Source organism: Vidua chalybeata, chromosome 12 (assembly GCF_026979565.1).
Source record: "Vidua chalybeata isolate OUT-0048 chromosome 12, bVidCha1 merged haplotype, whole genome shotgun sequence".
In the NCBI taxonomy this organism is placed as follows: Eukaryota; Metazoa; Chordata; class Aves; order Passeriformes; family Viduidae; genus Vidua; species Vidua chalybeata.
The window spans coordinates 1317433-1457756 of record NC_071541.1 but is presented as its reverse complement, the minus strand read 5'-3'; the positions used below and the strand labels follow the sequence as shown (position 1 = coordinate 1457756).

Sequence of the window (140324 nt, the reverse complement as noted above, 5' to 3'; positions counted from 1 at the left end):
CAAGAGAAACAGGATAGAATCAGAAGCTTCTGCCAGGGAATTTCCACCCCAAATCAGCAACCTTTGAGTAGTGGGAATAAGCCGCCAAAAGAGTTGATTTTTTTTTTTTTTGGTTGTTTTTTTAATTTCGTTTTTCGGGAAAGCTGGATGTGTGATGTGGTGGTGGGTGTGGTGACCCCAGCACGGCACAAAGCCTTGTTCATAAGGGTTGCTAAGTGATGCCTCAAACGACAGCCAGGGCTGGGGAGAGGCGACAGCCCGAGGGCAGGTCGGGCTCCCAAATTGTTTTATGGCTAAAGGAGGTTCCAGAGTTTTCTTTGCAAACATAAATAGAATTTATCTGTATTTTTAAATCCCATAAGAAAAATAAACCCCAAGATCTCCCACTAACTTTTTGAGGAAGTTACTTTCTGATGGAAATAGTTTGGTATCCAAAATCCACAAGGCTCGGCGGCTCGGGGGAGGTCATGGCAGGCAGCTGCGCTGGTCCTGTTACTCAGTGCTCTGGGAGGGGGTTGCTGGAAGTCTGGAGGAGGTTTCATGATGGAAGATTGGGCTAAATAAAGGTCTTCCACCTCCATAATTCCGGCAGCTGCATTTCAGCACAGGATCCAGTCACAGTGTGACACGGCGTCTCGGATGGAGGAGGGAGCCTCAAACCTCGCTGCGTCTGGGGGCAGCCAAAGTGATTAATGGAGCAGCCTCTGCTCAGGTGGGTTGTTCCTGCGGTCTCTGAAGCTTATCTGCAATGAGTCCTGCTCCTGGTGAGCTGGCAGTGATAACTCAGTTTTCATCCTGTCTGTCCCCAGGAAGTGCCTCTTGCTGCACGTTAGCACCGAGAGGGCTGGAGCCTGGCAAAGCCGCAGCACCCGGATGTCCAGCCCAGCCCCGTCATTTCCAGTGAAACTGGGGTTGTCAGGGGCATTCAGCCAGTCATGTCATGGTCTGGGCATCCTGACAGCTCCTGGCTGCTGGCTGGGAACAATACCACTGTTCCCAAGGGATGGCAAACCAAAATCAGGGTATTTTAGTATTTCCGATGAGTTTGTAAAGAGTAGCCAAAGTTGACGGGCTCCAGGCAGCTGTTTATAGAGTCATGGAATGGTTTGGGTTGGGAGGGACCTTAAGAACCATCCCATTCCACTCCCTGCCATGGGCAGGGACACCTTCCACTATCCCAGGTTGCTCCAAGCCCCATCCAAGCTGCCCTTGGACACTTCCAGGGATGGGGCAGCCACAGCTGCTCTGGGCACCCTGTGCCAGGGCCTCACCTCCCTCACAGGGAGGAATTTCTTCCTGATATCCAATCTGAACCTCTCCTCTTTTAACTTTAAAACCATCCCCCCTTGTGCTATTGCAGCAGGCACAGCTGAAAGGAGGATGTGGTGGGATGTTTCGTTTCCATGCCCTCATGCCTCCTGTAGTTATCCCTGGGGTCAGGAATCAGCCCCCACTGATCCCCTCAGCTCACCTGGGGCTCCCCTGTCCAGGCTGTGCAGCCAGAGCAGAGCAGGGGTTAATGAGGGACTTGGGCTGCTCTGGGAATGGGGCTGCTGTGCGTGGGGAAGAGGAAAGCCCATCTAGGGCGTAGGAGGGACTTGGAGGTTGTTATTCCCATCAGGAGAGGTCGGGAGAGAGGGACAGCAGGCCAGGTCCCACCTTCTGGCTCAGCCTCCACAGGGAGTTGCTTGTGAGGCCAACTTCCTCTGGGAGGAAGAGAAAAAGAGCCATGGAAGCTGTCCAAACCCTCTGCTGAGAAAGAGGGTGAGGCCAGACAGGGTTGGTTTGGGACTTTATTTGGGTGTGCTTGGAATTGCCTGTGCCAGGGAAGCACCGGGAGCCACAGGACGCAGATAACCTGTGGCTGCTGCAGGGTGAATCACCCTCCCACACCTGCACAGCGCACCTTGCTGGCTGCAGGGGCAGCAGCCGCCGCTAAACTGGGCTTTTTTGGGATGTAAATAGGAAATGAGCTCTGCAGCTGAGCCTCCGCAGGCGCCGGGGCGCAGAGAGCTCTGCCGGGAGGGAGGAGGCTCGGCCAGCACAGGCACTTCGTTAATAAGCAAATATATGTGGCTCCATAGGGTTTGAATAACTCCTGGAAGCAAGGCAGTTCTGAGAGTTGAGTCCTTTGCCTGCTCTAAATGACTGAAAAGAATTGGTTTTATTTCTCTTCCCGAGTCACAGGACCCACACGTTTCAGGTAACTCACCTGAGCCCGGCTGGCTCTTGAGCAGGGAGCCTGGATGTGTTGGCTGGCCCTGGGGCTGGACCCCACTGACTGTTTTTCCAGGTGTTTGCGTGCCTGCACACCTTGCTCTGGCTGGAAAAAAAGGCTTGGAAAACCTGAAACCTGCAGCCCGTGGCTGTGGGAAGGGGCCATGAGGAAAAGGGACTGCTGGGGACTCTGGCAGCTCCTGCCCACGCTGGGCAGGGACCGGGGGTGACACTGAGGGGCTCCAGGAGCTCTTGAGCCCAGCAGGGCCATGGCCTGTGGCCACTGTGGTGGCCAGGGGACCCTTTTCCATGACACTGTATCATAGGGGGTGATTCAGCAGCTTTCTAGAAACGCAAGGATCTAAAAGACGTAAAGAAGGAAGTTTTCCTTCTCTGTTTTCCTTCTCTGTTTTCCTTCTCTGTCTCTTTCTGCATTAAGAAATAAGGCAACTTGGGTTCTCCCTTCAGGGAACAGGGAAATTTGGCACCAGAAAGCCCCTCCATCCCTTCCCACATCTCTCTACCACGTCTCCGCTTCACTTCTCACTTGTTTTGACATCAAGTACTTTCCCCAAAAAATATTAGTCACAACTTTGGCTTCAAGCAGCCAACTCTTAACCTTCCTCAAAGTGGTTTGCAGGGGGTGACGTTGGTAATGTGTGATGGAGATGGGGACGGGTGGGCGGATTCAGTGTTTCTGGAAGGTTCTGCATCGAGGTTTGGGGGCCCTAAAGCTGCTGCCTGCTGCTCTAGGGGAATCCCAAAGGACCTGCCAGCAGATCCAAGGAGCTTTGGTGGGTCCTTGGAATAACACAAACTGTGAGGCTGGAAAACCAGGACATCTGGTGGGGGTGAGATTGTCAATGGAGGCTGAATGAGCAGAGTGATGAGTACGGTGCAAAGCTGACTAATCCGTGTTGAGGGGTGTCAAACTTGAACCAGCTGCCTAAAATCTGGGTTTGGAGCAGTAACAGCTCTGTTGAGCAGTTCAGCACCAACAGGAGGGAGAACCCCAAGTGGCATGTGGGATCCGGTATGGATTCCTGGGAATTCCTGGGAAGGAAGGAGTGAGGGACGCTTGGGTTGGGTGGAGCTGTGAAATCGTGTTCCAGCCCTGCAGCAGCTGCACATGAGGAGCCTGCAGTGGCTGTGGGATTCAGGGTGAACCCAGCCCTGCCTTCCCTGTGCTTCCTCAAGTAATTATCACACACCTTGCACCCTAATGAGAACCTGCTCCATTTTCTCATCCCTCTGCTCCGTGGCTCTTCCCTCATGGCTGCTCCTTCAGAGCTCTTTGAAAACCCCGTCTGCTAAAGGGCTTGGATTTTCTTTTTAAAAGGAGAAATCACTGGAAATTAGTAGTTTCTCTGTGCATTATTATGCTTATAATCCTCTAATTTGGTAATGGGGCTGTAATCACAGCCGTGCAGGGCGAGGAGCGGAGCCAGCCCGGAAAGGTGCCCTGGGGATTCCCAGGCACAGCAGGCACAGCATGCCTGGACAGAGCGTGATTCCACGGCAGGAAAGGCAGGGAGAGAGAGGATGGACCTCCCAGCACTCCCAGGGATGGAAAACCAGAGTCAGACACAGCTCAGGGGTGAGGAACCCTGAAACAAGAGATGTCAGCGTGGGCAGTGGCAGTCCCTGTGCCCAGAGCCTGTGTCCGTGAACAGAAACTGGGCTTGACAGCCCCATCCCTCCCCAAAAAGTCAAGTGAAAACAACAAAGTCAAGGGAAAACAACAAATGCTGTCAGGGATACTGACAAAACAACAAATTTGCCAGGGATACTTCCTGCTCAGGAACATTTTTCGAGGCAGGTGAGTTCCCAGGATGCAGGGGAAGGTGTGGGCTGTGAGTGAGGCCCTTTCAGCCCCGAATCACAACCTGCTGCTCCTGAGGCTGCTGCCCAGCCCATTCCCACTGCAGGATTTTCCCCCTTCCAACCCCGTAGTGAGGGAAATTGGTGCAAATATGCAGCTTGCTGGGGGTAACGTGTGGTGCTAAGCCACACCTGTATGAAAAACCGAGCAGGGACTTCCAGATTGTTAGACTGGAAAGGTGAGGGGAGCTAACTGGGATCTGCAGAGCCTGGCTGTCCAGGCAGGAAATCCACCTTGCTGGGGCTGGTGGCTGCTCAGGGAGCTGCTCATTCCCACATCCTGCATCCTGTGAAAGGTCTCCTGTTGTGCCACCCTTCCAGGCTGCGAGGTGCTGGCAACAGGGACCTTGCTCTCAGCAGGGCTAAACCCTGAGTACAGCCCTGTAAGCACTGAGCAAAGGAGACTGGAGCAGGTCTGGCTGATGGGTTATATTCCAAACAATGCTGAAACTCAGTCCCCGTGCAGGAGAGGTGGATGGGAGAGGTTCCCAGGGGCTGAAATCTCAGCCCTGATGGGCGAACTGGAATCAGGGAAGTCTTCACTCAGCACAGCTGGCTCAGAGATCCAGGGAAAACCCTGAGCCTTGAGAACCAAGGGACTAGAAATGCAGAGCAGGGATAAAATGATGAAAATGAGACAAAGTCACCACTTCCCAAAACCTTCACAGTGAAGGAAACACCTCCCACTGTCTGGAGGATCCATGGGAATATTACAATATTTGTTCCAAAAACATGACTGGGTGGATCCAGACTCACTGACGCAGACACAAGCAGCTAATTGAATTCATACGTAGGAACCCTGGACACCATCTGGCCTCAATAAAACGTGGGTCCGGAGCTGTTTCTTAGCAGATGGTTCTTCATTTTCATAATCTGAAATCAAAAGATCATTTTTCTATCTGGAGATCAAAGGCACCTAATGTCTCCTTGGTCAAGGGTTACAAAGCGAAACCCGTGTCCTTTGTTTTGGCATTTGGTGCGAGGCAGACAGGGGTTTTCCCCTGAAACCTCTGCTCAGGCTCCGGGCAACCACATCTGGGCAGCAGCTGCAGATGTTCACAGCTCTCCAGGGCTGGGCTTTATTTCCATGATAGGGACGTGCAGTTTATAAAATCAGAAGGGACAGCTGTAATAAGCTTGTGTGGCCATTTCTATTTCCTCAGACTATTGCAGTGTAGCCCATGTGAATATTTGGGGATGAAATGAATCCTTTTGCCTTAGAAGAAGAGCTCAGAGCCCACTCAGCCCTGCAGGCCTGTGTGTGAGGCCAGCACGATGGCCACTCTGATGTGGTGGTTGGGGTGTCCTGGAGCAGCTGGACTTGATGATCCTTGTGGGCCCTCCCAGCTCGGGATATCCTATGATTTTCTGGTGCCTGTGGGAGACACCCCTGCAGAGGAATGAGACCAGCCTGGAGAAAAGGAACCCAGGGGGGATCTTCTGGCTCTGCACAGCTCCCTGACAGGAGGGGACAGCCGGGAGGGCTCTGCTCCCAGGAAACAGGGACAGGAGGAGAGGGAACGGCCTCAATTCAGGAGGAATTTCTCCATGGAAAGTGTGGTCAGGCCTTGGCAGGGGCTGCCCAGAGAGGTCTGGAGTGCCCATCCCTGGAGGTGTCCAAGGAAGGGCTGGATGACAAGGTGGGGATGGGGCACAGCTTGGGCTCGGTGATCTCGGAGGCCTTTTCCAGCCTCGGTGGCTCTGGAATTCTGGGAGTCTGGGCTCCTCCTCGGCTGGTGCGGGTGGGCGAGCGCTCGCCTCCCCGGCGACGTCAGCGCCGCTCCGCCGGCAGCAGCGCAGGGGAGGAGAAGGGGGCGAGATGCGTTTCTGTGGAAAGTACTTCCACACCCACCCCAAAGCCTCCGGGGCAGACGTGATCTTTGCCACCTAAGAACGAGAGGTGTGTGGTTACTCGGAGCAGGTTGTAGCAAATTGAGTCCTGCTCGCTAAACCTCATTTTCCAGCGGGTACCTGTGGGCTCAGGGCCGTTCTCATCGGCCCAGGTGGAACCCAAAGGCCCCCCGGTCCTGCCAGCCCACTCTGTCCGAGCGCTCCCTGCATCTCAGTCACTGATGCACGAGGTGAATATTGGCGCCGGGATCAGCTCCCAGAGGAGCAGGAGCTCTTCCCTGCTGTGCCTGCTGCAGTATGGAAATGATCCTCCCGGCAGACAGCTGAGTCCCACCTCGGTTCCCATTCACCTGGAGATGAAAGTGCTCTGGCTGCCAGTGTAGGCGGGGCAAAACTATTTAAAAACCTCATTAGAGAAAGTATTCGGGGAAGACAGCAACACCCTCAGTTGTGGTTTGCTCCAGGACTTCTCAGCCAGATCCCTGCTGATACAGAGGGAAGGGCACTATGAGAGACATTCCTGTCAAATACTACTCCTCGTGGGGATGCCTTGGGTGTCCTTTGCCTTTCTCTCTGTCCTGGTGGGCTGTGTTTTACCTCAGCGTAAACATTCCCCTCCAGGTGGTGTTCTGGGGGCTGGAATCAGGGCTGTGTTTGGAATGGAGGGGTCCAGGAGTGATGTAGGAGGGCCCCAGCTCCATGCTGGAGGAACGCAGTCAGCAGAACTATGTGTGATTTTGATTAGGCAGAAGTCCACCATGAATATTTCCTATTCCATTTAATTCCTGTTTGTGCTTATTTCAGCTGAATTTGCAGCAGGAGTAATGCCCAAGCCACATCTGGCTCCTGATGCACATGGGATCAGACCGGGAGTTTGGGAGGAGGTGGAATCTGGATTCAGAGGTTTGGCTTCTTATTTAGAAAATGACGGGTTGCATTCTCCCACGGCTGCTCCAGACTGCCCCAGAGCTCTATGATATTCCTGGCCAAGGGTTTGTTCGGTCTGCCTGACGAGGAAACAATGTCATGTGTATGGCTTGTCTGGCCGCGTGCACCTGCGCTTCCCCTTCTGCCTTCATTTTCTTTGCATCCCATTTATTCCAAGGGGCCAAATATTCATTAAGTCCTGATGAGTTGGAGTGCCAGGAATCCCTTTTACCTCCCCCAGCACAGCCAGCCACCCACCTTAAGCAGCCCCATTTAATCCAGACAACTGCAGCCCTCAGCCAGCTGAGGGACATCCCGAGCCCTCCAAGCAGGTCCCATGGGATCACACAAAGACCAGACTGAGCTAAGGAAGGCCACGTGCAGCACACGGCCTTGCTCTCCCTTGGCTCCAGCCGCAGGAGCTGGTGGCATCTTGGCAAAGCCCATTGGGTTCCCGGTGTGTCCCTTCCCAGAATCGCGTGGAATCACAGAATCAGCAAGGTTGGAAGAGATCTTCAAGATCATCCAGTCCCACCATCACCCCTAAACCACATCCCCCATCCAGACAGCTCTTGAACACTTTCAGAGCTGGTGGCTCCACCACCTCGAGGCAGCACTGCAGCCCCCAGCTCCCCACACTGGCCTGCCACACTCTCACCTGTGCCCCATGCCCTGAGGAGCAGCCCCTGCTCACCCCTGTGCTGATGGCATTTGCGGCTTGAACCGACTCCCCCCGACCTGGCCCTTGGGTGCCTCACACCCCCATGGGCAGGGAGGTCACACAGACCTTGTCCCAGAGCCTTGAGCCAAGAGGTCAAGGTTTAACTCACTCACGTCCTCACATGAACTGCAGGAGGAACACACTCCCGGGCTGCTCTTCTGCCTGTCCCAGCTCTATTTTATTATTATTTTTAGGGGTGGGTGTGTAATTTTTTTGGACTCAATTAGCAAGTTGAGAATATTCTCTATGTTAATATTTGACTCAGACATGATGCAGTTCAGCCCCGTAGCTGTTGTTACCTGCATCCCCCGAAAGAACAACATCTCCCCAGACTGGGAGCCTCAGTGGTGTTGATTCCTGCCGGGGTACGTGGGTGCCAGTGGAAAATAAATAACGTGGTATTTTCCAAGTGGCAGATCTGAAGGCACCCTGCTTTCCTTGCTTTGCATACTCACAGAGCACCATCCTCTCTGCTTCCCAGATATGAAAGCCAAGGCAGAGGCATCTGATGGGGCTCCAGCGCTGACTCACTGTTTGATGTGAGGCAGGAGGAGGGATGTGATCAGATCCCCATTGTGCAGAGCATCCACCAGACAACGCCAGCAGCGGGAGGAGAAGCGATTCCTCATCCTCCCTGCCCCTCCAAAGCCTGCTGTCACCCCTCGCTGTCCCCTGCCCCACCTGCAGCAGCTGGGATGTCACCTCTGAAATGGCTCTCGGGTTGTGGACTCCCATCCCTGGCAGCATCCAAGGCCAGGTTGGATGGGAGCAGCCTGGTCTGGTGGGAGGTGTCCCTGCCCACGGCAGGGGTGGAACTGGATAACTTTAAGGTCCCTTCCGAGGCAGCCCGTTCCATGAGCCCCTGATTCCGTGATCAGGCCGTGTGCAGACAGAGCTGAGGCCTGTGCAGCCCCGGGGCGTGCCGGCTCTGCACGCCCGGGGTTCTTTCTCACGAGATGGTGCAAGAGCCGGGGGGGAACTGGTTAAACAGCGTGAGCTGCCGGGGCTTGGCAGGGCAGCATGTCACCGGGGAGCCGGCGTGTTTTATTAAACACGCTATCAAAGTGGGCTAAAGTCTCTTATTAATGTCCACAAATTTTGCCACTTCCAAATAGTTTCCACCTACATGTTCCTCCCACTGCTGCACTGGGTGCTGGCAAACATCTCTGCTCAAAGAGGGGAATGGCTTTCATTTGAATAGTCCTCGGGCGAGTTTCGCTGAGCGATGCCAGCGTCATTCCCGCAGCTCTCACGTGCCCGGCAGCGCTCCAGGGTCGTGCCGGAGGGAGGGCACGGAGACAACAGCTCTTGCTGTGTTTTCCCAGTGCTTTATCCAGGCAGAGCCCATGGCAGCCTAAACCAGTGCAATTAAGCAGCGATGGATGCACGTATTTGCAATATTAAATCTCAGCTTCTGACTCGTGACGGTCCCTGACGGTTCCACGGCAGTGAGCGCGGCCAGCTGTGCTATCGAGAGTCTCGCACAGCTGAAACCACCCGGCCTCACACCAAATCGGGCTTTTGCAACTCCCAGGAGGCTGAGGCAGAGCCCTGGTGGGTGTCAAAGTGCTCCTCACACCCTGCGCTGAGGTCACACAGTGTCCCTTGGGACCGGCCTTGGCGGAGGGGTGTGGGCTCTCCCGCGCCTGCCTTGGACACTGCGGGTGGGAAGGGAGACGCGCAGCTCTCCTGGGAGCTCCTGGCTGCCTACATCCCACACTGCCCGCGCTCTGCAGGACCACGGACCCCATGGGGATGGAGGCGCTGTCCCCCCGCCGGAGCCTCCCGTCCGTCCCGGAGGCGGGAGCGGCAGCAGCTGCGGAGCTGCCGGGCTCGGAGCGGAGCGGAGCCGTCACGTTTGCTGAGCACAGGAGAGAACCCCGCTCCCAGCTCTGTCAGAGACAGCCTGGCTCCCGCAGGAACTTTTCCCGGTGCGGAAAGCACGGGGTGTTCCTGCCGGCGGCTCGGGGCCGAGGATGCCGAGGCTGAGCGCATCCCGCCCGGCACCGCGTCCAGCCTCGGCGGGGCTGAGCTTTCACCTCCGGTGCCAGTAACCCGACCCGGGATTGCTGGAAATGGGAGAGAGGGAGAGTCAGCGATTTGATTACAGGCCACAGGCACATGCCTGGCCTTCATGGATATATTAAGTAAGAGACATTTTAAAACAAAACCACCCTCAGTAACCTTATCGTAAGCTCGAATCCACAACCCATCTGTTAACTCCCGGCGCTGCCCACATAGGCTTCCATCAGACAGCAGTGCCAGGGATTTTTGGAACGTTTTCCCCCAAATCCCTGCGGTCGGAAGGGGACAGGCCCGGGGAAGGGGCAGATCCTGAGTCTCGGATTCCCAGCCCACCCCCAAACCAGCCCCCAAAGTCTCACCTTCTCGTGCCTCTGTAAATAACTGCAAATCCCCTTGGACACGAGCTGTCGCGGTCCTGTGACTCCCAGCCCTGCTGGAGGAGCGCTCAGGAGAGCTGCTGCTCCACGGATGGCTTGAGAGAATTCAGCCTTTTAAAACATTCTGTTACTGCCTGAATCGTGGGGTGTAAAGGAGCCCTCCATGTAGAAATAATTCAGCAAACACAAGTGAGAAGGCGAATTGATGATTGCATCAGTCCTTGCTCATGAAAACTGATCCCCGGGAAAATGTAACTCAACTCTCGAGCAATCTCACTTGATGCCCAGGAATGCAATAACTTCATTTGGATCCTCCTTTTAGGGGGACTCCTAAATCCTTGGCAACGTCCCTTAAGGTCATGAGCAAATCCTGATATGGAGAATTGTTTGGCAAGCACGAGAACAGTAAAAGGGCTAAATAATTGGGGATTACCTCTGACCCTGATTTGTGGCTCACCACCCACTGCAGGAATGTACCGAATATCTGAAGGAGCATGCAGGAGTCAGACAATCCACGGGCATGAAGCCGTCCACGTACTCTTGGAGCCTGAACTTCAAATGCAGAGCAGGTTGGCCCCAAACCTCATTTTTCATTAGCAAAAGGCTGCAGCAAGCTCTAATTATTTCTGTTGCCTTGGACAAAGGGTCAGTGATGGGACAGATGAAAAATTGTGGGTTTTTTCACCCTTTGTTTGGAAAATAACAGCTTTGGTCTTGGGGGCACAGAGAGAGCGAACCGTCTGCCCCAGGGCTCGTTACTGAGGCTGGTTATGGTCCCCTGAGCTGCAGCAGGGGACAAACCATCACCCCCATGTCTCCTGATGGTTCTTGCCGAGTTTGTTCAGTGCCTGCAGGAACGAGCAGCTCTGCTGAGGGGGGTCACAGCTCGGAGCTGTGGTTCTGTGGTACTCTGAGCGCCGTGCTCAGTCCCAGCTCCTCTCCTCCACGGTGCGCCGGGGCTGTGGCACCACAGAGACCCTCAGGGTCCTGCCCATGGCAGGGGGTTGGATTGAGATGTCTTTAAGGTCCCTTCCAACCCAAACCATTCTGGGATTCCATGATCTTGGCCATAATCACCAGGTTTGCAGGCTCGGATGTCAATCACTGGGAGGACCATGTTGAGTGGGACAACCCAAACATCTGTTTTGTGGAAGCCCCATGTCACTGATCCAGTGCTGTGGTGTTCACACTGGAGGTGCTGCTGGGAGCTTGTAGAGGAGATTTTGGGGTTTTATAGACCTTACATTTATGGCTAGCATCTTTCTGAGGCTCTGACTTCCCTTGGGATTCTTCCTGGTAACAACAGACACCTTTGGATGGGGGTAAGCCTTAAGCAGCCTGTCTCCATCACCCATGTAAAACCTCTCTGTGCTCTCATGTAGCACCTCCTGCCCTCGGATTCCTCCCGGGGTGGAGCAGCCAGGACTCTGCAGGCAGTAGCAGCAGCTCAGTGCTGGAGCTCTGCTGTTCCCTTATCTCGGTAAATGCACCTTTTATCAGCTGAGCCTGCCTCTACTTGCTCAGCACTCAGCAGGGAAGTGACCACGGCCCTTCAGGAGAGCTCTGCCTTGGCAGGTACACACAAACCATTATCATCGCTCGGCGTTGTGCAACCGCTGGCGTCCACGGGCATGGGATGTCATGGAATGGTCTGGGCTGGGGGGGACCTTAAAGTTATCATCATTCCACCCCCTGCCATGCACGGGGACACCTTCCACTAGACCAGCTTGTTCCATGCAGCATTTCCAGGGATGGGGCTGGCACAGCTTCTCTGGGAACCTGTGCCAGCGCCTCCCCACCCTCACAGGGGAGAATTTCCTGATGCTGATCACAGAATCACAGAATGATTTGGGTTGGAAGGGACATTAAAGCCCACCTTGTTCCAACCCCCTGCCATGGGCAGGGATGGATACCTTCCACTGGAGCAAGTTGCTGCAAGCCCTGGATACCCCCAGGGATGAGGTCCTACCACCCCAAAACCTCCCTGCAGCACTGCCACTTCCCCAGAGCCACATTTCAGTGACTCTCACTTATTTTATTTCTTCCCCCACATTTCCAGACTTCCGTGGCTGCAGCTGTGTCCGTGTTGAGTGCCTGTGTGGATTTGGGGGTGATTTTTTTTTTTCTTTAATTGCTTTGTTTTTCTTTCTCCCCGATCTTGGGACACAACAGTGGTACTGCACGGTATGGCAGGGCATGGTATGGCACGGTATGGCACAGCACTGTATGGCACTGTGTGGCACTGTATGGCACGGTATAGCACAGCACTGTATGGCACTGTATGGCACTGTATGGCACTGTATGGCACTGTATGGTGCAGCACTGTATGGCACTGTATGGCACAGCACTGTATGGCACTGTATGGCACTGTATGGCATGGTATGGCACTGTATGGTGCAGCACTGTATGGCACTGTATGGCACAGCACTGCATGGCACTGTATGGCACTGTATGGCACTGTATGGCACTGCATGGCACAGCACTGCATGGCACTGTATGGCACTGTATGGCACTGTATGGCACTGCATGGCACAGCACTGCATGGCACTGTATGGCACTGTATGGCACAGCACTGTATGGCACTGTATGGCACTGCATGGCACGGTATAGCACAGCACTGTATGGCACTGTATGGCGTGGTATGGCACTGTATGGCACGGTATGGCAGAGCATGGCATGGTATGGCACTGTATGGTGTGGTATGGCACTGTATGGCACAGTAAGGCACAGCATGGCACGGTATGGCACGGTATGGTGCAGCACGGCATGGCACGGTATGGCACGGTAAGGCACAGCATGGCACGGTATGGTGCGGCACGGTATGGCGCAGCACGGTTCGGCACGGCACAGCAAGGCACGGCATGGCACTGTACGGCACGGCGGCACAGCAAGGCACTGTACGGCACGGCGGCACGGCACGGCACGGCCCCAAGCCGCCACCCCCGGCCCCGCCGCGCCGGGACACACGTGCGGGGGGGGGCCCGGAGCCCCGGCCCCGCCTCTCCCCGCGCCGCCGCCACGTGAGGCTCATGTGACGGCGGGGCGGGGGCGCCGGGGCCGCCAGACGTGCCGGCGGTCACAGGGCTCCGCACGTCGCTGCCGTCCACCCACTCGCCCGCATTTAACCCGGCCCGCGGCCGCCCGCCGCTCCTCAGCCCGCGCGGCGCGGGCGCGGCATGAGCAGCAGCGGCACCGGCAGCGCCCGCAGCCCCTGAGCGCCCCGCACCGCCCGCGCCCCCCGCCATGGAGCGCATCCCCAGCGCGCAGCCCCCGCCCGGCTGCCTGGGCAAGCTGCCCGCCCTGGAGAGCGGAGACCTGCCGGGGTAAGCGGGGCTCCGGGGGAGCTCGGGGGGCTCCGGGGTGAGCGGCCCCGCCGGCTCCGGGACGGGGCTAACGCGCTGCTCTCCTTTCGCCCGTGCAGGCTGGACTTCGCGCACATGTACCAGGTGTACAAGCCCCGGAGGGGCTTAAAGAGGAGCGAGGACAACAAGGTAAATGGGGGGCGACGGGGTACAGTGAGGAGAAACATAAGGAAAACTGGGGGTTAGCGGGGTAAATTGGGGGTTAACGGGGTGAATCGGCCGGTGCGCGCCCGTGACAGCGCTCCCGGGGCGGGGGCTCGGCCGCTCCCGGCGCACTCGGGACGGGAGGAGCGGCGGCAGCGGGGCCGGCCGGGCTGGGCTGTGCCGTCCCCCCGCTGACCCGCTGCCCCGGCCCCGCAGGAGACCTACAAGCTGCCGCACCGGCTGATCGAGAAGAAGAGGCGCGACAGGATCAACGAGTGCATCGCGCAGCTGAAGGACCTGCTGCCCGAGCACCTCAAGCTGACGGTAGGTGCGAGCGGAGGGACGGGGCAGCGGCTCCCCCGCGGCCGGCGCTCTGCTGCCGCTTCACCGCGGATTTGGGGTGGGTTTTTTTTTTTTTTTTTCCCGTTTTTTTTTTTTTTTTTTTTTTTTTTTTTTTCTCCGTGGTGCCGCACGCCCGGGCAGGCTGTAAGCGCGTCCCGAACTTCCCCGGGAGCTGCGGATCCCCGCGGGAGCTGCCCGCCGGACCGCCTCCCCACAGCGCTGCCGGGCGACAGCAGTCCCCGGCCGGGCTCCCCCGGTCACGGTGCCAGCAGGGGCAGCAGAACCGATAAATAAAACGCTTCTCCCCGGGCTATGCAGCTGGTCTGAAAGTACCCACAGGGTTCCGTGAGAGCCTTTCCCGTAGCCTGCTTTTTAACTTATTTCGTGGAATGCTGCCGGCGGTAGTCCTGCCTGCTCAGGGTCTCGCCGTGCCCGTCCTCCCGCGGCTCCCGGGAAGGCGCTGGCAGCTCCTGCCTGCGTGGCCGAGCCGGCGGCGGGTGCCAACCTGTGCCTGTGCTCCCAGACTCTAGGGCACCTGGAGAAGGCTGTGGTTCTGGAGCTCACCTTGAAGCACGTGAAGGCACTGACCAATCTTATCGAGCAGCAGCAGCAGAAGATCATCGCTTTGCAGAGCGGTTTGCAGGCGGGTGAGTGTTCAGCCGGCAGGGTGAGAGCCTGTGTGTGTGATGGACTTTCCCTGGGGAGCCCGTGAAATGCGGTTCTGACACCTTGTTACCGAGAAGGGAGGAGACAGGAATTCTGGCCTTTCCTGCTGTCATTTTCTCAGGCTTTGCTTATGAGCTTTCACAAAAAAAAGATGCATTGCTCAAGATGGTCAGTGCAGAGTGCCCTGGGAGTTGTTTGAAATTAAACTGGGTTTTAAATAGTTTTAATTACAGCCCAGGTTTGCTGTGAGGTTCTCTCCAAAGCCATTCGATTCTTCCCATTTGTGTTTGCGAGCTTTAGATAACGCAGTCTGGTTTATTTGGTTGTTTTTCTCTGGCAATAGATATAAATCTGCTTTCTATACACACCTTTTTAAGTTTCTGTATAACCGAGCTGGCCTGGGCTCTGCAGGCAGAGGGGACCCGGTGCTTCAGCTTATCAGCCTTAGATGCACTTCCTCCTGCTGTTTTCACATGTGGCTCTCACGTGAATCGGATACAGTAAACCCGAATTTCTGGGAGGCGCCGGCAGCCACAGGGAGTGCAGTGGAGCTGCCGGAGCAGCGGAGTCCCCTGGGGCTGGCGGAGCTGCTGGCAGGGCCGGGAGCTCCCTGCCCCGAGGTGCAGGGCGAGGTGCCCTGCCTTCCCCGGGGCTTTCCTGGAGAAGCCACAGCTTGGCTCACTCCCCTCCCCGCTCTCCGGTAGCTGTTGAAGGTGGATTTTGCAGTAAATAACAAAAAAGGGCAGGCAGCACTTTACATGAACTCATTATGTAAAAGTGGACAGGTGGATGTTCCAATGGAATTGTCCATTTCTGCAGGAATCTGGGGATTTCTGTTCATAGAGTCCAGCTTGGCCATCGCATTCCCCTCTGGCTGTGCTGTAACCCAAGTCCAACGTCGCCCCTGGTCCGCCTCAGAGCTGGAAATGGAACTATTTAGCATGTTGTTAATTTTTAATTTCTTTCTGTTAATGTTTCCTTAGGTGACCTGTCATCGAGAAACCTTGATTCCAGCCAGGAAATGTTTCGATCCGGTTTCCAGATGTGTGCCAAGGAAATGCTGCAATACCTGGCAAAGCACGAGAACGGCAAGGAGCTGAAGTCGTCGCAGCTGGTCAGCCACCTGCACCGGATGGCCAGCGAGGTGCTGCAGGGCGGGGCCGCCCGCAAGGCCGGGGACATCCCTCCCAAAATGGACTTGAAGGAGAAGCCGGCGCCCCTGGGCGAGGGCCACGGGAAGAACTGCGTGCCCGTGATCCAGCGGACATTCGCTCACTCCAGCGGGGAGCAGAGCGGCAGCGACACGGACACGGACAGCGGGTACGGGGGAGAGCTGGAGAAAAGCGACTCCAAACCGGAGCAGCCCTATTTCAAAAAGGATACCGACCTCAAGTACGCTGTCCAGGAGAGAATAAGCTCTATTAAGCAAGAGACTGAGGACCCGCCGGCCAAAAGGAGCAGGCTGGAGTCGCCGCAGGACGAGGGCCCTTTTGGCAGTGACATGATGGGCTCTCCCAGCAGCTTCCTGGGCCCCCACGCTCACCAGCCTCCCCTGTGCCTGCCTTTCTACCTGATCCCGCCGTCCGCCACCGCCTACCTGCCCATGCTGGAGAAGTGCTGGTACCCAGCCTCAGTTCCTGTGCTGTACCCCAGCCTGCCGGCCTCTGCCGCAGCACTGACGGGCTTCATGAACCCCGACAAAATCTCCCCCCCTCTGCTGATGCCCCAGAGACTCCCTTCTCCTGTACCGGCCCATTCCCCCATCGACTCCTCCGCTCTGCTTCAAGCTTTGAAGCAGATTCCTCCTTTGAACTTGGAAACCAAAGACTGAGCGCAGTGTGACTGGTTTTTCTCTTTTTTTTTCTTTTGTTTTTTTGGTTTTTTTTTTTTTTTTAGTTTGAGAGACTGTTTCACTTTTATATATTGGCTGGACTGAGGTGTGGGGATGAGGTTCACTGTGTGTAGGAAGCTAAACCCCTTTTTCTCTGACTTGTCAGGTAGCTTGGAGAAGGATGAAGGATGCGCCCAAGTTAGCGATTGACAACTACTTCCAAAAGATTAAAGAAGGGTTTTGTGCTTGGCCCCTTCCCTTCTTCCCTCTCCACATCTACAGAGTGGCAGTTGACTCGGTCAGCTGCGAATCTATTGCAAAGCTGTGAAGAAATATTCCATTGGGCAGACCTGGTTTGAGGGTCTGCGAATACAAAATACGTGAACATAAACCACGGTACTTCCCCGAGCGGCTCTGGAGGCAATGGCCCTGCTGGCTCATCTGAGCTGGACTGGTGCCCCAGTGACCCCGAGCGTGGGGGGGTGGTGGTGGCAATGCCACCGTGGGCACAGGAGGAGCAGGGCAGCGGTCACTTCAGGGGTAGCAATGTCACCAGGAGGAGCAGGGCAGTGGCCACTGTGAGGTGGTGGCAGTGGTGGCAATGCCACCGTGGGCACAGGAGGAGCAGGGCAGTGGTCACTGGTGGTGGTGGCAGTGGTGGCAATGCCACCGTGGGCACAGGAGGAGCAGGGCAGTGGTCACTGGTGGTGGTGGCAGTGGTGGCAATGCCACCGTGGGCACAGGAGGAGCAGGGCAGTGGTCACTGGTGGTGGTGGCAGTGGTGGCAATGCCACCGTGGGCACAGGAGGAGCAGGGCAGTGGTCACTGGTGGTGGTGGCAGTGGTGGCAATGCCACCGTGGGCACAGGAGGAGCAGGGCAGTGGTCACTGGTGGTGGTGGCAATGCCACTGTGGGCACAGGAGGAGCAGGGCAGTGGTCACTGGTGGTGGTGGCAATGCCACCATGGGCACAGGAGGAGCAGGGCAGTGGTCACTGGTGGTGGTGGCAATGCCACTGTGGGCACAGGAGGAGCAGGGCAGTGGTCACTGGTGGTGGTGGCAATGCCACCGTGGGCACAGGAGGAGCAGGGCAGCGGTCACTGCCTGGTCACACACAGGTCAGGCAGACCTAAGATGGGTTTCTCTCCACACCTTTGCTGATACATAGACTTTTTTTTTAAGAAATAAAAGGTAGCTGCTGCTTGGAGCTTTCCATGGCGTTCATCTAATAAATAAATTAACCTGCGCCCTTCCTGTAACTTGAGCTGCTACGTTGGGCCGGGTCGGGAGGAGCTGTCCCTGGGATCGCGGGTCGGGAGGAGCTGTCCCTGGGATCGCGGGTCGGGAGGAGCTGTCCCTGGGATCGCGGGTCGGGAGGAGCTGTCCCTGGGATGGCTTCGCTGGTGGCACCGGCTCCAGCCTCTCCCCGGCTGCCCTGGCCGCTCCCTGGGCAATCGCCGCGGCTTTCCCCGGCCGGGCGGGTCGGGCTCTGGCCGGAGGGAGCCGGCAGCGCCATCCCTGCTGAGCGTGCCCCTGTCAGTGCCTTTGGAGAATGACGAGGCTCAAAGGAGCCCGATCCCGGCAGGGTTTGAGCATCTGGATTCCTCCTGGCACACCTGGCTCACATCCCCGTGTTAAGGAGAGAGGGGTCGGGTGGTGACACTTGTCCTGTAAACTGCAAGGGGCTTTCTCCACAGAGGAACATCCTCTCCAGTTCAGCTTCTTTTTAATTAAAAACCCCCGAACGTCACTGCTAAAGGCAGTGCTCTTTGGTGGTTTTTTTCTTACTGGTTTTGAGAACTGGTGAGCAGAACCCCTGTCTGGATCCTCATGTCGCCCTCCCGTTGCACCAGCTGTTGAGATGCACTATGCTTGATTGCAGATTGTGTTCTAACGTTTATTTTGTTGTTGGTTTTTTGGGTTTTTTTTGGTATACAGTTGTTGCCTTTATTTGTAAAATCCTGTTATAAATATATATATATATTATATAAATATATTAAAAGTTAAAACGTTTCAGATGTCTATTATTTGTATAACTACTTGAGCATAAAGAAGTGAGAAATATGAATGTATTCTTGTTTCTGGGTTGTCTTTTTTTTTTTTTTTTTGAAGAGAAATATTCCGTTTTTCTCTCGGGAGAGGTACAGTGTTTATATTTTGGAGCTGCCTTCAAGGTGGGATATTGTACATATTTTTATCTTGAGTAAATGTTAAGTAGCTGTTTAAAAATGCTTAATAAAATAATTCTTTTCCTGTGGAAGATAAGGGTTTGCCTCCTGTGCTTTGAAATGTTTGGGCAGGGTCATTCCACATGGCCTGGTCCTGCAGGGGATGGCACGGGGGGAGCAGGATCTTGGGGTGCAGGAGGGATGAGGGATTTTGGGGTGCAGGGGGGAGCAGGGCTCTCCTTGCTCCCCCCACAGCTCCTCTGCCATCGCTGCCTGAAGGAGCTCAGGGTCCCATTACCCGTGTCACCAGGAATATTTATTTATTTTAACTCCCTTGGCACCCTCAGGGATTTTTTTTTCCTTCCAGACTCGAGGGAGGTGCCAGGAGAGCCTGGCTGGCTTTCCTGCTCTCTCCTGATGTCACGTTGTGCTCCCTGTGTCTGGCATTTGGCTCTGTGGGGAGGAGGCAGCCCCTCACCCCGGAGGATGTAGCATCTCCACAGGCTTTGCCCAGTTCCTGGAGGAAAATGGACTTGCTGCAAACTGGTTTTGCTTCAGCACCCTCAGCCTGTGTCTGAGCTGCCCGAGCACTGCCAGGGATGGTGCCCACCAGGCCCCTGGGGCTGAGGGGTGCGAGGGTCAGTCCTGCCTTTGCTGGAGTGATCCCTGCCACCCCCACGTGTCCCTGATTTGGGAATTCCAGCTGGCCCTGTGGGTGGTGGAGCAGCCTGCTGCCTCTGCTCCCAGTGCTGCAGAATGAGCCCGAGGGCAGGGTCCTCATCCCACCACGGGCTCCCTCCCAGCCTCTCCAGCAGCGATGCTGGTTTCTGCTCTCCAGATGAAAAGACGACGACCCCGAACCTTCCCCCAAAGGCAAAAGAGGGGTGAAGCAAAGGGATGGGTGGGAGGACTCAGTTTCCCAGTGGCGCTGCCTGTGTGTGGATGGGGCACGGGCAGTTCTGAGGGGGCATTTGGGATTTTCACTGTGCAGATGAATCACAAAACGTGGGGAGTGGTTTAAGTGTCCGACTGGGCCAGCACTGCTCAGTCCTGGGCTGAGCATCTCCAGGACCCCACATGGAGAGGCCGATGCTTCTGTTAGACTGTGGTTAGAACTAAAGAAACCTTAGCTTAAGTAATGCTAGGAAAAAAACGCTGCTAGGTTTAATGTGTTTGGGGCCTCCACACATCCCAGCGTTCATGTTATGTTTGCTTTAATTAGGGTTAAATATTGATCTTACTGAAGCTGACTGTGAAACCCCATTTGGGGACAGCATTTGGTGAGTGCAGAGATGTCTCCAGCCTCGGGACCCCCTGGATTTCTGGCTCCTTTCCATGGCTCTCATTCCCCTTTGGTCCTCATACTCTGACCCCCCCTTGTCCTGTGGTGGGACAACTTGCAGGTTTCCCAGATCCTCAGTCTCGGAGGAAAAAAAATTGCAAAAAAAGTGGAAGAGGGAACATTTACTCAGGAAGCAAAATATTATTACGGGCTGGGAATTTCCTCTGCCACCCTGGCTGGGTGCCAGCGGGACAGGTGAGTTCTGTGGGGCAGAGTAGGGCCGGGGCTGCACCTGTGGTGGCACCGGGTGGGGACCCCAGCAGCCCTGCCAGAGCTGCCTCCCCGAGCTCTCCATGCTGGCCCGGGAGGAGGAGGGGATGGATGGATGGATGGATGGATGGATGGATGGATGGATGGATGGATGGATGGATGGATGGATGGATGGATGGATGGGAGGGATGGAGGGGCGACCCCCGGCACGGCGCCAGCCCGGGACAGCCCGTGCCGCCCGCCCCGCCGGGGTGTGCTGAGTTCCCGGGCTTGTTTTCATGGTCTCACCCAGCTCTGACCTGCCTCAAATGTTGACACAATGTCACGTTTCCGACTGCAGTCTTTCATGTGCAGCCGGAGGCTAAATACGGCTGCTGGTTCCTGGAAAAAGACGTGCCTGGCACCCTTTCAGCAGAAACCCGATCCCCATGCAGGCTTGGCACAACAGCTGAATAACACAGCAATAACTCTTTCAGCAGCATTTCAACCCATAAATAGGGCTTCCCGAGCGACTCCTTGAAGTCAGACAAGGAGGATACAATGATTTGGGGCAAAAAATTAAAAATAAATGAAGTTAGTGTGCGTGAAGAGTGGGTGGGAGGGGGCAGCGGGGTCAGGCAGATCAAACGGTGTCGTGGAGGTGCCGAGTGAGGTTTGCTGAGTGGGAGCACAGGATTGCCTCAAAAGGAAAGAAATGCTCCTGAATTTTTTAATGTCTCGGTCCTGTTTCATACCAGCCCCGTGGAGGCATGGGGAGAGCCTTCCTGAGAGCCAGGGCCTTTCCTAACCCCGGTGAGGACACACAGACACATAATTTTAGCTTTTCACCACCTGTTTGGAAAGCTCCCGTAGCCGGGCGCTGTGGGACTGGATGGTTTTTACAGGCATGTACCCCGGGAGCTGCTTATTTGCATTATGCATGGACCAGGGCCTAAAATAATCTGCAGTGACGCACATTTTTTTGCTGTGATTTTCACCCCCCCCCCCCCTCCAAACCCCCCCCCCCTTTTCCAGGACTCCGTTTTTCTGAACGTGCCGTGACTTTTGAGGAGCACGCATGGTTACCCAGCCCCGGGGCTGAGCCGGGGCCCTGATTCAGCACGTCGGGCTGAGCCGGGGGGAGCTGCCCCGTCCCGGGTCCCCCGGCTGTGACACACGGAGGGAGAAGTGCCCTCGTGCTCCGCCTTGGCTTTCATCTGCAGAGCGTGTAGCTGCAAGTGCGGCGTGTTTACAAATGCAGGCATTGCAAGATCCCTTGAACTGTGTCCTAGTACAAAAGAGGCTTTGAAACGAGAAACACGTTGTCATGGCATGTTCCAGGCCAGCAGCACCAGACTGAACCAGATAATTGCTGTTTCTGCCTCAGCGTGGAAAAAGCAGCAGGTCTTGAGCAAGTCTTTTTTTTTTTTTTCCCCCTTAGACATTTCGTGTGATGCTCGGGATGGGAGGAGAGGGTTGGGAATGCCCGGGCAGCGGGGGCAGAGGCAGGATGAGCTCCCCAGGGCTGCAGGCAGAATGACTCTGCTGGGCTCAGCCCTTGTAACCGTAGCCCGCGGGGCTGGTGACACCGACCCTCGCTATGCGACACGGGGTGTCCGTGTTTTGTAACCCTGGCGTGCTGCCCGAGCCGGGAGATGTGGCTCTCGCTGCTCCCTCGTGTTCCAGAGCTTTCCCACTGCCCTTCTGCGGGCGGTTCACGGCACTTGAGAGCTCTGCCGGTGCCTCCCAGTGCCAGGGAGAGCTGCTAATTGCAGCGAACATTGCTGGCCCTGGGCAAGGCACCTCTGCCCTGGGAGCACTGGGCACGGCTCAGGGGTGCCCGTGCCCTGGTGCCCTCACTCCTGGGGTGTAAGAAATGGAGGGTAACATTTCTACCTGTTTTGGAATAATTTATTTCTTAGACATGTGTCTTTCTCCCAGGTGTGTTTCTGCCCCAGGCACATCATCCCGTGGAGGCAGTTATTGCCATCCCAGCCAGGGCCTTTGGAAATGGCCAAACAGGAAAGCTCTGCATGGGAAGGGTTTTTCACCACATGTGCCTAGTTAAAACTGCAAACGGAGCAGGCTGGGTAATACCACACAGCTGATGGAAACAGGAATGCCTGGAAATAAAAGGCAGCTCCCCCAGCTCTTCCTGTGCTTCTTGCTGTCCTTGGGCTGGTGGGAGCTGGCTAGGCTCTGTGCTGGGCTGGTTGCCCCTGGCACCCAACTCTTTGCACCCACACACAGAGGCAGGTCTGGCTGAGGCAGGTGGGTGTTTGCTGTGGGACGGACCCTCGGTCATCTCAGCCCTGCCCATGTCCGTGAGTGACCCTCTGACAGTGCTGATGAGAAAGGGCTGGCTTGATGTTACAGCCTTGAACTTGCCCCTGGTGCTCCCCTTTAGCTCCTCTCTGACCTCTGCTCTTTGTTTCAGTGCCCAGGATGGGCTCCCACGTTGTTGTTTTCTGCACACCAGCTCAGCCCAGGGATGATGGCCACGGTCTGTGGCTGCCAGAGCCGTCGCACCAGAGGAATAATTAGTTTCTCTCTGGAACACAGCTTTGTCCTCCCTTCAGCCCCTGGTGCTGCTGGAAGTACAGCAGCACTCCCTCCTCTGTGCAGCTCTCCTCTCGCCTCTGTGCCATGGCAGCGAGAGAAAAGGCCGAGGTCTATCCTGCTTTGAAAGAACTGATGAATATGCAAACTATCAGGGCTGAAATATTGCTTATCCGCGTCACGGGGTGTGCACGGAGCTCGTGCTTGTGCTGCTGCCTGAGGATGTGTGCACCACCAGAGTGCAGCTGAGCAGCTTAGGGAAGATTTAACTCTTATTTCTATTCTCGACACCGAATCATTAATAAGGTTATGGCCACGCTGGGGTCCTTTCCCAGTGCCCTCCTCCTGCTGTGGCGGGGCCTGGGGACCTGCTGGTGGGGATTGACTGCAGCTATTGATCGGGTAAAGCTCCAGCCCGAATGGAAGCAGTCACTGATGATTATCTCGTGGTATTAGTGCATGTGTTGTGAAATTGGTGTGATTTGAGATGAAATGTGACCTATGGGCATAGGCAACGTGTTCTAATGTATTCAGAAATGCCGGGGCTGACGAGCTATTGCTGCTGCTACCACACTGATTAAACCCCAGCTCGCTCTGCTCCCATTGAAATCAGTGGGAGGTCTGTCATTGCCTTCCGTGAGTGCTGGACTGGATCCAGACTGCACTTCATGGGATGCATTATTCCACAGGATTAGAGAGGCACAGGGAGTGGGATTCCTCTCTCTCACTGAGCTCTGTGCTTAGATGTTTGCCTTGGAGCTGGCTGGGACATGGAGCACCCGGCCTGGTTTTGGTGTCAGCCCAAGGAGGGGATGAGTGGTGTTTGCTCCGGCTCTGCCAGGGCTGGGGTGCTGCTCTGGGACACGTGGGGGGCTGGGCAGCCCCCTGCCATCCACAGCTCCTGGTGGCATGGGACACAGGAGGCAGGGTTCTCGTCAGCATTGCCTGTTTGACCCACCAGTGCTGGAGTCCTGGTTCAGGAATGAAAAGCCCCAGGGAGGTCCTGGCTCTGCCCTGCTGGTCAGGACGTGGCTGGGGAGGGGCTTTCTCAGGTTCTTCGTTTCAGACGAACGTTTGGCCTCAAAGAAGTGCCGGCGGCTCCGGGGCTGGATTCCCCCGCGGCATGGGAGGCTGCTCGGAGCTCCTCTCACCGCCAGGGCCCTGCCATCCCAGCCCCGCCACACCGGCCCCTGGCTGAGCCTTTGGGTGGAGGATGACTCAGGGCCCCGTGCAGGGAGGGGGTGGCGGTGACCCCCCCCAGGGCTGCTGGGGAACTGAAGCAATCTGTTTATCATGGAAAAACTGCTCTTTGCAGCAATTCAAATGGAAACTTCCCAGAATGAGTGTTGCAGAGCTTTCCCCTTGAATCACCGGGCCTCCCAAGGGCCGCTTTCGAAGACGATGCCCTCGGGAGAGCTGTCCCCGTCCTTGCCGTGCGTGGAGCTCCCTCCCGGCAGCACAGCCGCTCCCAATCCCTCCTCGGGCCCGTTCCCATGGGAGCAGTGCCATTCCCCAGGCGGGACAGGTACGGGAGCACCACACGCAGGTGTCCCAGGAGCTGCTGCTCAGCCGGGTGCTGGAAGGCTCTGCGGTGATGGCACCTCCCAGCCCGGGGTGGAGGCTCCCACCCGCGGCCATCTCGCCGGGCCATTTGCCTGTTTTCCCTTCCCTCTGGCTGCCCATCACCTTTTCCGTGGCTGAAATGAGTGTCCAAAGGCCACGGGGAATTCAGCCGCGGCCGGGAGCTCACGCAGCCGGGTGAATAAGGAAGGGAGTGAGTGAGCGAGTGACGCCTGACCCGCTCCGCTCCCGAGGCTGCCCTGCACGCCGTGCTGCCCGGCCGTGCCCAACGCGGTGCTGCGGGGGCACGGAGCCCGTGTGGTGCCCGTGGCACAGGCCCCGGCCCGGCACGGCTGCCCAGGGATGCTCCGGGCAGCGTGGCCACAGCTGTGTGTAAGCCCTGAGCTGGCAGCCGGGCAGATCCGGCCACCACAGCAGCGGGATGGGTGTGGCAAGGGGTGGCGGGCAAGGACGGCGGGTTAGGGCACCCTGGTGGTCCCACCGCCACCCGCGGAGCGAAGCTGCTGGGGATTTTTGTACATTTATTCCTGCCGGCCCCGCGGTGCTTGTCCCCATAGTAACAGAGCAGGCTGGCACTGCAGCGCTCAGTGACATCCCTGGTCCCCAGGGAGCAGCCGAGGACCTGCGTGATCCGTGTCCCCAACTCCTCGGCGGTGCCAGGAGCCCGGGGACGGCTTTCCTGCGCCTCAGAGCGTGTCGGGCTTTCACCGCGTCCCTGCAGCCCCGGGAAAGCAAAGAATTGTTGGCCGACAGGGCAGAAAGGACAGGTGCGGGGCTGGGCCAGGGGCTGGCAGGACCGTGCTGGGCTGAGGGCGGGTTTGGTGGCAGCTCTTTGTGCCCAGCGCCGGCAGCCGCGGCCGGGATGTGCCGCACGTGTGAGAAGCACGAGCCCGGCTGCTGCGGGAAGCTGAGGCAGGAACCGCAGAGGGGTTTTCCGGGCTCCAGCGAGCACCTGGGCACTTGAGGTCAGGAGGCATCTGCAGCACGAGCCTTTTGAACCCAGCAGTGAGGCAGAGGTGTTTTGAAGGAGACCGGCAAGGCACCGATCTCTGCTCAGATCCCGGAGCCGCTCGGAAGATGAGTCAAAGGATTCCTGAAACAATTAGAGCTGTGAGGTGCAGCAGCAACAGCACATCCACCGTCAGCAGCTCTGCCAGGCGCCCTCGGCCAGCTGTTCGTGCTTTCCCTTTAATAAGGCACATTAGGCAATTTCCCATTTAAAAATGTTTATGGGAATATATAAATATTCTCTTACACAGAACTTGCCTGGCCCTTTGTGCGCCGAGCGGCGGCGAGAGTGACTTGAATTGTTATAAATCTGTCGAGACAGCTTGAGATGGAGCCTTCAGCGCGGTGAGATGGATGTCTCAGAGCCCCCCTGGGGACTGAGTCCTCCAGGTGCCGGGATGGGACACCTCGCTCCGTGGGACAAAGTGCCCCACCGAGCAGGACAGGGCCACCACAGGCTGCGTCACGTCCCCTGGTGCCCAGCCACAGGCAGCGTGGGCAGGGTTTTCCCTCGTGTGATTTCCCGATGGCCACAGGAAGAACTTGCACAGACCCGATCTGGATTTAATCAAAGGATTTTTTTTTTTTTTTTTCATTTGCTGTCTTATGTGCTGACCACCAAACCACATCCTTCGAGCCTGAGCCCAGCACAGTGAAACAAAAACTAGGCCAGGGCTTTTTGCTATGTTTTTTTGGTTTTTTTTTTCTTTTTTTTCTTTTTTTTTTCCCTTAGTGCATCAGTTGGGTGCAAAGCTGGCACACACGTCTCCTCCAGCCCCTCTGCTCCCACACAGGAGCTCTCCTCCAGCTCCCCTCTGCTCCTTCCCAGGGCAGCCTGGCATTTCCACCACCCCTGAGCCAGGCACTTGCAGCTCCACGTGAAACCTGGGAACTATCCAGATTATGTGCACTGAGCACAGTGGCAGTGGGAAGCAAATACAGAGGAATAATGAGTAATGACGTGCTGGCAGAGCGTGTCGGGACCTAATAAGGCACAAGGTGGGGACTGTCCTTGGCTCTCACCCGACGCTTGCTTGGTGCAGCCTGACTGTGGGGTCAGAGCAAACCAGAGGGGCCCCAGCGAGCCCCTGGTGCAGGTGGGAGCAGTGGCTGTGGTGTGACACCGTTCCTGGCAGCATCCCACAGCACCCAGGGGCGAGGTGGCCGCGCAGGGAAGTTCTCACGTTCACAGAACAGAGAGCAGCTTTATTGTTGTATTTTGCAAACCAAAACCAGCCGGGAGTTTCTGAAGCGTCTGCCATCCCCGCAGAGAGCTGTTTAGTCATGCCTGGTGTGTGTGCATGTGAGACAGCGAGGGGAGGGAGGCTCGAGGACTTTGCAAAGATTAAAGATTTATGCTGACCCTTGAATCTGATCCAAGGCTACTAATCTGCCCTGATCCTATCATCTGCTCAGGGTGGATCTATTTCACTTTCCTTTATGGTACTCCTGACTCATTCCACTCCCACTCCAGGCCAGTCCAGTGGGAATGGGAAGCGCTACCACATATTTGTTTGGGTTTGCATTAAAAACTCTGGACCTCTAGTGGGTGCAGCTCATAAAGGAAACCAGTGTGGATAAGATACGGCTGAGCTGAATGCTTGGAAACCACTCCCAAACGCAAGCTGGAGTGGTTTGAAATCAAGGTGGAGTGATGTACTGAAGGCACAATACTTGGCAGCTACGCCCAGCGTGTGAGAAAGGCATTTAAATCCAAGGTGGTGAGGTGGGCAGGGCACCCCGCGTGCTTCCGACGGGACAGCCCGTGCCTTGCAGGGTGTGCAGTGCCAGGGAGCTGGCACCCACCCCTCCGTGTGCCCACCTGCCCTCTCTGGCTCTGCGCTTTGCACCCCGCCGAGCCCCCCTTGGGCCTGCAGGAAGCTGTGCCAGGGCTTCTGCTCCTGCCCTGGCACTGCTCTGCCTGGGAAAGGCCTCGCTCATGCTCCATCACCCCGCACTGAAAGGCTCCCGACGGCTGCTGGGGCTTTAGCGTGAGAAACCACGTGTGGAGGAGAATACAGACCGGATTTTTGGAGGGCAGAATAAATCTCCTCTGCCTTCACAATAAAAAACAGCGTGGCAGAAAGATAAATGGGAGCTTTCCACCCCTCAGCTCTTCTCTGCCGCAGCCACACGTGTCTGGAGGGAGGTGGGGGATGCCACAGCAGCCTGGCCCGTGTGCCAGCCGGGCTGGGGTGGATGACACCCACCGGGCAGCCCCGGAGCCGCGGCAGACGGGCAAACAGGATCACTCACACAGGCCTGGCCCGTGGCTGAACTGACCAGGAGATGGAGTGTGGTATATCCTATTTCAGATCCCCTGGGACATCCTGTTCTCCTGATAACTGATGATATGTAAATATAGCAAATGCAAAGCCAGGCACTTTCCTAGGGTGCCCGGCCCAGGCTGCTTATAGAACAGGGCTGAGCCCCAGCGGCATGCTTGGAAACACCCATCTGCAACTGCGACACGGGCATCAGCCTTTATTTTTAGTTTAAAACCAAGTTCCTGTTCGTAAGGCCAGAAGGGTTACAGGAAGAAAAATTATGAAGTGGGATCATTTACTGCTATTTTCTTTTCACGTGTCCTTCCTTCCTTCCTCCCTCCTGAGAAATGGGATGTAGCACATCGCTATTCCAGGCTGCGGTGTTCGCTGGTTCCTGCTCCCTCCGAAGAGGCCCATTAAGCCTTGTGTAACAAAAGGCTCCGTCCTCCCAGCCCCGCCAATTACCCCTGATTTCTGCTGCTACACGGAGGCGCTTATCTCGTGGACATGAAACGCCGGCCTCGCTGACTCGCACCTCCTTTCTCTTCTCGGCAGAGTTTTGGGCCGGTCCTGGCAGGCGGGGTGACAGACAGGGCACGGGGATCCCTCCCTGGCTCATCAATCCCTCTCCTCCCCGCGCCGCTGAGCAGCCCCAGCAGCCATGGGATGGAGGGACACAATGGGAAGTATTTGGTCCGGTCAGCCAAAGGAGCCTCTTTAATGAGCAAAGCCGAGCACTAATTAGCCCGGAGCGCAGCCCCCTGCCCCATCCCCGTCCCCTTCAGGCGGGGTCACCGTGCGAGGGGAGCCGCGGGGATGAGTTTGGCAGGTGCCCACGTGTTTTTCTCCTTCCCGTGCCCTGTTAGGGAAAGGTAATCCCGAGCTGACAGGAGGGAGACTGCGAGCTGCTGACGGGAATTCCCAGCTGAGAGGTTTTGAGAGCGGTGGGAGCTTTGGCGTGTGGATTAGGTTGCTTATATATACTATAGTGTGAAGGAAACGGGCGGTTTTGCTAATTCCCTTGCACTTTGGTTTAATAAAGCAGGATTTGTCTGGTGGGAAAGTGTAACAGTGGGATTTTAAGCTGTGTGAGTCTCATGACTGGTGCTCGCCTGGCTGGGTGGGAAGCAGGGAAGCATCGATTGCATTCTGTCTCTCCTGTGTTCTCGTGTTTTTAAACATGATTTGAGTGCCCACAGCTTCGGATGAGCTTTACTTGGGATGAGGTTTATTTAAAAAATCCATATGCAGATGCTTGCACTAAATTCTGTTTTCCAGAACTGCACTGCCCTGTGTCTTGGGAGAACCAGGACTGCTCGGTTTGTCAGTGCCTTGTGACAAAGACTCGCCTAAACTGAGAAAGGATAAAGAGGGGGTGGCCAGGACACAGGGGGAGAAGGGGCAAGTTAGTATCTGGTACAGCCTCTGTAAGCAAACGAGATCCTTCTGCTTCTGGTTTTAATGAGAAAGTCCCCAGTGGAAATTTAGAATCTGGACCTGCATCAAATCCTCAAAGTTCAGGCAGTTTAGAGCGAGGACTTTGGTCCATTCCATCACTCATCAGAGCTGCCTGCAAAATTCACATCCCAATACTTTTTTCCAATCATAAATTCTGCCAAAGATGCGTGCTTGGATGTGAGATATTTTTCTTCTTTTTCATCCCTTTTGCTAATTTAATTCCCAGATCTAAATCAAGTTTTCCGTCGCAGACTTCCAGGAGCTGGGATGCCTTTGCTTGCAGTTGGGAAGCTTTGCTGTGTCCTGTGTGGTGTGGTGGGGGGTTGGAAGGGTTCACCTGCCTGCAGGTGACCAAGTGAAGAGGGGGGGCCTCGGGGTCAGGGTGCTTTATTGCCAGAGCCCAAGTTTTGGGATGTGCTAGGGAGTAAATCATTACAGTGCTCCTGCCCTCCTCTCCCTTATTATTAAGAGGATAAAACCCGAGCCATTTTTGGGATATGCACAAATATGCTGCTGATGAGGGCCCTGAGCAACCAGGCTGATTTTCTGAGCAGCCTTGAAGCAGCAAGGCAGAGCAGCCACATGCTGGGCTCTCCCTTATTCTTATTCTTTTCTGTTTTCTTGGGTGTACAATAAGAGCTAATCAAAGTGATGCTCTCCAGCAGGCTTTTGTGTATGGCATTACAGCAAAATCCTAAATTCTCCTTCCTGCTCATGCATACAAAGCAGGAAGAACTAGGATGGCTGCAGTATATTTTCAGATGATTTAGCCAAGGAGAAAATAACTGGATGGCTGGAAGAGGAGTGTTTGATAGGAAATAACCTTGAAGCACAGCTCTGACATGATGGCGTGAGGTGCCCAGCTCCCTGCTCCATGAAATGCCAGCAGGGAACGTGACTTCCAGAGGAGATGACAAAGGACAATGCAGACAAGCAGAACACCCAAAATCCAGTGCAAGGGAGACTGCAGAGTGGGCTGGGTGCTCACTTCTGCTCCTGATTTCAGCACTGACGTACATGAAGGTCCCCCTGCTCAGTTCAGGACTCTCACCAGGTGCTGAGGCGACAAACAGGTCGTGAGTTTGGCTGGTGTAAATGAGTGCACCTGACGGGTCGTGAGTTTGGCTGGTGTAAATGGGTGCAGCTCAGCTGACTGGGCTCATGGGAGGCATTTGTACCTGTAGCTGTGCTCCTTCTTCCCCCACTAAAGGCAAAGGCACCTCCTGGGATTTGCCCCTCACAGCTGGGGCGAGTCGGATGCTCCTTCAGCACGAGGTGAGAGTGTGGTGACACCTGTGACACCTCTGGGGACAGCTGCCCAGAGATGTTCCCTCCGGGCAGGCTGGGGCTCACACGGGATTGGGTTTTGCTGTTCCTGCTGTCCATCTCTTGGGAACAGCTCACCGCTGATAACATCTCTCGCTTTGGATTTATTCCCAAAAATAGAGAGGAAGATTTGCAGGACGCTGTGGTGCCCATGTGCCAGGGGAGGGCTGGGTGTGGGTGCTGGCACAGGGGGCTGTGCTGTGCAGGGAGCCCAGCCAGGGGAGGGTGAGGATGAAGCTGAGCACTCAGCTAAACGCTTCAGCGGAGGAAGACGGCTTTGGTGAGGCTGCACCCCCCTCTGCTGGAAAATCCAAGCAAAGGCAGCAGAGCCGCTGGCCAAGGAGAAAACTTGAGAGGAAAAGGGGAAATTATTGTGCGAGGAACATTAGTGAGGCCCGGGTTCCCTGGGGCCCGCTGGGACATCGCAGAATCCAGTCTGGGCTCTGCTGGGGTTCATCCCGTGCCCGTCACAATGGCAGAGCTCCTGCTGGGGACAGCCTCTGCAGAAATTGGGACACATCACATTTGTGCCGGGCACAGTCCCACTTCCCAGTATGGGAAGAAAGAAGTGAGGCAGGGGCAGCACCCGGAGCCGCGGCTCAGGCTGGTCCCGGTGATGTGGCAGTGTCTCACAGCAGAGAGACCCTGACTGGAGCTGAACAGAATAGCACAGACAGGCTCAGTGCTGTGCTGCTGGGTTCAGAGCTCCTTCACAGCCCAGGTGTGCCCAGGGACCACAGCTGATGGGCATGAGCTGCAAAACACTTGGTGGGACTGAAATACACACGGCAGCCTGGACTGAGGGCACTGGGGTTTGTCATGAAAGGGGCTGCAGCACTGTTTGGACATTGCCTGGCAGCTGGGAGGGAGCTCTACCTCAAAGCAGAGGCTGCAGAAAATGCCTCCCCTGGCCTGGCACCATGTGCACGGTCCCTGGGTGGGCAGCTCATGGCTCAGTCTAACCATGGAGCTCCAAGGAGTCCCTGCTGTGGCCTTCCCAAGGTGCTGCTCCCTTTGAATCTGGTCACAGAGGTGTCTGTGCAGAGCTGGAGCCCAGGGCTCTGTGCCCGCCTTTCCGAGCCTCACTTGGAGGCTGTTTGTGCTTAGGCTGGAAGAATGGGTTTGTTTCTGTGCAGATTTAAAATCTAAATTACAGAAAGGGTGAAATGCGGTGACTGGGCTGGCCAAGGCCCTGACTGTGCACTAAATCTGCAAGCGTGGGCCTGGCTTTTGTGCAGGGGGCTCTGCAAGTGCCAAGGTCACTGCTAATAAATCTGACTGCAGGACCAGGAGAATTTTATTTAACTTACTGCTAACAGCAGGCTCCTTTTTAACTATCTCTTATTTTTTTTTCCCTTGCTCCCTTCTGCTGATTCATGCTCCTTGCTTCTTCGGCTCTGGGAGATGCCAGCATTCCTAAAGGTCATCACTTGCATGCAGCAGCTCATGCTGGGGAGTGTTTGCCAGCACCTACGAAATCGAAATGCTAAAGCGACTGCCATCATTTATATTTTCCCTGGCAGTGACAGACAGTTGCACAGCTTGCCAGCCGCCAAGCTGCCACGTTTCCAGGCTTGGGGACTGCTCCAAGGTGAAGGAGGTGTGTGAAAAGCGATGCCTGCCGATGAACCTGATACCGGGTCACCTTGAGATTAGGATTCTCACCTGGGCTCACCTGCAGGCAGTCCTAGAGAAACCTCGGCGTCCAGGCACGCACCCCTCTGACCTGCACGCAGCCCGTTCTGTCGCGCCGTGATCCCGTGACTCCGGGAAATGAGATCCTGCTGCTCACGTCAGGTTTCACGCAGGAGCCGCGCCGCTGCCTGCCCCGGCTCCCTGGGGAAGCAGCGCTGGGCTGCCCTGGCTGCTGCCTCCCTTCCCCGCGGTGGAGAGGACTCGGTGCTCTCCTGGGCTGCAGGAAGAGGCAGGATTTTATGGCACGCTGGCAGCATGGAAACATCTCTGAGGAAATTAGTTATGGTTTAATTTTCATGGGGTGTCTCCCTCTTCATGGCAAAGGAATACTTCTGGTTTAGCTCGAGCACTAACAGCACAACTGACACGTTTCTTTTTTCAGGGAAAGCAGTGAGGAAGACACAGAGAAATCCTTCCTTTGCCTCCTCGGGTTATTTAATGACTGTTTTTACTGTGGCAGTAGCAGAAATGCTGTGTAAAATGACAGGAGGACTGTTACAGGCTGTGGAACCAGTTATTTCATGTCCATCTCTTTAGAGGTGACCACTAATCTTCCCCTTTCCTTTAAGAGTCTGTAACATAAGAAGACACATATCTTGTATCTGCTATCATCTGCCTCTGTTTCTTTTGATATTATTTTAAGCGAGCCTTGAAAGAGCAGAGCTGGAAAGAGCCCCCAGCTGCCTGCTGGCACTGCAGAGCGAGGCTCCCGTTTGTCCTCACAGCCCTCAGAGTCCCCAGGAGCTTCTCCCTCCTTCCCTCCCTCCACGAGGGAGGATCCTGACCTGGGAGGCACCCACAGTCTCTAAGACATTTTATAATATTTTTTTATCATTACATTTTACATCATTTATATTATTAAATTAAAATATTATATATTTTATGACTATTATATATTTATAAATAATATAATAAATAGTATATATATATTAAATTCAGACAATAGAAATATATTATATATTATAAAATTTACATAATTTTATAACATTTTATATTTTTTATTATTACATTTTACATCATTTATATAATTAAATAAAAAACAGTGATCTGTTTTATAAATATATATTTATAAATAATATAATAAATATATATAAATACATACAATATAAATATATTATGAATTAAAATTTACATAATTTTATGTGTTTTATATGTCAAATAATATTTTTGTTATTTTTATGTAGTATTTAATATATTATTTAATAGTTTTATTATTTTTATTTTTATAATTACATTTTGCATAATTTAGATTATTAAACCAAAATATAAGCTATATTATAAACATCATATATTTATAAATAATAGAATAAGTATTATATATATATATAAAATATATACAGCACAAATAGATCTATTATAAGATTAAAATTTGCATCATTTTATATGACAACATTTTATCACCCAGCTGAACCCTGGAAGAAAACCAGCACGCCAAGGAGCTGAGGGCACTAACAGGGCACGTGTGTGTGCCTCCCCTGTGCACAAGCAGGAACGCCGAATCTCAGAGCGGTGTTGTGGCCGTCTCTCGGCTCCTCGCTCGGCAGCAGGGGAGGCGCCGCACCGCAGGCGTCTGTAACTCATCAAATCAATTAGCTCCTCTGTCTGCGGGAGGAGTCGTCAGCCGGAGACGAATCAAAGGAACGTCCAGTCAGGTATTCTGTTCTGAGAGGAGCTGTCCTATTTTCTCATACGGACGACAGGCTCCGAAATCTGTGCACAACTCAGCTCGTTATTAGAACTAATTGGTGCCAGGCGTTCCATCCTCTCGGATAGGGCTGACCATGGGGGTGAAATTTCCCGAGTTAATGAAGCAGAGGATGGATTAAGAACTTTCAAAGTGCAGTTCCTATCTCAGCTTAATTGAAAGGGGTATATTAGTCGTCTTTTTTTAATGGATACAAAGGGAAGCCGTGTTTTGGGGTGGAAAAGCACATGCACAAACACCTTCCCCGCCCCCGGGGGGCTGGGAATTGCTAATTTCGGCGCGGCAGAGCCGCGGCGTTTGAGGGCAGCGCCTTCCCCAGCGCCGTGAGCCTGAGGAGGGATGGAAACGGGATTTATTCTCTGCGTGCAGCACTCGCTGTTCCCCCTGTGCAAGGCAGAGAGCAATCAGTGCAGATCTCCTCAGGCCGGGGAGCTGCCGGCAGAGCAAGGGCTGCTCTGGGCGTGGGCATCCTCCTGATGGAGATCCACGTCCCCCAGGCCATCGTGCCCCAGTGCCCCGCTCCACAATCCCATTCCAATTATTGTTTCACACCTGCTTTGCATTGCTCTGAAGAGTAGATTTGTGACACGCATTTTTTCTGGCTCAGGAATTTAATTATTTCTGTGTGATTTAGAACTTTTCCTTCTGCCAGCAGTGGAGAAGGAGAATCCTTTGCAGGAGTCCCAGACACTGCATGTAACCTGTGCTTCACATCCAGGCAGCCCAATCCATTCTTCGTGTGTTTTCTTAGCTCTTTAATATTTGTAAAATAATCTGAGAGCCACTGCAGCCAGCTGCAAAACAGTAGCTCTTTTCCAGCCTACTGACAACCAACAAATCCTGCTTAACATCCATTAATAGCCCTTAATTTGAGTCATGAAGGTTTTACTGCAACCTCAAGAAATCCTGAGGAAAAAGATTGTGCTTCAGGGGAACAGAAAAGATTCCTCAGGCATCCTGTAGGTTCCTTGTGATTTCTTTTTCTGCTACAGCTCCATTTGTTCCTGCCTGGCCTCACAAGCCACCGTGTAACTCCCCAGAGAGCTGGAGCCACAGAATTTGTGAATTTGGGCTTACTTTGACTGGGAATTGAAACAACCCCAATTACAGTGACAAGAACCCTGGTAAATCACCCAAAAAAGCCCATGCAAAATGCATGCTACTCCTTCAACTCCACTCGGAAGTGCTTCCTGCTGGAAACTAAAAGTGACCTCAATAAGTTGTGATAAATGCAGCTAATGGAGTGGTTTGGTGTTATGTACTCATAGTTGATTTGGCTCAAGCAGAAAGTCAGTTTATCAAAGTCCATGCAAAAGGCAGGAACTTCTGGGGGACATCTGGTGATGTGAGGGTAGCTGGGAATAACGAGGTGAAGCAGGCTGTCCCTTTGGTTTTGGAAGTTCTCTGAGCACACAAAAGGTTTTGTATTTCACTTGCTTAAAATGTACTCGGGCTAACTGGAAATATTGCAGCTGGTGGTTTTTTAATCCTTATTCCTCTGCAAGCTGGGATTGGATTTGTGGATTTGTGAGTCCGGGTGGCCCTGAGGGGCCCTCACAGCACTGCCGTGATGGCACAGGAGGGGTGGGGGCTGGCACACCTTCACCCCAAGGTGAAGGACACCTTGGGCAAGGTGGAGAGGACGCAGATGGAATCTGTGCCAGGGGAGGCTCAGGCTTGACATCCAGAGGAATTTCTTCATGAAAAGGGTGGTCAGGTTTTGGAAGGGGCTGCCCAGGGTGGCGGTGGAGTCCCCATCCCTGGAGGTGTCCAAGGAATGACTGGGCTTGGTGACAAGGTCTGGGTGACAAGGTGGCGTTGGACTCGATGACCTGGGGGGTCTTCCCCAACCCAATGGAGCCTGTGATGGAGAGGGGAGGGCAGAGCCTGCTCCATGGTGGGGTCAGGGGTGTCACTGCTGCCTGCCCTGTTCCATGGCAGGGTCAGGGGTGTCACAGCCCTCCTCACCACACCCACCATGGCGAATCAGGGGTGTCACACTCCCCTCACACACCCACCATGGTGGCTCAGGGGTGTCACACTCCCCTCACACACCCAGCATGGCGGATCAGGGGTGTCCCACTCCCCTCACACACCCAGCACGGCGAATCAGGGGTGTCACACTCCTCACCACACACAACATGGTGGGATCGAGGGTGTCACACTCCCCTTACACACCCACCATGGCTGCTCAGGGGTGTCACACTCCTCACCACACACAACATGGTGGGACCGAGGGTGTCCCACTCCCCTCACACACCCAGTATGGCGGGATTGGGGGTGTCACACTCCCCTCACACACCCACCATGGCGAATCAGGGGGGTCCCACTCCCCTCACACACCCAGCATGGCGGATCAGGGGTGTCCCACTCCCCTCACACACCCAGCATGGCGGATCAGGGGTGTCCCACTCCCCTCACACACCCAGCATGGCGGATCAGGGGTGTCCCACTCCCCTCACACACCCAGCATGGCGGCCCCGCCCCGCCCCGCCCTCTCCGCCGCGGGTCCTCCCGCCGCCAGGGGGCGCTGCGGGTTGGGGCGGGGCCGGCCGGGCCGGGTGACCGCGGCGTCACGTGAGGGCGGCGGGGGGAGCCGGGCCCGGACGAGCGCGGGTGTCCCGGAGCGGCCGAGAGCAGCGGCCGGCACAGCCCAGCGCGGCTCGGCACGGCACAGCCCGGCACAGCGCGGCCCGCAGCGTCCCGGCCCGCCGGAGCCATCGCCCGGCCCAACCCGCACTGCCCCCGGCCCGGCCCGCAGCGCCCCCGGCCCGCCCGCCCGCCGCCACGATGTTGGCGCTGCTGTCGCGGCTGCTCGACTGGTTCCGCTCGCTCTTCTGGAAGGAGGAGATGGAGCTGACCCTGGTGGGGCTGCAGTACTCGGGCAAGACCACCTTCGTCAACGTCATCGCGGTGAGCGGGGCGGCGGGCGGGGGCCGGCGGCGGCCTGAGCCCGGCCCGGGGCCGCGGGGATGGAGCGGGGCCGGGCCGGGCCGGGCCGGGCCGGGGGGATGGAGCCGGGCCGGGCCGGGCCGGGGGGATGGAGCGGGGCCGGGCCGCGGGGAGCAGCGTGTGAGCCCTCCTGAGGGGATGGCTGGGCCTCGGGGACTGCCGTGCCTCCGTAGAGCCTTGTGTGCTAATGGGAGCCGCGGGGACAGCGGCCCCACAGCAGGGCTCGGCCCCACAGCAGGGCTCGGCCCCACAGCGGGCTCTGAAGGCTCCTTTCAGTCAGGGTGTCGGTGTGGCCGGGCTCTGTTAGCAGATGTGGAGATAACATTGTGTGTCTTCAGCTGCCGCCCTCCCTCTGAGTGCTTTTCGGTAGTCCTAAATCATTTAGGTGTCAGCACCGACTCACGGTTCTCCTCTCAAATATTGTCTTATCGATTGCTGAAACCCGTATCAAATAATCTCCTTTCTCTTAAGGTACAACTTACCTAAGAAGTACAGCTCACAAGCACAAGCCCATCAGCAGCAAACTGCTGCACTGGGGCCTGCTGATCTGGTGATGTGCCTGGAGCAGGTAAAGGAAGGGTGTGGGAATACTCCTACACGAAGCTTTTCCATTGTTGAACGAGATAAAGAGTGGCTTTGCCTAAATGGCGTGTTCAGCTTCATCGGTGTCCTGCTCTGCTGATGTATGTGATGGAAAACATTCCAGGAGACAAGCTGGACTTTGGGAGCTCCTGAAATGGGCAGCCAGGGTATCTTTGGGGATATATTTTCAGGGAATGTGAGTGACCTGAGTGCAGTGCACCTAGAATGAGAAAGCTGATGTCTCCAGCTGGAGAGTGAGCACACCTTCAGCTCCTCTCTTGGTTTTTGAGGCTGTGTCCTTAGCACCATGGAATACTTGTAAGGATGTATATATTTAAGTGCCAGTTGAATGAGTTAGTGTCTGGAAAAGGACTTTCATTCTCTTGCAGTTATGCATCATCCATCACCCTGGCAAACCATAACCAAGCCCTTGTGTCGCTCAGGTGTGAGCACTCAGTGGGCTTCCTGATAATCATGGAAAACGGGTTACTTCATGAAAGGTAACTTCTCTGACTAGTTGTCAGCTAAAAGTTGCTGGAGTAACCCAGGGAAGCCCAAAGCCTTTTCTTTCACACTTTGCCAATACATCTTGGCTTGGATTTGTAGAAATGGAGCTCTGAAATTGTTGTACAGCCTCGATCTGTGGCTGCTGAGCGGGTACTGCTTGGGGTGTTTCTGCAGCTGGGGGCTCTCTGCAGGCTTTTCGTCCTCTGGAGTCCTCCTGGTGATGGCACTTGACAAAAAAAATGCTTTGCTTCTGTGTAATAGCAGGAGTTTGGGGAGTTACCTGTGAAACTCGCTGCGGGCATGTGCAGCAGTCAGAGCTGTAGTGGCTGCACATCAGTTGAGTCCATCTAAGTTGTCTCCAGTGGGAGAAGTTTCCCTCAGTGAAGCTGGAGTCTGTTTCCAACCTCCTCTGCGGGGGTTGAATCTTGCAAGGTTTCAACCACATGTTAGGATCACACCCAGGCATTTATCTGAGTGAGTGCCATCCAGGGAGCCTTGCAAAACCCCAGGGAAGGAGGAAGCTGTTGAGCATGCTGACACAGCCTCCTTAGCTGGTTTAGTTTGGAAGCATCAGGTCACATTTCTGAAGCTTTTAATTAGGAAATCTGGTGAGCCTTTACACCAAAAAAAAAACAGAGGGAGGGGGTTTGTCCAGGTCGGTATTAATTGGTTTAAACAAAATAATGGCATAAGGTTCAGTTGCCAGTGCAAAATCACTTTTTGGAGCAGTGCAATCCATGGCATGCAGAGCTGTCTTCTTAGTTGCTTCCTTGACTGACTTTAGTTCAGAGTCTGCATTTGGGAATGAGTGCAGGAAAAGAACAACTGCTCTCTGCAGGCCAGTTAATGGTTTGGGTGGATGAGGCTGTTGGGATTCCTCAAAACTGAAATGAAAGGAATGACACAGCAAGATGTCCTGCAGGACAGCTCTAAAAGCTGGAGTGCACACCAGGAGCTTGGTGTGGCTCAGAAGGTTGTGTGCTGCCTAACAAAGGGCTGTTGCCAGTCTCCACAACAGTGAGTTTAATCCAGTATAAATGTCTAATGTAATCTCTGCCCATCAAATCAAACACATGGGACTAGAGGGAAAACTCAACCAGTTACACAGGGAAGCTTGGTACAAGGCTTGACTGCTGCTGAAGTGGGCAGGACACGAGAGGCAGACAGTCCAGTTCTAGAATAATCCTTTTCTAGATTGGTGGCGGGTTTTGATCACGTTTTTTCCTCCAGTGTAAACAAACACTTGATTTGTAATCAGACTAAACAAGGGCCTGGAGAGAGGACAAGAGGGAATGGATTTGAACTGAGAGATGGAGAGGTTAGATTAGATATTAGGGATAAATCCTTCCCCGTGGGGGTGGGCAGGCCCTGGCATAGGTCCCTGGAGCAGCTGTGGCTGCCCCTGGATCCCTGGAAGCATCCCTGGACAGGGCTTGGAGCACCCTGGAATAGTGGAAGATGTCCCTGCCCATGACAGGGGGTGGCACTGGATGGCCTTGAACATCCCTTCCAACCCAAACCCTCCTGTGTTCAGTTTGATTAGAAGGTTTAAAACCCAACGTTAGCAGTGAAATCTCGTTAGAGCTGGATTCAGCTAATGCAGCTTCTGCTTTTCTAAGGCTCCGCATTAGTCACTGTCTCTAATTAGATATTAAGCATAAGTTTTCCATGTGCATGAGTAAACTTGCTCACAAGGGAGGATATCATTTCTTCCTGGTCCCAATTTCCCTAATGTGGATGGCCTGTGGCTCTTATTCAGAGAAACTGCATGTCATCCCGGGATCGCATCTGGAATTGTCGGCTCCTGAGCCGAGCCCTGGAAGTGCCCATTATTTACAGCCTCTGCAGGATCTTGTGGTGTTTGCAGCTCGTGGCCGTTCCCTCAGCCCAGCAGCTGGAGCTGGGAGCCGTGGCCGTGCTGCTGTGGGGAGCACGAGGGGCTGCTGGGCATGTGAGGCCACTGAAACAGGACTCAAGTAAGCTGAGCCTGCCCCTCAGGCTGCTGCTGCTGGGGAATGGGTGCTCCTGCAGCCTCCACAGCCTGTGCATGGAAGAGTGCCGTGGCCTGGGGTTTCTGTAGAAGTTTTGCCTGATGCCTGGTAGGTTGATCCTTGAACCAGGTGTTTGGCACTGGAACACTGCAGCTCATTAGCCTGATAGCGAGCAGAGATCTGGAGGAGTGGGAAGAAGTTGGACTTTTCTGATACAGTTATCAGGTTCAAGAGCTAAACGCAACCTGTTTGTGGTGACAGAGTAAATAAGGTCCTTTTTTAGGATTTGTGTCAGAGCCTGAATTAGTGTGGTTGGTTTTTTAACTTTGGAATATCTGGCAAGTGTTGGAATGAGACTGGTTTCTAGAGAGAGGCAATTCCTGAAGTGCCTATCAGCGAAAGATTCGTTTGGCCAGCTGGGAGCTGCAATTTCCTTCTGTTCTCATGACTGTTAGAAGTAACTTTGACTGGAAGAAGCCGCACCAGAGAAGTGGTGGCAGAAATGGGCAGAAAAATATTGCTTTAAAGAGCTCCACTGCTGTTTTAATGCCTTTTGAACCACCCAGGTAGGCCATAAATCCCATGTGTTGTCACTTCATATACACCGTGGCTAAGGGAGAAGGCTGATAAATTCCAAGTGTTTCTTAATGGCAGAAGTCTCTTGAAATGCATTGCATCACTTCATTAGCTAATAAAGCTCCTAGGAGGTGACTCAGACCCTTTCTTTGAGGCCCTGCTTGCTGTACCCTAGGTGGGCTAAAACAGGTGACTGAAATCAGAATCTCCTTTTTCCATCTTGGTGCTGAGTTCCTGTAGAGCACTTTGTAAGCAGTGGCAGAGCTTTTAAGTGGTAACATCTGGATAAAGACACTTTCTTGACTCTCAGAAACATGAAATGTCCTGATCTCTTACATGACTGACTTCTAGACAGACATATGCCTTCCTTATGGTAGATATTTGCTAAGTAGTCCATGTCCTTTTAAATATTCAATTGAAGTCAGGGCTGGGGAAATAAAAATGCCTTTTCTTGTCATATACCACTGGTTTGGTTTTGCAGGAATCATTCCTGGAAGTGCTGTTGAGAAGCCTTTGAGGGATTGAAGCTTCTAAACTGGAGTTCAGGGTTCTGATCATGATCACAAGTAGCTGGAATGCTGAAGTATTTCCTAAAGAAGGAAGCTGGACTGTAGAAAGTTGATTTGTCCATTTATGAGGCACTACTTGGTTGAGGCTATAAGTGTTGCAGAGGAGGCTTAGTGTAGGGGTAGCTTGATATAATGCTAAAATTGCACTGCTTTTTAAATAAGGTTTTTAAGAAGACATTTTGGAGACATGCAGCATTTTTTCTTACTGTGAAAAGAAAGAAATTTTTAGGGATGAGCAGCAGGGTTTTAATGTAATACTCTGGTTCAGGTGGATTGGGAGTGTCCTGGCTGGATTCCATACTCCAGTGGTGTTGTCTCCTAGTTGGTTAAGCTTGTTTGTGATCTCATCTAGCTGGGTGAAAAGTATTGTGATTAAAGATAAAACAATCTTTGCTGTGTAATAACAAAATCTGTCTGAAGAAATTGGTGCTGTAACAGTAGTGAATCATGTCAGCTTTATGAGATGCAAACTAAAGGCTGCCCTGACCTTCTCTGATGATAAGGAATGTCCTTGTGCAGGCTGTGGAATCAGAATCAAGCTGCTTAGGGGGCTGACAATCCCTAGAGTTGTCCAAGGCCAGGCTGGACAGGGCTTGGAGCAATCTGGGGTAGTGGAAAGTGCCCCTGCCCATGGCAGGGGATGGAACTGGATGGTCTTTGAGGTTCCTCCCAGTTGAAACCACTCTACCATTCCATAACTCCCTGGAATTTGAGTTTCTGGCTGTAGCTTATGGTTTTGGAGAGGCAGATGAAGAAACCCAAATGTGTTTTGTTTGGTTTATGGTTTGACTCAAGACAACTGGAAATGGTAGGTTTAATAAGGTTGTTGTAATATTAATTAAATTATAAAAGAGGCTAAACTTGCATCCTTTGTACACTTCTGGAATGTCAGGGGGTGGCAAGTTAAACACTTGTCCTAAGTTTTCCTCCGGGAAATGAACTGTACCTGTAGCTGACGTGTTCACAAATGCTGCAGTCTGTGATTTAGTGCTGCCACTGATACAAGGTGAGCTGAACCCAAACTGATCCGTGGAATAAAGTCCCTTAGTTCAGTCTGGATGCAGTTTTGCTGCTCTGAGTAATCCTTATCCCACATAAGGACTCATCCAGGTAAGTGGGTTCATGCTGAAATCTCACGCATAAAATCTCATGTTTGGGTTCTCCAGGAGCTTTGAAGGGAGCATCTCTTAAACCAGGAGGCTGAAGGATTAGTCCTGGGGGTTCTTTGTGCATGTGGCCTCTGAAAGTGGCTGTTTAGTCTCCCTGGCCCTTATCTCCCACACAGCTTGGAGTTAACTTTGTTTGGTGACCTTCGGTTTGTGCTGGTGCTGTGTGGTCTGTGTGACCTCGGGGCTGAGGCTTCCATCAGAATCCCTGCTGGGACAGCTCCTGCCCTTCCAGGAGCCCTGCAGGGAGGTCAGGGTCTGCCTGCTGGGGTGGGCACCAGTGCTGGAAACAAGGCGTTGCTGGATTTGTCAGCAGCTACTCCTGCTGTCCTTGATGAGTGTTTGAGCAGTGCTGCTGTGTGTGACAACAGCCAAAGACTTTCCCATCGGGAATTGAAAATATTGCTGTGCATATCAAACTTGTTTTAAAGCTGGTGTTTCTGGAAAAAGCATCTTATTGTGAGCACACAGTGATAACACCGAGTACTCTGCTCTGGGAGGGAAGGCTGATTCAAACCAAGTGACTGCTAGTAAAAGTATGTTCCTTTTGTTCTGCTCTAGGAGTAGCTTTTGCATATGAATACTCTAAGTTGAAGCTGAATTCCTGGCTTTTTTTCCTCTGAGGAGGTAGTAAACAAAAGCCCTCTAAATTCTGAGTGTAGAGAACAGTTTCTGGGCCAAGGCAGTTGAATGTGGTAGCAGAATCCATCAAAGGAGATCACTGTCTGCTGCTAAAATCCTTTACAATCGTTTTAACCAATTTTTGACCTGTCTTAAAAGAGAAGGGGAGTTCCAATAGGTTCCTTTGGTGCCCGTGAGCAGAGAACACCCACACTCACATCAGGGGAAGGTCTTTCAAGTGAAGACCTGAGCTGACCCATGTGATCATGTCAGCTCAGGATCGACCCTCTGCAAAGCAGAGAACAGGCAGCTGAAACTCAACTTGAGGGACTGTAGTTTTAAGGTTTTGAGGTTTTAAGCAAGTCAAAACAAGTTTGGGGATGTGCAGTGTGGGTAGAGAACACTTGGGAAGGAATAAGATGCAGCAGCTTTCCTGAAGATTCTGTAAAAGTTTCCCTGTGGTGGGTCACAGTAATGTCAACATTACATTAAAGATGTGGCAAATGAAGTGCTGCTCCAATCTGCAGGAATCTGTATCCTGAAAGAGCAGTGGGAGAACATGACATTGGTACTGAACAGGCTGCAATTAGTGGGATGACTGGCACAGTGAGTGCTGCAAGGGAGGGCTGTAAACTCCTCAGGGATGGGCAGGGAGTGTTTGGACAGCCTAGAGCTTGATGAGGGTCACGATAAGGTTGTTTATGGGTAGGAATCAGGGGGAAGGCCAAGGCAGATATCCTGGTGGGAGTCTCTTCTAGACCACCCAGCCCAGGATGAAGAGGCACCAAAATCCTCCTTAAGCTGCTGGTGAGCTGAAGTCTCACCGTGGCTAGGCCTTGTTCTCATAGGGGACCTCAGCTTCCCACATGTCTGCTGGAAATAAACCCAGCAGGGAGGTGGTGAGTCCAGGAGGTTCCTGGAATGTGTGTTCCCATTGATAAGAACAGCTCTCGAGAGAAGGATCTGGAAGGATCTGAGTGGGAATAGTTGGCAGCATCTGGGGTAAGGCTCAGCAGCACAGAAATGGAGGCTCAGGGAGTGCTTGGGAGACACTGGGATAGGAGCTGTGAGTGTGGGGTGTGACTGTGGAGGCAGGAATGCTGTGGTGCTTGAGCAACGTGGCAAGTGACCCTTCAGAGGCAAGATTAGTTTGAGGAGCTGGACTGAGCTGCCCCAGGTGTGGCAGCACAGCTGACCATGGGCTCTGAGCTGTGCTGGTCACTCTGGCTGCGATGGGCAGCTCAGGCCCAGGCATTTTGGGCAGGAATGGGCAGTTCCTGGCCTGGCATTCTCATTGGGCACCCACCCTGCCACGTTAGAAGGGGTAGAGTGGCTTCTGAAGCAGCTCTTCAGGATCTGACCCAAGCTCCTCATGCAGCCCTGGTCCTGCTGGCCACACTGTTCCTGATACAAGCCCGGAGCTGTTGCCCTCCATGGCCACCTCCATGGTCAGGCTTAGTTGCTCCTTGCAGCTTGTGGGCAGTCAGGCCCTAATTCTGGGGTGGTGTGTCTGCATCAGAGATCCCAAAAGGCTTTGAACCTCAGGGAACTTCTCTGGCCAGTGTCAGGGGAGAGATGCAGACTTTGCTGCTGTGATACCAAACCCTAATTAAACAACTGAATGCTTTGGGATCAACCCTTATTTTTCCAAATGTGCTTGACTGTCTGGTTCTATTACACATAATGGATGTAGTGAGCTTCATAATGGCCACTGTGGCTGATTCACCTTCTGCCAAACAGCCAAGGGAGAAATCTGTAGTAGTGTTGAAAACTCTAGTTATGGCTGCAGGAGATAGTTGGGAACTTGGCTCTCAAGCTGCTGCAGATGGAAGTGTTACAGACAGTAAAACAACCACTACTGGAGAGGCTCTCCAGTGCAGTGCTGTTTGCAGCAGTTCTGTCCCAGCTGGGAGTGATGCTCAGATCCTCTGGAGCTGCATTTGCCACTGCTGCACGCGTTGGACACTGGCCTGGCAGGAAGCTGACCCGGCAGGTCCTTCCACTTTGCAGCCTTTTACACTCCTCAGGGAGTCACCCCATACCTGTGGGTTGGAGGCTTCCTCCACAAGAGTGATTTATGGCTGCAAATGCTGGCCAGAGAGCAGCTTGCATCAGAGGGAGCCCTTGTGGATATTTCTAGCTCCCAGGTAACTGGGAGATCCCGACATGCCGGCCTTGGCTCCAGCAGAAGAAGGTGAATGGCTCTTTCCTCCCCTTTGCAGCCCTGGCTGTCCATGTTTAAGCTGTGCAAAGCACTTTCCCAGGTGACTTTGCTCCCCTGGCTGCTTCAAGGCTTGAAAAATGATTTCAGTGCTTGTAAGAAATGAGTTGTCTGACTTTACACAACTCCAGTACACGTGGATTTAACATCCACGACTTCTTGGCCGTAAAACCTTCAGTTGGAAGGCAAATGGTTAGAAAAAGCTTGTGATGTTTTACTATGTAAACCAGCTGTGTCAGATAAGCACTAAATTTAACTTCCTCTTTTTTTCTTTTTTCCAGTCAGGTCAATTCAGTGAAGATATGATTCCTACTGTGGGCTTCAACATGAGGAAAGTTACAAAGGGTAATGTTACAATAAAGGTATGTTGCCATTGTTGACTGTTTTCTTTAGCTTCTAGTTTGAAATTTACATGTTTGCTCTGTTTTGCTTCCAGCCTTGAGGCAAATATAGAACACTGAAGAGGCTCAGCTAAATCTGTCGAGTAGCTTAAGAAGACATTTATGTTTATTTATGGAGTTTCTGAAATGAGAATCTGTGTGTGATTCCCAGGTTCATGGACTAGTTAAAGCACTGTTGTGATAATGCTGTCTGGCTTAGATCTGAGTGTTTGAAGCCAGAGATGCTGCTTTCCTTCTCATCAGTTTGCTTAAGGGAAGGTTTTTTATGTGAATACATTGTATTTTCTTGTGTAGCTCAGTGTGTAACCTTCATACCCGGGATGTTCTTACACCTGGTGCAAGGTGCTCCCGTTTGCACCTCCTGCCGTTGGGCCCTAAGCTCTGAGCAGCTGTGCAAGGGATTATTCCTGTTTCAACATGGGAGGGGTCAAGCAGCTGCTTAAGGAGAAAGGAAAAACTGTAGTGATTTCTTGTCTTATCTTTGCCTGACATGTTTAAACACAGTGCATGGCTAAATTGTCTTTCTCCCTTTGCCTTAAGATTTGGGATATAGGAGGGCAGCCCCGATTCCGAAGCATGTGGGAGCGATATTGCAGAGGAGTTAATGCTATTGTGTAAGTGTCCTTCCTTCAGCTCTGCTTCCTTCACACGGGCTTCTCTTCTCTGGGAGCCTTCCTAGCACTGCATGCCTGACTCTGTAGTTCTCCTTGTGATTCTGAACCTGCACTGCAACCACACTGACCTTGTTCACCCTTAAGTTCAGGGCTCAGGATGGGTTGTTTTATCAGTGTCTGATCTGGAGTACTAACTCCCTGTCTGAACTGGGTGGCAGTGCTAACCCAAAGCATCTTCCTTCTTTCTGCTCTGGTCTTAGAGAATTTTTTTTTTTTTTAAGAACTAAATTCTTTGCTCAGAAGTCCTGGCTTTGTTGAAAGCTTTGTTGAGTGTGCTCAAACCTGGCAGTGTAAAGGAAAGAGTGATGTTTCTGCAGGAGCTCAGTGTCACTGACCTAACCTGAAATTCTCTTTAAAGCTACATGGTAGATGCTGCAGATCGTGACAAAATAGAAGCCTCTCGGAATGAGCTGCACAATCTTCTAGATAAGCCCCAGTTACAAGGAATCCCTGTAAGTAACATCACCTTAAACACCATTAAATGTCTTTGAAGAATGTGCATCACTTCAGCAACTCTGAAGTCTACCTTGAACTCTGAATTGTAAGGCCCAACCTTACTGGTATAAGACAATACCTGGACAATACCTGCCCTCAGTGCCTTAAACCAATTTTTGACCTTCAGTGGTCTTATTTCACTCAGTGCTCCCAAAACATAATAAATACAATTGAAACAGTAGTTTAGAGGATTCCACAGTGTGAGTTTGACCTATTGACTAAAGGTTAACCACAGTGTAGTACAGAAGTGTAGAGCAAGTTTGGGAAATCTCAGATGAGTGTGCTGCAAACGTTCTGAGATTTATCAGCTGATGTATTCTCTTGCTTGTTCTTTGCACAGAACAGTTCATTTGTACCCCCTCTTTCCCTGTGACTAGGTCAGTCTTCTTTCTTGATCTGGTTTAACTGAATATCTCATTCCATTGGATTTAATAGGCAGATGCACACTGCTCATGAGACTCCCTTGAAGTTTGTTGGTTTTCTGGTTTGGGTTGGGGTTTTTTTCTGTTTGTTTTGGGGTTTTTTTAAGCAAAGCCAAAACCATTTCCTTTTCTGGATTTCAGGTTCTAGTACTTGGAAATAAGAGAGACCTTCCTAATGCTTTGGATGAGAAACAGCTAATTGAAAAGATGTAAGTCTAACCCTTGCTAAGAAACATTTCTCTTAGTCAATAAATTCATGTACATAGGGTTGTTCATAGATCAGGAAGCTTGCATTTATGAGTGGAAAACCCAGCAGCAGCAGGTAACTGAATATTGTACAGAACTAGCTGTGTGGGGAAGGGGAAGAGGAACAGCTCAGATTGTCAGTAAGAGCCCTTGTGTCAGTGAAATGTGTGCTGACGTGTTCTCTCTTTCCTAGGAACCTTGCTGCTATTCAGGACAGAGAAATCTGCTGCTACTCAATTTCTTGCAAAGAGAAAGATAATATAGGTAACTATTAATCCAAAACACTGAGAATTATGAAGTGCTGTCAGAGGATGGATTGGGTGGATTGTAAGTTCTTAAACACAAACTTCCTGTCTTCAGGAAACCGGGAACAAATCAAAGACCAGTGTGTGAGTGCACTGCTTGAATTCAGCCTAACTCCTGATGGCAGTGAGGAAGCTTGAGTGGTGTTAAAGTTTTAGGGGCTGTAGTTACAAAAAATGCCAGTCTCTGTGAAATCTGCTCCTTTCTTGAGCCAGTTTGCAGATAAAGAGCTGACTAGTCCATGAGCTTGGCCTGAATGATTTTATACTTCTGTCAGGTGCTCTCACCTCTGCCTCACTTGGTCAGGATGCCAAGTACTCACAGCAAGTTTTTTCCCCAAATTTATTCCCCAAGATTATTCCCTTGAAATAATCACCTTCCCTTGCTGTGTTATCAGAGCAGATTGTGTTGTGGCATCTGCCAGTCCCTGTTCCCTGCAGCCAAGCAGTGCCTTTTCCAGGCACAGACATCAAACGCTTCAGAACTTGTGGAGTTCAAAGCAGAAACCGTGTCCTGTAATCTCTGATATTTGCCATAAGCTTTGTGAGTAAACTGAGTGATCTCAGCTGAGTGAAAACAGAATTTAACAACACTTTCCACCCTTTTCCTGATGCCTTCCATGGCTGCCATGGGATTAACACTGGTGCATTGCCAGGCTAACAGGAGTTTGCTGATGAGGAAACTTCAGGGTGATGCTCCCAGGAGAAGCTCTGAAGGATACCAGGATGGCTTTAGAGTGAAAAAAATGGAAATAGGAATAATTTCCATTTTCCTAGGAAAATAGAATAATTTGTGGAATGGTTGTGGCTTCCAAGAAGCCCCTGTCACTTTAGCATCAGTTAAAGGTTCAGATGTGCTGGATGGAAGCTGAGACTCCCTTCTGTGGAGATCCACACAAGGCTCCCAGCACAGCTGAGCATCACTGAGGCTCTGGGGAAGGAGCTCCTTCCTTAGGAGAGCCTCTTCCAGGCAGGGAGGAGCATGATGCCTTGGACCACAGCTTTGTTCTCATCAGGGGAGGAGCTGCAGGCTGGCTGAACAGGGCAGTGCTGATCTAAAACTAATTATTGGAGCCACGGTGAAGTGTTCCATGAAGGAATATCTTCTTCTTAGAGAGGGACAGAACTGAGGAACCAGGATGTGTGGGGCAGTGCCTGTCACTGTTACCTAAAGGATGCTTAACAGTTACAGGATCAAAGCATGGACAGGAAACATCCTTAAAAATCATTGTGCTCATCTGCCCTGAACTATCCTCTAGAGAAGGGCTTGGACATTCCTGTCCTGTCTTTGGGACGCTGGAATACCAAAGCCTTGCCACTTATACCAATACAGACTCTTGAATGTGGAACTTCTCTTCTCTCTCCCTGTAGATATCACGCTTCAGTGGCTTATTCAGCATTCAAAATCTAGAAGAAGCTGAAGTCTTCCTGGAATCTCCAGTACCAGTTGGCCATAATCTCAATTGTCCACTTCCCTCCATAATGAGATACTACCCAAAAATCCTGTATCAAGAATCTGCCTTTTCACGGTTCATTTCTCATGTGCACTGCTGAAGACTTGTATTCCTATTCTGTCACAAAACAACTAGAGTTGTCATGATAAAGTCAGCACAAATATTTATTTTACAACCATCTGTGGTGGGAGGGTTGTGGGGGGGCTTTTTAAAGACAATATCTCTACCATGTTAACTATGATGGTACACTCTGTTCTGGTTTTTCAGGGCCAGGTTTTTATATGATTTTCAGCAAGTGTTTTATTTCTAGTGTTTAGTGGCTTGAAGATGCTGATGCTTGACAGCATTAAGATTCTGTAAGATGCCACATACAGTAGTTAGAAAACATTTAAGCGTGAGTTGTGGGATACTGATTGATCTCACAAATGCATGTGATGTGTGTATGTAAGCAGAGAAATGGAAACTGTTTGCAGAGGGGAGCACAAGGCATAGATCAGCATCACTAATCTACAGCTGAGATCCTGTCACTTGAAAAAGAAAACTCTCGTGATGAATTAGGAAAGACATCTGTTTAAAACCATTCTGTTGCTTCTGTTTAACATTTATGTGGGGGATGGGAATGGACTGTTCTGTCAAACTTTCAAAAATTGGAGTATTCCAGCATGAAAACAAATCACTAGGAACATCAGGCTGTGTTCAAATACATTTTTCTATCTCCAGATACTCACGGTCTCTCTCTGAAACCAGACCATGCATTCTGAGCAGCTGCATGACACCCAAATTACTGATGCTCTTGTATCGAGGCAGTTGTTGACCTTTAGCACAATCTGTGTGTAATTGTCAGTGTCTCTCCTGCTCCTGGAATGGCTGGGCACAGTTTCACCTGGTGCTATGGAATACCTGGGCTATTGTGACAACTCTAGACCCGCCTGCTTTCTCGATGTAACCATGTGCAAAGCCTGTCAGATGCAAGGAAACGTTTTGCTGTGTCAAAGCACAAGAGAGCCAATCAGTTGATCCTGTCTCTTGACTAGCTCCTGCAGCTTAGGGAAGTGTGTATAAACTCAAGACCGTAATGTTTCTGTAGCTTTACTTTCTCAGTGACTTCAGCATATTTGAAGGGACGGCCTTGTTCAGACTGGTTTGTTCATCCAGCAGTGTCAGTGTAGCTACTCGCGTGTGCAGATCCATGGTGCAGCTGCTTGTGTTGCCTCACACTGTGTGTGATTCCTCACCTCCACGTGGTTTGCATCCCTGGGAGCCCCGGGCTGGGAGCAGCTTTGTCCCCCTCAGTTCTGACGAGCCAGTGTTAATGCAGACTGCCATGGCCTTACTGTCGTGTCCCAGCTCTGGCACTGCTGCACAGACACTACACGCTGCCTGCCTTCAGTCTGAAGTTACATTTTAACTTTTTGTCCCCTTTCAGTTCTCTGAAGCATGGTTTCAATTAATCCATACTCTGGTGCTGTAGAGGAGAGGGTGTATTAACTTGCTACTGTAGTCTCGAGTTCACCAGAACTGCTACAGTTACTTTTATTTAGCAAATCTGCTTGTGCCTATCATAAGGAAACTAAACTAGAATGTGTGAATCTTTGTGGGGGACCAGGTCACTGTTCAGTTAACTGGCCTATAGCTAAACTTGATGTGTTTGGTGTTTATCTACTTCACTGCTTTCAGCGTTTATGGCATCCAAACACTACCAATTGTTAACCTGTGCATTACTCTCTGCATGTGAACAACTTATACAATTACTGAACTTTGTAAATACGTGATTTCTTTTTTTATTTAGGTGGATGCATATGTTGGTTTACTGCTCTTCAGCTTTATTCAATAAACTTACGTTTTGAGGGTTGTATTGACACTTAACTGCCTGACTTGAGTTGATGTGGCTGAAATCATGGAAAAACACAATGGGTGTCTGTCTCCTCTGCCAGAGATTACAGTGGGGGAAGAAGGATTGGTAAATACCTGAGCTGATTTATATTCTGTGGTTCAGCTAGTCCAGTGAAATGCTCACAAAACTACCTTTGAGGCCTGGGGCTTGCTCACCTCACCTGAGCAAGCTCGGATAGTCTGAGCAGATTGCAGGGCTTTTTTTATGCGTGTGAAAAGCACTGGTCAGCTGCAGGGTTTGAAGCAGGGGCAGCCTTCTGGAGCTCTGTTTTCAGGAGAGAAATGCATGTGTCTGCAAGCTTGGTTCTTGTGTCGAGCCTAGAGTAAAACCTTTGTTTTTCTAGCACAAGTGTCAGATCTTGCAGAGCCTGATCATTCACTGCCTGTTAAAGCAGAAGGATTCTTATCTCAGTGGAAAGTGAGGCTTTTGTTGACTGAGGTCTTGAACAAAATCTTTGCTGTGATTTTAGTCTGAAGTTTCACTGACTATTCTTCCCAAAGGTTTTTGTTGTATTAATTTCTCTTAGGACACTGATTAATTAACAGGACTGCTGTCAGCATCTTCCAATTAATGGTAAGAAATTGGATGTCTTGTTTCAGGCTTGTCTCCATGTAAGCTTTCCAACTTACTGAGCTGTATCAGGTTGGTTTTGAGTGCAGGTCTTTGAGCATCCTTCACGTGTAACTCTGCTGGTGGGAAGGACTAGTGACCTGTTAAAGATCCTGTGCATATTTCTTTGGGAGTTTCCTGCATGCAAAACAAGCTCCCTGCAGTTCATAGTCAAAGTAAAATGTCTCTAGACACGAATCTGAAAACAGTGTTAGTGCACTAAGCCTTGTCAGCCTGGTTGGTATGACAGCAGTAGCAGTCACCAGTAAATCAGCTGTGGTATGAGCTGGCCCACAGCTCTTTGCTTGATGTGGTACTTCAGTACCAGTCTCTGTTTCTAGGTGTAAATAGCAGGGAGAGACACAGGGTCCCCTTATGATGTGTGTGCTCTGAAAGGTACTTTTGCAATACTCCCCACAATGCCCCCAGCTGGGTTTCACAGCTGCTGTGGTACTGCTCTGCCAGATGCCCTTGGTTACTCCTGTGGCAGGCAGGGGCCACAGGAGTGGCTGTTTGATTGCAGTGCTGCACTTGTTCTGTTTCTGGCCTTGAGTAACTTGCCAGCTACCTTTTCTTTGAAAAGGGAAGTGTTTCCTTCAATTGCAGGAGAGTTTTCCTTGGAGTGTCCCTGTCCTTCCCAGCTTCAGTGTGGATGGTGGTTCCTTAAAATGCAGTTCCAGAGCAGGGGAGTTCTCATCACCCAGGGACAGCTGAGGGCTGGGCAGCTGCACAGAGCAGCTCTGTCCCACCTCTTGGCAACAGGAAGAATGCACAAATGTGGAGCTGTTCCATCATCTGTGGAACCAATAATCCAGTTTCTCAATGATTTGTGTTTTCTCTTTACATCTTGGTGGAAACAGGTTGGAAAGATTTTGGGTGCTGACATATCAAACTGCATAATCTTCACTTTCTGGTAGAAGTAAAGGCCAAAGAAAATGCCTTAAACAGTCTCTCTGTTGAATCTAGGAGTGTTGGGCAGGGATCTGTAATAACCTGAGGTATGGCTTAGCAGGATTATCAAGCTTTGAACTCCCTGAGGTTTCCTTTGTCATTTGTGGCTGTGCAGTGGCACGTCCTGGTTTGCTTTGTGCAGGAACTGTGCTCCCCCCGCATGCCCAGCACTGCTCCCCTGCCTTGCTCCTGCACTGACCCTGACAGTGTGGATCCCAAAAAGGGCTGCACAGCAGGATATTTAGCTGTGTTTCTAAGCTGACACGGACAGTGAATCGTGTTAAAGGAGAAATAATGTGTGAGTGCCTGAGCTTTCAGGGCTTTAGTTCCCAAAACGTGAGTGCAGAACAGCTTGTCTCACCAGACCATGACCTTGAGAGAGTGCTCTGCTGCTTTAGGGCCACAGCTGCTGGCTGTTCCAGTGTGTCCTGGTGAAACAGGGGTTTTCTCTTACGTGTCACTCCAGTGGCAAACACAGAAGGGCACTCAGAGGGGCTTTGCACATACTCTTTAAAAGGAGAAGTGAGATACTTGATTTTATTTCCCTCCCAGTGGAAGGTGGGTAAGTAGACCTTTGTGCCAGGATTAGTGCCTTTTAATTATGACATGACAGGTTTTATTCTGTTAAAGGCAACATGTATCATTGTGATAATTTTGAAGTGCTTCAATAAAGTGTTGTTGAAAACCACTTTTTTTGCATATTCATCTGTAGTAGGATAGCTGCTTTTGTCATTGTTAGAAATATCTAAGAGCCCTCATTACCTAATTGAACTACATAACTTCATCTGGAGAGTGACTGTAAACCTTGTGCTCAGTGGGGGCAACTTTGAAAGGCCAGGCTGTGAAATTCCCATCCCTGATTATTTTTGTTCTGGTACTGGAAGCATTGGTTGGTCTCATTTGTGTTTCTCTCTGAAAAGACCCATTGGGTTGAAGTTCCTGAATCATATTATTCAACAAACAGAGCAAACATGTCAGTAGGGGAAGAAAAAGTTATTGTGGTGTATGAAATTTAAAGCCAAACTTGATTCTCAAGAGTCTCAAGAGTAAGTAAACTGTTAAGGTGCTTTTGTGTAATTGTGTTAACTTGGGGTGTGGATATTTCAGTCTTTGCAGCAAGAAGGAATTTTCCTCTTTTTAGAATCAATAATGAAGTCCTTTCTTGGTTTGGATAACATTTAAAAGATCCACGAATTCTGCAGACTGAGGAAGGGAACTGAAAGATTGTTCAAGCTAGAGGATTTTATCCAAAGTCAGCATCCAGAAGTGTGGGTGGACCACTGAGTTGTGATACTTGGTTTGGATTTATTCATTCTACTGTTTCTGTTACAATAATTGGAAAACAAAGATCTGACTTCTGAACTACTCTCAAATACAGGCTGAAGACAGATCATTATTGTCTGGTTGTTTGTGCATAATAAGTCCTTTATTTTTTTTTTTTCCTGTGTAGGCATGTTTCACGTTCTGTCCCATTTCCTTGTAACAGACCAGGCACTTTGGTAAAAGGATGCGGCAGCAGCGTGAAAGGGCAGCTCAGCTCAGCGACCAGTTCACAGCCAGCCACTCGATGCTCAGAGCTGGGTTTCCTCTTTACCTCCCGCAGCTGTGGTTTCTTTCTGTTCTTTTCCTTGTTCGGTTTTTTTACCAGTACTGCCGGAGTGAGTTCACTCTCACATCCACACCTGGCATTTGTCAGCTCTTCTCTTTCTGCAGCTCTCGGGACCCGCAGCTGTCCCCGAGCCCGTGCCAGGGGCCACCAGCGCTGCGGTCCCACCTGGTGCTCTGCTGGCCGTGCGGGATGGAAATCCCCGCGTCCATCTCCTCCAGGATCCTGGCCCGGGAGGGAGCGTGCCCCGGCTTCCCCCTGCTGCCCGGGGAACGCGGCTCCGGCCCTCGCCGGGCTCCTGCCCTGCCTCCAGGGCAGCCCCAGGGCTCGGGGCTGGGCTGCAGGAGCCGCGGCTCACAGAATGCCAGCGTCCCCGAGGCTGGCAAAGCCCTCCCAGCCCGCGGAGTCCCAGCCGGGCCCCAGCCCAGAGCCCTGAGTGCCACCTCCAGGGGACACCTGCAGGGATGGGCACTCCGGCCCTCCCTGGGCGGTGCCACGGCCTGAGCACGCGTTCCTGCTGCAGTCCGGCCGCCGTCCCCGGTTCCCCCGCCTTTCCCCGAGCGCTGGGGCGTGGCTGTGGCCGCGGGGCAGGGCCCGGCGCCGGGACAGGGCCCGCGGTCCGGCCCTGTCCGGGGAGGCCGCGCCGCCGCCCGGCCCCGAGCCGTGCCACGACAGCCCCGCGCCGCCGCGCCCCGCCCCTTTAACGCCGCCGGGCGGTGCCTTTGAGCGACACACCGCGCGTCCAATGGCCGGCGGCCGCTCCCTGCTCCGCGCCGGCTCCACCAATAGCAGCGCGGCGGGGGCGGGCCTTGCGCCGCTCCCAACCCGTGTTTCCCTTGCTCTCTTAAAGGGGCCGCGGCGCGGCGCGGGCGGCGCCGCTGCGCTATGCGCGGGCGGCCATGCGATGGCGGTCGGTGGTGCTGGGGCTGCTGCTGCTGCGGCTCGGGCTGCAGGCGCTGCTGGTGCTGCTGCCCGCGCTGGCCCGCGGGCTCTGCCTGCACCCGCGCCTGCCCTGCCCCGGCCCGCGGCCGCCCGCGCTGCCCGGCCCGCCCGCGGGCGCCGCGGGCCGCGGGGCCCGGCTGTGGGGCGCGGCGGCGGGCGGCGATGAGTACGAGCGGCGCTACAGCGGCGCCTTCCCGCCGCAGCTGCGGGCGCGGCTGCGGGACGCGGCCCGGGGCATGTTCGTGTTCGGCTACGACAGCTACATGGAGCACGCCTTCCCCCGCGACGAGCTGGACCCGCTGCACTGCCGCGGCCGCGGGCCCGACCGCCGCGACCCGTGAGTGCGGCCGGGGAGCGGGGCCCGGCGGGGAACGGCGGCTGAGGGGCCGGGTTAACGAGTGTGTGCTGGAGAGGAGCGGGTTAACGAGTGTGTGCTCGGACTCGGTTAACGAGTGTGTGCTGGGGAGGAGCGGGTTAACGAGTGTGTGCTGGGGACTCGGTTGAGTGTGTGGTGGGACCCGGTTAACGAGTGTGTGCTGGGGACCCGGTTAACGAGTGTGTGCTGGGGACTCGGTTAACGAGTGTGTCCTGGGACTCGGTTAACGAGTGTGTGCTGGGGACTCGGTTAACGAGTGTGTGCTGGGGACCCGGTTAACGAGTGTGTGCTGGGGACTCGGTTAACGAGTGTGTCCTGGGACTCGGTTAACGAGTGTGTGCTGGGGACTCGGTTAACGAGTGTGTGCTGGGGACCCGGTTAACGAGTGTGTGCTGCGGACCGGGTGGGAATGGCTGCTGCGGACCGGGTGGGAATGGCTGCTGCGGACCGGGTGGGAATGGCTGCTGCGGACCGGGTGGGCGCGGCGCGGGGCTGGCATCGCTCCGTGCGTGCCTCCCCGGGGGTCAGGCTGGGCCCAGCCTCCTCCCGGTGCTGCCCGGCCACGGGGCGCTTGGTAACGGGAATAAGCTAAAATACAACAAGTTTCAGCTCTCTGCGAGTCGTGGAGTGGTTTGGGTGGGAAGAGACCCTAAATCCCACCCAGTGCCACCCCTGCCATGGCAGGGACACCTCCCACTGTCCCAGCCTCAGAGTCCAGCCTGGCCTTGGGCACTGCCAGAGATCCAGGGGCAGCCCCAGCTGCTCTGGCACCCTGTGCCAGGGCCTCTCACCCTCCCAGGGAACAATTTCCTGTTAATATCCGGTATAAACCTATTCCCCTTAGGGTGGAAGCCATTTCCTCTTGTCCTGTTACTCCAGTCCCTCTCTGTATTTCTTGTAGTCTCCCTTCAGGTACTGGAATGAACTTCTTTCCATAGTGGGGCAGAGCTGTGGAACAGCTGCCCAAGGAGTCGAGGAGCCTTCCCCTTTGGAGACATTCCAAACCTACCTGGATAGTTCCTGTGTCACCTGCTCCAGGTGACCCTGCCTGCACAGGGGGTTGGACTGGATGATCTGCACAGATCTCTTCCAACCTTAACAATTCTGTGATTCTGCTCTTCCAGCTCCAACCTGAACATCAATGATGTGCTGGGGAACTACTCCCTGACGCTGATCGACGCGCTGGACACGCTGGCGGTGAGTCCTTGGCATGGGGACACTGCCCTGGCTACCCTGGGACCTGCCCTGGCCACCCCAGGGACTGCCCTGGCCACCCCGGGACCTGCCCTGGCCACCCCGGGACCTGCCCTGGCCACCCCAGGGACTGCCCTGGCCACCCAGGACCTGCCCTGGCCACTCCAGGGACTGCCCTGGCCACCCTGGGACCTGCCCTGGCCACCCCAGGGACTGCCCTGGCCACCCTGGGACCTGCCCTGGCCACCCCAGGGACTGCCCTGGCCACCCTGGGACCTGCCCTGGCCACCCCAGGGACTGCCCTGGCCACCCTGGACCTGCCATGGCCACCCCAGGACCTGCCCTGGCCACCCCGGGACCTGCCCTGGCCACCCCAGGGACTGCCCTGGCCACCCTGGGACCTGCCCTGGCCACCCCAGGGACTGCCCTGGCCACCCAGGACCTGCCCTGGCCACTCCAGGGACTGCCCTGGCCACTCCAGGGACTGCCCTGGCCACCCCGGGACCTGCCCTGGCTGGGGGAACTCCCCAAGGCTTACCCAGGTGGTGCAAACAGCTGGATCATGAGCCAACAGCTGGATCATAAACCAGCAGTGTCACATGGGGGGTAACAGAAGAGAGGATAGTTGGAGATGTCAGCAGAGTTTTCCAGAAAAGACAGAGGAAATTTTGGAGCTCCTCCCCAAGTTTCAGACGAGATCTCTTTGGGATGTGCCCAGCGTGGGTGGATTTGAACTGGAACTGCTGTGAGTTGCTGAGAGGTCCATCAGGAGGAGGGTTCATTGTGGGCACAGTGGCTGGAAGAGCCCTGGTTGTTTCACTTGGCAGGCAGGGCCTCACTGACACACAGATCTGTGTGAAGAGTGGTGAAAGGAAGGAGGGGAAAACCTGTACAGCTGCTTCTCACCTACATTTCTGATAAAACTGGAAGATAATGTGAGGAGAAACTCATTTCTGTGCTAGTACCAGGGTATGGGGTCATGAGGAAGAGCTGGGCATTTTCAGAGACCCCAGCAGGGTTCATTATTCTCATCTGTGCAGGCAGGGCAGGTTTTGTGCCTTCTGGAGTGTCAGGGCTCACTGATGTGCTGGAGCCACGGGGATGTGCATCTCCTCTGGAGCAGAAGGTGGTTTGGGCTCTTTGGGATATAAAACCCTTCCCATTCTACCCTGGGACTGCAGCAGTGGTGAGGAGCTGCTTGAGCAGGGCAGCTCTGAGCAGAACTGAAAGCAGAAGTGAGGGAAATGTTGGGTTTTACTGAGAGAAGTTTGGGATCTGTGCTACGTGCCTGATAACGGAGCCTTGCTGTCCTCCATCACCAGTGGGGCAGTGCTTAACTTCTTTCCTCAAATGTAAAGGTTCTGGTTGCTACATCTCTTGTGTTTCAGAAGCTGCTGCATGGGGCAAGCCTGTTCTGCTCTTCATTGCTCAGACCAAACACGTGATGCTTCCCCACTGGGTCTGGGCAATGGGGACAGCTGGCACCTGGTGCTTTGGTTAAAAATTTATGTCCCAGCCTTTCCATGAGCTCAGGCAAGCAGGAACCTGGGTTTTCCTTCCACATTCCTGCTCCCCTGAAGCTCAGGCTGAATTGACATCTGTCTCTGGATGCAGTGGAAATCACTTCCTAGGTTAGACCTGTGGGAAGCAGGCACTCCTGGTTGTGCAGTGTTGGGTCAGGAGCATGACAGGTTGGACTGGCCTTTGGTCAAATAAACATTCAATCAAACTTCATTGTTCTGCAAGTTGTGTTCTGTTTTAAGCAAGTTGTGTCAGTTTTAAGCTGAACTTAACTCTTGAACTGATAGTTCAGGCAGTTTGAATACTCAATGTGCTAAATCTGACTGCTTGGCTAAGATGTGAACTTGCCATTCTCTTCCCCAACCCTCTTCTGAAGCAACAACTGTGCAAACTAGCTTTTTTTTTTTCTGTAAAAGGTAATGGGAAACTCCTCAGAATTCCAGAAGGCAGTGAAGTTGGTGATTGACACAGTTTCATTTGACAAAGACTCAACAGTCCAAGTTTTTGAGGCAACAATCAGGTATGTGGTGCTGAGTTTCTGTCTTTAAAGGTTAAAGACTTGGTGTGTGTAATTCAAAGTGAAATCATTGATTAGGAGGTCTTTGGCAGGCTTTATTCCCTAAATTGTTCCTCAAGTAAGCTGTTTCTTAATATTCTATGAAAATATCCCATCCTTTCATATAGGAAACCATTTTAATCAGTCCTGTGTGACCTGGAGCAGTGAGACAGTGGTTGGCTCTGTGCTTGCAGCAGAGACTCAGATCTCTGCCCAACAAACAACCCTGGGACAGCTTTTCCCTGCTTTGTTTTTGTTTCATGGACTTCTGCTCACTTTCACTTTCATTTTAGATGAAAACCACTCTTCTCTGTTGGAAATGGGTTTAGATACTGTCTGATTTTGAAGGGTTTCATTTTCTGAGTGTCTCAAGCAGTGTTTATTCCTGCTTCACTTGGCCCTAACCCTAAGGCTTTATTTTTTTCTGATTACTAAGTTTATGTAACACCCTTCCTGCCATTTGCAGGGACAAGGAGGTCTTCAGTCCTAATCAGACTTGTTACAAGAACTCCTGGGTTAGGTAAATTTTGCAGAACCAGGTTTTGGAACTGTGGCTGACAGCAGCATGACTTCTACATGTGTTCACTACTGGTGGGGGAAAACCAGATCATTTTGTGTGGTGCCTGTAAGGAGCACAAAGTAATAATTCTGTCAGACAGGACTGCAGTAAGGTGTTTAGGTGAACAATGAGGTTCAGAACAGACTGAAAACCTGAATTTTCCTTTTCCCACAGGGTTTTGGGAAGCCTGCTGTCTGCCCACATCATAATTACAGACACCAAGCAGCCCTTTGGTGACATGACCATTAAGGATTATGACAATGAGCTGCTGCACTTGGCTCATGACCTGGCAGTGAGGCTGCTCCCAGCCTTTGAGAACACCAAAACTGGCATTCCCTATCCCCGGGTGAGTGGACACAGCAGCCCTGGGGAAATAGGCTCAAAGCAGTGTTTCACCTGTCCTGCAACTTAAATGTTGTGCCCTTTTATGTGCACTTGGGGTATTGAGCCTGCTCTAAGTTATTCTAAAATGACACAGGGGAAACTGCCCTGAGTTTTTGTGACATGGGTAATACAAGTTGCTCCTTCTGTCTAGTAAATGTTTTCCCTGGGCTGATTTTCACTGTGTTTATTGTTCCCTGTGGGTCAGGAGTCATTTGTTCCTGTGCTGGTTGGCTGGAGCATTCCCTGCCCTGTGTCACACAGCAGCAAACAATTCTGTCATTAACAAGGAATACTGTAAAGGCAAATAGCTGAGGAAAGTGACTCTATTGGTGACTTGCTACTAAAACAATGATATTAGAATAAAACTCTTCTGAAGTATTTATCATACTGGGCTTGGAATTTGCAATTTTCCTGAAGACTGCTCAGTGGGTTCTCAATACTCTGGGATTCTTGGATGCTGCAGCCTCTTGCTTTAAGCAGATGCAGTTGGCAAGAAGGATGTCACTACTACTGGAACAATCCTAAGCTGCAAAACTAAAATTAGCACTTGCCTGGCTGCTCTTAATTTCTGGAGACAGCAGCACTGCCTTTCCTCCAGACCTGCCAGGCTGTAGAAATGTGAATTTTCACTTCTGTTCAGGGCCTGGTAAAGCAGCTGAGGGTGGTGTAACTTCCCTTCAGCACTGTGTTCCAAGGGGAAGGGGAGGAGCATCCACTGAGGAAGCTCTTGGTTTCAAGAGCACAAACTGAAGGGCAGCAAAGAAGGAAAAGCCTGAATGTTTAGTGAAAGGCATGAAAAAGTGAAGTTTGCAAGGGTTAGCAAGTATAAGAGAAAAATGAGGCTTGCCCACTTTAGGCATGATGCTGTAAAGCTGGAAGAAGAATGTCAGGAATTCTCCAGGAAAGCTTTCCAAGCAGCAGTGTGCTGGTTTTGTGTCTCTGTGCACATTCCATGCTGCACATTGTGCACTAACTACCAAAGAGGCTTGTTCCTAAAGGTGAGGGTGCAGCTGTGAGCACAGCTGGCTGAGTGCAGCCTGCCTGTCCCTGTTCACAGGTGAACCTGAAGAAGGGGGTTCCTCCAGACAGCCACAATGAGACCTGCACAGCAGGAGCTGGATCCTTGCTGGTGGAGTTTGGGATCCTCAGCAGGCTGCTTGGTGATTCCACATTCGAATGGGTGGCCAGGAGAGCTGTGAAGGCCCTGTGGAGCCTCAGGAGCAATAACACTGGACTGCTGGGTAATGTCTGCGTGCTGCTGTGTTAGCCTCAGGCTGTGCCATCAGGCCACAGTTCCTTCACGTGCCCTCAACCTTTGTCCTTCTGCTCCCTCTGTAGCTGTTTGGTCACGTTCTCCTTGTGTACCCAGGGGATGTGTTGGACCAATGGCACTTTGGGGCTTTCCAAGAAAAATGGAGTCTCTGAAAGTCTCCTTGGGGCACAGGTTTTCAACTCAAATTTTTCACAAAAGTGGGGAATGGAACTGAAAGCCCTGATTTGTGTCCCCATTAATATAATTCAGATTGGCAGATGACTAAAAGTACTTAAAATAACTGCATGCGTGTGGGTGTTCCTCAGATGAATGCACCACTGTAGCACTTCATCTGATGTTAATCTTTGATTCTTCCTCCTTGAGAATTTCTGAATGTGTAATATTCCCAAGTCTTGACTGGATTGTTTCTCTCTGATATATTCAGCAACCTCAGACTAAACTTTTTGTTTGTTCTGAAAGGAAATGTTGTGAACATCCAGACTGGTCACTGGGTTGGAAAGCAGAGTGGACTGGGAGCAGGGTCAGATTCATTCTATGAGTACCTGCTGAAGTCCTACATCCTCTTTGGGGAAAAGGAAGACCTGGAGATGTTCAACGCTGCTTATCAGAACATTCAGAACCACTTGAGGAGAGGGTATGTGATTCATGTCAGCATCAATTCCTTGAGCAGTGAATCCTCCAGCAGGATCTGGAACACATCTGTTTATAGTGCTTTGTGTCATGCTCTAGAAAATCTGTTCTCCTTTTTCTGTAAGAAGTAAAATATCATTTCCATGGTAGTGTCCTCATTCCTCAGCAACTGATGGGGTGCAGAGAAGCCAAACTGCTTCCTGTCCCATTTATAAATGTTAAGGCTGAGAAAAGTCTGGCACTGCAAAAGAAATGTTTTAAATTGGCTGCTTTGTTCTTCTGAAAGCCTGATCTTGCCTAGCATGACTTTTTGGTAGAAATTCTGCTGGCAGAGCTCTAAGATAGGATCCCTTTATGAATTAACTTCTCTGAGAGCATGACTGAGGTTTGGGTTCCTTTCACAAGGAGCACAGCACAGCAAACCAGTGGCTGCTTGCCTTTGGTGGTGACAGTGAGCTGTGCCCTGCTCACACACAGTGTGTGCTGTGTCCTGCTCACACACAGTGTGCTGATCACACACAGTGCCCTGCTCACACACAGTGTCCTGCTCACACACAGTGTGCTGTGCCCTGCTCACACACAGTGAGCTGTGCCCTGCTCACACACAGTGTCCTGCTCACACACAGTGTGCTGCTCACACACAGTGTGCTGTGCCCTGCTCACACACAGTGTCCTGCTCACACACAGTGTCCTGCTCACACACAGTGTGCTGCTCACACACAGTGTGCTGTGCCCTGCTCACACACAGTGTGCTGCTCACACACAGTGTGCTGTGCCCTGCTCACACACAGTGCCCTGCTCACACACAGTGCCCTGCTCACACACAGTGTGCTGTGCCCTGCTCACACACAGTGCCCTGCTCACACACAGTGTGTGCTGTGCCCTGCTCACACACAGTGTGCTGTGTGCTGCTCACACACAGTGCCCTGCTCACTCACAGTGTGCTGTGCCCTGCTCACACACAGTGCCCTGCTCACACACAGTGAGCTGTGCCCTGCTCACACACAGTGCCCTGCTCACACACAGTGAGCTGTGCCCTGCTCACACACAGTGCCCTGCTCACACACAGTGCCCTGCTCACACACAGTGTGCTGTGCCCTGCTCACACACAGTGTGCTGTGCCCTGCTCACACACAGTGTGCTGTGCCCTGCTCACACACAGTGCCCTGCTCACACACAGTGTGCTGTGCCCTGCTCACACACAGTGCCCTGCTCACACACAGTGAGCTGTGCCCTGCTCACACACAGTGTGCTGTGCCCTGCTCACACACAGTGTGCTGTGCCCTGCTCACACACAGTGTGCTGTGCCCTGCTCACACACAGTGCCCTGCTCACACACAGTGTGCTGTGCCCTGCTCACACACAGTGCCCTGCTCACACACAGTGTGCTGTGCCCTGCTCACACACAGTGCCCTGCTCACACACAGTGTGCTGTGCCCTGCTCACTCACAGTGTGCTGATCACACACAGTGTGCTGTGTGCTGCTCAGGCAGAGCACTGCCCTGTTGCTGTTGTTCCCTGGCAGGAGGGAGGCCTGCAATGAAGGAGAAGGGGACCCTCCCCTGTATGTCAACGTGAACATGTACACGGGCCAGCTGATGAACACCTGGATTGACTCTCTGCAGGCCTTCTTCCCTGGACTGCAGGTAAGCTTTCCTTCTGGTAAAGGCCCATCCTAATCCTGGGCTGGGATTGAGTCTGAGTTCTGAGCTGAGCTCCCACCTGTGGGTTTGCATCTGGCTGCTCTGATAAGAGTTCAGTTCAGCTCTGCATTAACACAACAATGTGGGGAGGCCTGGCCTGTTCTCTGCTAGATCTGAGAGACTTTCAACTTCCCTCTTTTAACCTCAGCATTTGTATTCTGTGCTGTGAGGCTCTGCTAAAGCTTTTACTGCAAAGAATGAATGCATTAGTACTTTTGGGGGGTTATTTTCTGTGTGTTTTATGGGAGAAGGGTTGTATTTGATGCCTCATTCTCATCTTTGCTGGCCTGCAGCACTAAGTGTGTTCATGTCTGGCTGCTCTTGTGCCCAGGTGTTGATAGGAGATGTGGAAGATGCCATTTGTCTCCATGCCTTCTATTATGCCATATGGAAACGCTATGGGGCTCTCCCAGAGAGGTACAACTGGCAGCTGCAGGCCCCAGATGTTCCCTTTTACCCGCTGAGGCCAGAGCTGGTGGAGTCCACATATCTCCTTTATCAGGTATTTGACTTCCCTGAGTTGCACATCGTGGCTTGGCCAAAATGCTTTTGTTCAGAAAGTCACTTTATCCCCCCCGAGCTCTGGGCAGCTGAATTTTGGCAGCCCTGGAGCTGCCTCTTGTCATGTGGAGTCTCTGGGCAGGCACTGCAGTGTTGTGCAATGTTGTTGCTCTGCTGTTTGCCTTTTTTATAAGGCAGGCAAAAACAACACTAAACAACCTTTTCTAAAAGCTGCTGGCAGATTTTTACAAGGCAGAGAGACCTGTGACTGCTCAACCAAAATTGTTGAAGTAAATGTAACAGCTTTCCTTGCAATACTGCCCAGGCACAGGTAGAATAAACTAAAATAACTGTCTGCCTACAAGGAAGGGATCAGAGAGTTTGGATTTACTGCAGGTTTTCTAGGATTTGCACTAAAGCAAATGTGAGAAGCTTGCACTGGCTAATCTAAGTCATGCTCCTATAAAGATAAGTGTGCTGTGATACACAAGACTCTGGTACCAATAGGCCTTTGTTGTGTTATTTTTACAGGATTTCAGAATTGCTGACTCTAACTCTTGTCTGTCTTCCTTATTTAGGCCACAAAGAACCCATTTTACCTTCATGTGGGAATGGATATTCTGCAGAGTTTGGAAAAATATACAAAAGCAAAGTCAGTCTTCAATGTTCTTTTCTTCTCTCAGTGCTATTTATCTACATTTTATTATACAAATATTATATAGAATCCAGTCTGCCACATGTAGGTAAACCAGAAAACCCAGCCCTCCTTGAAAGCCACAAGTGATGATTTATTTATCGAGCATTTCTTTCTTTCCCATCTGAAAATGAAATTATAGTCCAGTGGCAACTTTATACCTTTGGAATTTTATCACTGCCTTTCAAAATGCTTTGTTGATGATCAGCTGCTAAAAACTGCTGAAAACAGTAGTTGGGATTTTTCCTAGGGATCCTGCAAGATGATTTCTCAGCTCATGGTGTTTAGCTGAACTGAGGGATGGCCCCTAAGGCAGATGCTGTTGGATATCAGCTTCCATTCAAGACAGCAGCAGTGAATCCTGACTTTAATACTGAGTAGCTGAACTTCTTGCAAGGCTCAGGGGGAAGACAATGAATTTTTATTCCTTATTATGAATTGACTCATTCTCTAGACAAATGTGTAGTGACTGCCAGGTCAGACATTGCTGCTGAGTGGGGTTCAGGTGATCACAGAGCCCTCAGCACCCCAGAACCAATAACCAGTGAGTGCTTGCACAACATGCCTGTTCCATTTGAACTTCACCCCTGGCAGCTGGAGTGCTCTGAGGTGAGGGGACATTGGAGAGCAGGCCAGCTGGAACTGAACCCAAACCCATGTCCAATGTTGCAGGTGTGGCTATGCCACGTTGCACCACGTGGTGGAGAAGACGAAGGAGGATCGAATGGAGAGCTTTTTTCTCAGTGAAACCTGTAAATATTTGTACCTGGTACGTGTCTGTTCCTCATTGCCAAGGCAACGTGCACAAAAATGGCAGAGGAGGGGGCAGGAGGTTATTAATTATTAATTAGAAGCTGGCTTGGGGGTGGGGCGCCGTGACAACCTGCTGGGCTCTGGGGTTTGTGTGTGGGGGTGATTCAGGCTGAGCTCCTCTTCTGTGACCTCACCCCAATCTCTGAGCTGGGGCAGCTGCCCAGGTGTGGTTCCTGAACCTGGAGAGCTGCAGATCTCTGGGAAGAGGCTGCAAAGGAGAGGGAGCAGGGCTGGAGGGAGCTGCTGCTCAGCTCTCAGCTAATTGCTGCTTGCAGCCCTCCTGCCTGGGGCAGCCTCTGCTTTCTCCCCGCTGAGCTTTGGCACTCACAGGAGAAAGCATTTGGGCTGACATTGCCTAAACTCCTGTTCTCAATCTCCTTTAGTGCAGAAAACCAAATAAATCTGTGACTGAGTGGATGCCAGCCTAGAAATGCCTCACAGAGCAGCTTAGAAAAATAAGGGCTCTTTAAGTTGTGCGAGTTTTTCTTCTGCTCTCCTCTTCTAACTGCTCAGATCAATCCCTTGCATTAAGACTATTTATTTCCATCTGCTCCAGCATTATTTAGCACTAAAAGGTGTTTTTGTGTGATCCTTCAAAGCATGAGTACCTGTTTCCAACTGCTTGTTACTGGGAGGTGGAGGCTGTGGCACACCTACAGTGACTGTCTCTCCCACCCATCTCTCCTTCAGTTGTTTGATGAAGAGAATCCAGTGCACAAATCTGGGAATAAGTTCATGTTTACTACTGAGGGCCACGTCGTGTCTGTGGACGAGCGTTTCCGGACCTCGCTGTGGGAGGACATCCTGCCTGCACAGGAGGGCAGCGCCCACAAAACCAAAGCCACCGAGCTCAAGGCAGCCAACTTCAGCTCCAACGTAAGGAACACACAGGCTGCTCCTGCCTGGGCAGGGAGAGGGCCAGGCAGGACAGACTGAGCCTTTGGAAGTGCTGCTGTGGAGCGTTTCCTTTAGAAATGCTCAGCACCTGAGGAGCTCCCCTGAAAAAGCACTTTCAGCAGCAGCATAAATGGGATCGTGTGTGGGATTCTGGTGAAGGTGAAACCTGTCCCCTTTGAAGTATTTTGCAGCTGGTTTTTCTTTGTTCTTTGTTAATTTACTTGCAGTTATTTTTCCCTTCCCCTTTTCTTGGCCCTTAAAACTCTCCAGTGTTGCTGTCAGGGGCAAAGGGAGAAGCAGAGGGTCATCTAGACCAAGCTTTGTCTTCCTCAGTGTGGTTTTGGGGACCTTTCTTAGCAAGGCCTCAACTGACCCCAGAGCTGTGGCTCCAGTGCCCATCACCAACCAAAACAGATCTGGTTTTAATCACAGAATGGTTCCAGTTGAAAGGACCTTAAAGATCATCTCATTCCACCCCCATGGGCAGGGACACCTGCCACGGACAATTTTTTAAAATATCTCCTGGTGAGTTCTGGTGTGGTTCCTTCCCTCCTCCCTGCAGAGCTCCAGAAAAAAAGAGCATTATTTTAAATGTTCACAGTTGTCATAGTGAAGGAAATCTCAGTTGCACAACAAGCTGTGCTGTGTGTTTGGAAGCTGCAGCCTGCACTGAGGAAACACTTGCTGCTCATTTATGGGATTTGTGCTGGAAGTCGGCAAAGAACGAGGGAAAGTTGGAGGAAAAAGTGTTATTTGGTGCAGTTTTCTGTACTGGGAGGATCTGAAAGGATTGCAGAGGGGATGGGCTTGCCTGGGTTTGGATCTGAGTTTTTAAAAGATGTCAATTTTCTCAACAGTGTAACAGAGTCCCTGATGAGAGGAGGTACCTGCTGCCCCTGAAGAGCAACTACATGAGACAGATCGACAGAATGGTGGGGCTGATCTGAGGGGCTCTGCAGGGGAACTGGGGAGGAGCTTGGCACTCCTCTGCAGACATTGCTCCCCTTCAGCTGCTCCCTGCACAGGCTGAGTCCCCCAGGTGTCCCCTGGGCCTGTGGTCAGCCCTGGGCACAAGGGAGAGGGAGCTCAGTCCTCCGAGCTGGGGTAACCTCCTGTGCCACCTGAACAAACAGCTCTTGTTTCAAGACTTCCTATGAGAAATGTTGTTGCAAATGAAGGCTGAATATATTTTAAAAGAAAAAGAAGGCAAATTGGCCTGTGCCACTTAGCTACCTCTTTGTAGCTGTGTTACAAATGTCCCTCTAGAGCAGGGTCTGGTATTTAATTTGAAATGATCTCGGGGCCTGGGGAAGGAGTGGGGAAGTGCAATTTTTTACACCAAGTTGAATTATTGAATTTTTCTGACTAGCAATACACAACCTAAAGGTCTACTCAGGTAGGAACCCACTGGGTTTGCTGAAACAAAACTGCTCTGTGTACTCTTGGAAAGATCACTCCTGGTGGTGTAAGAGCTGCTGGTAGAGTCTGACATCCCTCACACCACAGCTGATAGGAGCTGCAGGGCTGTGAGAGAGAGCCTGTAGCTGCAGAAACCAGTGATCAAACCAATCCAGGTGCCTTTTTGGAAGGGAATGGGGGGAGGGAAGGGGGAATTGCAAAGCCACTCAGGCAGGAGTTCCCAAAGTTTCCTTGTTTGCCATGTTCTAGTGCCTTTTCAGAGAGATGCTGCTAAGAACTGGTGTCACAGTACATGAAGAACAAACTATTTCACATTCCTGACAGGATTCATGTGTTAGTGCCTTAAGTTCTCTTCACTGGCAGGGAAAACTGAGCTTCCTTGGGAAGATGGAAAAGTATTTCTGATGAGCTGGTTGCAAAATACAGTGGAACCCAAAGTCACTTAAAAAGAGATGTTTGGAGTTTTTTTGAAGATACTGGAAAAATATCTGTGAACTTTCAGGAAGAAGGCAGTTAAGGGCTTGAGGGATGACAACAAACTGAGGCCAAAACAACTATTTTAAATATAGCAAGTTTTTTTTTTCTGATGGTTGCTTATATACTTCTAACTTTTGACTACAGTGGAAGTAGTAGAATGTTATTTTTGGGTTAATGACTTCTAAATTGAGGCATAAATACAAGGGCAACTTGATCTGCTGTATTTTCACCTTCTTACAACAACACTGGTTTTCATAAACCACCTGTTGCAACTCAGAACATTTCTAATAAATACGAAGTTTGTGCTGGAGAGGTTATTGTTGGAATCTTTCAATGTACAGAGGCATCTCAGGGACTTTGTTGTAGAATCTTCTATTCCATGATAGTTGAATCTTGTGTTCAGGCAAAAAAAAAATAATCATCAAGTCTTCTTAGTCTTATTATGTATGTTTGAGAGGGTGAAGGGTTGCAGGGGGGAGAGGGAAATAGGTTAAAATTTCCCAAAATATTGCAATAGAAGGGATTGCCTTGGTGTTTGAGGCAGCTGGTGATTCCAGCTCCTGTAGAATTGCTTTGCCAAAGGTATTACCAGAGTGTCTGAGTTGTCTGTTTCAGAGGAAAAGAGGAATTCAAGGTGTTGTGATGCAGAGAGGTGTTGGGAGAGGTTCAGGCTGTGCTGCCAGTACAGGGTGGGAAGGGCAGAGGCACAGAGGTCTGGGCTCTCAAATGCTGCTCCTGGGCCAGCTGGGCTCAGCCAGCTCTGGAATGAGAAGTGGTGGGGTGGGAGCCCAGCACAGCACCCCACACTGGCTGTGTGAGCTCACGGGGTGGCAGTGCCAGGGGGGGCAGGATTTGGGGATGGGCAGGACACCAGGAAGGACAGCACACCAGGACAGACACACCCTCAGTGCAGTGGGGGCTTCTCCTGGTCCTGGTTTGTCCCTGACTCCCAGTTGAGCTCCCTGAATGTGACTCTGGCCACTCTCTCTGTGATTGTGCCTTCTGAACTCCTGAACCCAGGGGAGGGTCCCAGCCCAGGATTGTGCACAGAATCTGTTCAGAGCTTTCCAGACAGAATTCCATGACTGTGAGGAAGTTGCACAACTGTTTTGCTATTGTGTTTTCCTTGTGATTGCCAGGAGTAGTGAAAGGTGGCTGAGAATGAGAGCAGCCCAGACAGGAATTGCAGCCTTCCAGCCAAACACAGTCAGCTTCCCTTGGGAAGTGCTTTGGAATTTCTGCTGCCAGGTGATGTGACAGTCATCTTTCCATAGGAATGCTCTTTATCCTCACAGAAACTGGTGGTAAAAACTCCGTGTTCCATCAGGAGCCAACTTTTCTTCCTCTTTGTTCTAAAACTGCTTGGATATGTTTTTACTCTGTAAGGACAGGGCACCTGTTATGAACTAAAATGAGAGCTTTTGTACAAGTCAATGGCATCAAAATGGAGCTGATAACAGTGCTGGAATCACCTGCTGAAACAGACTCTTGTATTTCTTGGTATCGTGCAATATCAGGTTTTCTGAACTGAAAGTGCCATCTATGCTTAATTGTTATTTATCCATGAAGTATTTAACTGAGGACAGGAAACTTGGAAGAGGACCAAATGTGCTTTCATGAAATGTCCTGAATTTTCAACACTTGGCTTGCCTTTTGCAAATCTCCATTAAAAAATAGTGTGTTTGACTACTTTGATGTGTGTTTTTCCTGTAGGGAACCTCCCTGCACCTTCTGTACACTGGGATTTCATCTGGTTAGAGCTGGGAGAATCCCATTTATTCTTCCTGCAGGAGAATAAAACCCACCCCAAAACAACAGGGCTCTCTTCTCCCCTTGTTCCCCTTTCTCTCCATGAGGATTTGGGGGCAGCTGAGAGCAGGGATTGGTGTGGGATAGGTGAAGTGTGGCAGTTCTGTCTCTTGAGCAGGTCCTGACCTCTCTGCTGGGATCCCCAGTCCTTTGTCCAATCAGTCCATGAAAAACCTGGTTCAGGTGGGAATTCTGCACCAAGAACCTTGCTGGGCTCTCTCCAGCCCACGGATAACCAGCCTGGGAATCAGCTCGTGCTGGGTTTGAGAACAGGAACGTGGCAATGAGCTGTCTGACCATCACTCTTTGATTTATTGGTTCTCTTTTGCTGCTTTTCCCTCCTGGATTTGTTTGCTGTCTGATGGGCATTCTCTCTTGTGTTGTTTCCTGGTTTGCAGTCCTGGTGCAGAGGCTGCTGCAGCTGGCAGGATGTTTGCTGTGTCTGGATCAATCTCCACGTTCCAGGGAAATGTCTGCTGGACATCCACGATGGGGATTTTGCAGTGCTTTTCAAATTCCTCTGTGTTTTTGGATAGTGACATCTTTGCCTTTCTTTACTTTTGCTGCATTCTGACTTCTAAGAGTCAACTCTAAAGTGAATGTAAAGGGGCTGAAATGCTGATTTTGGGGCAAGCACCCCAGCTCTGATGGTTTTTTCCCTGTGGCTGCACATTTTCCAGTGGAGTCACTGCCCTGAGCTGCTGTTGGCTGTCATTCCTTAGCTTGTCTCGCTGCCTCATCTGCTCCCAGAGTATTGAGCAGCTCTGGGTGGGACTGAGTGCTTTGATTGCAGCTTTTCCAGCCCACTTTTAAGAAATTATTTCCAAAAAAAAGCCACTCTGCCATTGTTGCTTTCCTGAGAGATTGGAGTGCAGTAAGATCGCTCGTGATACAAGATTTAAAATCCAAAAATGTGACTGAAAACTCGCTTTTTTAGAGTGAAATGCACGGGACTACCTCGGTTTTAGAGCAGGCCAGGGGTCTGGGATGCTGTAGCTCCGGTTTGCCTCCAGCAGAGCCCTCTCTTGTGCCACGCTTCGAGGCTTTGGCTGAGCCACTGAAACCTCGGTGTCCCCCGGGCGCAGCGCTGGGAAAAGCAGTTCTACATCTTCCCGGGGAAATGCGGGATCAGCACCGCCCGGGGAGCTGCAAAGCATCGCCGACAGGGAAAGGGGACACGGCTCTGCTCGTCCCTACACACGTTCACCTTTATCCGGGCTCGGAACTGCTCTTCGAGAGGGATTTCGTGCCTCTGATCACCTCTTGTATGGTTTATCCACCTAAAAGACACCGAGAAACGTCTCTTGTGCCCCTTCAGCCTCGTTTGTCCCCTTTGTGCCCCCACTGATGAGAGGCCGCTGGGTTGGGACCATTTAACTGAAAAGAGCCTTTTTTTCCCCCAGGAGATTTTGGTTGCCTGGCATTTCGCAGGGCTGGGGCAGGAGAGCTCGGGGCTGCTCCAGCCTGGCCCGAGCACTGCAGTGCCCGGGGCTGGTCACTCCCATCTTTCCAGGGCAGGCAGCACCGCGGGTTCTTCCAACAGCAGCCCCGGGGGAAGCTGGTTCTTATTCAGGTAAGGGCGAGAAAGGCACCAGTCCTCAGCTGGTGAGGATGCTCTGACCTCCTGTACTAGCCACAGGTGGGAACTGGGAGAGCTGGGAGCAGCCCCAGCCCAGCCTTGGTGGTCAGGGCTGGATTTACTGGGTCCAGGGAGGAGTTCCAGTCCCCATGGGGAGCAACTGGTGTGACTGGGAGTGCCCCAGTGCCCCCTGCCCTGGGGACAGTGGAGATCATGGGGAGAGCTCCCTGGATTTGGGACGTTGTGAACTCCCTGGAACTGGGAGATCAGGGGTACAACTCTCTTGGTTTTGGAGATTGTGGGGAGAAATCCCTGGAATCTGGAGATTGTGGGGAGAAATCCCTGGAATCTGGAGATCATGGGGAGAACTCCCTGGAATCTGGAGATCATGGGAAACACTCCCTGGAATCTGGAGATTATGAGGAGAATTCCCGTGGCATTGGAAGATCACAGAGAGAACTCCCTTGGCTTTTCCTCACTCGAGGCAGGTGCTCTAAAATACAAAAAACCCACACAAATTAAGTGAGGGGAAAAAAAGAAGAATATTTCAGTTTATTAATACTTTTGAATAATTGAAATTACTCGCTGGGTAAGGCCTGGGGGCTTTCCAATAATGGCAATCTGCATAGTGTTAATTATTTATAACCTTCATTTGGGCTAAGTCATTGCTAACATGAATAGCTCTTGGAAAGCTCCATGAATCTTCATCCTCGTGGTGTGACAGCAGTGGCAGCAGCGTGGTTCTGTCACAGAACTTCATGTGGAATACAAACCTCTGGCCTGAAAAAACACTGCTTTTCCCCCTGCTGTGTTCCAGAGGAGATGGATTTTCTACAGTAGCCTTCAGGAGGAAAAATTAACTCTAGAAGGAGTATTTAAATAAGCATTTTTAATAGATCAAATATCCCCGTGCTCGCAGACGCTGCTTAATGAGAAAACAAATTATGTGGGAGCTACAGATTCTCCTTTTTTAACATCTATGTGCAAATGATTCCCTCTCCTTTCCTTTTGCTTCCCTGCCTGCACGGATGCACCACGGCAGAGCTGGGATCTGGGGGAGCTGGTGGAGAGCAGGCAGGATAATTATCCATCATGTGGTGGCAGAAAAATCTGATTCAACAGAGCTGGGGTTGTTTGGGGTTTCTTTTCCTTTTTTTTTTTTCTTTTTTCCTTTGCTTTATTTTCCTTCTTTTCCCTCCCTTCTTTTCTTCCTTTCCTTACCCTTCCTTTTTCCTTCTTTTTTTCCCTTTCTTTATTTTTTTTTTCCCGTCTGGGAATGTGTGATAAGGAGAAGGGAAGGAGGTCTGATGTCACATCTGGGATTCCCTGGAACTGAGGCTGTTTTTGTGTGAACGGAGGTCACACAGATGTTGGGATAATCCCCTGTGGCTCAGTCCTGGTTTATCCACCCCCTCCTCACCCTGGGAATGTGGAGATGGAGCACGAGGCCGAGCAAGGATGGGTCTGTGGAAGGGGTTTAGAAAGTACATTCAAAACCTCAGAAATGCCACTAAAAAAAGTTTATTTTACGTTTATTCCTGCACTTTGTCAGCTGGACTGGCCATGATCATCCAAATCCCATTTTGGGGGAGAAAACCTTGCTCAGCCCATCCTTCCCCTTTCTTTTCCAGCTTTCTCTCCAAATTTACCCTGGAATGATTTCTCCTCAGTGCAGAGGAATGCTTCAGCTCAGTGATTAATTAGTATTGCTATTAATACAAGATGCAATTCCATTGGACTAATCTATCTTACTGGTCAGGCTTTAATTAATTAGGTAATAAAAGCAACCCTAAAAAAACCCCTTTGAACGCTGGTTAATGAAACCCATGGATCTACTTATTAAGAATTAAAACCTTTCTCTCTTTGATACTTCTCTGCTTTATTAAAGTCTGCTCCATTGCTTTGTGTGGTTTGTCCCATCAATAATGAGGCTTTTTCTTCTGAATTGCTTGGTGTGAGCCAAGAAATCTCATATTATCTAATTCGGGACAGCTCTGCCTGCATAATGAACACAGCAGCAGCAAAACCCATTTGTTCTGGGCATTTTGTGGTGGTATAATTATAAAAAAACTCCGGTCTCGTGCACCCTACACCTGTTTCCATATAAAAAACCAGCTCTGTCGAGGAAGAGCTGGTCCCAGCCCTGGACACAGCCTGCCTCAATCCCAGAGGTGCTGGAGGAAAACCCTGTGAGGGATTTCCTTGGTCTGGATGCATCCACCCCCCCCCGCCTCTGGATTTTGTGCCCCATCCTTATTTTGGTGCCAGCAGGTTGTGAGCAGTGGGTGGAGCAGAGGCTCCTGCTGTTGCCTTTCCTTCCTCCTGCCCAGGAAGGTTTTTGGGGTTTTTTGAGTTTTTTCTTTTTCCTTCGCTTTATTTTCCTTCTTTTCCCTCCTTTCTTTCCTCCCTTCCTTTTTCTTCCTTTCTCCTTCTTTTTTTCCCTTTCTTTTTTTTTTTCCCTCCTTTTTTTTCCTGGCTGGGAATGTGCAGTAAAGAGAAGGGAAGGAGGTCAGAGGGGTTTCCCTGGGATTCCCAGGGATGAAATTTCAGGGAATTCTCAGCTCGGAGGTTTTGACGCTGGAAGAATCCAGAGGTTCTCTTTTTGAGTTTCACCCTCTGTGTCAAAACATTTCTGGTCACAGCCTGGGAGGAGCTGCAATTCCACAGTTTCTGGCTGTGTCCTGAGGGATTCTCTCCAGCTGTCCCCTGCCTGGCTCCTGCAGCTTTTGCAGCTGATTTCAATCTGTAAATCCATGGTTTTCCAAGGCAGAGCCTTTGCCCGTTAGGACAGATGGCAACAGGAAGTGCAGGAAGGCTTTTTTTTTTTTTTTTTTTTTTTTTAAGAAACCACAAATTTAGAGAAAGCCAAGGAGGCACAAAATGATTGTCAAGATGTAATTATTCCAGGGAATGAAAGCAAGGCAGGCTGCTTGAACCTGCCTGCTCAGGGTTATATTAATATGAAGCATTTAATCATTAGGGAGATGGAATTAGTTCACCCAGACTGATCTCCAAGCTGAACTGGAAAGTTGGACACAATAATAATTTCATAAGCTTCCTCAGAATAATAATTCTCCTGGACAATTATGCTGAAGGACATCACCTTGTGGGGCTCTGATTTCCACGTGTGCTTCACCTGGGAAGAAAGCTGGGAAATGGAGCTGCTGGTTTTGAGAGAAAAGAGTGGGAATGTTTTGTCTCCCATGCTGAGGCTCAGACCTGGGGGGAAGGTTTCCCGAATTTTCAATGTTTCTGCTTTATTTATTTATTTATTTATTTATTTATTTATTTATTTATTGAAGGCTTGGTTGGGGAATATTTAAGGGAAGTGTCTTTCTTCTCCCAGTTTTTAATTTCCAGGCAGGAACTGTGATTTTAGCAGCTCCTCTTCAGTTTCTAATCCCAAGTGTAGTCAGGTTCAACTGCCAGAATTTGTCTGAAGGATGGAAAAAAAATTGGGATAATAATTGAAGAAAATTGTTGGGAATTGTTACAATGAAATAACGAGAACCAGAGGACTGTAATTAACAACTAATTATCAGAGGGTTTTTGCAGGGGGTCAGGACCTGCCCTTCCAGCTTCTCCTGGCTTTGTGGTACATTTTATAAAGCCTTTTTTGGGGGTGAAGTGCTGTAAAACTGCCCCTCATCACTGCTGCTTGTTCCCATCCACCTGACACAGGTAGACTTGGCTGGACTCTGGATTTCCCCACCTAAAATTTGGGAACATTGCTCTGACCATGGCAGATTTCAGAGCCTTTTACTGGCTTGAGTGTTGGAAATGGTGGGGAGGGGTGGTGGAAATGGTTTGGGAAGGTGGGGATTGGTCAAAGGCTGCACTGATGTCTGGGAAGTGTTTTCCCAGCTCAGTGAAGTGAGAAGTGGTGCCATGCATCAGCCACAGCGGGCGTGTGACAGGGAGCAGAGCCTCACTGGCAAGGACAGGGGCTGGAATTCAGGGCTGGCCTCAGCCGTGTGCTCTGTGGGTCAGGAGAGGACTCCCAGTCTGAACTGGGAGCAGCCCAGTTTGCCAGTGATCCGTTAGGAGCACAGCCTGCTGCTTAGCTGAATCATCAAAGCTGTTTTCAAACTTCTCAAACGTGGAGATGTTCTGCTTGTCCCTGAAGTTTAGTATGAGGGGAAAAAAAAAAAAAAAAAGTCATTTATAACCCAAAAATGACTCCAAGTTTTAAAAAATGAATGCAGGAGAATGCAAAGCAGAGCTGGAAAATAAGGGATGCTGCTGCTTCCCGGGATCCTTCGGGAGAGAACAGCTGTGCAGTCTGCAGCAGCAGCTGAAAAATGGACCCAAGTGATGCTCTGCACGAGTTTCACCGCCACGATGAGTGAGTTCAGGGAAAAGGGGAATGCTTAACAGCCTGGAGAAGGAGCCAGGCACCTGTGTCAGAGGAGGCAGCCCCGGAGCGTTCCAGGGGATGCTCTCGTGTGGAGCTTTCTGCTGCAAACAAAGGAAGTCTGTAGCTGGCTATTGCCAGATGACTCAGAATAATGACAGTGTGAGCAGTAAACAGTTTTAATTTATACAGGTGACATTTAAAATGCAAATCAGACCTTAAGATAATTGCTGGAAAGAAGGGAGCCTCTGTTGGTTTAGGGAATGTTTCCAGTTTCTATGGAAATTGTTTGTGATGCAGCGAGATGAAGGAAGGAGCTCGTGCCCCTCAGGGCTTGGCTGGAGCTGCTCCCCCATGGGCTCCCAGGACCTGGTCAAAGGGAATGCCTGGGCACAGGAGCTGGGGGTCAGGGGACTTTCTGGGGTAAAAAAGTCCTCAAACCTGTTGAAAAAAGATAATTCTTCTTTCCTCTTGACATTGCAAACGCAGGTGGACCGAAATGAGGTGATGTCACCAAAAATGTGTGTGCCCAAAGCTGCCCCTGGGGTGTCACATCTGCCCCAGGGGCAGGGTTAGGTGGGACTTGGGAAGGAGCCTGCCCTGTGAGGGAGCCCTGAGTGCTTTCTGCTGTTCCGTGGATTTTTGGGAGCTCTGCCCTGACCTCCTCCCAAGCAATCATTTCCTCTTTGTGCTCAGTGAACGCCACCAGAGCATCAGCATCTTTGGTTCAGAGCAGATTTCTGCCCTCTGCACAACCCCAAATCTTGTTTTCTGCTCTGATCCCATCTTCCTCTCCGGGACCTGAACTTCCAGCCAGAGGCTTTGGGGATTTTTTTGATGGGAATTATCCGAGTGCTGTTTTTCCCCGATTTACCTCCCGTGAACCCTTTAACTGACCTGCTATTAATCCTCAGCTTCCAGGTCTGTTATTCCCTGCTCCTGCACACTCACCCAGCAGGCTGGGAGGTGCAATCTCCTCCTTCCCGTGGGTGGGAATGTGGAGCAGCAGCTCTGGGGGTGCTCCCACCTTGCAAGAGGTTCCTCATATACTTTTCATTTTAATGTTATCCTTTAATTCTTTGGATCACCTATCCTGGAACTAGAGCAACAGGCTGTTATGTCTTCTCTCTCTTTAATTGGGCCTTCTTAGCAGGTTTAAACAGGTTTTCACACTAGGGTAAATAACTTGCAGTTGCACTTCACTCGAATGTTTTTATTCAGTGATCAATTGTTGGTGCAGGTTTGAGAACTCAGCAAACCCTTAAGTTATTTATAATAAATCCTGTAACCACCTGATAGCTATTACAGACTCTTTAAAATTAATGCCACCCTCATTTGCTGCTGTTTGTAACAGCCCCAGTTCCTTAACCACTGATAAATAATGCATAAAAAGCAGTGTAAGGAGCATATTGGTGTCTTCATCCAACCTTTCCAGGGCAGCCTGTGCAGGGGGCTGTGGGCAGAGCTGGGGCTGGCTGGGAGGAAGGCTCTCCTGCCCCTCAGTGCCAGGGAGGGGGTGCTTGGTGTCCCTGTCACCCACATGGGATGGTGCAGAGCCTCCCAGGCAGCCTCGGCACTGGCACAGCTCTCAGGGGGAAGGGGTTGAGACTTTTAAATGGACTTTTGAACAATGAGAGAGGGAGTGCCCAGGGCAGCTGAGGCTGCCCCTGGATCCCTGGCAGTGCCCAAGTGCTGTTATTGGACACCAAATGAGCACACAGAAGCTTGGTGAGCTCAAGAGAGAAAAAGAGATAATTTTATTTCTGACCTCGCAATATCTAGAATTCCAAAAGTGGCAGTGGATTGGAGGATGGAATTGCCACCTCTCCAACCACCCTGGTCAAACCAACAGTCTGTTAATTTTGTCCTCTCACAAAGAAGAATGCAAAACAATCATTATTTACATGAACAGTGTGAGAACTCCACTAGAAATACGTAAATATTCTCAGAAGGCTAAAAGAGTTTTATGAGAACTTTAAAACTTTCAAAAGAACGATAAAAGAAAACGTCACACTTTTAAAAATCAGGGCAACACCCAAGGTCAGAGTGGAGATCTTGGGGCAGCCCCTGGCCCTTCTCTCATGGCTGTGTGTCCGAGTTCCTCCCCAGCTGGCCAGAGCTGGGATAAAACTGAATTCCCAGCAGTGCAGCACGGAGTGCAGCTGTCCCTGGCTGGACCTGGTGGCCCTGGCACAGGTGAGCAGCTCTTGGGAGCTGCAGGTGGGCAGGGCTGTCACAAGCTGAGCCCAGCTCCAGCAGTGTCGGAACCCAAGGTGTCCCTCAGACACTCTTGGATGTTCCAGGCCCAGGGCAGAAGCCTCTGAGACCCTGGCAGGCAGCCAGAAACCCCTGTGGTTTTGAATTTAACCCATGGAACAATTTACCAACTTTGCAGGAAGAACAAGAAATCACAAAAGTTCAGATATTATAATAGAAGTAATCACAAAGTAAAAGGTAGGATTTTTGAGTGCTGTACAGGGGGGTTTAGGCCTTGTACAGAGGGGTCTGAGTTTTGTACATGGGGTCAGAGGTTCTGAGATGGAGGGATTTGGGTGTGCCCTGTCCTCCTTCTTTCTCCTTCCTATCCCCCATGTTCTTGGTGATGTTGGCACTCACAGATTGGTTTAGAGTAGAAAGCCACTGTTCAATACAGGTGATAGGCATTGGGGAAAAACTATAAACATTTAATAGGTAATGTGTGATATAAAAGATGGCACCAGCCCCTTGGGTGGGAGACGCAGAGGGAGAAGGAGTCAGGGACAATGTCAGGGACTCTGTGTGCCTTGAGATAACGTGCAAGAAACTGCCTTGAGACCACACGACTGAAGACTGCTGAGTCTTTCTTTGAAGGCACGGGTTGGAGGAGAGACTTTACCACCATCCGGGGTCACCCCAGTCTGGGGGAGACTCCGACACAGCAGGAGCTGCCAGGGCAGCACTCAGGGCTCTGACACCTCCTTTGCTCCCCTCATCTGAGCACACACACGGCACAAGTAATTTAATTCAGGCGTGGCAATTAAGGAAACAATTATCTCTCGTGTCTTGGGCTGATCTCCGGGTCATCTGAGCATTATCCCTTTTGATCTCATTATGAATTTAAAATATGTAATAAATTGGCTCTTAATTCGGTGGGAAAGGTCAGGCTTGCTTTCCACAGGAGACAAGGGTGGATTTAATGGGAAGATCTCAAGGACAAGGGAAACATTTGCTCAGGACTGAGGGAATGAGCACCAGCCCCCTTCTAGGAGTGCTGTCCAGGGCTTCTGCAGGTGCACAACCTTTCCATGGGCAAATCCTGTCCCAGGACATTCCCAGGAGGTAAAACCTGACCCAGGGGGCAGCTAAGGCTTGGTGCCTCATCACAAGTTCCTCTTTTCCACCTGGATTTGGCTGACACAGGATGGAAACCATCTCATCCCTGGAGCCACTCCAATTTTTAATGCCTAACCCCAAGCTTCCCTTCATTGTCTATCCCCCGTGTAGCACCTGCCCTGTATTAATTAAAACACTTTGTGCTGCAATTTGGCAGAGCAGCGTTGATGGGCATCTATTTAGTGAGGAGCTGCGGTGTTTTATCAACATTAATGAGTGATGGGAGACTCTTTGTGCCCTTTTCACCAAGGTCCTGCTCAAATCACCGCGTGATCAGCCTTAATTACAGCGAGTTAATTGGCTGTTCCCTGCCTCGCAGATGTTTAGGCAAACATTCCATGGATCAGGGACTGGTGAGGGAGCCACTGCAGCTGGCCAAGGGCAGGGGGCAGGCAGTGCTGATGAATGGTTCTGCAGGGCCTGACCAGCCAAATCCATCAGTGATCAGCGAGTCCTCATCCCCAGCTCTGTCATGGCGGTGTGTGACTCCAGAAAAATGCAAATAATAATAATAATAATTACAACAATGATAATGATAATGGTGGGGAAAAAAAAATATCCCACCGCTGTACAGGATGTGCTCTTCACCAGTCCTGTGGAATCCTTGGGGATTCCTGCCAATGCAGAAAGATTTTCCAGCTGTTTTTCAGTCCTGTCCAGCCAAATCATTCCCCATTCCACCTCTGCACTGTGGGATGGCTGAGCAGCACCCACACATTTTCCAGGCTTTCATGTCCCTTTTGGCCCTGGCTAAGAGCAAGTGGCACTGTGGAAAAGCCCAGAATGGTTTGGGTTGGAGGGGCCTCAAAGCCCACCCAGTGCCACCCCTGCCATGGCAGGGTGTCCAAGACTGAGCACCAAGGTGTTTCTTATCACCATCCCAGTAGCAGTTGCATCTGGACAGTTTTCCTCATCTCCTGTTAATGGGCCCATCAATGTCAGGGATAACACTCTCCAGGAGCCAGTTCTGTTTAACAGGTGATTAAGAACACACCTTGCGACTCAAAATAACATCAGCCCATTGTGAGATGCTCCGCCCAGGGGGAGAAGCTAGGCATTCCCACCTGGATAAATCCAGGGATTTCTAGACAGAAAGGCAGCCTTTCCACAGGTTTCCAAGAAGACACAGCAACCACATCTGCCACTCCAAGAGGACTGCAGCCACTCCAATTTGGACTGCTACCAGCACGCTGGCCAAAGGGGTGTCAGGTTGTATTCTGACTTGGCCAGAGGTCTTCCTTTTGTATCATTGTGTGTATTTTTGTCTTTTGTTTTCCCTTTTCCCAATAAATTGTATTTCTGACTTGGAGTCTCTCACTGGTTTTGCTTTCAAACCAGAACACAGGGACACCTCCCACTGCCCCAGGCTGCTCAGAGTCACATCCAGCCTGGCCTTGGGCACTGCCAGGGATCCAGGGGCAGCCCCAGCTGCTCTGGGCACCCTGTGCCAGGGCTGCCCACCCTGCCAGGGCAGGATTCCTTCCCAATCTCCCACCTAACCCTGCTCTCTGTCAGCTGGAAGCTGTTCCCCCGTGTCCTGGTGCTCCAGCTCCTTCTCCAAACTCCCTCTCCATCATTCTCGTGGCTCCCTTCAGGAAAACCCCAGCTCCAGTTCCCCTTGGGAGGGGGAGACCCCGCTGGGACATTTCTTGTTCTGAGTGAAGGTTTGCTGAGTTCCCAGCTGGCTGGAGCACGGCTCTGCTGGAGTGCCATCCCTGTGAGGGGTCCTGCCCCTGCCTCTGGTTCCCCAGAGCCCAGCACAGCCCCAGGAGGGTTCCAGGCTCTGCTTTTGGCTGCGCTGGGACAAAGGGGAGGGGAGGGAGCAACCCCAGCTCCCCATGGAGCCAAGCCGGGGGAAAATCCAGCCCTGCCAGCACCACGAGCTGCCCCTGCCCCGGGCAGCACCTTGCACAGGGAGTCCAAAGCCAATAATTCACATTTATGGCCACTTCCCACTCGGTATTTTCGGCCTTCACACCGAATTAATTGGCAGCAAGTGGCAGATGTGTTGCTGCAGGCTCAGGGCTTTGGCTTGGAGGGGCTTTCCCCCAGCCCTGGGTGCCAGGCAGGCAGAGGGGTGGAAGGTGAGGGAACAATCACAACCGGCTGCTTTTTCCTTTCTTCCCCCCTGTTCTGGCAAGAAGTCCTCTACATCTTGTAACTATTCCCAGGGGAGAGGATGAATGCTGTAGCCAGATTAAGTCAGCATGAGCAGAATCTCATTTTCTGGGGGGTTTTGGGAGGCTGTAGCTCATTATAATTATCCAGAGGACGCAGCCAAATTGTTTAAACACCCTGTGAGTTGTCAGAAAATGAGCTGCAAACTCAAAAAATGAAGACATAAATAGTGATAACAGGCTGTTCCAGACTTGTTTTCAGAAATGGATGCCCGGATTTTTGGAAAGGAGTTTTATCAGGACTTTATAAGCCTTATTTAAAAGTGACTTTTGAAAATCCTTTTGAATAGTTGCTGAGACTCATCCACTGATGATTACGCTCGTGAACAATGAGAATCAGGAGAAATCTGCTGGAGTTTTCCTGTGCTCTGGGAAGGGTGTGGGGAGGAGGTGGAAGGGATCCTGGAGCCTGACTGGGAAGCCACAGGTACCCAGCAAGGTGACCACAAACACAAGGGCAGCGGGGCTGCGAGCTGTGCAGGCTCTCATCTTCCCCCTTTCATGAAGAGCACAGAGAGCAGAGCAGAAAGGTTGCAGGCTTCACTAAATCCTAATTATCCCCTGCTTAAGCCCGCAGCAGGGATGAAGTTTTCAAAAGTGCCGTTTCTGCAGGAATTCCAGAGATCTGGCTCCGTGGCTCCGCCGTTCCCATCCCCGGCCGCGGGGCTCTGGAGATGTGCAGTGCCTGAAAATCCAGCTGGTACCCGAAATCTGCTCCAATTCCTGCCACCCCTGGAGCTGCAGGAAAGCTTTTCCACCTCCCTTTTCTCCACCTCCCTTTTCTTCCCTGCCCCAGGCAGGAAACCTGTTCAGTTCAGGCGGTGTCAATAATCCTGTTTATTTAGTCTGGGATTTAAAACTCTCATGGTTTCTAGTTCTCCTTTTTTTTCCCCCTTTTCTTTTTTCTTTAATCCTCCTTTCTTTAGCACTCAGGAATCTCAAGAGCCGTTTAGAATAAACTCCAACCTTTCTGCCAGAGGACTGAAGCTCTGAACTGCTCTTCCCTTTCTGCAGGTGCTTGAATTCTCTGGGAATAAGCACCCACAGCCTGTAAAATGGATGTTTGATGGGTCTGACTGCAGTGGGCTCTGTTCCGGGTGCTTCAGCTGCCCCAAGAGCTCCGTGTTGGCAGCAATGTGGATTTTAGGAGAGGTGAGAGATTTGCTGTGCTCGGGCAGCCGAGGCAGGGATGGAATTCCCCGAGTTCTCCCTGCTGGAGCCCTTGGATTTCTGCCTTCGTGGTGCTAATTCCCACTGCTCGGGGAAAAGGCACTGGGACCCAGCCATCCTCTGCCATCCCCTGTTGCCCTGATTTTTTAAAGTGTGAAGTTTTCTTTTATAGTTCTTTTGAAAGTTTTAAAGTTCTCGTAAAACTTCTTCAGCCTTCTGATAATGTTTCCATCTTTGAGAGTCAGAGTTCCCACACAATTTCATGTATAAATAAAATAGTTTACATATTTCTCTGTGGGTGGAGAGGAATGATTGCTTGATCTTCGGACCAGTGTGGTTGGAGAGGTGGTAATTCCATCCTCCAATCCACGGTCACGTTTAGAATTCTATAAATACCAGATGTTGGACTATAACTGGCTTTTTTTTCTCTTTTAAACTTACCAAACTTCTGTGTACTCTTTTTGTGTCCAATAGTGACAATCCCCTCAATCCCAGCTGCTCAGGCACCCCAAACATTCTCTCTTTGCTTTAGGAAGAACAGAAGAAGCAAGTGGGTGATACACGTCTGATTCCCCAGGCTGCAGCTGACTCTGAGCCAGAAGTGCATCCTCCAGTGCCCACATCCCTCTGCCTGGCTCTGGTAAGGAACACCCCAGAAGAAGAATGGCATTTGCATGTGTTTCTAGTAGGAATTGCACAGAGTGGTGTTTTGGGCTGGCTCCAGGAGCTCTGGACGCTGTTCCCCACTGGTTTCTTGCTTTGTTAGGAACTGTGATTCCATGTGATTCCTGTGGCAGGACTAAGATCGTGCCCAGCCTGGCAGCACCAGCTCCAGCACTAATGGAAGCAGTGCAGGGCTCTTAATGAGCTTGGGTTTATTTACAGCTGGTGAAGATGGAAACAAACTGAAAAACCTCCTGGCACTCTTTTCACAGAGTTAAATAAATAAATTCGCTGCACACTTAAATGCAATAAACATGTACAAATACAGTTAGCACATGGGATAAATACAAATTACCTCTGGCCACTGACTCCTCTGGTGCCCAGGGAGTGCAGTCAGCTACTCAAGGAGCATCAGTGCAAATAATACAAGTATGATAATTATTAGAGCAAATAATTACAAGGGCAGTGAGAGGACAAGGGGGAATGGTCTCAAACCGACAAAGGGCAGGGTTAGATGGGAAATCGAGAAGAAATTGGGCTGGATGAAAGAGCCAGCAGCAGTGCCAGCTCCTGGGCTGCCTGGAGAGGGAGGCACAGCCTCAGGAACAGCAGAGCCTGCGAGGCAGAGCCGAGCCCGTTCCCAAATCCCGGGCTGAGATCTGTGTGCCCAGAAGTGCCTGGTGTGGGTGCTCACCTCAGCAGTGTGTGTGCAATCCCTTCCCTCTGCCCATCTCCGGGGTTCTGTGGATATTCCCAGTTCAGTCAGAGAGAAAAAGAGAAAGATTTCTGCCAGGCTAAGCCTGGGAAAAAGCCCGAGAGGAATGTAAACAATCTGTGATCTTGCTTTCCATTCATATTGTTTATAGATCTGTTCTGCCACACTGACCCGAGTCCAGTGTGCCAATCAGGTGAGATGTTTTACTTTAGAACCAATGGAATTAATGCTCATGAAGTTCTCTATAAAAGAGAGAGGTGCTTTTGAATAATCTCTCATTTGCCTTCTGAAATCGTGCGAGTCATTTCGCCCGTCCCTGGCTCAACAGCATCATCGTCCCACATCAGCCAGGCTGATCCTGCCCGTTTCCCCCTGTCCAGCTAAACCAGCTGCTGGAATTGTAGGAATTCTCCACCAGTTCTGGCCAGTTCAGCCATTTCAAGGTTGTTCTCCAGAGCTGTGACAGCAGAGCTGAGTAAGGAACAACCTCACCCCAGCTTTGCCTCTCATGCCCACAGCTGCAGTCAGAGGGAATGAGAGGAGATTCGTGGGCAGCAAGGTGAGCTTTGTGAGAAGAACTTAATGAAAAAAAAAAAAAAAAATCAGTGCTCCATGTGTGGTTATGTCCTGCTGGTCCTTTGATAATAAAAGGATAAAGCAGAGCTTTTACATGGAGAAGGAAAAGGAGTGGAACGTGGGTTTGAACAGTAAAGATGGCTTTTTAAAACTAAAAAAAAACATGTTGAGATCAAAATATTTTTGCTCAGTAATTAGGAATTTCATTTTTCCTGTAGCTAATGGTGTTTGCGAAGCAGTGCCTTGCTGGGTAATTTTTAATTAGAGGCTAGGACATGGATTCAAGCTCCAAAACTATCTTCTGTTTATGCTCATCCATTTTTCTCGACTCTTTCTGGAGATAATGAATCCTGCCTCCCTTCCTCACTGTCAAATTTGAGTTCGACCTTTTTGCTTGTAAATAGATTAGAAAAAATTAATCCCAGGCTGTAATAAGGTCTTTCATTATGTTGTGGGGAAGGTTATTCATGCTTTTAAGGCTTGTTCCAACCTAATAGGTGTGAAAGGAAGAGCACTTGAGCTCTCCAGGGCTGACAAGGATGTCGTATCTGAGAAATGAAAGTCACAGTGGGATCATCTCGCTGCTGGTTTTTAAGATGAATATCAGCACTGCATGCATGAACTGGAATATAAATCTCGAAAGAGAAAGGAAGTGTGTTTCCCACCATTCCAGATGGAATTACAGCTGCACATAGCTGAGGGTGAGGAAAAGTGGGGAGTTGGGAGAGGAGTTTCCTTCCCAGCCGGCTGCTGGCAGCTGATGGAACCAGCTGGTGGGTGCCTGCATGCAGTGCTTCTCAGCCTCTTGTGCCATTTCCCCCAAAATATGTTAAAGGATCTCTGCAATCCCAGCTGGTCAGGCTGACCGAGGTGAGAGGCTGGGATGGGAATGGACAGGGAAGCAGGGAAAGGTCCCAAAGGGCTGCCTGGGCTCTGGCCACCCCGAGCCAGGTGGGATCTGCTGCTTGTGGAGGGGGAGGTGTCCGTGTGGGTGGGAAAAGGGAGTGGGAATCCTCTGGGGGGATTCTGAGAGTGCAGCACGGGCCCCTGGATGCAGGGCAGGGGGAAGCTGAGAGGAGCAGAGGAATTAATGACAGATGTGAATAAACCCTGGCCTGGCTAAACCTTGCTTGGTTTGCTCACTGCAACTTGCACCAGGGCTTTGTGTTTCCTTCCCAGCTGTTCTTTTAAAGAAGACATTTGTCCTACGCTGTCTCCTAGAAGGTGGAAGGAAGGGTGGCTCTAACACAGACCTGATCTCATCACGGGTAAACCCCAAATCCTCAGCGAGAGCCATCAGTGGCCACTCACCAGCCTTTAACCCTTTTTGGCTGGGGGAAGCTGCAAAATGCCTTTGGAAAGGTGAAATCTCTGCTGCCTCCTCGGTGTGTTTGAAATTCTGTGCCTCTGCTGCTTTGGGGATGAGCCTCGAGTGCTTTGCTGGGCATTAATAACATCACTGGATGCCCAGGCAGAGATAAAAACAGGCACTGCTTTATCTGGGGTAAGAAATGTATTTACGTCTTAACTGAGTTGTTTAGATGTTGCTTAAATTATAATGAGTAAATTGAGGGTGCTTTATTAATATTATTGATGTCACCAACTGCAATTTATAGTTACTGAAGCAGTAATGAAAACTAACTTATAATAACCAGATAATAGTACATAATCTTTGAGATTACACTGGATAGGCTTTAACTTCCCTTCCAACCCAAGTCATTCGATTATTCTGAAACCTTTAAATATTTGCTGACAAGCTGCAGGCATCCCAGCCTCGGGATAGCTGAGATGGGCACTCCTTGTTCAGGAGTAAACACTGTGAAGTCAGGGCTCTGGGCCAGGCTGGCTGCTGGCACCGCCTGGGTTTGTCCCAGCTGGGTTTGTCCCAGCTCACACCTGGGCTCCGGCTGTGCCCGGGTTATTGCTGCCTTACCACGGAAAATGAGCCCCAGCCAGGCTTTTACCCCAGGGCAAAGCCTGAGGGGTGGCTGAGCCCAGACTTGAGCCCAGCTGGGCTCGACCCAAAGTCCAGCCCGTCCTCTGCTCCCTCTCTCCTCGCTCCACACTGCGGCTGGGTTCTATTTATACCCACAGTACTTGATTCATTACGAAATTTCTTCCCTGGCAGGGCAGGCATCTATCATTAAATCAAAATCTGTCTGGAAACAGAACAGAGACTCCAACTTCAAAGCCTGCCACTGCTTTCCGTGGAGCTCTCCTTGCTGGTTGCCTGGGAGGCTTATTTGAAATTATGCACGGAGACGGGCAGAGAGGAATGAGTTCCAAAGTCGTCATAATGATGCCCTTGAGTGGGCGAGCCTTGGAAACGCTCGGGGTGCAGGAGGCGGCGGGGAGAGAGGCAGCTCCATCCCAGCACCCTGGAGAGAGGAAGCTCCATCCCAGCACCCTGGAGAGAGGCAGCTCCATCCCTCATCCCAGAGAGAGGCAGCTCCATCCCAGCACCCTGGAGAGAGGCAGCTCCATCCCTCATCCCAGAGAGAGGCAGCTCCATCCCTGAATCCCAGAGAGAGGCAGCTCCATCCCTGCATCCCAGAGAGAGGCAGCTCCATCCCTCATCCCAGAGAGAGGCAGCTCCATCCCAGCATCCCAGAGAGAGGCAGCTCCATCCCTGAATCCCAGAGAGAGTCAGCTCCATCCCTGAATCCCAGAGAGAGGCAGCTCCATCCCAGCATCCCAGAGAGAGGCAGCTCCATCCCAGCACCCTGGAGAGAGGCAGCTCCATCCCTCATCCCAGAGAGAGGCAGCTCCATCCCTCATCCCAGAGAGAGGCAGCTCCATCCCTCATCCCAGAGAGAGGCAGCTCCATCCCTGCACCCCGGAGAGAGGCAGCTCCATCCCTCATCCCAGAGAGAGGCAGCTCCATCCCAGCACCCTGGAGAGAGGCAGCTCCATCCCTGCATCCCAGAGAGAGGCAGCTCCATCCCTCATCCCAGAGAGAGGCAGCTCCATCCCAGCATCCCAGAGAGAGGCAGCTCCATCCCTCATCCCAGAGAGAGGCAGCTCCATCCCTGAATCCCAGAGAGAGGCAGCTCCATCCCTGCACCCCGGAGAGAGGCAGCTCCATCCCTCATCCCAGAGAGAGGCAGCTCCATCCCTCATCCCAGAGAGAGGCAGCTCCATCCCAGCACCCTGGAGAGAGGCAGCTCCATCCCAGCACCCTGGAGAGAGGCAGCTCCATCCCTCATCCCAGAGAGAGGCAGCTCCATCCCTGCATCCCAGAGAGAGGCAGCTCCATCCCAACATCCCAGAGAGAGGCAGCTCCATCCCTGAATCCCAGAGAGAGGCAGCTCCATCCCAGCATCCCAGAGAGAGGCAGCTCCATCCCTCATCCCAGAGAGAGGCAGCTCCATCCCTGAATCCCAGAGAGAGGCAGCTCCATCCCTGCACCCCGGAGAGAGGCAGCTCCATCCCTCATCCCAGAGAGAGGCAGCTCCATCCCAGCACCCTGGAGAGAGGCAGCTCCATCCCAGCACCCTGGAGAGAGGCAGCTCCATCCCTCATCCCAGAGAGAGGCAGCTCCATCCCTGCATCCCAGAGAGAGGCAGCTCCATCCCAACATCCCAGAGAGAGGCAGCTCCATCCCTGAATCCCAGAGAGAGGCAGCTCCATCCCTGAATCCCAGAGAGAGGCAGCTCCATCCCAGCACCCCAGAGAGAGGCAGCTCCATCCCTGAATCCCAGAGAGAGGCAGCTCCATCCCTGCATCCCAGAGAGAGGCAGCTCCATCCCTGCATCCCAGAGAGAGGCAGCTGCATCCCAGCACCCTGGAGAGAGCCAAATCCTCCCAGAGAGGCCAAACCCCCAGGGATGCTCCAAACCCTCTGCTCTGTGGACACTTCCCACCCTCTCTGTCTGCAGGCCACCCAAGGAGCCCTTGTTTTATTTCCAGATCATCCCTCTCTGGCTGGAGAAAGCTGGGGGTGCAAAGATAACAGAACTCTGTCTGACAGAGTGCCCTTTCCAGCCCTTTGCCAAAAAAACATCCTTGATTTGTTACCACAGCCTGCAATCTCAGCCATGCTGGGCTCAGAAAGAATTATTAAAAGGCCATTTTGCCTCGAAACATTTCCACTTTTATAGCCTTAAACATCCAGGTCCGTGCGTTTCGGTTCCTACAATCACGATGCAAGGATTGGAAGGTGATCAAGTGTCAGAGTTTTCCAGTGCCTGGGAGAATTCAATGCCTGGGTAAACACAGCTCAAACCCCATCTGGCAGGGCTTGGGTCAGGAGGGTTAATTTTGAACAAGTTTTAAGGGCTCATTAATTCAACCAGTGATCCAAAATGTATTTTAAAATGTACACAAGCCTTCATGTGTATTGTTAACTGCCTGGTATAACTGTGTGTGCAGCTTTGATTTGGTTTCCATGGAATATCCTGAGTCCAGGGTCAGAGTCACAGGCTCCAAGGAAGCAGTTCCATGATTTTGCTGGGACTTTGTGTTGCTGATAAGCATTGGGCAGACAGGTTTCCTGCAGCACTGTGGCAAAAAATGGAATGGCTCTGTCATATTTTGAGAGACTAGCACGCAGTCAGACACTCTGGTCTCATTAATGTCTGCTTAATTAGGCTCAAGTGGATGATTTCAGACCACAAAGCCCAGTGGAGGCAGAGTTGATAACAGAGTTATTTAGAAAATGTGGTGTCCAGGTTTGCCTGACTGCATCTCCTGACAGCACAGCTCCGTGGAATCACTCTCCACAGGCAGGGAGCAGGAGAGCCTGGCTCCTTCAAATGATCCCTGCTGATTCATGAGCCAGTCCTCAGCTAATACTAAAGTTATAAGATATTTATTCACTCCTGGCTACTGGGGCTGTCCCCAAAGTTCACCTTGGGGGATTGTGCTCTCACTGAGGGTTTTGATAAAAAATTGAAATGCCCTTTTTGTTGTCCTGCAGGCATTATGTTCACCTGATAAAAATGATTTCACACCTAACTCCACCCATTAATCAAAAAGGTCAGTACAATAAATAGTTTTTTATCTTTCCTGCCAGAAACCTTTCTTCCCCGTGGTCTTAGGAGCTGAGTGCAAGAGAAGATGTAGACAAAAGAGTAGGATCTCAAAGACTGGCTGATCAATGCCATACGGAGGCATGAATTATTGTTGAGAACTTTGGGGAGAAATGGAGTGCTCTGATGCCAGGGAGAGGCAATATTGCCTGAGTTTTCAACCTCCAGGCACTAAAGGGGAATGAAGTAGCTTCACTCATCTTAATAAATTCACGTCCAGCAGCTGGTTCTGAAAGAGATGGATTTTCCTTTTCTGGAGATCTAGAGGTGTGAGAATATATTGATATAAAATATGTATATAACCCCCACACCACTGCTTCCATAAACCTGACACTCCCGACTTTTTCCAGTGTGTCTGCTTGCAGACTTGGGCTCGAGATGGGGTTTTTGCTCCTGGGCTTTGCACTGATTACCCTGCTCAGGGCTGACTGAAATCCCCCCCAGTCCCAGAGCTCTGCTTTACAGCAGGCTTGGCAGGGATGTGTTCCTGGGACGTCTGACACCTGTGCAGATGTGGAATTGGCTTCCCTGGGAATCTGCACCTCCTCCTCGCCCCGTGGGCTCCGTCCTGTGCTCCATTCATGTTTGCTCATCTGCAGTGACCCCCCCATCTCCATCCCCCGGAATTCCTGGAAGGATTTAGCAGTTTGGACGTGCAGATTACCCAGCCAGGGCTGCCCTGGCGGGACGTGCGAGCCGGAGGAAGAACGAGCTCCTGCAAATGTCACGAGCAGATAAAATCCCTCGAGTGGCATTTACCTTTGTGATTATTCCCTCTCATCCCTGGCACGGGGTGCACGTTTCCATTCCGGGATTCTGTGTGACGAAGAGGAGTTAAGATTTGCACTGCAAATGAATTTTTAAATGTCCTCACATCCTCCCGGAGCCTCTCCAGGCGCGGCCGTGCCCTCCTGGAAGTGCGAGCGGCACCTGCAGCCTCCCCTCTGTGCTCAGATGTCTCCCTGAACATCACAGCTGTGCACCCAAACTGCAGGGACAGCAGGGAAAAGGCCAGCCACACGATGGGAGCCACATCTGCCCGTCCATCACCCGCCTGGGTTTGCTCCCCTCCATCCCCCAGCAGGGTCCCAAACCCAGTGAGGGGCTCAGGGCTGGCCTCCAACACGGAGGAACTTACTCAGAGCAGGGAGATCAGGATCTGTGCAGGTGTCCTGATGGGCACGGCGCTGCTGGGGCTGCACCCAGGTCACCTGAGAGCAGCCTGCTGCTGGGAACGTGGAACACCGGCTTGCACCGAGCTCCTGAGGAACAGATGGGTGTTTCGCCACGTGATGCAGCCTAGAAAACAGATTTGATTTAGTGCACCATGCCTGTCTGACTTTTAAACTTGTACTAACAGGATTTCAGGGAGGCAGGCTCCACATAAAGCCCTCAGCGAGCAGAGCACCGGGCAGGAGGTTACAGAGCTCTGAAAATTATCAATTAATTCTCCTTTCATCCAGAGGGGCAGATGGGGATGAATATTTATTTACTTTGACAGCTTTTATTAGCGGGGGAAAAAGGTCTTCATTATGTGTTTTGATTTCACAGCACAATCAAGGAAATTAGTAGAATGTATAAAACAGTAATTAAGGCTGTTAGATCCCTGAACTCACAGTGGCAGGGCAGATCTTCCCCCTGTGCAAAGCTGCTCCTTGCCGAGCTCCCGGCGCCCAGGCACCGAGGTCATTATGTAATGTCAGTTCATCCCTCTTCAGAATGGATTCTGTGGGTTTCACCACCTCACTTAGGAGCTGTCTCCAGGTGCCCTGGCCGTGCCAGCCTCGGGAAAGGCTCCGTGCTGTGCACTAATTGCCTGGGCTTTGGCAGCTCTGCCTGCACATGCCAAACCAGTGCCAATTTCCAGGTGTTTGACGTGGGGAGCCTGGTGGGCTCCTGCATCGAGGGCTGACCTGGCTGGGCTGAGATAAACGGAGGGATTGCCCCCACCTTTGCCCCAGATGTTCCTTTATTGGGGTTTTTGGGGCTCCTTGTGCTTCCTGGGCTCGTTTCACAGACATGATGTGAGAAATTCCTGTGTGGTTCCACAGGTGCTGCTCAAAGGCCTTCAGACCCTGCTGAATATGGCGTAAATAAGTTAGACCATATTTATTAATTAGCTTATATAGAAATATATTTATTAATGAGATAGCTTCCTAACAGGAAAAATGGTGTTTTAGCAATAATGTTGGCATCTGGAATCAGACAAAATCGGAAATTATCACTGTAAAAAAGAGAGAGTTGAGATCAGATCCTTTATTCTTCTGGACAGTATCACTTTGGGAAGGCACCATATGTGGTTTTTAATGCTGCAGTGAAGTGGGAGAGAAGAGGAAGAGTGGATTGCCCTCGATTTGGCAAATCACAGGGCACCAGCATGACCTGTTTTTACAGCTGAGAACCTTCAGCCTGCAAAGTTCTTGTTTAAAGACTTTATCTCACTGACCAGATGGTGCAATTTGTCTGCCGTGGACATTTGGGAATATCTGCTGAATTTTGCATAAGGACAAGTGTTTTAATCATCCAGTGTCTTGCTGTGCTAATCTTATTTGTCTGCAGTGACCAACCCTTCTCTTATCCCTGGCAATCCTGGAGCTGTTCTGTGGGGGTTTTTGTGCACCTACCTCCCCATCCCTGGCTTTTTGTTCTCTGTCCCTGGGGAATTTCTTGGTTTAACTCCTCCTGTTGAGGTGGAATGAAACACTATGGAAAATAAAGCAGATGTGGAGGAGCCTGGGGTATTTAAAACCTCTCTCTCAAGTTAATCCTTTCATCAGAATGAATTCTCTTAGAGATGGGAGCAGCATTAGGGCAGAGGAGGAGCTGGGAAGCTCCTGGATGCAGAGGAGGTGGGAGCTGGTGCAGGACCAGTGCCCCTGGTCAGGAAGGATGCAGAGAATTCCAAAATTTGAAGAAGCATTAAAAACCAGCACCATGAGAGATGAAAATCATTGACCTCCCATGCATTATCTGCAGGAAAAAGCTCTTTGTGAGCTCTCTGGTGCTTTCCCAGCTGGGGGGTGCTGCAGCTGTGTGGATGGGCTGCAGGAATGGAGGGGCTGGAGCTGGGGGCGTCCCCTGGCCTGGGTGACACTGCCAGTGCTGTGGTGGGGACAGCTGTGCACAGTGACCCCCAGCCCTGTTTTTATTTAGGAGATTCGGGATGGGGTTTGAGCCTCGTGGCAATTTAATTGCTGGGATTGCCTGGAGCAGCTCCTCTGCAAGGATACAGCACAGGAAAGTGACACCCCTCAGAACAAACCTATTTGCCCTTGATTGTAGTGGGAAGGTTCATTATTTATTATTTATTTATTTATTTATTTATTATTTACTATTTATTATTTATTACTTACTATTTATTATTATTTATTAATTATTGCTATTTATTTATTTATTTATTTATTTATTTATTTATTATTTGGGCTGTATTTGTGGTCGTGCAAGGCAGGGCATCCTCCAGCTCCTCCCACATCCCAGGGCAGCCCTGTGCACACCACGGGCAGCCCTGGGCTTGTGGAGCACCCGTGAGTGACACAAACCACGGGCTGTGCTGGCGGTGGGGTGTTAAAGCAGCTCCCTCTGTGCCAAAGGCACGGAATTTCATGGCTGAGGATGTGTTAAATGCGCTGTTACCACTGGAAACTGTGATGGATTACGTGCAGCAGCTCTGGTGCACAACTGAACAAGCAGGCAGTTAATTACTGCAATGATAACATGTTATGAAAAGGAACTGCACTCGTGGCCATTCATTACGATGATGAATTTCCCGCGGCTCGTCACTGGTCATCTGCAGCACTTGCATGACAAATGGCCAGGGTCCCGTGCAGAAGGAGATCCCTGCCCTGCCCTGCCCTGCCCTGCCCAGCCGTGGAGGAGGTGGTGTGTTAATGTGACGGTGTCCAATTGCTCCGCTGCCCAGGTTCAGTATTCCCATCCATTTGTGCATATTCCTCACATCAGAGCGTGCTGGGACACGCGGCAGGGCTGCCTTGCCGAGGGGAATTGATTCTGGGCTTCCTCTGACCACTGAAATGCCTTCCACTGCTCTGAGATCCTTGGAGGGCCGAGCGAGGGAGAGGTTTTGGCAAATTGCGCGGAGCAAGTGAGATGGCAGCGACTGGGAAGTGGGAGCACTGCTTGGTACGAGAGCCTTGACTCTTGCTGAGTGATGAATTTGCCGGCGCTAAATAAGCTGGCACGTCGTGTTACACGGGGCTGTTGATGGGTGCAAATTCTCAGCGAGGCTGTTTGGAGGCAGAATGCCATGAACTGCAGGGGAAGGTGGCCCAGGGCCAGGAGCAGGGTGGGAACCCCTGGGTGCCTCGTGCTGGATTGCAGAAACAATTGTGTGCGTGCCTGCTGGCATCCGTGAGAGCAGAGGCACCGCCGAAACGATATTTAAGGGGAAGAAATTGAGCTTTTCCCACTAAGGACCCCGATCACAGGCACAATATCAGAATGCCTCGTTAATTAGAAACAGCCTGTAATCAATAGCTCGCTTTCCTGCTGCGTTGAGGTCCTGGTGCTCAAAAAAAAAAAAAAAAAAAAAGCAAAAAAAAAAAAAAGAAAAAAAGCTGCAGTGATGTGATATGAAAACCTAAAGGGATAAATATTTTAGAGAGGGTATCGAGCTCTGTGGTTTGAAAAATCAAGGTGAGACCTCCTCAAATGCTTGGCTGACCCCTGCCCTCCTCATCCCTTGGAGATTGCTGCCCCTCTCCCCACGTGCTGGGTGCCTGCCAGGAGCTGCTGCTGGCCCAGGGCCGTGTCTGGGCTGGCTGCTCGTGTTCCCCTTCCCTTGCAGCGCCCTGCAGAATGTGCAGCCTCACCCAGCTCGTCCCCACGCAGCAGCCCCTTCTCAACAGTCATTTATTTTTGGCAGGCAGCGCGCAGAAATCCTGAACCCAAATGATATTAGCTCAAAAACGCCCCTAATGTGAATATTCAGCAATGGAAAATTTTCTCTCTTCTCCTCCAAGCTGAGGAAGGTTGGAAGTCCCTGGATTTTCTCACTCCTGCACCCAGCCCCAGCTCTGTCCTCATTTCTGAAGGTCAGCACCTCTAGCCCCGAGCAGGTCATTATCCCAGGGATGTTTTATTCATGCTAATGCTGCCAAATGGAAATTATCTTTTTCATGTTAATGAGGAGTAATTTGGGAAATCAGAAAAATCATAATTTCCCTGAGAAAGGTTGACAGGAGAGAGAGCAGTGGGTGACACCTCACGGGGTCATGCCAGGCTGGGGGAGCTGGGGGTGCTCACCTGGGGAGGAGAAGCTCCAGGGAGAGCTCAGAGCCCCTGCAGGGCCTGAAGGGGCTCCAGGTGAGCTGCAGAGGGACTGGGGACAAGGCATGGAGGGACAGGACACAGGGAATGGCTTTAAACTTAAGGAGGGGAGATTTAGATGGAGTATTAGGAAAAAGGTATTTATTGCAAGGGCGGGCAGCCCTGGCACAGGTGCCCAGAGCAGCTGGGGCTGCCCCTGGATCCCTGGCAGTGCCCAAGGCCAGGCTGGACACTGGGGCTGGGAGCACCTGGGACAGTGGGAGGTGTCCCTGCCATGGCAGGGGTGGCACTGGGTGGACTTTAACCCAAACTATTCTGGGATTCTGTGATCTCAGAAGTTTTGCTGGCTCCAGATGAATACAGAGTGTTTTCCAGTGCTTTCCAGATTTTTCAGAAATCTGACCTTTCAGGATCCATCCAAAGAAATGTTCTGGCTTTGATCTCTCCTTGTCCAGAGTAAGAGGGAATTTCTGCAGCTTTTAATGTTTTTTATTTCTCATGCTTATAAAGAAGAAAAAAAAAAAAAAAAGAGAAAAGAAAGCCTTTTGAACTCCTTGTTTGATGAGTGAGGTTCATTTTAAAAATGACTGAGATTAAAACAGAGACAAAAACATTGTGGCAATGATTTTGAGCCTGTTGCAGAGTGGAGGGATTGAAAACCTCTGTGGCTGTGGCACTTGGGGACATGGGGCAGTGGTGGCCTTGGCAGTGCTGGGGAAAGGCTGGGTTTGATCTTGAAGGTCTTCTCCAAGCTAAACAATTGAATTCCGTGATTCTGTGATCTGCCAAAGGGAAGAGGCTCAGAATGTCAGCAGTGCTGCAGTGCTGTGGGAGATGGGGCTGTGTTTCCCTACACGCCCAGGCCACGGGGACACTGCCAGCCAGGAGAGCTGGGCTGTTCCAGCCACGGCTGCTGGCCCGAGGGATTTTGCCTCAGGGGCACAGCAGGGCTGAGCCACGCAGTCCCTGTGCTGCAGGAGATGTTTCCAGCACTCCTGACAACACGGGCTCCCCTGCTCCTGCTCCAGGCTGAGGGGGTGATGCTGCCCGGGAGGCACAGGGGTGATGTCCTCACCCCTGGGGTGGCTGCTGAGGTGGTTTCTTAATTCTGGCTTTGTTTTCCACAAGTTTCCTGCTCCTCTGCTCTGATTTCCTCCCTTTTCTTGGGAAGCACAGATTGACATCTGCAAACTTTCTGCCGGAGAAAACTGTGCCTCCATCAGCATTTCCTTCTGCAGGAACGTTGGTAATTTCTGGAAGCTTTTTGTCTTCCCCAAGTCTAATCTTAGTCAATAAACAAAGCCAGACAAACGCTTTTTTCAGTCTGGAAAGGCACAAATAAGCAACCTGTGCTTGTTAAATTAGGCACTATAAAAATGCTGAGCTTTAAATCATTGTCCCAGTAATTATTGTCATCATTGTGGTTATTAGATGACATAAGATTTTATTGCTGATAATTTGGAGGCTTTGATACATTTATTTGAACTGACTGCTCCTTTGGCTAAGAATAATTGCTTAAATTTCTCTCTTGGGTTTTTGCTTCTATAAAAGGATTGTTGACCTTGAAGCTTCTGCTTTATTTTGGATTCTTGTTCAAATGCAAATACTGAGAAAATACCTAGAGAAAAAAAAAAAAAAGTGATTTTTTTCCAAGCAGAAAGTGGAATTTGGAGAGCTTGGACAGAGAAGCCGGGTTTGGGGTTGTCAGAGACCCCCAGCTTCTCTCTTACTCCCTTTTTATTATTATTTTAAGAGGAGAAAGTAAGGTTTGCTTTTCCATAAGCAGCTGTTGATGTGTTTGAGTGCTTTGGCTGCTGAAGGTTTGCCCTGGGGGTGGATGGAACTGATGGATCCTTTGTGGAGCTGCAGGTTCCATGGCCAGGAGCCTGCCCCAGCCCAGCTGCTGGCCCAGGACATGCCGTGTTTGGGGGGATGCACCTTTTCAGCTGTGGTGAGAACAAAGAAGGAGTTAGGAAATAAATTAAGGAGAAAAAAAAGAGCTGGGTAACAGCATCTAGCGGTGCCAGGCAGGGTGACAGACTCTGGAGAGCTCTGAAATGTCATGGTTTCATGCAGTGTGCAAATAAGGATGAAATTGAAAATCAGCTCTTTTAGGAGAGGTAACTCTTAATTTGCATGAAATAATGATCAAATCATTATCAGGCCACCCTAAACAGCCACACTGAAGGTCACTTAACTGCACAGAGACACCACACAACAAGCTCTGTCTGGCATCAGTTTGGAAGGAGAAGGATAATTACCCGTGGGATCTGTTAATTTTTGTGTCATTAATCAGGTGTGTGTTTCCAGCTAATAACTGACAGCAGTCTGCAAACACTGACAATTGTTTGACTCTCAGATGGTCTTGCAGGGCTGAACAACGTCTCAGCCTGAAGCTGTGAGAAACTGAGGCAAGGCGTGAACGGGACACCAAGTTCTTCAATAATTCTTAATCAGGTGAGTAAGATTAGAGGGTCCAGTGACAAGGAGTCTCCTTGTGGATAACAGGCCAGATGAGTCAAAGACCTTCCATCCATAATTTAAAAACACCTTTTTTTTTTTTTTTTTTTTTTTTTTGTGGGAAAGGGAAGAGGGCACCTTTGTTGCAGAGAGCTGAAGTGTTGAGAATTGAGCAGAGGCTTCCCAGGGCCATTCTCAGAGCTGTCAGCGATGACATTCTCACTGAGCTCCTGCTTCCCTTGCCAGGAAAAGGTTGCAATCTTGGCAGCACAAAGAAATAATCATGTCTGGTCAAGTGTGGCACAAAGGAGTTGAACTCCAACAAAAGGGGAAAGCCACCTGTTTTTGGATGATTTATAGCCATGGCAGGAGAGGGTCAGGCTCAGCTCCAGAATCAAAGCTGGAATAAGCACTGAACAAATGTTCTCTGTTTGTATTCACTGATTTAAGCATAGCCTTTATTAGGCTCAGACAGAAATGTGGGTGTTATCCCAGTAATATGGCCTAAGCTGTCCATTTTCACTGTTATTCTTCCTATCATGCCTCAGATGATTTTTCTATTGGGTTAATGGCAAATACTCTTAAGTAATGACGGGGTGCAGGTTAATTATTCAGTAAGTGCTGTTGAAGACAGCAGAGGTTCCTCTCCTGTTACAAAAAGGCTCCATTTCCCACCATGTCATTAAACATCCTCACTCAAGAGGCCTGAGAATGAATCATTGCCTCTGATTTAGGATCATCAAAAAGCACATAGCTGCTGCCTTATTTAATTGACTTGTGATTTAATGTTAACGACCTCCACGTTTCCCTGCTCCCAGGTGCTAAAATGGAGCTGCTCTGGGGGATCTCTGAGGCAGTGGGACCCAGCTGTGGCTGGGCGTGATGCCCCACACAGACCCCAGGTGCTGGGGCTCCCTGGAGCAGCACTTGGAGCTCTGGGCACCACAGGCTGCAGAATAGAGCCCATCCCTGTGCAGGTGCTCATTTAGAGACCCTGCATCCCTTCCCCTGTTTAAAATCTGTGCTGGGTTTAGCAGCTAAAGGAAGGGTTGCCGTGTTAGGGTGCTCAGCCTTGCTGACTGAAGTTTGGACGTGATGCTCTGGAGGTGCTTTCCAGCCTCCATGATTCCACGACTCCATGAAATGTGCTTTTCCTGTAAAGCAAGAACGCACTGGAAGCTCAAAGCAAGGTGTTCCCCCACATCCCACGGGTGAATTGCTGCCCTCAGCCCCAGCAGTGCTGACCTGGGGGCCACGGGGGGCTGTTCTCTGCCTCCCTTTGCCTCTCCTCCCCCTCGTGTCTGCACAAAATCCAGAGGCTGCAGGAGCACACAGGGATTCTTCCCTTCCAGGGCCAGGCACTGTTTAATTACTACTGGTAGTGATAATAGTAATAACAATTATGGTAATAGTAATAATAATAATGGTAAAGATCATGATAATAATTTTATAAAATCCTCTCAACCTGCCCGTCTTCCACAGCTTAGCTGAGCATTATCCCAGAGCCAGCCTGGGGGCACTGGGGTTAATTAACTTGCTCTGGGCTGCTGCTGGAGCCAGAGGGGATCTGCACCAGGGATCTTCAGCCAGGAGAAGCCCACAGTCAAACAGCAGCACTCGAGCAGTGCTGCAGCCACTGCACGGCCAGGGCAGGCACAGGACCAGCAAAATCACAAATTAACGTGCAAAGCACCAGCAAACAAGGGGAAAAGGGGGAAAAAAGCTCTAAGGAGGAAGGTGGGTTTTTTGTGGGATTTAAGTCCAAGCAAAGGCTTTCCCTGCTCCTTTCCCCCCAGCTCCGTGGTGAGGATGGTTCTGCTGGGCTCCCCCAGCCCTGCTGCCCCCAGCCCCAGCGCAGTGAGATTTGGTGGCAGAAATTGTCCCCATTCCTCCCAGTCCTGGTGAGCAGTGGGCAGTGGCACCTCCAGCCCAGCCCCATTCCATCCCCAAACCTCCCACGGCCGTGTCTGGAGTGGATGACATTCCATGGCATGATGGTTTCTGTCTCCTCCTCTGAGTTACCATCCAAGTGTAACATTTGTTCAGATTAACATCTCGGCCCCCTCTTCTATTTTGGGGGGCTCTGAAAGCCTGGGTGATACATCAATGACCAAATGTAATTGCTTTCTCTAAAATATAGCTTTCTGAAAGGAAATCTGACTGGGATGCACGTAGTGAAGGATTTAATTTATGTTGAAGCAATGGGTCTGAAAAAGGAGGAGGAGGAAAAGTTGTGATAGGGAGGCTGAATTCATCTTCAGTTATGAATAACAGATGATTCACTTGGGAATATTTTTTGCTAGATTTAAATGAAAACTCATCAAAAACATGATAATTGGATGTATTTATAAACCTGCAAAGCCCACTCAAGGGGGTTTCAGTAATATTGACAATGCTAGAGGTTAACCATAAAACCAGTCGGAATTTACTGTTGCACGGAGTTGTACCTGGCTGTGATGGCAATCCCTGGGAAGTGAGGGTCTGACACACTTCCTCATTCTCTATTTCTGAATTGTCTCCCAGAAATGAGGAAGCGCTTCTTGGCTGAGCAAAGCTGGGAAAATGTGATGAAGTTGGCCAACAAATCCAAATGTTGGTCATACTTGCCCTCCTGGTCAGGGGAAACCATTGATATGAGAACATTTCCCCTGGGAGGGTGGGGAGGGGCAGGGATGGAATTCCAGAGGAGCTGGGGCTGCCCCTGGAGCCTTGGCAGTGCCCAAGGCTGGGCTGGACAGGGTTGGAGCAGCCTGGGGCACTGGGAGGTGTCCCTGCCCCCTGGAAGCAGGGTGGGCTTCAAGGTCCTTCCAAGCCAAACCACGCCAGGGCTCCGTGGCTCCCTTCTTCTGCTCCTGCCAGGAAGGAGCTGACGCTGTCGAGCAGGACGGGAACAGAGAGCTCCAGATCAGGAGGCAAAGAAAATGAGCTCTGATTTATTTCAAATGCACCACTCTATACATAGAGAACATCGTGCAGACTAATTTCATTGGTCTTAGAGTAAAAACACCCCACACCATTGGTGTGCAGTGAATGGCACACAGGCAGAACATATCTATAAACAATGTGAATAACAAGGTAGATTAGAGAATTATTTACATTCTTTCCCAACTGCTTCCCAGGCTCTCGCCTGGTTAGAAAACCTTTCTCTTTCTCTCTAATCCCCACAAGGAGCTGCTGTGGTGTTCCCAAGGCCAGAGAAGAGAGAACAAAAGGTTGATCTCAGCTTTCAGCCTCAAGCACTGATCCTTCCAACATTTGTTGGATTTTCTATGGGATTTCTTCCCCGAGTCCCACAGGATGTCCCACATCTGCTCCTGCTGCATTTTCCAGAAGAAGAGAGCGATGGTTGTTTCAACATGTGGTCCAGAAAACTCTGCTTCTGTTAATTTGGCCTCTCTAGGTCATGTTGGCCTCATCTGCATGCAGGGAGGCACCTCCTCCTTGGTTTAAGGGCTGTAACATTCTCTACTGATGAAAATACTTTGATGGTTTTTTTTTTTTTTTTTTTTTTTTTTCTTTCCCCTCACAAATTATCAGGTCATTTAAAGAAATGAGCTCATTTTAATCTAATTCTGCATGTGCAACTGTCTGGAGAGTTATTTTCAGCTCCAGTAGTTGCAGCTTGCAATTATTCTGCTTCCTTTAAGAAAAGAAAAGTAACAGCTCTATATTTTATGCAAATTACTGGTGATCTTTCAGAGCAACTTGTGTTTAGGAGAAGTAATACAAGAAATAAGAGGCCCAATGGATGGTAATGTGGATTTGAAAAAGCGCAGAGGAAGTAGGAAAATATGTAAAGATCACTAAAACATTAACATTTGACCACTTAGGCAGGAATATTTCAATTAAAAGCCATGTAACTCTTGTTGAAGTGAAAAGAACAGTTCCCGACTAACCATGGCTTCTGATGGTGAAAAAGCAACTTTTAAATTTCATTTCCTTAATTGCTGTGGTTCAGGTGTGCACCCAGGCGTTCCTGCAGCTCCCACGGAGGTCACGGAGCTGAAGAGGGGTGTCAAGGGGTGCCCCAGCTCCTTCACCCATCCCAGCAGGGGTGTGGAGGTGGGAATTGGATGTATTTATAAACAAAAAAAAAAGTTGGATGTATTTATAAAGCTATTTCCCTCTGTTTACAGCCACCTCTGGAGCCCTTCCTGAGCACGAGCTGCCAGTTTGTGTGTCTTGCTCAGTACAGGGCTGAAGGCCGTGTCCAGTTCCAATGTGCCTTAAATTTGATGCTTATTTTGTGCATTTCCGTGGGACCTGCACTGATCTCAACAAACTCAGCAGCATTTTGTCAGTTTATTTGCTGGACAAAAGCTGGTGGCTGTTCAAGGGCATAAATCAACTTTTCTGTCCCTTGTAGAAGAAAGTTCCTCTGATAATATTTCACTCGGAGCTTTACTCGGATCCATGGATGACCTCTGTGCCTGGTGGTGGCCCTGGCCCAGAGCAGCTGGGGCTGCCCCTGGATCCCTGGAAGTGTCCAGGGCCAGGCTGGACATTGGGGCTGGGAGCACCTGGGACAGTGGGAGGTGTCCCTGCCATGGCAGGGGTGGGATGGGATGGGATGGGATGGGATGGGATGGGATGGGATGGGATGGGATGGGATGGAGATGGGATGGGATGGGATGGGATGGGATGGGATGGGATGGGATGGGATGGGGTGGGATGGGATGGGTGGGATGGGATGGGATGGGATGGGATGGGATGGGATGGGATGGGGTGGGATGGGATGGGATGGGATGGGATGGGATGGGATGGGATGGGGTGGGATGGGATGGGATGGGATGGGATGGGATGGGGTGGGATGGGATGGGATGGGATGGGATGGGATGGGATGGGATGGGGTGGGATGGGATGGGATGGGATGGGATGGGATGGGATGGGATGGAGATGGGATGGGATGGGATGGGGTGGGATGGGATGGGATGGGATGGGGTGGGATGGGATGGGATGGGATGGGGTGGGATGGGATGGGATGGGATGGGATGATCTTTAAGGTCCGTCCCTGTTGCTATTGTGTCGCCCTGGTTATCAAGAGTTTTCTAAAGCCTTCTGAGTTGACATTCTTGTAGAGAACTTTCCCACACAACTTTCTGTAAGCAACCTATTGTTTTGCATTCTTTCATAGAGGCGGAGAAATTTGATGTACAGGTAGTTTGTCCAGTGTCGTTGGAGAGGTGGCACGTTCACCCTCCAATCCACTGGCACCTTTTGAGAACTGTAAAAGATTGGAGTCAGAAAAAAGAAATGAGTCTCTTCATCGTGACCAAAGCCGTGGTGCGTCCTTTTTTCCTTGTGTCATCTAGTAACACTGTTGGACACAAAATGAGTGCACAGAAGCTTGGTAAGTTCAAAAGTGAAAAAAGAGAGTTTTATTCAAATATCTGATAATTATAGAATTCCAGAGGTGACCGTGGATTGGAGGATGGAATTGCCACCTTTCCAACCACACTGGTCAAACCAACAGCCCATCAATTCTCTCCTCCCACAAAGAAGAATGCAAAACAATCGTTATTTACATGAACAGTGTCCAGTAGAAATATGTAAACATCATCAGAAGGCTGAAGAAGTTTTATGAGAACTTTAAAACTTTCAAAAGAACTATAAAGGAAACCTTAACACTTTTAAAAATCAGAGCAACACATCCCCGCCCAAACCATTGTGGAATTCCATGATTCCATGAGAGAGAGAAGCATCATCCACCAGGCAGCAGCGAATCTCCAGCCAGGGACCAACCCTCCAAGGCTGAGGAATGACCCTCCAAAGAAGCCCCACAGCGCTGATATTCCAGAGAAGCCTCTGGAGCACCCGCCCCAAGCTGCTGGAACCTCCTCTGGCAGGATGTGAACACCGGGAATTACGAGGCTTGGAAAGAAGGGAATGAGGCTGAAAGGACCTGGGAGGTTTGAGGCTGCCACTGGAAGCAGAGGCAGTAAATACTTCTGGCTGCTCTGATGAGATTTAAGATTTACTGAGGAGTTTTTTTTTAAAGTGTTGTCTGTGGTGCTAAGGCAGAGATTTTTGATAGCAAAGAGGCACTTTTGGAAATTTAATGCCCATTCTCAGCAATCTGTCTGTGTTTAGCAGAGTGGGGGGGATAATCCAGGGAGGGCAGGACAGGAATGTGGGATGGGAAGTCCCAGAGCTGAGGGAGGGATGCAGAGCAGCTCTGGGAAGCAGAAGGGGCAGGGAAGGGCTTTTCTGTGGCTTTGCACAGGGGTTTTGTGGATTTGCTGAGCCTGGGTAAAGCAGGTGCCTGTGCCCTTGAATCCCTCCAGTGCCAATGTGTGTCCCTGAACTTCATTCCTGCTCCTGATCCTGGTGTAAAGCAGCAGCTGTGGTGTAGAACTCCCCAAAAGCTTGGCCTTACTGTCCTCCAGCCTGAGAAATATCCCCCCAGCTCAGCCAGACTTCAGTTGATTTTTCCTGCACCTCATCCCTGCTTTTCCTGCACCCAATCCTGCCAAGTGTGGAGCAGCAGGGCCTGAGAGGAGGCTGGACATCCCAAAAATGTCCAGGTGTGGTCCTGCAGGCACCACTCACTGGAGATCTCTTCATACCCTCCGTGTAAGCTGCAGTGCAAACCAGCTGATGGTTTCTTAATTAGATTTGAGCATTCCGTTGTTAATTAATCTACTGGAATGTTTCAGGATGTTTCCCCACCACGTCCCTCTCCCTGAGGAGCAGCCAGCAGTGGTGCCACGTAGCACAAATTAATCTTTACAACTGCCACGTGTCACTGCCCCAGCTGAGGAACAGAAGCCACCATGGAATATTTGTTCCCTACAAAACACAAAGCGACGGAACATCTTCCCTAACAAATGGATAATTAAGTTTAAATAACAATGTCAAAATACCCTTTTGAAAAATTTCTGTTTGCTTGGCTAATGGTTGTAGTTTAGTGCTTCAGTATTGGGTTTTCCTGCTGAGGAACTGGTTTTTGGGAGGTCATAGGAGGTCCCAAAGGGCTGGTTTGGTTTCTGCAGGCGTGGAAGTTTTCCCCCGTGCCAGGGGTTTGGCACGAGATGTTTTGAAGGTTCCTTCCCACCCGGGGCGAGCAAGGCCTGAAGATGAAGGCTCTGGAAGAAAAGTGCAGCCACTCTCCTGAAGCTGAGCATTTTCTCTGGTGGTTACCAGCCCCTAACTCTCAGATCTGGATTGCTCCTTGGGCTCCTGCATTGCTCCGTGGCTCTGTGGGAGCCAAACCATGGCCAAGAGGAGATGGGTGTGGGAAGTTCCAGGGGGACAGGAGGCAGAACCTCCCTGGGCAGTGCCCAGCCCTGAGCAGGCTGCCCAGGGAGCTGTGGAGCCTCACTGGGGATACTGCAGAGCCCCTGGGCACACCCCAGAGCTCTGGGAGGAGCAGGGAGGTGGGACTGGGTGAGCCCTGTGCTCCCTTCCAACCTGACCCACGCTGCAATTCTGGGAACTTTCCTAAGGCTCTCAGAATTTCAGGATTTCAGAGTTTCCTGTTTGGCCCCGTGCTCTGCCTGAATTTGCAAGACAAGCAGCGGGCTCTGTGGCTACTCAAAAAAAAAAAAAAAAAATATAATGCTCTTTTTTTTTTCATTCTGTCAGTGAAAAATGAGTTGCCCACTGAAAGAAGAGCCTGTTCCACACCACTACACGTGTTCCATGCATATTCACAAAGAAGCAGTTTGAAAAATACACTGCTGTGCTCTTGCTGCTGGAGATGGAGGAGAATATTACAAATTCTGTTTTTTCCCTACTGCTTCACTTCTGCCGCTGTGTAAACACCGAGTGTTTGTTGTGCTGTTGGGATTAACTGGTGTTTGTTTAAGGTGGGAGAGGTGGTTTTAGAAAACAGATGGATTTGGACTGTTTGTTTTCCCCCAGGAACTGGAGGAATGGAAGCTCATTTAGAACTGCTCTCTGTAATTTTTGCTGTTGGCTCTAAGGAGATGCTGAGAGTCTGCATTTACCTCTGTCCTCTCCACCTCCCCTGCCCCAGCTGCAGCTCCTGCCTGCTGCACTCTGCTCGTGGGGCTCTAGAGGATGAGAAATACTCTGGGAATTCGCTCAGACCTCAGACACATCAGCCAGCTTTGGGGCGATTTTTGATCTTTTATTCCGGGCTTTGCTGGGGAGAATGACACTGCCTTAGCACGCAGGGTGGGTGTGCAGGTAAATGAGTAAAGGCATGTGGAGCACTGAGATGACACCTGACTGATGCCACAGGGAAGTTCCTGATTCAGAGCATGGCCAGAACACGAGCAGAGCTCTGGGGCAGGTGCTGAGCTCTGGGGAGGCAGCAGGAGCTGGCACCTCTGCTGGTTTCCAGTCTCAGGTGAGCCCAGCAGCACTGCCAGGCTGCAGTCCAGGAGGAAAGAGCTCATTTCAAAGTTTAGTGCCCAAAACTCAGCGTTTGGCTGACCAGAGGTGGGGGCAGAACCTTCAGAGCTCTGCTGCTGACGTGCATCCACCCTTGGGACCCTGCAGGAGTTTTCCAGAGGTCAATCCACGTGTGAGATTGTGAACAAAAAGGTCCTTTGTTAACTCATTTATAGCATTGAAATGTCCATGGTTTAAGGAAAAATTCCTTTCACAAGGACCAGGAAGGGAAAGCCCCTGTTTGACATTGCCAGTGACACGAGGAGCCCACAAATCCCAGCCCATCCTCTCCATTGCCAGCACAAACAATGAAGAAAGCAAAGAAATAACATTTCAGGCTTCAGCAGAGGACACTCCAAGTGTCTCCTCTGCTGTACTTTAGTTCTGCTCTGCCAAAGGAAACGGCTCCTCCACCAGCAGAGAGGGCTTGAGGGATGCTGAACATCAATTCTGGGGGAAAAAGGAGAGGAATCATTAACAGCAGAGCAAGGGAAAGTGCCCAGAACTGCATAACTTTTACCAGCTTACAGATGCAAAAAAAACCCCCCAAAAAACCAAAAAAAAACAAACAAAAGAGAGCTTCTTGGAGGCTGATGGGGTTTGGATTGCCCCTGGGGATTTATTTGATGTATGATCTGACTGGCAGCAGGCAGGTACTGTAGATTTCGAGGGCAGTGGAGCACAGCCCAATAATTCAGGAGAAGTTAAACCCCGATGGGAGTTGGGGAGCTGCAGGAGGGGGCTGTGGTGGGATCCCTGGGGGTGCTGGGGGTTTTGATTCCGGGCTTGGAGCTGTGCTGCTCAGGCCACCCTCCCTGGGAGAGCTCTGTGCCCTGCAGGACCCTGCTGGCCCTTCCCTGGGACCTGGCTGGCTGCTGCCAGGGGTGGTCACCATCCCTCCTGTGCCACCAGGGCTGGAGAGCTCCTGCTGATGGCCAGAGTTTAACTGATGTGGGATTGCCAGGAGCAATTATCAGCACTGTCATAGCAGCACTTTGCTTTTCCCTGCTTTTCCTGGAGGCTGTGCACGGGCTGGGAAGATTTGCAGCCCTGTTATTGACTGAAAACCTGTTAATCAAAGTCAGCCAAGCTGAATTCATCACCTGCTCTGGGACACGAGTGGCCACGGAGGCTTGGGGGGTGTCCCAAAGATTTGAGGGTGTCAGTTTAGCTCAGCATCACCCCGAGGCTCTGGCCTAACATTTCCAAGGAAACTCCTGGATAATCTGGGGTGATTTTTCTGTGTCATCACCCAGAAGTGATCAGGAGGCAGGAGCTGCTTGGGGCTGCTCTGAGCTCCAGCAGTTCCCGTCTCGGGTGCAGGGAAGTTAAGAGTGGATCATCCCATCTGTTTAAAGCCCCAGCTCTTCGAGGCACAGAATGTTTGTGTCACATCCACGTCCTGACAGAGCAGGGAGCAAGTCCTGACTCAGATTTCAGGGGCTGCTCAGGAGATATGGCTGAAAACCAGGTGTAAAGGAAATATTGCCACAGGATTATAGCCAAGAAGCTGATGGGTTTAGAATTGTTTGGGCTTTTTTTTTTTTTTTTTTAATGAGAGCTTGCTAAGAAAATGGCACAAAAGAGTGCAAAATCCTGGCTTTATTATGAAGAAAATGAGAATGTATTTTAAGGTGCAATAAGTAGAACACATTCAGACACTTCTGAGTTTCTGATATAACCATGTTACACTGGAGTGCCAGTCACCTGCATTTTTGAATTTTGTGTGAGGGTATCAGAGCTGGTGAGAAGTTCAGAACATTTGTATTCCTGTCATCAAACAGGAATTCTTTTCAGAAGCAGGAGGTGGAAGGGGTTTGTCCCTGTTTGGCTTAGGGACAGTGCATTAGACAGATATAATTATCTTCCTCTCATTTAGACATGACAGCAGTGCTGCTCTCACTCTTCTGCTACAAGAAACTTTTTAATTTAAATGGAAGACATAAAACCTTTTTCCCCAAATATATATATATATATATTTTTTTTTTTTTTTACTTGGAGAAAATAATAGTTCTAAATCTATCCTGATGTTCAGCCAAGTTCCTCTTCCTTCTCTCCCATTCCAGCAGAGCAGGGGACTACAAAGCTCACAGATTGGCACTGCTTTGATCACAAATATGAAGATGGTGCATGAGAGTAATTAAATTTTTCCTCTCAACTAATTGAATTTGCTAGCCAAAGAGGGGGAAAGGCTTTATTGCAAACGGGAAGAGGCAGCTTCTTCCACCTGACTTTACTTGTACTTGACTAACTACTTCATTAGAACCTGGGCAAGTCCAGTGACAGATCATTAATTTCCAGGGCTGTAATCTGGGAAGAGAAGAATTAGGAGGGGGCTGCTCTGCCAAACCCAGCCTAACTGCATTAATGCTCATTAAAGCCAAGCCTTAAGTCTGTTCTCATGCTGCCTCTGTCATGTTATGGATTAATTGAATGTGTTAAGACAGAAAATGCAAAGATGCAAACGCAAATGCAAAAGCTTTTTTTGTTTTTTTTTTTTTTTTTTTTTTTTTTTTTTTTTGCAAAAAATGCAAAAGCAAATGCAAATCACTGTGGGTTTATCAGAAGGATGTGGTTTCCTACTGGAAGAGGTGATGTCTGCTAAAAAGTGGGGCCACAGCTGATGGGGGTCTGGGCAAAAGCAATTTTATTTGGTGTTATTTGGCCTCCATGTTTTTATGCCCTGGCATCAAAGTTCCCATCCCTGGAGGGATTTAAAGGCCACGTGGATGTGGCACTTGGGGACATGGACTTGGTGATCTTGGTGGGTTTTGGAGGCCCCCCCCTCTGGGTCACCTTCCAACCCAAACTCCTGCAGGGCACGTGCTACCTCACTGATGTAACAGAAACCTGTGTAGGAATGAACAACTGTATTTAAACCCAAATACATTTATTTAAGACTGTACACAGCATTTCTTCTCCTCAGCCATCAGCTCATTAGAGCCTCTGCCTGTTTGTTTCATTGCACATCTGTTATTGCAAGCTGAGGAAATTGGTGCTGGCACAGCCTTCCTCTGCAGTTACCTGTTGCTAAAACCCTTTTATTTCGGTTGTTAATTTTTTCCTCTGCCTTTATTGCATCTGCAAGGATCCACTGCAGCTGCCAATAAACCCCCGTTGGTGGGACTGGAAGGTTGTTTGCACAGAAGAGAGCACTCTGCCCAAACATGCTGTAAAATTAGGACAGAGGCATTGTTTCCTGGAGCACACAGACATGAAATTTGATGGCAGCACTTCCAGCCTCATTAAGTTCTTCCCAGGGTCTGATAAAAGTGGCATTCATGGAAAAGGCTTTTGGAGGAGAAGTGGTGTTGTTTGTTTCAGTGGGAGCAGGGGGCACAGCAAGAAGGAAATAACATTTATTTCACACACAGGCAATGGGTGAAGCTCTCCAAGGTGAGGCACAAGAAATGGGGAGCATTTTGCAGGATTTTTACATCTCACAAAGCCTTGCCACGTATTCACGCACTCCAAACCTAAAAAGCTCTACAGATTCTTGATGTTCATTGATTTAGGCAAAGTTACAAAAGCCAGGAGGGGAAAAAGTGAATCACTGGGGATTCAGAGAGCTTCCATTATTTCCACAGTCATGCAAACCATGAACTCATGGAGAATCTGACAGGTTTCCAGGTCTCTCACCAGTGGGAGGGTGGTTTAAGTGCTTTACAAGATTGCTCTCAAAGTTGTTAGGTTTTGTGTGATAGAAGCAAATCTGGAGCTCCCAGAGACTGGGGGTAGGAAACATAATTCTGTTTAGTGTTCTGCAGCTTCACAAAAGGATTTGTTGATTCCCACAGTGGTTACATTGATTTTATACCTTTCTGAGCACACAAAATAGCAATTAGTCAATGCTGCACATTGCATTTCTGACAGGTATAAAATTATAGTGCCAATTATTTTGCACAGGTTGATGAACAGCAGTAGGGGTTTCTGAACAGTCTCTAAGACAGCGCTGGCAGAGAAATCTGTCACTCCAATGTCTGAAAGGTGTGACTGTAATTTCCAATACAATTGAATGAAAATCTTTGTGATGTGTGCATGCTGTACACTTATTATAATGATGGCCTCTTCTTTAACTGACACATAATAACATTTGTTAAATTTTAACCACTGCAGAGTAATTTAGTTGTATCTGAGGCCTCTCCGACTTTACCCTTCCCAGAGGAATAATGTAAGGAGTTCTGAGCTTCCAGTTTGAGGGAAATAAATCTGATCACACCTGACCACAGAAAATCTTTACCCATTTATTTCACTTCCTGGCAGCTGAAACAGAACATCTTGCTCCAGGACAAGTGGAATTCCATGCCTCCAAAAAGGTGGGGTTTGCACAAAGGCTCAGTTTAATTTTAAGTCTTTATTTAATTTGAATTATTTCATCTCTTTGTCGAACGAGTAAATGACAATTCCTGCCTGGAATTGTCTGGTGGATCCTGTGGCACGTCCCAAGCACTCCCAAGTGTTTCCCATTCCCTTGGTTGTCCTCATGGGATGGTCCCTCCCAGGGGTGGGGGCAGAGCAAATTTAAGGCTCCCAATTTCCTTCTCAATTTTTTTTTTTTTTCCTTGAGCTGGGACCTTCTTTGCTGCTTCCCTCCAGCCAAGGACCTCATCCAGCTTCTTCCAAAGGTAATTTTTTAAGTCTCAGGTTGTGTCAGCCCATCCAAGTGCCAGGGGTGAATTTATTTAACCCAAGTGCAACAACATTATTTAATTTCTGCACCTCCGAAATCTATTTTGAAGCCTGAGGTTTGCCTGCTCTGCCCCCCTGCAAGCAGCTCTGTGGTGTAGGTCACCCTCTAGGGAAAAGGGAAAGAGATCCTAAAACTTTCTTCTTTCCTGATGGCATTTTAATAATTTGATAAAAAATTTATTAGTTGGGAATTTGGGCTGAAAATATAGCTGTCTCCTGAATGAAAGCCTTTTATAAATGTGTTCAAAAACCTGAACTGCGCCCAGCCATTGCCCTTTGGTTCAGGGGAAGATTTTTCTTGTGCCAATAAAAGTAAATTCTCTTCGTTCCTTTCACCTTTACGCATCTTAATTTAGGAACTGTATTTAGCAGCTTGCTCATTCTGTTGAGTTTTCTTGAAATTGTTATTTTATCCCTCCTTTTCCTCTGGGAGAGTTGGAATTTTTGGGAAGAAAGCTTCGTGCCTTTGGCCTCGGGTGGCTGAATGAGGCTGTGCAATGCTGCTGTTAGGATGGGCTAAATTTAACCCCACTTGTCCATCCCCAGCTGGGGACCCTGGAGATGGGGCTGCTCCTCTGCTCCATGGGGAGGGATGGGATGGGATCTTCCCTTCCCTCGGGGGCACTGCTGCACTGCCCTGGGCTGCTGAGATGGGCGTTTTAAATCCAATATAAACCAGCAAAAGATTTATGTAAAAAATAAATCCCTACGAAGGTGACGATCATTTAGAGACACACAATATTCTGATTTTTGCTGTTGTTTTCCTGCTGCATTGATGATGCTCGACCCAATTCAAACCCCAGCTATTGTTTTTCAGGTCAACTTTTGATTTTAATGAAGTGGAATAAGTGGTTTTGAATCGGTTATCACGCTAAGGAAAGAAAGGGCAGGGAAATGTTCAGTTGTTTTGACGGGTAAGGTGAAATATTTCACAAATTAGCAGCACATTTAGCTCTAAGGAGAGCTGATGAGTGAAATTTCCCTGCGTGGTGCTATCGGCTGGGAGGGAATTGCAGCAGAGGAAGCTGGCAGAAGCTGCAGCCTGAGGTTCTTGTAGGAGCAGAACAGAAAAGGCAGGTGCAGAAGGAGATTTTGTGAATTAGCAATGAGCCCGCTCAGCCTGGGAGCTTTCAGCACATCTGCCCGTGGAACAGCTCCGAGCTGCAGCTGAGCCTGGCCAGGGCAAACGTCTGCGATTCCTCCTGCGCTACTGGGGACAGAAATGAAGGAATTTGGGACGGGGAAGTGTTTTGTGAACTCGAGCACTTTGCAAGTGCAGCCGTCGGGGCCTCGTGTGGCTTCTGTGAGATCTCAGCACTTGATTGTTTCTCTACGTTCGCTGCAAAGAAGTTTCTCACTGAACTTTGTTCCCACAATGTCTTTTTGCCAGAACGACAACAGCAAAAAAAACTTGGTAGGGAATTGCTCAACGGGGTTCTTTCACCACTTAAAGTATTCTATTTGTGTCTGACAACCCATGGCAGCACCTGTGCTTTGTCCCTGGGGCAGCCGAGGAGGAATCAAATAGGTTCTGTTCCCTACTGACCCTGCCAGAAATGCAGAGTGTGGTGGGCACTTCCCTGCTCCTTGAGCCACGGGATTTACCCTGGTTGTGGATGTTCTTCAGCCTCCTTAGTTGTATAATTCATTTACAAAGCTCTCTGCAGGGAGCCGCTGCTTTATTGCTGAAAAAGCGTTTGTTTGTTTAGTTCATTTTTGAAGCATTGTTGTTGTCCTTCTGTAGGGAGTCCAGAGTCTGGGTTTGCAATTCCCTTGAAATATTTGGGTTGGTGTGGAGAGAAGCAGAGCCAGGGAAGGGCAGGGGGGGTCTCTGACTCCAGCACCACGTTCCCGGGGAGGAGGGTCCCCAGAGCTCTGTCCCCTGGGGTGGGAAGGCCAGGAGAGGGATTTTGGATGTGGATGCTTTTGCATCAGAGCTCTCTGCTGCTACTGCATCAGGAGGAATTGCTTCCTTTCTGTTTGCTGGGTCTCAGCAGTTAAATGTAAACAGCCTGTTCTTATTTTCTTAACAAAAACAATCTGAGGCACTTCCCAGAAGTTAGGGATCATGAATAATGAAAGATTTTATTTTTAATTTCCAGAAAAAAATAGGACTATGAAATGGTTAGGCAAAACACTTGAATCCAATTAGGAAACAACTCGGTGAAGAAGAAAACCTTGACACTTATTTTGAGTATTTGATTCCCTACAATATCAATTTAAATGTAAATTGTGCTTTGGAGAAGAATGCTTCCATCAAAGGCTAAAAGCATGTGGTTTATGCTCAGTGTTTTACAACTGGATTATCTCAGACCTGGGTTTATAGTTACTGCCTGTGGGCAGAATTCCACCTTAGCACTTAGAGCACAGGCAGTAATACACTTGTGCATCTATTTTTTCAGCAGATTGGTGATAGAATTGTGTGATTAAATAAGAAATTTTATGATTTCTTTTCCCATGGTGGATTGCAATCGGTATATTTAGGTTTGATTCTGGCTATAAAGTTTGTAGCCTGCGAATAAGCGGGGTAAGAAGTTGCAGGTTGAATTGTTACTGGCAGAATTGAAGTGCTGAGATCTCAGATATTTAAAGATGAAAGGTCTCAGGGGGAGCCTTGAGCTGTGTTTAGTGCCAGGTGGGGAGGTGTGTTCATGGCTGTGTTTTATCATCTCAGAGCTGGGCTCTGTTCAGCTTGACCCTTCCAGAAGATTCACTGTCCAGTGTTCCCCATGGCAGCTGCCTGAGATCCCTCCCAGGGGCTTCAGGTACCAGCAACAGCCCTAAAACTGCTCCAGCTCCTGCCCCGAGATCAGAGCACCCCCAGGTAATTTGTGTTGTGAGAAATGTCCCAATGACTGCTAGGAGATGCTGTGAGTAACCCAAGGAGCACGTGGTGTAGCTGGAGACGGAAGAAATGTCAAATAAAATGACGCTGACTGTTATTCCCAGAATCTAACGAGGTTTTTTAAAAGTATTTCGAGTGTTTGAGTGCATTTCAGACAAGCTGTTAGTGCAGGGCTTGGATCTCTTCAAATGCAGCTCTCTCACCAGCCTGGCTGTGCCTGGCTGTTTCAGGTCTGGCTTTCAGCAGCTCCATCCAAATATTGAAGGTAAAAAATGGTCCTGTGTAGCTACACTTGAAAATAATCTCTTAAAGCAGTGAAAATTTGAAGGCGTAGTGGTTCATATTTCACATTTCTCGTGTGAAATGTGAGCAGGCAATGCCATGGCAGGAAAGGCTGGTGACCTCTGCCAGGAGCTGAGGAGCACCAGCCTGGCAACCTCCTCACCATGGACATGTCCTGTGGACTCAGGCCTTTTCTTTTTTAAAAGGAGGTTTTGTTTTTCTTATTTTCTTCCTGTTTTAATCAGTGCCTTAAGCCTCCTTTTTCCTTGTGTTTCCTTAATGGCCCCGTGGCTGTTGGATGTGGAGCTGAGCAGGGGCTGGGTCAGAGCTGTTCTACAGCTTGCACTGCCCTGCAAACAGGGATTTGTCCCTTCTTATTCCCAACATGTGTTTGTTATGCCTTGGATTGATGTGTCAGGGTTTTTTTTCCTTTCCTTCAGAAACTTTTCTCTGTCTTGGCATTTGGCAACTTCGTACTTCAGCCTCGTTGTTCTGCTCTGTTCATATTTTTAAAGTGTGTGCTCTACAGGCAGAAAATAAATTCTGAGGTGGAGGGCACCCGTGTGGAACAGCCCCGTGTCAAAGGCAGATAAAATATCTCCCACTCACTGACAGCATTAGATTTTTGTCGCCCTGTTAATGCTGGTTCCATATCACTCAGGAGGAGAAACACTTTGCTTCTTGATTTATGGGCCCTGACAGGGAAGTGTCTGGGATGATTAATTACAGCCCTAAATGACAGTGCCCTCATTCACACCCCCCTGGCCTGGATGATTGAAATTAATAAATATATCTGTTTGGCTGTGGAATTTGCCGTTGCCTGTTCAAATATTGATACACTTGACATGCTGGGAAGGGATTTAGCAGAGCCAAAGCCTTGCAGTCAGTACCTTGCTAGGTTTAATAGCAGTTTGTAGGGAGGGAAAGAAGCAGAAGATTCTGGAACTGATTGGAAGGCTATGAATAACTTTCAGAGAAAATGTTATGACATTTCTTTGGCAGTTTAAACCCTTGCTTTCTGCAAGCATTTTGATGATTTTGTCTTTATTTGCCATTTATTTTTGAAAACATTGGCTTTGAAAGTCTGTAAATTATTTTTGGGGACTGTGTCTGACGCATTGGGACTCTCACAAAGCTCTGCCTTGCCAAGAGGAGAGCACAGCCATTGGAGCATCCACAATTATCTGTTCCTTGTCTAGACACCTCCTTTTAGCCCTTGTTTGGGTGACTCTGATGAGATTCAATGCGTTTGGATGTGAGCAGGAAGGAACAGCAGCACCTCTGGAGCCAGAGCTGGGGTTTGTAGTGACCCAGGGGCTGTCCCGAGCTGGGGAGAGGTGCAGCCCCACCTCAGCTGGCATGTCTGGCTCCCTTTTTCCAGCTCCTCCAGGTTATCCTTGGAGCAGCTCTTGCCCCTGCTGGGTGAAGTTTCCAGCTCCTGAAAACCTGCAGTTTGCACTGAGAATTCTCACCAGTACCACTGGGGCCAGCCAGGTGGTGCCTCTGGCACCCTGGTGATTGCACCAGGGCTGGGAAGGTTCCAGCAGCCCCTTTATTCTGGTGATGGAAAATAGGGGAAGGCTGAGTCTGACCCCCCCTCAAAGCACAGGAGCTGTGCAGTGCAGCCTCCTCAGGGATGCAGCAGGTGCTGAGTGGATCCCTTAATTACCTGAACGTGGAGAGTGGTGTTTGCTTCTTCATCAGCACTGAAACCTCTCCTTTTGATCCCTTAATGTTGCTTTTTTGGGGCTGCTTCACTTCGAATTCCATCCGTGCCTTTGCCTGGGAAGCCCAGCATGGAACATCCAGTGTGGGGCTGGTTTTGACTGCTCTGAGCCAAGCTCCGTTTTCAGGCTCACAGTGTAAATCCAAACCTTCAAAGGATAAGTGGAAATTTTCTGTGTTCAGGCTGTTTTTTCTGCAGTCACCTGAAACCTGTGCTTGCCCAGGTCCTCCTCCCGTGCCCTCGTGGAAAGGCAACGCTGCCTTTTGGAGTTTGTTTCAGCTGCAATATTTTGTGGAGTTTATGGCCAGCTTTCCTTTCAACATGAACTCTCTGCCTCAGCCCCCTGCGTGCAAAGTGGAGATAATTTTGCTGCCTTACCTTGTCAGTTTAATTAATGTTGTGGAGCATTCAGATAGCGACAAACAGCCGAGAAAAACCCAAAGGAAATGAAAAATTCTTTCTTGGGAGCAGTGTTTGGACAGTCGGCAGGAGATAAGGCTCAGACACACACTGAAAAATGAGGCAACCCCGAAATATTAAATCCAGGCTCGTTTGGGAGGAAGGATTGAACTCGGTGTGCTCAGGGAGCAGACACACGTGGGGAAGGGCTGATGATGTAATTAAAGACTTGCAAATGAAGGAGCTGCACAGGCAGGCGGGGCTGGGAATGGAAAGGCAAAGTTATGCCCTGTCACTAATTTCTGTAATTATCGAGGGCCTTAAATGAGATGTTTGGGCTGGTTTTGCCCTGAGCTTGTACTAAAATCATTAAAAACACGAACACTTTTATTAAAAAAAATGAGCCACTTAATCTTCAGTTAGAAAAAGTATTTTCCTGTGAAAATCTATTTTCTTATTATTTCTGCGTGGCTTCTGATAGGACAATGTGTTATGGATTACAGGGACAGATGTTCAACAGGAAAAAAATACATGGTTTATTCTCAATTGAACCTTTAAAGAGAAAAATAAATGTAGATGGGCACTAAACCTGGGGTTTTTGATTGGGTTTTCTTTCTATTAATATGAGAAGATCCCCTGCTGTGCCTGAAAACCCACCTGCTTGAGGATGAATTAATTTGGCTGTGATTTTGTGCCGGTGGCATCAGGGAAATGATGGTCAGTGCTCTGAGGCTTCCAGCAGCTGGGAGGTGATGGGATGAGTGGCAGCCACATGTGTTAATTCCTGCCTTTTATTGGCTGCTGGAGCTTCCAGAAGCAGCTGACAGCTTCATTTCCATGAAAAGGGGGGGGGAATTGCAGCATGATTAGGTACAGGTCATCTGAGGGTAAAGCTGAACATCTAAATTCATGTAAGGAGCCCTTGGTGTGGTGAAATCCACACCCAGAGCAGTCGTTGTCCTTCATCTGTCTGCTGAAGGGCCCTCCAATGCACAGGACTCCTCCTGGAGAGGGAAAAAACCCTGAGATTAATTGCAAATTCCATTCACATCGTTCTCCAAATGATTTTTAATTTCCTTTGAATGACAAGCAATTATGGCCTTTTTTTCAGGGGCTGCATCGGGAGATAAAATGTCTCTCCAATTCTTTCAGGTATGTTGTTAAACTGTGCTCGTAATTGAGGGCTACAGGAATTAGTGTGAAGTCTAATTGTGAGTAAAGAATGAAATGAAAGATTCTGTAAAGCACCAGAGCTATTGTTGAGTTGTTCAGGTTTAAATAGGTGTGGCACGTTCCTTCAAGAACTGTGAAAAATAATCTGGGATAAACTGTGGAGGAACGGAGTGAGCTTGTGTGGAGTGATTTTCATCTGTCTCATGGTTCTTGGAAAAGACAAAATTTGAGTAAAATCTCCTGCTGAATTGCCTCTTTATTGGAGCCTTCCTGCTGCTCTTGCCTGCACCAGCTTTAACTCCAAGCAGGGGCTGGTTAAGTGTTGGTTGTGGGACAGCAGAAAACAATTTGCCATCCCAAAAATCACCAGGATTTGGGGCTGGAGGGCCCTGTGGCCATAAAATGACCATTTTCTAACAGCAGCAAACGCCTCTGAACCCCTGTGGTTCTCACTTCTGGCTTGCATCCAGCCGTGGAAGGTGATAAATGCCAGGAGATAAATGTCACAGGAGAAGGAAGGCTCTGTTTGGAGAACGGATCTGAAACGTTGGGGAAAATCCCCATAAATCTGGACCTGTTCAAATGCACCATCGCCAAGTGGCAGACGGCAGGGAGGATAATTTAAATACTGGATATATGCATGTGAATGGCCTCATTTGCATAGTGTTCCAAAGTAATAAATTGTTACAGGCTTCCAGCCTCGCTGCCTTTGTGCCAGCAGGTCTGAGGAAAGGAGCACAGCAGCCTCTGCATTGACTTAGGGAATAAAATTGACTTTTATTGGAACGATGAGGAAATCATTCAGGTGGGGCTAACAAGGAGTTAATTGTGGCTCCATTCTGTGCTGGAGCTCTTTGGTGAATGGTTCTGGTGCTCACCAAATGAATTTTCACGTCTTTGGATGCTGTGATCAGCGAGTTCCACTCCAACGTGATTTGTGAGCTGTCTGAGGCAGTGGAGATGTTCTCCTCTGCAGAAATACAGCCATAAGGAATATCCTGAGGCAGTGGCTGTTATTCCTCATTTATTTTCACGTGGGACCATGTTCTGGTTTGAAAGCAAAACCAGTGAGAGACTCCAAGTCAGAAATACAATTTATTAGGAAACGGGAAAAAAGAAAAAAAAAAAATGCATGCAGTAATACAAAAGAAAAAGCACTGACAGAGTCAGAATACCCTGACACCCTGTTGGTCAGGGTACTGGTAGCAGTCCAAATTGGAGTGGCTGCATTCCTCCTGGAGGGGCAGATGTGGTTCTGTCGGATCCTGTAGAAGGGTGTAGCCTTCCTCTGAAGGTCCAGTGGAAAATCCCAGCTGTCCCTCTGGGAATCCAGTGGAAAGGTTGAGTCTGGTGTCCCCAACACCCAGATTATATCCAGGTAGGAATGCTTGGCTCCTCCCTCAGGGCGGAGCATCTCACAATGGGATGCTGTCATTTTATCAGCTGTGCAGTGACATTCAATAGCCCATTAACAGCAGATATCTCCTCGGGGGAGGATTGGTTTGGGGAAGAGAAAAACAAAACTGCCCACTTAACAGAAGACAACTGCCACACCTCTAACAGATAGCAGGTAGAATACATCTTGCCATTGGATCAGCAGAGGTCGGATTGCACTGTGAGCTATGGATTGGATTCCTCAGGGACTCTGAGTTGGGCCCGTGGTGCCTGCACATGGCTTCTGCTCCTCACAGTGACCCTCCTGCCCTCCTGAGGAGCAGAAACTCCCTCCCAAAATGCTTCACCTCGGCCTGAGCAGAGCACTCTGCCCAGCACAGGGACCCATCCTTGGGAGAGGAGAGCCTGCAGGGAGCTGCTCCTGCATTTCCTGCAGCCTCTTCTGGTGGCCCAGTGCTTGGATTTCCCTGTTCTGGCAGTGATGCACCTGGAATGAGCCCCACAGGCTGTACCCAGAGCCCCAAACCCTCCCAGCCCAGAGGAGTCCTCCTCTGGGATTTTCCTCTGGGATTCCTCCTCTGGAATTGCAGGGACTGTCCTCCTGCAATTCCGGGGGTATTGGGAAATTTGGTAAGAGCTGAAGGAAAACAGGGGTGTGAGCCACTGCCCTTGTCCTGTGTGCAGGAGTTCTGCTGGGAGAAGCAGGAATTCTGCCTCTGCCTGACTTGGAGGGAGCAGGGGGGGTGTCTGCTGTGACTTAGCTCAAGAGAGACTGTGCCCAAGGGTGCCAGGAGAGCAACTGCAAGAGGGGAAATCGAGGTTATGTACAAGAGAAATCCTTCCCTGGCAGGGTGGGCAGCCCAGGGTGCCCAGAGCAGCTGGGGCTGCCCCTGGATCCCTGGCAGTGCCCAAGGCCAGGCTGGACACTGGGGCTGGGAGCACCTGGGACAGTGGGAGGTGTCCCTGCCATGGCAGGAGTGGGCTTTAAGTTCCCTTCCAACCGAAGCTATTTATGATTCTAAATAGAACTTCTCACTTTCCCTGTCAGTGCTTCCACATGCTTGACAAACAGCTCAGCACCCAAATTCTTATTTTTACAGTTCACTGCTGTTTCATATTGACAGTATCCATCTCCCTCCCTTTATTGTGAACCTTTCATTGATTTATTGTGATGGTTCTTTAAATCCCTCATGGAACAGCAAATAATCTCTTGGCATTTCACACACCTTTTAATTATAAATAAGTTAAAGAATGGAAAACAGCTCAGAAGTAAAAAAAAAAACACACAAAAAACCCCAAAAACCCTGCAAACAAAATCTGTAGTTATATCTTTTAGAAGAGAAAAAAGCAACTGTAAAGAAAGGGAAGAGTCTGTAGGATCATAAAGGAGCTTACTCTGAGTTGTTTATTCCCCTCTGTGCCCGGTGTGATGTGTCAGTGAAGCTGAACTTGGCATTTTATGGATCTCCTCCCTGGATTGTCTGGGACACGTGTCCATAAAACCCTGCTGTGTTACAGCAGCCTGAGGAACATCGCTGCTGCTGTTCTGGAACTTTTTAATTCCCTGGTTCTTCACAAGCCAGCCTCACCTGTGCTTTGTGTCTTGGATGGAGGTGGAATCTGGAGCCAGGGATGCAACTGAGCCAAGGGTTGTAGGAAATGGAACATCCTGGGCTAGGAGGGACCCGACAGAATCGTGGAAGGAGCAGCTGAGAGAGGTCAGTAACAGGAATATCAACAAAACCTGCCCGTTATTCAGCTCTGAACTGACATGCAGGGAGCTGGCAAACAAATGCAGTTATAAATTCAGTTTGGCCATAATTACAAAGTGCAGCTCAATGCTGCTCACGTTGCTCAAATCAGCTTTGCTGCAGGATAGATGAGGCTCTCACCCACTGAGACAATTTGAGCCCTTTTAATTGTCCTTTTAGAAACAGATTTTCTTGTTGCTACCCTCCAGTACTGCCAGTTATCCCATGCAAATTCCTGAATGGTTTGGAATTCTCCTGGTTCAGTGGGATGTCTGCTGTTAGATCAGCACCTGTTCTCTCTTCAGGGAACTCACAGGGCATTTATCTCTGGTGATTTGGCATTATCCTGAAAAATCTGCATATGAGGAGAGAGAAAAGAGCCCTGCCATAACTGCTTAACAGATGCCTCACAAAATAATTTCTCGAACTTTTTTTTTTTTTATTTTCCATCAGGAAATTGCTCTCAAGGAAGTTATCAGTGGGGCAAACTGCTCTTGCTGCTTCCATGGGCCTGAGCATCTCCCAGGAATTCTGGCTGAGGAGGCCAGTGGGAGCAGGGGGTGTGCTGGGCCTGCAGGAGCAATTACAGCAGAAATGATGGAGAAGGTGGGGCCTGGGGGCCCTTTCCAGGTGGGGGTGGCAGGGAATGTGATGGCAGTGGGATGAGCAGCACAGGAGGGATCCACCAGGAGTTTCGGAGGTGTCCCAGTGCTGGGTTAGCTCCTGCCCTGCCCAGCTCCGGGCCAGTTTGATGAGGAACTCTGGTGCTGAGATGATGGATTTCGTAGCCTGGCCCAAGCTGACATTTAGCAGTGTGAAAGGATGTGAGTGAGAATGACCCATCCCCTGGAGCTGTGGGATGGGATCAGAGAACAACCAGCCAGGATCCCAGCTGAGCTTTTCCCCCTCTGCTGAACAGATATTATCCCATAAGCAGCCCGGGGCTGAGCTCTCCTGGGTGTTGGTGGTGCTTTCATTAGGATTTTGGCTGATCTTTAGGCTTTGTTACATCCCTGCCCTTCTGCAGAGGTGAAATGGACAAATAATTCCTGCGAAATTCTGCTTAGATATTTGATCTCTGCTGTTTCTGACTGCACAGGGTCACTCTGTTACACGTGAGATTCTCCAGCATTTCCTATCTGTAAGTTGGAGTCAAACTGAATTTTAGGAACTTGTGTTGTTGCCTTGGATGAGTTTCTCTCTCCTAAACAGCAGGTTTTAATCCCAGCCCCGCAGAGACAGGCACAGTTTTGCTGTGTAAATAAATTCAGGGTAAATCCTGAAAGTCCACAAAGTCCTGTCTGTCTGGAGAGCCCAAATCCTGGCTCACAAATCCCTCTGATCCCTCCCGTGCCTCAGTTTCCTGCAACACATTTACCTACCCCTGTGGCTGTGAGGTGAAGCTCAGCACTGTTTCCGCGTGGTTGAGACCCATTCACGGAGATAAACGAGCTCCTATTGAAACAGCCCTGGTGAAATGACTCATGCCTGGGAGGTCCACAAAAATCTTTATAGACACACAAGGTAATTAATTAGAAATAGTCCATTACTGGGGAATTGGTTTAGGATTCAATTTTTAATTTAGTGTTAAATTGCTTAGGGACTATTTTCTTTTACATTTTCTTATATCCTTCTCTTACTCCCTGATATTTGATACTCTGCTCTCCTGTCATTGGAGAGCAGCCCAATCCCTTGGATTCCCAAAATGGGAACAAACGGGGCCCCCCAAAGCCCAAACCCTACCAGCAGAGTTTGTGCACAGCTGTTGTTGGCAGGGCTGCACTTGGCAGAGCAGTTTTACGTTCAGATGTTTTATTTCATATAAAAGTTACATCTAAGCCAGCAGCAAAGCCACAAGCAGAACAGCCCAGCGTTGCTGAGGAATCCTGACACCAACAACAGACTGAAACTTTGGGAGGAGGCAGACCCAGCTCTGTGAATGTGTAGGCAAATTCTTCTCTTCTGCCACTGGGAGCTGGTGGCTGATTATTTGGGGTTGTTGCTATTTCTGTCCTGTTGTTCCATGATTAGTTAACTGACAGAGAATTGCCTGCTCTGTCTTTGTCTTTTCACAGTTTTAAATGCTTGGATGAAGCTGATTCCAACCCTTTTTAGCAAGGCTTTGCCTTCAGTTCTTGAGAAAGACTAAACCCCAGACACTGCTTCGAACTGGCAACTTCATCCTAAATTGCACTTCTAGATGGGGATAGAAACAACAGCAACAATCCACCAAAGAGACTAATCCAAAATTCAGCATCATTTCTGTACCCTGGGCTTATATTTTGTACATAATGTAATTTAGAGTGCAACTCATTTAAACTGTAGAACACACATGGGAGCTTCTTAACACTTGATTGGGTTTTGAGATCAACTGAAAGAGCAAAAGGGGGAAAAATGTTACATTTTGGGTCAGGAGAGTGTCAGGGTGACATCGACTGTGCTGCTGAAGGATACAGAACTTCAGCATTAATAACACATAACAGGGAGCTCTAGGAATAAATCCCTTTTTGCTGTTCAGTTCAGTGGCTCCTCAGCCTGAGCAGATTAGCTCTGAAGCTGCTGTGCAGTGGGGTGGGAACGATGACCTGTGCAGGGCAGGCCATTTACTGGGAGCACTGGGCTCCAGTGGGAGGAGAGCTGGAAGCACAGGACACGTTACCCAGCTCCCAGAATGAACAGAGATTGCAGAGGAGCCCCAGCCATAAACAAACTAAACGTACTAATAAGTTATTTCTATTAAAAATGCAGGGCTCCTGGCAGATTGGGCAATAATAGCACAAAGTGCCTCGTTCCTCGTTCTGCTTCACGCTCATCTGAGCAATGGAGATGGGCTGCATTTGCACTCCTTGCTGGAACATTGATACAAGCTGCTCAAACCTTTTCTTTGTGCTTTGTTAGAGGGGTTGCAGCACGTTTTGGGAGGGGTTTGTGTGAAGGGATCTCTTAATGAATCGCTCCTGAAGTGATAATCAGTCATTGCTGGGATCAGTGGATGGAGCTGCCATCTCTGCCAGGCACAGATAAATCACCAGCAGAGCTCCTGATGGACCTGGGAGGGTCCCCTCAAACTGGGGATCAGCTCCTCTGTGGGCACCAGGGAGGGATCTCAGGGAATGAGGCTCCAGGGGGTGATGGAAGGATGGATTATGTTCCTTGTGGAAGCTCTGAGGTGCCCACGGGGGTCATAGCACAGGGTTGTCCTGTGCTGTGTTTTGGTGTGGCAGTGCCACCGGTGGAAGCTGAGAGAGAAGAGGATGAAATGTCCTCCTCCAGCCTCTCTGCCTCCTACTTCCAGCTCAGAGCCTGCCAAAGCTGGATCCATGTGGGTTCAGGAATTGTGGAGAAATTCCCTCCCATAACCTCCCCTCAGCTGTGAGGCTGGACCTGCACATCAACCACTGAAGCTCATCCCTTGAAACAGGACAGTCAAAAACCTTTGGCAAACCCTTGTTCCAGTGGGATTTTCCACCATCCAGATGGGGCTGGTGGTGTAAATTGCCCTTAAATAAACTCTGATCTGGGGGCTGGCAGCTCCTGTGGAGTTGGGGCAGAGCCTGATCTCCAGCCTGGACTCCAGCTCTGCTTTTGGCAGGGATTTGGAAATGTTTAGATGTGTTCAGTGTTTTCTAAACTGGCTTAGAACCTGAGACTTTTTTTTTTCTTTTTTTTTTTTTCCCCCAATTTGAAATGCCATTGTTCTCTCCTTGTTTTGGTTCTTGCTCCTAAGCTGCAGCAATTCCAGGGAGGAATATTTTATCGGGCAGAAGGTTTTCCTGGGGGTGCAGCAGCTGTTGTTGGGATATGGGCTCCAAGGGCACTGCTACATCCCAATAACGTGCTTTGGCTCCTCCTCTCCTGAGTCCTTCAGGCTCAGCCTTCTCCCAGTTGTGTTCCCTCTCCCCAAATCCAGGGCACACTTTTTCCCGTGCTGCTTATCTCAGAGATGAAATTCCCGTCGTTATTTAATGACCTTTCTACTAATCAGACCCGTTTTTTGTAAGGTTTAGCGTGTTCAGAGTGGATCAGTGCCATGGGTGGGTGGGATTTACTGGTGGGAAATGTGGGCTGAAATGCCAAATATCCTTACAAATACAACCCTGTGCCAAAGAATTCCTACCACAATGTTCTGTACAAGCTGCTGATGCCAGGGGCACTGAAAGGCCCTTCTGGAAGGGTTAGTCAGGGTAGAGCCAAAGTGCACGGAAATGTTTTGGAAAGAGCGTTGCAAAATGCAACAATGATTTATGAATCAGTGGAAATGGAAGTGATAGGCCATATTTCCCCTGAGAAATATCATAACTGTCAGAGAGCAAAATTGTCTTTTGATTGTAGCAATATGCATTGAAATCACTGCTAGGGAAGTTCATCTCCCCAAGGTTATGGGGTATTTTTTTGGCTGAGGATACACTTGTAAAAGCTGTGGTTTTGTTGGTGGTGGTTTTTTTTTTTTTTCCCATCTAAATTATTTAAGAGTGAAATGAAAGGACAGAACCCCAGGTGCCCTGGTGAGGTGTTCCTCCAGGAGAGCAGGAGAGGGGGCAGGCTGGGTGACAACCCCCCTGCAAACCCTTGGATCTGGAATCTGGTTTATATCTGGATCTGGAATCTGGTTTATATCTGGATCTGGAATCTGGTTTATATCTGGATCTGGAATCTGGTTTATATCTGGATCTGGGAACTGGTTTATATCTGGATCTGGAATCTGGTTTATATCTGGATCTGGAATCTGGTTTATATCTGGATCTGGGAACTGGTTTATATCTGGATCTGGAATCTGGTTTATATCTGGATCTGGAATCTGGTTTATATCTGGATCTGGGAACTGGTTTATATCTGGATCTGGAATCTGGTTTATATCTGGATCTGGAAATCTGGTTTATATCTGGATCTGGAATCTGATTTATATCTGGAATCTGGTTTATATCTGGATCTGGGAACTGGTTTATATCTGGATCTGGAATCTGGTTTATATCTGGATCTGGAAATCTGGTTTATATCTGGATCTGGAATCTGGTTTATATCTGGATCTGGAATCTGGTTTATATCTGGATCTGGAATCTGGTTTATATCTGGATCTGGAATCTGGTTTATATCTGGATCTGGAATCTGGTTTATATCTGGAATCTGGTTTATATCTGGATCTGGGAACTGGTTTATATCTGGATCTGGAATCTGGTTTATATCTGGATCTGGAATCTGGTTTATACCCTGTTCTCATGCTGGAGCATCAGGAGAGTGAGCCATGAGGTGGCTGGAGTGGAGCAGGCTGAGCCCTGTGGCTTCCCCTGCAGCATTCCTCTGGGGGGCTTCAAAAGCCTCGTGGATGTGGCACCTGGGGACACGGGCACTGCTGGGGGTGGTTGGAATTGATGCTCTTGGAAACTTGCTGGGGAGCTTATTTTTAATAGAAATAACTTATTAGTATGTTTAGTTTGTTTATCACTCTGTATTTTAGGAGAGTCTTACCCCTGAGCTGCCTCTTAACCAGCTGAACTCCAGGGAATTCATGTTCACCTGGCCTTGGAGGGCTTTTTCAGCCTCAGTGGTTATTCCATGACCAGGAGCAATCCCCTCGAGGGCTGTGGGGCAAGTCCTGCAGCATTTTGTTTCAGAGTTTGTTTTTTGGAGGCCGAGGCAGAGCCCAGGATGTCCCAGCCCACAGGAGAGGGAGCACCAGGGGATCTGTCCCCTCCCAGCCCCTGCTGCTGCCTCCCCTGGCCTGGGGCACAGGGGAAGGGTCCAATATCCCATTTTGTGCATCACTGGCCGAGTCAGAACTGGCTGATTGATATTCAACATGGAAATTGGATTTCCAAGTACCTTCAGGAGAGCTGCAAGGAGGCAGCTGGGCTGATGGGGAGATTATTCTGTGATATCAGTGCATGATGGAGCTAATGAATTAGATCCAACCACCTACGGTGAAATCTGTTTGCTGTGTACAAAAATGAACAGGAAAATGAGGTTTTTATTAAAAATATCATAACTATTTTTTCCTTCAGCCAGAATGAGTAGTGCATCAATACATCACCCATACAGTTGTAAGGGTAACGCTGTTACACCACAGACATTTCATCTAAACAACAAAGATAATATTGAAATATTATTTTTACCAACGGCAGGGTGGTTTTTAACAGTCCATTGACATCAAATCATATGAACAATATCCACTCCAGCTCCATTTGTCACCTCTTCAGGCAGGTGGGGAATTCCCTTCAGGTGCCATCTCTCCTCCCCAGACAGGGATGGGCCACCAGGTCCCCTCTCCTCCTGCATCCCCCTTTGCTGGGTGTCAGGAATGCAGGGGGGTGTCCTGGCAGTGTCCTTAAGCCTCTCACTCTCTGGCTGGCTTTCACAAGTGAGAAATGAAATGTTTTAAAGCAGCTGAGGCCTTTGCGTGTGCCTGGCTTGGCAGGAGCTGGGCCTGGTTGGATGCAGGGAGCTGAAATGTTGCTGTCAAGTGGAACCTGCACATCTGGGTGAAGCTGGGGAGTGCAAACAGGCTTGGCTGGGGTGAGATTTGCCCAGTAGCCATCCACAACTATATTCCCATTCCTGAAATGGCCCCTGGGATGAAGAGAGTGGTGCAGGATGCAATTCATGGCTGGGAACACGGCACAGAGGATGCCCAGCAATCCCAGATGGATTCCAGATGTTGACATCAGAGCTTGAGCTCTCACACTGGCAGTGGCAGGAATGTTTCCTTTGGAATCAGCAGTGTGGGAGGAACTGAAGGCTGAGAGAGCAAAGCAAGCAATGGAATTAATTTTTTTTATAAGAGGGAATGCAGGGTGAAAGAATTCTTCTGTTAACAGCATCTCAGCAAAATTTCATTTGCTTACAGTGTATTTTGCTGGAATAATCCCTGTGGCTTCCTGCTTTTTAGCACGTATGTTAATTTGCCTCAGTGAGGGAACAGTGACCCAAAACATCTGGATGTAAACAATTGTTTTCCTTATCTGTTCTCCTGTGAGCTTTTAAGGGGTGATCAGAGCTATCTGAGTTGTGTTTTAGAATTAAAAAACTGTGTGGCACACTTGGTTTCTGTGTTTGGTTGTGCCATGAGGAGAAAAGCAATCGTTCTGCTGGCAAGGGCTCATTTCCTGGGCAGATTTTACATTAAATGTAAATGACAATTCCACCAACCATTGTCAGCTCACAACTGGCTCTTTTTGGCAACTGTGTTCAAGGGTCGAGATCTGGGTGCTGTCCCAAAATGGGCTGGGGAGCTTATTTTTAATAGAAATGACTTATTCCCGTGCTTGTTTTGTTTACCACTCTGTATTGCAGGAGGCTGTTACCCTCGAGTTGCCTCTTGGCCAGAAATTCCTGTTCCCCTGGGCTCCAGCCAGGTGAGAGCTCTCCTGTCTCACGTTTGTTCTCCTCAGACATCTCCTGGCAGCTTTTCCAGCTCTGCCTCTCGGGGTGGCTGCCTGGAGGTGACAGATGGGCTTTGCTGGAGGCTGGGGCCAAACCTCAGCGTGGCCTCCAGCAGGACGTGTCCCTCTGAGAAGGTGTCCTCTCCTCAGAGAGCCTTTTTCAGCGCTGCCCAGCACAAAGAGCAGGTGAAGAGAGCCTCCAGGAGGTTTTCTGCTCCCCTTCAGCAGTGCAGTTTGTCTCATGGGATGGGTGTTTGCTGTTCAACAGCAGGCAGAGCTTCCTCTCTAATGATCCTGGGCTCCAGGGGTTTGTTTTACCTCTCCCCAGCCAGGGGCTGAGACCCCCAGCTCCTCTCTGCCAGGGAAATGTGTACAAGTGGGGATGCCAAATAGCCAGACAAGCCTCAGACTTATTAAAATTCCAGGAGAAGAACAAGCTTTTGATCAGCTAGAATCTATTCTCCAGCTCAGTCTAACATCCCTGCATGCAGCTCTTTTTTAAATCTCTTTGGGGTTTTTTTCCCCTCTTATTTTATCAGGCAGTTTTCTCATGAACTTTCTCCTTTCTCCCTGCAGGACCTTAAACATGGAGAGTTTTTTTTCACAGTGAATAGCTTAAATAGGGAGCAGCTGTGCCAGATGAGGCTTTTTGGGTGCCAGAGGAGGAATTTTAACCCATCCTGGAGCTCCACTGCAGCAGCTCTGCCTCTCATGGATGCACTGACAGGATATCCTGGAGATGCAAAACCTTTCCACCTCCTGGAGGTCTCAAACCTTTGCTTTGTACCTGTGCAGCTTTACCACAACCAGTTGAAGTTCACAGTCTCAAAAGAAGGATGTGGTTTTGCCCAATATTTGAATTTGATCCAACATTCCTGCCTGGTGGTGTTCCATCAAACTGCTCCTGATCCAAAGGTGCTGGTGCATCCAGAGGGACGTGGCTGGCTCAGGGACCAGGCGAGTGTGTGGCTGCCATGGAAACTGCCTGAAATTGGGAAATCAATTAAAGCTGAAAAAAGTGCTATCACTTTAGCAGACTAAATGCCTTCCCCTATCTTTTCAGTCTCTGTAGCTTCTCCATTTTGGCTCGCAGGTAATTGAAGTTTTAATTTGCTCCTGTGTATCAGGTTAATGAAAGAAGTTCTAAATGAACCTGAATTCCCTGGTGCCCCCACAGTGAGTGTGTGCAGCAATGGAGAGCTCCAGCTGCCCGGGGAGGAGCTGCTCTTGTCCTGTGTGCCTGAATTCCTGCAAAACACAGCCTCGAGGGCTGACTTTGGAAATGAACCTGGGAAAATGCTCATTACCAGGCAGGGAAAGGGGCATCCAGGACCTCTTAATGGCTCAGTCAGTCTGCAGAACAATTTGGGCTTAAAAAAAAAAAAAAAAAAAATTCTATTTCTGCTGATTTCAGATGAGCAAGAATGTGCTCAGCAGTGACAATAATTGGCTGTAAGCAGGCAGTGCTTGCTTTATGAACTGTCTGGAGTGGGGTGTGGAACACAGGGAGCCCAGGCTGGCAGCAGCTCCCTGGTTATCCTGTTCCAGGTTAATAAACCCCACTGGCACACACTCTGGTTTCAAAGAGCAGGTTTAAATTGCTCCTGGAGCTTGGATGGTTAAAGGCCCTGCAGGTGCTGGAGGGCACATCCAGGTGGAATTGTGGCTTTCAAATCTTAGCCAAACCTTGCTCCTCGTTGGCTTCTTTATTTGGCATTCAGAATGGGATTTTCACCTGCCCAGGGAGATCAAGTTCCACTGAAAATCAATGGGATTTTTACATTTCTAATGATTGAAACCCCCTCAGAAATCCCATCCTTAGGGTTCTAAAGGACTCTCTGATTTTCAGAAGTACTGGGTGGCTGTGGCTGGGTTTTACAGCTCCTCACTTTCACCTGGGCATGTCTAACTCTGCTCCCTTAAAGGTGAGGAGGGTTCTGGGAGCTGTGCTTTGGGCACACTTTGGGGGAGGGGGTTAAATTACATTTTTAAAACACTTGGTACAAACCTAGAGCATAGAGATGAAGCTCTGCATTATTCCCTCATCCCTCTTTGTCAAGGCCTCAATTCCCTGCTCGATTTCCAGGATCTAAATAAATCAGCACGTGTGCCTGCCTTGCCCAATGTCTAATTAAACATGGAGATTGCAGATATGCTTGAACTGAACAATGAACACTTGATATATTTTCATTGAGATCCGGGGTTATAATGAAATTCTTTGTAACTTCCATGCTAGGAGCATCAGAAAAAGTCCCAGTGTTTGTGCCTGCTGCAAACTGCTTGTCTTTGCATCTCATTTTTTTATGCCAGCACCTTCCCTCTTTGGCCAGACTGCCCTGGGAAGATGGCATGGCCCATGTGAGACTTCCCTTTTTTGACTGAACCTTTGCAGAGAGAGCAATGCCTCAGGGAGTGGCTGAGTTTTAATCTCTCACATTTCTGGTTCCAGTAGCTGAACTCAATCTGAGGCTCGAAATGCCGCACTAAAAATAACATTTGTGGATGCCACAGCTCTTTTCTTGCCTATACTTTTAACTTTGGCTGAGTTCCACAAATTTAATTTAACATCAGGATCTAGTCTGATGGTTTTTTCAGGAATATTTTTCAATTGTTCCATAGGTTTAGAAAGTGTGTGGAAGTCAGAAATGAAATTCTTGCTGAGGCGATTATGGTGACATGATAAACTTGGTGGTAAATCCCAATTTATCCTCGTGGCAATGAGATCACCAGGGCAGAGGGCTGGAACCAGAGGCTCTTCAAGTTCCCTTCCATCCCAAGCCATTCTGTGGTTCTGTGAAGAAAGAATACATCTAAGCACTGATGGGATAAGTGTTATTTGCAATATTTACTGCATAGTTGACAAATGAGATTAAGAAAAAGACCTTTTAAATTTAATTAAAATCCACATAAATAGTGGAATTTATTAGTGAAAATCAACTCTTGTCATCTTTGCTTTGGGTTTCCCATGATCTGGCATAAAAATAATGTGTAATGTAAATGTTTATACCTTGGTGGATCTCGTTAAGCCATTTAAAGTTAAGTAATGTTTGCCTGTTTCAAAACTGTAATTAGCATTTAACAAGAAAGCAACAGTCTAGCCAATTAGAGATTTAAGCAACAACACACACTCACTTCCATTTTCTAGCAATTAATTGATAAGTAGTTTACTCTGGGCTAATAATTAAAAGAGAAAACATTCTGAGCAAATTGAAAGCATTGATGCAAATGAGTTCTGCAGTTCTTCTTTTCAAACTCACTGACCACGGGATCTAATCTGCCGCGAGCAGAGGAAGGCTCAGTTCTCCCAAACCCATACTTGGGCTGGCTAGCCAGCCCCTCAAGAGACAGCAGGCTCCTGGGGGAGCTGGAACTGCTTTGCTGGGGGAGCAGTCTTGGAGCTGGGACTGGGAACGTGGGGTGGCAGTGGGAATGGGCTCCTCTTGATGCCTCAGGTTTAGCTTTTGTATTTTTCACATTCTGTGCTGCTTCAGTGTGTGGGTCTGAGCTTCATATGTGAGGGGATGGTGAGCTCTGTGCATGGAGCAGGGAGACAAAACAATTTATTAGGAAAAAAATTTTCACCGAAAGAATAACAAAGTACTGGAATTGTCTTCCCAGGGAGGTGGTGGAATCACCATCTCTGGACGTGTTTAAAGAAAGACTGGACATGGCACTGGGTGCTGTAGTCTGGTTGAGGTGTCAGGACACAGGTTGGACTTTTGATGATCTTGGAGGTCTCTTCCAACCTCATTATTGTGTGATTCTGTGAATTCCTTCTCCAGCTGGGAACCAAGGACAAATGATCCAAATCTCAGCCCAGGAGCACAAACAGCGTGGGCTGGAGAGAGAAAAACAAGCAGGATGGGAGTGCCTGGGCTAAAGCTGGAATGGGACAATGAACTGCAAGGTGCAAATGGAGCAGAGCTGATCCCAGTGAGAGCCCCCGGGAGCGCTCGTGCATTTTGGGACCATTTTGGTTCCTCTTGGCTGCAGCCCTGGCTGGGCTCTGGTGCTGCCCAAGGTGGATCCACGGAGGAGATCCTTGGAATAAATCCCTGCTTTATTCTGTGACTCTGCCCAGCCTCTCTTCTAGGGCAGCCTGCACAAGGCACAACCACTCTCCTTTGCTTGGGATCAGGGCAGGGGGAAGAAATCGTGCTGCTGCTGGGGCTCTGCACCCACCTGTGTCCCTGGGCCATTCCCAAGGGGAAACCTCACCTGTGCCTGGATCCAGGTGGCCGTGGTGCCCCTGAGCAGCAGGCCCGGCTCTCGCTGCTGCCAACAGCAGGAGCAATGGAATGTTTAACAAAGAAGGACCTGAGTTGGCCAAATCACTTGGTGCATTCTGGGGGTGGAAATTGAAGGCGTTTTTCTCTGGAACGCGGTGGTGATCACAGGGAATAGCTCCTTACAAACAGGAAATATCCCTGGCTCTTGCACTCGAGGTGCAGCAATCTCCCTGGATGGAGGAAAAGGTCTCATTTTGTCTTGGAGTTCACTCATTTATGAGCTCTTCCTTGTCTGGATGGGCAGCAAGGTGAAATTGCCTGAGCTCTATTGAGCTTTAAACACGAGCCATCCATCCCAACAAAACACTCCTCAAAAGATTGTGCTCCTCAGTTCCCAGCCTGCCTGCTCCCAGCCTGCCACATCCATGTGCAGGGAGCAAACCCAGGCCATTTCCATTGCTTCTCCAGCATGGTGGAGCTGTGAAACTGGGAGGTGACACCAGCAGTTTTATGGACTTTTCCCCTGCGAGATTCCTGTTTGTTTATCCCCTCTGAAAAAACAGCTGCTGGTTTTCCAGTGGGAACTCCGTGTATGGGACCTCCTGGCAGTACTTGAAATAATTTACCTTAGGAGAGACCTTTAATCTGAGCAAGAACTGCCCAAAATATTCATTTGTGTTTGAATTTTAATGCATTGTGCTTAACGTATTTTGTTTTCCCTCAGCAGACTGGAGGTGATGGAGAAATGAGAACGTCAACGGTGTTAAATTCCAGGTTTAAGGCTTTAAACAGATCCTTCTGCTTTCCCTGGGAGCAGAGCCTTGGGAGAGGGGCTGAGGAGCAGCCCTGGAGTGCCCGTGGGAGGATGGTGACCTGAGGCTCCTGTGAGTGACCATCACCTGGCTCCCCCAGGTACCTTCCCCTGCCCTTTCCTGGCTGTTTTATCCCTGGAGAATCCATCTGCTGCTTTTCCCTCGATTGCTGGAAATACAATTTCTCCCAAGGCTGCTGTAGCCATTCCTAGACAAGCTGAGGGATGACCTGTCCCTTCCCAGTTATTTAATGAGCAGCATTTACTGGGATCCCCAGTAAGAGTCTCTGGCTCTCCCCGAAATGCTTTCTGAGCTGAAAACCAGATAATATTGGGAGTAACTTGGACATTTTGGGATATTTCATGTCAAAGGAATGTGGTAGAATTACACAATAAGTATTGGCTCCCATTTATCACTGCTTCATAATACTTTTTTATTAAACTTTATTTAATCCTTGCTTTCCAACTCATTCCGTTGTCTCTGGCTGTGCCTGACTTTGATGATTTATTATGTCCTGTTAATAGATATACATTGGGAGCTCCAGAGGGGAGAGCCAGATTAGTTCCTTCAATCTTTTCGAGTGCCCAGAGAGGATTGCTTTGGGGAACACTTGCCTGAAAACCCTTCCTAAAGCTCATTTCTAGTTGGAAGTAACTCCAGCAATGGGTTCAGAGCAACTTGAGCCAGGGTTTGGAGAAAGGGTTCCTATCTGGGAGTCTGGATAAGTGGAGATTTTAGGATAATTTGCTATTTCTTCCTCCAGAATGTCACATCCCATAGGATCTGGGGTTATGGGGTTGTTTTACATGGAAATAAGGGCAAAGCAAACCTCATCCTTACAGTTTTCCCCTCCCTCCCAGCAGCTGTTGGGAACACAAATATTATCCTGCTGTATATGCACAGCTATAATTTGAAATTATAAATAGTGCCTAATTTTACTGGTATTTACTCCACAGACATAAATAGAGCTCAAACGAACTGGAAAATAAAAATAAAAGAACGCTTCTATCTTGTGGAGATGTCAGTGCTAGGTTGAATTTATTTTGATCTGATTAAGTATCGCATATAATTTTTCATCACACTGTATATTTAACAAAATCAGTCTGTGATTTAATATTTAGAAGAAAAATAGTGACAAATATAAATGCTATTTATTAAGCAGCAAATAAGCATGCCCAGTCACCAAAAGGGTTGAATTTTATAGTGAGCAAGTGTCAAAGTAATATAAATAGTATGGATGTTTCAGGTAAAAATGTATTTTTTTATGGGCAGATTGAAAATTCTGAAATTTGGAAAAATAATTATTAGCTATCATGCTCAGGAAACAATTTATTCAAAATAGAGCTCCTTCTATGTGGGATTTGGAGACATTTCTTGCATTTATTTGCATGTTACTGATTTATTCAGCTGTCCCCTCTGGAGTGGAAGGGTGTTGTGCCACAGCCACGTGCAGTGGGAACCCCTCCAAAAATCACCTGTGTTGGGTTCATTCATTGATGTGATAGCCCCTGAATGCTTTTTGCTCTTTTATTTTAGACTTGCTCGTTTCTCCTGGAGACATGACTGAGGTTTGTGATTGTCATCACCCAGAGTGCAGCGTTTTCAAACCCAAACCACGTCCCCCGAATCATTTCAGGGAGCAACTGAGACCATTTGTTAATGAGCTGGTGTCTGGAGTGGCTCCTCATATTGAGTAGCACCCTAGAGCATGGAAATTTTCTTTATTCCTGGCTGTTAATAAGTTATTATTCCCCCATTATCATCACTATTATTTATAAATGGCTGTTGCAGTGCTTTGGTCATGCTCATCATCCCCTTTTCCAGCAGCAATTCTGGGATGTTGAAGCTGTCCCACTTTCCCTCGGTGCTTGCATGACTCTCCTGCAAACACCCCCGGAGGTTTCTGTGCTGCGAGCCGGGAGGAAATCCTGACTTGGGTCCCGGTAACTTCTGGGGAGTGGAATTCCCTGGGAGGCGCGGTTCGAGCCGCTGCTGGGAGCTTGGAGCTGCTCCTTAAATCCCAGAGCGCTGCTGAGAGCTGGGAATGGCACAGAGCCACGGCTGAGCCCCCGGAGCTGTCCCTGGTCCTGTTGGGAAGGAGCGGTGCAAGGCTCTTCTTTTGTACACGCAGGTGAACCCGGGGCAAGAAATGCTGATGTGGGACTCCAGCTCAGAAGTTGAATGATTTCTTTATTATAACTATGCTAGAATACATTAATATACTATTTAAAGGTGATAATAAAACTACAAACCTACTGTTCTAACTCCCATATCTAACCCCTCACAACTCGTGACCCTCTCTGAGAGCCCAGCCACAGGTGGGTTGGATTGGATTGGATTGGATTGGATTGGATTGGATTGGATTGGATTGGGTTGGATTGGATTGGCCACCAGGCTCAAACAATCCTCACCAGAATCCAACCAAGCAATGATAAAAATTCTCCAAACACATTCCACATGGGGAAAAACAAGGAGCAGAAATAGAAATTGTTTTTTCTTTCTTTCTCTCTATGAAAAAATCCTGAGAGAAGAATGTGCCTGCCACACTCTTACAGGCTCCTGGGGAGAGGAGGACACTGAAATTTAGAGGGGATGAAGCTTTTTTGTACTTTTGTGCCTGTTCTCTGGTTTTTGTCACTCAGGAAGTGTTTGATCAGCTCCTGCCCCTCTCTGTGTTGGTTGAGGTGTGTCTGGGTTCAGGGGAATGCTTTAGGAAGGCAGCACTTGGAGCTGTGAGGGTGACAGAGCTTTGCTCCAGCCAGCAGGGCTCGGGGGGCTGCTCCACTGGCATCTCCCACCTTGCCTCCAGGATTGCTGCTCTCCTCCAGCAGAGTGCATTGCAGCAGTGCTCTTCAGCTTTTCTAGCTCTGCTCTCCTTGTTCTGCTCAGTGTGCTGCTGTTGAGTTTATTCATTTTTATTTCTTTCTTTCCAGGGGATTGCTTTCAGGGAAATATTCACCCAACACACAAAGAGCCGTGGGGCTGTCCTGCCCATGAGATATGCAGAGCTCCAGCTGAGATGTGATGAGCAGGAGCTGCTGCTGCCTCAGACAGGAGGAGCCTCTTTCATTCCACCTGTGGGAATCGTTTCTCACCGTGCATTACAAGGCTCTGCCCAGCTGGGCACGCGGGAGAGGGATGGGGGAAAAGGGGGGCAGGATGTGGGGGCTGCTCCCAGGAACCCCTCTGCTTCCAGCAGAGTGCTGATGGACAGCTGGCAAATCAAACAATGCCCCAAACGTGGTGAGTTCCTATTTACATTTATGGAAATTCCCCACTCTTCTGCCTTCTGCTGGAAATTTGCTCGGTAACTCAAAGCATTTGGTGAAACTCTTGAGTTTCCACATAAACAGAGCTCCGGGGGGGCCTATCCCCTCCTGCCCAGCCCGGGGTGCCATCACCCTGCCTTTCCAAGCAGAAATATTTGTTTAAATAGTTTGATTTGTCTCTGCTGACTCACAGCTTAATGGGATTTTAAATCTGTTTGTCTCAGTGCCTCGTTCCACTCTCTGGGTGTTCCCTGGGACAAACTCCAGCATCTCCCAGGGCATCCAACCCAAAGGGCAGGTCAAGGTCCAGGGGCATGGAAGAACCAGCCTGAAGAGGGAACAAGGGCATGGATGGGGGAAAAGAGCAGGGGTGGTTCATGCTCTGCAGGAACCTTTACAAGGCAGGAGATCTTCTCCCAGTTTTTTTCCACTTGACTGCATTGTTTTTTTATGGAGGGGGAAAAAACCCAAGTACTTTTTAATGTACTGTGTTATTTTTTTAATGGCTCAGACTCGCTTTGCAGTGTTCAAGACCTCATGAATTTTTAAAGAAACCCAACTGAAAACACAAACAGAACACGTTTGTAACCCGGGAGGATTTTTCACGCCTGTTCTGACTGCTCTGTGAGCTCCTTGGGGTCACAGCTCCTCCTGCAAGGCTGGAGTGCTCCTGGAAATCCTGGGACTTCTCCTTGGTGGTTTGAGCTGTCACAGGAGTCAGGAAGCACCGCTGGCTTTGACCTGGGATTTGTTGGGAGCCACTGAGGGACACCCAAGGGTGTCACCCACAGGAGCCCGGCTGGGCCAGCACTGCCAAGCAAACAGGAGCAAGGAAAGTTTCCTCCCATTGGCCAGACTTGGTTCCAGTAATGATTTTGGTGGTTTCCTACAAGGAAACTTGGGTTCAGAGGGGTTACTGACCTGCTCCGAGCGTTTCATGGATGTGAGGCCCTGGCACAGGTGCCCAGAGCAGCTGGGGCTGCCCCTGGGTCCCTGGCAGTGCCCAAGGCTGGGCTGGATGGGACTTGGGGACACCTGGGGCAGTGGGAGGTGTCCCTGCCATGGCAGGGCTGGCACTGGGTGGGCTTTAAGCTTCTGTCCTATAATTCAGGGTTCTCCAAGGTTGTACCTGCACCAGGCAACTCCAAGGCCTCTCCTTTCCCTGAAACAGTTCCCAATATTTCTGCCTTATATTATCATTCTTCAGCGGAGTACATTTTCTCTTTTCAGCAGTCTTTCTGATGTTTTTTTTTTTTTTTTCATTCCCTTCTGGTCCATTTTGTGAGAAAATTGAAGCACATTTCAGGACAGGTTGTTTTGACAGAAGGGAAATAACCCTTTTCTTCCCCGGTGGAAGCAGCTCTGTCCAAATTGGTGAGGTTCTTTCCCTCCCAGACATTTCTGCTCTCCTGGAAGAGAAGCTGGGCAGTCATTCTCTTGTCACATGGAAAATGAGGGTTCTGCTGTTGGATTTTAAAGTGAGAACAGGATGCAGATGCCTACACGTTATGGGAAAACAGTATTGCAAAATCTGCTGCAAACAGCTCATTGGGAAAAACTGCCCATAACAAGGGACAGGCACTTTTAATCTCATTTTCAGAATTTCCAGGAGATCTGTTGTCTGCCTTAACGACCTTCTTGTCCTGTGCTAGAGGGAGGGTGCAGGCAGGAGGAGGGACTGAGTGAGGGGAGCTCTGAAATGAAGCATTTCAGCTTCTCTTTGGGTCTCTGGATCTTCAGAGATGATCATCCTCTGAGCCACGTTCCTGAGGTGGAATTTAGAGGGTGCTGGCACTGCCCAGGCTCCCCAGGGAATGGGCACAACCCTGAGGCTGCCAGAGCTCCAGGAGCCTTTGGACAATTGGGGTTGTTGGGGGGTCTGTGCAGGGCCAGGGGTTGGACTTGGATGGTCCCTGTGGGTCCCTTCCAGCTCGGGACATTCCGTGATTCCCAACCTTTTCCAGTTCTCCCTTCATGTGTAACTTTCTACAGGAAAGAGAGAAGTACTGCGCCGATTTGAGGTGAGCTGATTGTTTTTCCCTGAATGTCCCCAAATCTCGTGCCAGGCAGGTGCAAACCTGGCCCTGGTGCAGCAGCAGCTCCTGTCTCTCACGGTGTGTGGCCTGCTCCTGTCCCCGGGCTGTGCCAGTGGCCCCAGGGGTGACACCAAGCTGCTCCTGGTCCCTCCAGGGAGCCCTGCACTCCTCATTTCCCTCACCCTGTGGCTGCACAGCCCTGGAGCCAAGAGCAGCAGGTAGCACTGGAGAGTTCTCCTTCTTAAGCAATTTAATCCTACAGGCTAGAAACTCCTTGGGATAGCAAAATCCAGGAAAAAAATACAGCTTTTATGGCCTTTAAATCAAAGATTCCTGACAAGCTAATAATGGGCTACTGTGCTCTTGGTGGCAAGGATTTTGCAGTGGCAGCGTTAGGAATTGCCTTTGTCATTGCTCCTGGCTGGACACGGACTGGTTTATGGATGGACCCTTCCCAGGGTGGTGCAGAGCAGGAATGCTGCTAAAATAAATCCAACCTCCACGCTGGGCTGGAGCTGGGAGCTGTGCAGCCTTGGCCAGGGTAATTACAGGGCAGAGCACTGCAGAAGTGTTGAGCAGCAGCTCATTACCTCGAGGGTTCTCTCTCTGTGGCTTAGGTTTTCCTCCTTGCCAGGACTAATTGTTGAGTATTTCAGTAAACATTTGCTCTGCAGAAGGAAAAGGGTCAGGATCAGCTCTTCAGGGAGATGCTATATTAGGAATATATATATATATTAGGAAGCTGCTTTAATAGGCTCCATCGTATTTTTGAGGCTTTATAAGGAAAGGTTATAGATATTCTAGCCTTGATCTTATAAATTGCATTTTAGTACCGTTGACAGTGGCATTATTTGTGTGCTGGAAATTACCTGTGTGCTGGAGTGCTCTGCTGGACTGAGGCAATGGAGAAGGCTCCCCTTTCCCAGCACCTTTTAAGTTGTTTTTATCAGCTTTCAGAGAGAACCTTGGGGAAAATCTCTTGAATCTTTCCCTGGCTTGGAAACAAACAAACATATATTTAGAATATATGCTGAAGAGGGTGGAAGGAGGGGAGATTCAGAATTTGCATTTTGGCCCAGGCTCTGCGTGTGGGAAGGGCCATGTGTGGATGGGGAGGAGTGAGAAGGTTCCTCAGCCAGGTGTGCTTTCCAGGCCAACTTTGGAAAGTCTCCCAAGCAAACTTGTTTATCCCATCCCATTGTATTTCTCTTTCAATGTGCACTGGAGGTGACGTCAGGTATACATCAAGTAAATGGCTCAGGAGAAGGAAACTGTCAGGCAGCCGTAAATTACAGAGAGTTATGGTCGAGTTTATGGTTCTTCAACTCTTAATACACCTTGCAGCTTTAGCATAGCACTTGAGCTCACAGTGAGACAACAGTTGACAGGATTATATTTTATTTTAAGAAGTTTATATTTTAAGAAGCCCATTTGCTGCTTTCTTTTTCTCCTGCTTCAGTTTTTGTCTTGGAAACAAATGATTATGGATTTTGGGCTTCCTTGTCACTGTCTGAAGTGCCCCCTCAGGTCACTCTCCTTTTTTTTTTTTTTTGCTTTCCTCTTTTCCTGCACATACAGGAGAACCTGGTCCAGAAGATGAAGTGTGGGGTTTGTGGCTGCTGTGTGGGATGCTGGGGCTGGAGCTGGGCTTTGCCTCTCCCAGGTACCTGTGGGGTCAGGATGTGGAAGAGCTGAGGTTAAATGTGTGTCCTATGGCATCTCCATGGGATAAATACAAAATATCTAAATGGCTTCATCATCCACTCAAAAATAGATCTTCATTTTTATAGGTGCATAGATGGAGGGGGGTGGTTCTGCCCCTCTGCTGCACTCCAAGGACTGCTGCACCTTTCCACCTTTCCTGGGGGGAGCAGGGCAGAGCCTTGTCCCAGGTGATCCCTTCTGTGCAGAGCCTGCAGGTGTGCAGGGCTGCTGGAGCCTGGGCAGGGATGGCTCCCAGGCAGAGATTTGGCACTCTGCTCTCATGGCAGGCTCCAGCTTCATCTTCCTGTGCTTTCAGCCACTTCTGACTCATTGGAACATCCTGAACAGCACAAAACTGACTGAACAAAGGACAAAACCCAAGGATTGTGTGTGGTTATTTACCCCAGTTTGTGCCAGGAGCCCTGAAGAAATTCAGCTTTCCTTCAGCCAGGCCAGCTCCTTGTCCTGGCACAGGTGAGAGAGGGCAAAGCTGGGGTGAAACTGTGCTGAGGAATGTGCTGAGCACCGGGTGAGCCCTGGGGACACAATTTAGCAGCTGATGTGAGCAGGTCTGCCCGAGGTTGCTGGTAGATCTGCCAGAGCCAGCAAAGCCTTTTTGCTGCTGCCTTTCTGTTCTGTGGAGCTCTGCTCCTCACTGCCAAGAATTGCAGACCATTTTTACAGAAATAGTTTTGAGCCATAACAATATCCTGTAGAACAGCAGGCTCTTGGGGATAGAGGGAAAACAACATTTAAAATTAAAAAAGAAATTGTATTCAAATAGAACAGTTTATGGTTCTCACATTCATTTTTAACAGAGCAAAAGGAAAACCCCATGAATTCACCTTTCTGTGTACTCCTGCAAATTGGAACGCCCTGTGCCTTGTTTATTTGCAATTCTCCCCACATTTTTGCAGGGTCAATCAGCTTTGGATGAAAGGAGAACCCTGCCAAACCCTCAGGGACCTGGGGACAATTAAACCGAGCTGGGTCCTGCAGGATGGGCAGAATTCAGAGGCAGAACTCTGGTCCTGCTGTGCAGCCCAGCCCAGGGTGAGTCTAACATTGCTGTGGGTGAGCTCTGGTTTGGGAACAGACCCGAGTGTGTCCTCACCCAGCCAGGGCTGGTCCTGTTTCCCTGCCAGGGACTGTCCTGGGAGTGCTGTAGCAGGATTTGGGAGTGGAGGAGCTGCTGCTGCAGGGCTGGGGGGGGTCACCCCTGCAGAGCCACCTCCAGAGTGCTGCCAGACCCCTGCCCAGCTTGGGGCTG

General features: G+C 50.1%; 4 protein-coding genes across 5 annotated transcripts; all 4 read left to right on the top strand.

Moving 5' to 3' along the window:
• Window positions 1-13144: 13144 nt before the first annotated feature.
• Window positions 13145-18608, top strand: BHLHE40 (basic helix-loop-helix family member e40). Its single transcript, XM_053954092.1, has 5 exons — window positions 13145-13322; window positions 13421-13490; window positions 13722-13829; window positions 14371-14494; window positions 15497-18608. The coding sequence occupies exons 1-5, from the start codon at window positions 13243-13245 to the stop codon at window positions 16342-16344; spliced, it is 1230 nt and encodes a 409-aa protein (XP_053810067.1). The 5' UTR covers window positions 13145-13242; the 3' UTR covers window positions 16345-18608.
• Window positions 18609-36276: 17668 nt separating this feature from the next.
• ARL8B (ADP ribosylation factor like GTPase 8B) lies at window positions 36277-52962 on the top strand. 2 transcript variants are annotated; one of them, XM_053954183.1, is made up of 7 exons: window positions 36277-36554; window positions 45108-45188; window positions 45768-45841; window positions 46260-46353; window positions 46960-47027; window positions 47258-47328; window positions 48738-52962. In XM_053954183.1, exons 1-7 carry the CDS (start codon window positions 36432-36434, stop codon window positions 48785-48787), a joined length of 561 nt encoding a protein of 186 aa, XP_053810158.1. In that variant the 5' UTR covers window positions 36277-36431; the 3' UTR covers window positions 48788-52962. The 2 variants fall into 2 exon arrangements, with proteins under 2 accessions (XP_053810158.1, XP_053810159.1); XM_053954184.1 differs by lacking the exon at window positions 36277-36554 and adding an exon at window positions 36874-37161.
• A 758-nt stretch (window positions 52963-53720) lies between these two features.
• Window positions 53721-69505, top strand: EDEM1 (ER degradation enhancing alpha-mannosidase like protein 1). The gene is made up of 12 exons (XM_053954182.1): window positions 53721-55159; window positions 56323-56395; window positions 58330-58433; window positions 59203-59374; window positions 60470-60653; window positions 61145-61319; window positions 62841-62961; window positions 63350-63520; window positions 64098-64171; window positions 64886-64982; window positions 65717-65902; window positions 66781-69505. Exons 1-12 carry the CDS (start codon window positions 54780-54782, stop codon window positions 66868-66870), a joined length of 1827 nt encoding a protein of 608 aa, XP_053810157.1. The 5' UTR covers window positions 53721-54779; the 3' UTR covers window positions 66871-69505.
• A 6043-nt stretch (window positions 69506-75548) lies between these two features.
• On the top strand, window positions 75549-89445 carry LOC128794289 (serine/arginine repetitive matrix protein 1-like). Its single transcript, XM_053954037.1, has 3 exons — window positions 75549-75552; window positions 86904-88442; window positions 89153-89445. The coding sequence occupies exons 1-2, from the start codon at window positions 75549-75551 to the stop codon at window positions 87839-87841; spliced, it is 942 nt and encodes a 313-aa protein (XP_053810012.1). The 3' UTR covers window positions 87842-88442; window positions 89153-89445.
• The last annotated feature ends 50879 nt before the right edge of the window (window positions 89446-140324 follow it).

Bases quoted from the DNA above. Each gene is read 5' to 3' on its own strand.
- BHLHE40 (XM_053954092.1), top strand. From the start codon at position 13,243: ATGGAGCGCATCCCCAGCGCGCAGCCCCCGCCCGGCTGCCTGGGCAAG. The intron at 13,491-13,721 runs GTAAATGGGGGG...CCGGCCCCGCAG, and splicing joins AGAGGAGCGAGGACAACAAG to GAGACCTACAAGCTGCCGCA. The intron at 13,830-14,370 runs GTAGGTGCGAGC...CTGTGCTCCCAG, and splicing joins CCGAGCACCTCAAGCTGACG to ACTCTAGGGCACCTGGAGAA.
- ARL8B (XM_053954183.1), top strand. From the start codon at position 36,432: ATGTTGGCGCTGCTGTCGCGGCTGCTCGACTGGTTCCGCTCGCTCTTC. The intron at 45,189-45,767 runs GTATGTTGCCAT...CTTTGCCTTAAG, and splicing joins AGGGTAATGTTACAATAAAG to ATTTGGGATATAGGAGGGCA. The intron at 47,028-47,257 runs GTAAGTCTAACC...TCTCTTTCCTAG, and splicing joins AAACAGCTAATTGAAAAGAT to GAACCTTGCTGCTATTCAGG.
- EDEM1 (XM_053954182.1), top strand. From the start codon at position 54,780: ATGCGATGGCGGTCGGTGGTGCTGGGGCTGCTGCTGCTGCGGCTCGGG. The intron at 55,160-56,322 runs GTGAGTGCGGCC...CTGCTCTTCCAG, and splicing joins GGGCCCGACCGCCGCGACCC to CTCCAACCTGAACATCAATG. The intron at 56,396-58,329 runs GTGAGTCCTTGG...TTTCTGTAAAAG, and splicing joins ACGCGCTGGACACGCTGGCG to GTAATGGGAAACTCCTCAGA.